Consider the following 144,179-nt stretch of genomic DNA (forward strand, 5'->3'; position numbering starts at 1 on the left):
GACACCTAGTGGTAAGGCTAGCCAGGGTCAACGACAAAGAAACAATATTAAGGGCAGCTAGACAAAAACAAAAAATAACGTACAAAGGAACTCCCATCAGGCTCTCAGCGGATTTCTCAACAGAAACTTTTCAGGCTAGAAGAGACTGGAATGATATATTCAAAATACTGAAAGACTAAAACTTTCAGCCAAGAATACTCTATCCAGCAAAAATATCCTTCAAATATGATGGAGAAATAGTAACTCTCCCAGATAAACAAAAGCTAAGGGAGTTCATGGCCACGAGACCCCCACTACAAGAAATACTCAAGAAGGCCCTCAGGCCTGAAAAAGAAGAGAAAGGGAACACAAAGCTTGGAAGAAGGAGAAAAGTAGGTAGACAAAATCAGAGAAATAGTAGAACTTTACCGGAAAAGGTTAGCAACCACTTAAATACTAAACTCAAAGATCAAAGGAAGAAATTCACCAAAAATAAATTTAACCTCATCACTGTAAACACACAGCCACAACACAAGATAGAATAAGGTATAACAAGAGCAACTTAGAAGGGGAAGAGGAAAGTGACTGAATTGACTTAGTATAAGGAAATAGGAGGCTATCAGATAATGGACTATCTCATACACAAGATTTTTTGCCCAAACCTCAAGGTAACCACCAAACAAATAATCAAAGCAAAACCACATATGATAAACAAAGAGAAAACTAGAAGAATCATAAGACAGAACAACCAAACTGAATTGGCAGTCCAAAACAAATGGGACAAGAAACAAAGGAAATGCAAAAGAACCAGAAAATAAGTGACAAAACAGCAACATTAAGCCCTCATATATCAATAATTACCCTAAATGTAAATGGATTGAACTCTCCAATCAAAAGATACAGAGTGGCAGGATGGATTAAAAAGCAAGACCCAACAATATGCTGCCTTCAGGAAACACATCTTAGCACTAAAGACAAGCACAGGCTCAGGTGAAAGGATGGAAGACAATACTCCAAGCTAATGGCAAACAAAAGAAAGCAGGTGTTGCCATACTCATATCAGACAAAGTAGACTTCAAGATAAAACAGGTTAAGAAAGACAAAGAAGGGAAATATGTAATGATGAAAGGGACACTACATCAAGAAGACATATCACTTATAAATATATATGCACCCAACATAGGAGCACCAATGTACATAAAACAACTATTAACAAACCTAAAAGGAGAAATCAACAACAACACAATAATAGTAGGGGATCTTAACACCCCACTTACAGCAATGGATAGATCATCCAGACAAAAAGTCAATAAAGAAATAGTATACTTAAATGAAAAACTGGACGAGATGGACCTAGTAGACATATACAGAGCACTCCACCCAAAAACAGCTGACTACACATTCTTCTCAAGTGCGCATGGAACATTCTCTAGGATAGACCATATGTTGGGAAACAAAGCAAGCCTCAATAAATTTAAGAAGATTGAAATCATAACAAGCATCTTTTCAGAGCATAAGGCTATGAAACTGGAAATGAACCAGGAAAAAAAAACTGGGAATGTGACAAAAATGTGGAGATTAAACAACATGCTACTGAACAACCAATGGATCATTGATGAAATTAAAGGAGAAATCAAAAACTATCTGGAAACAAACGAAAATGATAACATGCCATATCAAACCATATGGGATGCAGCAAAAGCAGTCCTGAGAGGGAAACTCATAGCTATACAAGCCCACCTTAACAAACAAGAAAAAGCCCTAATAGGCAACCTTAAATTACACCTAACAGAACTAGAAAAAGAAGAACAAACAAAGCCCAAAGCCAGCAGAAGGAGAGAAATAATAAAAATCAGAGCAGAAATAAATGAAATTGAGACCAAAAAAACAGTAGAAAGGATTAATGAAACAAAGAGTTGGTTCTTCGAGAAGATAAACAAAATAGACAAACCCTTAGCCGGGCTTACTAAGAAAAAAAGAAAAAAGGCTCAAGTAAATAAAATTAGAAATGAAAGAGGAGAAATTACAACGGATACCATGGAAATACAGAGGATTATAAGAGAATACTATGAGAAATTATATGCCAACAAATTGGACAATCTAGAAGAAATGGATAAATTCTTAGACTTATACAACCTCCCAAAATTGAACCAAGAAGAAATGGAGAATCTGAATAGACCAATAACAGGTAAAGAGATTGAAATAGTAATCAAAAACCTCCCAAAAAATAAAAGTCCAGGACCAGATGGCTTCTCCAGTGAATTTTACCAAACATTCAAAGAAGATTTAATACCCATCCTCCTCAAACTATTCCAAAAAATAGAGGAAGATGGAACACTTCCTAAATCATTCTATGAGGCCAACATCACCCTGATACCAAAACCAGACAGAGACAATACAAAGAAAGAAAATTACAGGCCAATATCGCTGATGAACATTGATGCAAAAATCCTCAACAAAATATTGGCAAACCGAATACAACAATATATTAAAAAGATCATACACCATGATCAAGTGGGATTTATACCAGAGATGCAGGGATGGTTCAACATCCGCAAATCAATCAACATGATACATCACATCAACAAAACAAAGAATAAAAACCACATGATCATCTCAATAGACGCAGAGAAGGCATTTGACAAGATACAACATCCATTTATGATAAAAATTCTCAATAAAATGGGAATAGAAGGAAAGTACCTCAACATAATAAAGGCCATATATGACAAAACCACAGCTAACATCATACTCAACGGGGAAAGACTGAAAGCCATTCCTCTGAGAACAGGAACGAGGCAGGGCTGCCCACTCTCACCACTCCTGTTCAACATAGTACTGGAGGTTTTGGCCAGAGCAATTAGGCAAGAAAAAGGAATAAAAGGAATCAAATAAATGCTTGAAGAAGTGAAACTCTCACTATTTGCAGATGACATGATTGTATATATAGAAAACCCTAAAGAATCTGTTGGAAAACTATTAGAAACAATCAACAACTACAGCAAAGTTGCAGGGTACAAAATCAATCTACAAAAATCAGTTGCATTTCTATATGCTAATAATGAACTAACAGAAAGAGAGCTCAAAAAGGTAATACCATTTACAATTGCATCAAAAAGAATAAAATACCTAGGAATAAATCTTACCAAGGAGGTGAAGGACCTATACAATGAGAACTACAAGACATTGTTGAGGGAAATCCACGATGACATAAAGAAATGGAAAGATATCCCATGCACGTGGATTGGAAGAATAAACATAGTTAAAATGTCTATATTGCCTAAAGCAATCTACAGATTCAATGCAATCCCAATCAGAATCCCAATGACATTCTTCACAGAAATAGAAAAAAGAATACTATAATTTATATGGGGCAACAAAAGACCCAGAATAGCTAAAGAAATCCTAAAGGAAAAGAACAAAGCAGGAGGCATCACAATTCCTGACTTCAAAACATACTACAAAGCAATAGGAATCAAAACAGCATGGTACTGGTACAAAACAGACACACAGATCAATGGAACAGAATTGAAAGCCCAGAAATAAAACCACCCATATACGGACAGCTAATTTTCGACAAAGGTGCTAAGAACATGCAATGGAGAAAGGAAAGTCTCTTCAATAAATGGTGTTGGGAAAACTGGACAGCCACATGCAAAAGAATGAAAGTGGACCATGTGCTATTGCCATTCACAAAAATTAACTCAAAATGGATCAAAGACCTGAAGGTGAGACCTGAAACTATAAAACTCATAGAAGAAAATATAGGCAACACACTATTTGACATTGGTTTTAAAGGAATCTTTTCGGATGACATGCCTACCCCAGACTAGGGAAACTAAAGAAAAAATAAACAAGTGGGACTTTATCAGATTAAAGAGCTTTTATAAGACAAATGAAACCAGAATCAAGATGAACAAACAACCAACCAGCTGGGAGAGAATATTTGCAAAACATACATCTGACAAGGGGTTGATCTCCATAATATATAAAGAACTCACACAATTGAACAACAAAAAAACAAACAACCCGATCAAAAAATGGGCAGAGGAAATGAACAGACACTTCTCCAAGGAAGATATACAGATGGCCAATAGGCACATGAAAAGATGCTCAACATCACTAATCATCAGGGAAATGCAAGTCAAAACAACACTAAGATACGACCTCACGCCTGTTAGAATGGCTATAATCACCAAGACAAAAAACAACAAATGTTGGAGAGGATGTGGAGAAACAGGAACCCTCATACACAGCTGGTGGGAATGCAAATTGGTGCAGCCTCTATGGAAAACGGTATGGAGATTCCTCAAAGAATTAAAAATAGAGATGCCCTATGATCCAGCCATCCCACTCCTGGGAATCTATCCAACGCACCTGAAATCAACAATCCAAAGAGGCTTATGCACCCTTATGTTCATTGCAGCATTATTCACCATAGCCAAGAAGTGGAAGCAACCTAAGTGTCCCTCGACTGATGATTGGATTAAGAAAACGTGGTATTTATATACAATGGAATACTACTCAGCCATAAAAAAAGACAAAATCGTCCCATTTGCAACAACATGGATGGGCCTGGAGCATATTATGTTAAGTGAAATAAGCCAGAAAGAGAAAGACAAACACTGTATGATCTCACTCATATGTGGAATATAAACCAACACATGGACAGAGAAAACTGGACTGTGGTTACCAGGGCAGTGGGGGTGGGGGGTGGGCATAAGGGGTGAAGGGAGTCATATATGTGGTGATGGACAAACAAAAATGTACAACCCAAAATTTCACAATGTTAGAAACCATTAAAACATCAATAAAAAAAAAAACTATTAGATATAGTAAATGAATACAATAAAGTAGCAGGGTACAAAATAAATATACAAAAATCAGTTATTTTTCTACACTAGTAATGAACTAGCAGAAAGAGAAATAAAAAATACAATGCCATTTACAACTGCAACGAAAACAATAAAATACCTAGAAATAAATTTAACCAAGGAGGTAAAAGACCTGTACACAGAAAACTGTAAGTCATTTTTGAAAGAAACTGAAGAAGACAAAGAAATGGAATATTTCATGCTCATGGATTGCAACTGATTTCTGAATGTTGATTTTATGTCCTCCAACTTGACTGAATTCATTGATTACTTCCAACAGTTTTTTGGTTGAGCTGTTAGGATTTTTTATGTACAAGTTCATATCCTCTGCAAATAATGACAATTTTAATTCTTCCTTCTCAATTTGGATGCTTTAAATTTCTTTATCTAGCCTTTTTACTCTAGCTAAGACTGTCAGTACTATGTTGAATAAGAGTGGTGAGAGAGAGCACCCTTGTCTTGTTCCTGATGTTAGAGGAAAAACTTTCAGTTTTTCGCCATTGGGTATAATGTTAGCTGTGGGTTTGTTTTGTATGGCCTTTATTATGTTGAGGTCTGTTCCTTCTACATCCAATTTTTGAAGGTTTTAATCATGAAAGGATGTTTTATTTTGTCCAATACTTTTACTGCATCTATAGAGATGATCATATGATTTTTGTCTTTCATTCCATTAATGTGGTGTATCACATTTGTTGATTTGTCCAGGTTTAACCATTCTTCCACCCCAGGAATAAATCCCACCTGGTCATGATGTATAATCCTTTTACTGCATTGTTGAATTTGATTTGCTAATATTTTATTGAGGATTTTTGCATCTATACTCAGGATGGATATAGGTCTATAGTTTCCTTGTGGTGTTCTCATCTGGCTTTTGTGTCAGAGTATTGTTGGCATCATAAAATAACGTTGGAAGTATTCCCTCTTCTTCATTTTTTGGAAGAGTTTGAGAAGGACTGACAGTAATTCTTCTTTAAATGTATGGTAGAATTTGCCAGAGAACCATCTAGTTCTGGGGTTTTCTGTGTTAGGAGGTTTTTGATTCCTGATTCAATCTTCTTACTTGCTCTTTTCAGATTTTCTGTTTCGTCTTGATTCAATCTTGACAGGTTGTATATTTCTAGGAAGTTATCCATTTGTTCTAGATTATCCAATTTGTTGGGGTATAATTGTTCTCAGTGGTCTCAGGATCTTATGTATTTCTTTACAATCATTTGTAATCTCTCCTCTTTTATTTCTGATTTTGTTTATTTCAGTCTTCTGTCTTTTTTCTTAGTCTAGCTAAAGATTTCTCTATTCTGTTTATCTTTTCAAAAACTAGCTCTTTACTTTGTTGATTGTTTCTTTCTTTTTTTTTGTTTTTGGTCTCTAATTTATTTATTTCCAGTATATCTTTCTTATTTCCTTCCCTCTGTTGACTTTGGGCTTACTTTGTTCTTGTTTTCTAGTCCCTGAGTGTAAACCTATGTTGTTATTTGAGATTCTTCTACATTCTTAACATATGCATTTATAGCTATAAACTTTGCTCTCAGAACTGCTTTTGTAGCATCCCATTTGTTGTGGTCTACTATGTTTCCATTTTCATTGGTTTCTAGATATTTTTAATTTCCTTTTTGATTTGTCATTTAACCCATTGGTTGTTCAAGAATATGTTGTTTAGTTTCCACATATGTGTACATTTTCTAGCTTTTTTCTTCTTGATTTATAGTCTCATATTATTGTTGCCAGAAAAGATACTTGGTATGACTTCAATCTTAAATTTTCTAAGATATGTTTTGTGTCCTATAATAAAATGCATCCTGGAAGTGTTCTGTAAGCACTTGAGGAGTATGCATATTCTGCTACTATTGGATGCAATGTTCTATAAATGTCTCTTAGGTTCCTTTGGTCTAATGTGTGTTTTAAGTTCAACATTTCCATGTTCATTTTCTGTCTGGATTATCTATCCATTGCTGAAGGGTGGGTATTAAAGTCCCTACTATTATTGTATTGTCTAGTTCTGTTTTCAGATCTGTGAGTATTTGCTTAATATATTTATGTACTCTGATTTGGAGTGTGTATATATTTACATTTATTATGTCACTTTGATGAACTGACCCCTTTATAATTATATAATGACCTTTGTTGTCTCTTGATTTTGTATTTAGCTCAACGTGTATTATGCCTGATATAAGTATAGCTCTTCCTGCTTTCTTTTAGTGTCCACTTGCATGAAACATCTTTTTCCATCCCCTCTCTTTGAGCCTATGTGTGTCTTAAAGCTGCAGTGAGTCTCCTGTAGGCAGCATCTTGTTGGGTCTTGTTTTTTTTATCTGTCTGGTACTCTGCCTTTTGATTAGTGAATTCAATCCATTTACATTCAGAGCCATTATTGGTGTGTGAGGACTTACTAATGATATGTTATTCATTGTTTTCTGGTTGTTTTTTATTTTCATTGCTTCTTTTCCCCTCTGTTTCTGCCTACCTTTGTACATTATTGATTTTTCTGGGGTTGTATGCTCTTTTCCTCTTTTTTCGTGTTTTGTAAATCTTCTCTAGGCTTTGGCTTTCTGGTTACCATGAGTCTTATATAAATATCTCATAGGGAAAGCAGTCGATTTTGAGCTTATAGAAATTTAACTTCATTTATCTGCAAAATCTGAATCCTTTCACTCTCCCCTTTAATGTTGTGTATGTCATTATTTACTTCTTTTTATATTGTGTATTCTTTAACAATTTTTAATAGCTACAACTATTTTTAATATTCCTCTCTTTTAACATTTTATAGTATACTTAGGCAGTTAACACACTATCCCATTAGAGAATAAGAGTTTTTTAAACCTGACAGTATATTTATTTTTATCACTGTGTTGTATACTTTCATATGTTTTCATGTCCCTGACTAGTGTCTTTTTATTTCATCTTAAAAAACTTCTTACAGCATTTTTTTTGCATGGCAGATCTAGTGGTGATGCACAACCTCAGCTTTTTTGTCTCTAGGAAAGTCGTTATTCATACTCATATCTGAAGTATAACTTTGTGGAACAGAGTATACTTGACAGGCAGATTTTTCTTTCAATATTGGGTATGTCATTCTTCTCTCTCCTGGCCTTCAGGATGTTGGCTTAGAAAACTGCTGATAGCTTAATGTGAATTTCTTTGTAGATTACAATCTTTTTATTCTGGTTGTTTGTAGGATTCTCTTTTTATCTTTCTTTCTTTTTTTTTTTTTTTCTGTCAGGAAGATCAGCCCTGAGCTAACATCCATGCCAATCTTCCTCTTTTATTTGCTGAGGAAGACCGGCTCTGAGCTAACATTTATTGCCAATCCTCCTCCATTTTTTTCCCCCCGAAGCCCCAGTAGATAGTTGTATGTCATAGCTGCACATCCTTCTAGTTGCTGTATGTGGGACGCCGCCTCACCATGGTCAGAGAAGCGGTGCGTCGGTGCGCGACGGGGATCCGAACCCCGGGCCGCCAGTAGCAGAGCACACGCACTTAAACACTAAGCCACGGGGCCAGCCCATCTTTGAATTTGGATAGTCTTATTATAATGTGTCTTGGAGAAGGCTTTTTATCATGAAATAATACAGTTATCAGTTTTGTGAACTTGAATGCTTAAATTTCTCCTCCAGTTTTGGAAGTTTTCAGGAGTATTTCTTTTTTTTTTTTTCCTTTAATTTTTTATTTTTTTACATCATTGTACTTCTATTTCTGCATAGATTACATCATGTTCACCACCAAAATACTAATTACAACCCATCACCACACACATTTACCGAATTATCCCTTTTACCCTCCTCCCTCCCCCCTTCCCCTCTGGTAACCACTAATCCAATCTCTGTCCCTATGTGTTTGTTTATTGTTGGTGGGAGTGCAAACTGGTGCAGCCACTATGGAAAACAGTATGGAGATTCCTCAAAAAATCAAGGATAGAACTACCATATGATCCAGCTATTCCACTGTTGGGTATTTATCCAAAGAACTTGAAAACGCCAATTTGTAAAGGTACATGCACCCCTGTGTTCATTGCAGCATTATTCACAATAGCCAAGACTTGGAAGCAACCTAAGTGCCCATCAAGGGACGAATGGATGAAGAAGCTGTGGTATATATACACAATGGAATACTGCTCAGCCATAAGAAACGATGAAATCCAGCCATTTGTGACAACATGGATGGACATTGAGGGTATAATGCAAAGTGAAATAAGTCAGAGGGAGAAGGTCAAATACCGTATGATTTCCTTCATTAAGTAGTAGATAATAACAACAATAAACAAACACTCAGGAGTATTTCTTTAAATAAATTTTCTGCCACCATCCCCATCTTTTCTACTTTTGAGCCTCAATTATTTTGATTTTGTTTTGATGCAATCTCTTAGATCATGTCAGCTTTCTTTGCTATTTCTCACTGTTTCTTCTTTACTCTGCACTGGCTGGGTTAATTCACACTTCCTGTCCTCTAGATTACATATCTGTCTTCCATTTGCTCTGCTCTACTGCAGATACTCTCTGTTGCACTTTTCATTTCATTCGTTGAACGCTTTGGCTCTGGAATTTCTGTTTGGTTATTTTGTATCATTTTTATCTCTTTGGTACGTATCTCAATTTGTACCCCTGATGTCATTAAATTGTTTTTCCGAGTTTTCTTGTCATTATTTTAATCAGCTATTTTAAAATCTTTATCAGCTAGGTCACAAAATTCTATGCCTTTCAGCTTTGTACTTTAAGAATTATTATCTTTAGGTGATGATGTTTTCTTGATAGTTCATGTTTCTTACAGGTTTGTGTTGCTGTTTTAGTACTTGAAGTAGCAGACATCTCCTTAAATCTTTACTCATTGCTTCAGATGGGGTATACTGTCATTTGTCATGTCACATCTGAGTTTTCCTCTGCCTTTACATGGGTACACATACTCCACGCGTCTAACTCCCTCTTGTTGTAGAATTCTTAAGCTATTGTGTTTTCTCTGATTCTTACCACTAACCAGGCTGGCTACTGGAAACCTCTTTTTTGTTTTCTGGAAGGTGGCACTGCAGCTCGTGTTTGTGTTTTCTCCCTTGTGCACAGACCCTGGTCTGTTTTCTGGAGATCCACTCAGTTTGCCAGATTTTCTCTCACTCCTGCCCTCAGAAAAGTACCAAGAAGCCAGTTGCCAGGTGGCGAGAGGTTGGGTTTAACACTAGGAAGATGGGGTTTCTCATGCATCTGGTTGGGAGATCCTCTGGTGTGGTACTCTTAGAGGCTTTTGGGTGGACTTCCTGCTGTAACCCCGAGTATACTCAGCAGGAACTGTGCCTAGTTAATGCCTGTCATATTTTTTTTGTTCCTTCCCTGATCTCACCTCTTTCTCAAGTCATGGACTACCTGCTTGGTAGTCTAAGTACTTCCAGAGAGAAATAGGTTTCCACAGCTGCATTCAGCACAATGTGGGTAGCGTGCACACTCACTCACTTGTCTTTTTTCCCTGGAGAAGAGTTTGCCTCTGGTGAATAGTTTAGCTTGCCCATTGTTGCCTTGGTGGGGGTTGGTGCTGGGAATTCTCTTTTCACTGCCTCCACTGTGACAAAATTCATACATTTTTTTCTGTTCCAGTAGTGTGCTGGAATCCTCTCTGAGAAAGACTGGACTTCCACAAAATCTTTCATTCATAGTTGTCTGCCCAAGTCAGCACTCTGCAGGCTTTACCCAAGCCTGGCCAAGAAGGGTTGGGGCAGGTTCACAGTCTCCTACTGTCTTTGTTGCCCATGCTGAGGTCTGTCTTCCTATTACTGGAATCACAGATGGGCAAGATTCCTTCTGAATATCTTGGTATATGGTGGGGATACTGCAACTCACAAAAAGGTGCATTTGTTTGTGGATGGAAATCCTATTCATTATTACAAAAGTGGGACATAAAGGAGGAACGTCTTTCATTGCTATGATGCTAATGTCACTTCCCCTATTAATTTTTAATCTTATCCATCTACTTACGTAGATATGCAGCCTAAACGTTATCATTATTGTGATGTCAAATATCACCAAATCAAAATTTTTGTTTAATTGGTTTCTGGGTTGGTGTTGCCCCCAAGGTCTCTGACAGAAGTCATATAAATCATTTCAGAAGGAACACATTTTAAATTCAAGCTTCAATGATTCCTACAGGTAAATTTTAAACAAATGTGAATTTAAAATAAAAAAAATCACTGAGCATACAGATAAACAAGACACCTGAGCAAAAGTTGGCAATGATATCAAACTATAGAATGAGACTTGCAAAATTATCTATGTATATTATTAGATAATAATAACAAATAAGTATTTTTAAAATGTTTAAATAAAGGATACTATGGAAAGTATGATGAAAGAATAAGAGACCATCAAAGCTGACCATGTGGGTAAAAAGAAAATGGAACCTGTGGAGAGAGAAAAAATATTATGATTGTAATTTGAAAGTCAATGGATGAATTAAACAGCCAATTAGCACAACACATGATAGAATGAATTTACTAGAAGAGAGATCTCTAAAAATTAAACAGAATGCAGTTAAGTAATACAAGTAAATGAATGTTTCAGTGATGTGGAAGGTAAAGTAAGAAGATTCAGCATACATCTAATTGGGTTCCAGAGGCAAATAATGGAAATATAGAGGTAATTTTCAGAATACCGTCTGTGTTTGGTAGCCAGCACACCAGGCTTACAGTTACCATATTGAATGAATGAAAATTATAGGAAGCTGAATACCTCCATGAGTACAAGAAGAACAGCATATAATATACCTGTTCAATAAATCATTTTGTCATCATGATTGTTGGTTATGATGATGATGTAGAATGCAATTTTCTACTCTATTTTCACGAAATTCTCCCTCCGTTCACTCTCACTGTGGACAGAACCACGTGTAGGTCTGAGATGGTAAATACATACTCTGTCTGTGACCATTTCTCCTTCCATCTGATCTCAAGTTTTGAAATTCTTTTCTAATTAATAACCGCATTCCTTCAGAATTATTCTCAAAGCAGAGCACCATGAAGCAATACTGATCTGATTTTGGGAAATGAACACTTCTACCTTAATTCTCAGACTATAGCATTGTATTTCTGTGGGGACTTTCTCTTTTTATTCATTTTTGGACTAGGAGTCTGGGAAATGGTGGGGGAAAAGGAAGAGATTCTGGATGGCCAATGCTGACAAATATTTGTAGCTCATAGACATAGTTATTCCATTAATCTCACAGCCTTTCTCCAGGGAAAACTCCACGACTTCTACTTTTGCCCATATACAACACACAGGCTATATCTGGAATCTATTTTCTAGTTTTCACAGTTTCCCATTATTTTATTTCTAGTTTGAATTCATCTGAACAAAAATGTATTTGTGTTGGGAGATGTTCTAATGACCTTTTACAGAGATACAGCTATTGCATCTTTTTTGTGTGTGTGAGAAGATCAGCCTTGAGCTAACATCCATGCCAATCCTCCTCTTTTTGCTGAGGAAGACCAGCCCTGGGCTAACATCTACTGCTAGTTCTCCTCCTTTTTCTCCCCAAAGCCCCAGTAGATAGGTGTATTTCATAGTTGCACATCCTTCTAGTTGCCATATGTGGGACCCCGCTTCTGCATGGCCTGACAAGCGGTGCGTTGGTGTGTGCCTGGGATCCGAACCCTGGGCCGCCAGTAGCGGAGCACGCGCACTTAACCACTAAGCCACGGGGCGGCCCCCAGCTATTGCATCTTAAATAGGGCATCCAGTACCTGAGGCAAAGTACTCTTTTGTTTATTTACTATTTTCCCTAAAGACTTAGTACTTGCCTTCCCTGGCTTGGCTCCAATGAGAGAAAGAGAAAGATCTTCCAGAAATCCTCCTTCAGATTGCTAATCCCCGTGCCCATTGCCACAGCACCCTAACCCATGCATGAGTTCAAGTCACTCTACTTTATAGGAGAAGTCTTGAACCTAGGAACAAAAAATAGAATGGAAGGTGATTGAGAATCCAATAAAACCATATGCAAAGGTGGTAAGTGGTTGCAGTTCGCTAGGTAGAGAGTCTGGAGTTTACAACAGATTTTCAAAAGTATCACAGAACCCAAGAAGATCAAGAATTGCTGTCCTAAATAATTTAAATCTTAAATTTCTCTGATTTGAGGAAAGAAAAAGCTGTACCTGTAAGGAAGGGAGTACGATGGCTCTTTCAGACTTGCCTTATCCAACTTCTCAGGAGCCTTCCTAGAGTCTTTGAGTTGGGTAAGTCACATCCATTTACAAGCTGCTTCTTGGTGTGTGACTCTTCCCACCATCCTGTTACATTTTTCTTACATATCTGCAAGCTTTATGGATGCAGAAAGGCAGTTACAGAAATGTCTACCCTCTGATTACAGATTATTTGAATATTAGTTCTCAAGGAGATTTTAAAGAGCCCCTACTTCACCATCCTTGTTTGATACTTGAGGCTCAGCATGACTCAGGGGCTTCTTCAGGCATAAATTAATATCAGAGCCATGGTTGAACAGAATCATTCTTTCACCATATAGAAAGATGACAATATTCTCTTAATTTAGTCTATTTCCAATTATCATGTATTTGTAAACTCTGGAATGGGAAAACATGACATTAAGATATTTCAGGGGATAATGTACTAATAATGTCCACTTACTGTCTTTTGCCCCAAAGAGTATAATAATATTTATTTAAGAGAATTTTTCACCTAAGTTTGGTGAATATACATGGAAGAAACAGATTAACTCAACATTGAGGATTTAAGATGTATGTCTAGTCAACTGCATGACTGGAAAGAAATGAAGAGTATTTCTTTGTGTTTTTTGAGAATGAAACCGTTTCCTACTCTCATCTTTTTCTCAGCAGACGTCACGAAGCATGTCCATGGAAGGAGTTAGGAATCACACCTCTGTGGCTATGTTTGGTCTCCTGGGACTGTCTGATGAAAAAGAGGTGCAGTATATCCTCTTTAAAATTGTTCTGCATCTCTACTTTGTGACCCTAATCTGGAGCCTGGATCTCATCCTAATCAGGACGCACCCCCACCTGCACAAATCTATGTACTTTTTTCTTCTGTCTGTCATTTATAGACATCTGCTCTCCTTCTTCTATCAGCCCAACAATGTTTTCAGAATTCTTTAAAGAGAGCAAAATGATTTCATTCATTGCCTGTGCCACCCAGTATTTTGATGGGTCCTGGATGGCTCAGGCTGAGTGCTACCTCTTGGCTGCCATGGCCTATGACAGATATGTTGTATTGGTAGTATAGCAGTATTCTGCAGTATTCAGCCATCATGGCTCCCAGCCTCTGTCAGAAGATGGTTGCTGCAGCCTATGGGAGTGGTTTCCTTGGTAAGATTAGTTCACACACTCCCTTGCTTTCATGTCTACGAATGTGGGCCAAATATCATTCAAGATTTCTTCTGTGACATAACCCAAATTATTTCCTTGTTTTTCCAATATTTTCCTCAGCCAAGTGATTCTTTTTCTGCAATCTATTTTTGTTGGGGTCAGTTCTATCCTACTTATCCTCTTATCCTATGGTTTTATTGTGGTTCCCATCCTGAATATATCCTCCATCAAAGGTAGTGCCAAGGCTTTCAATACCTGTGCCTCCCACCTGGTAGTTGTGACAATCTTCTGTGGCACAGGCCTCTCAGTGTACATGCATCCTAGCTCTAGCCACTCTGAGAAGCAGGACAAGGTGCTGTCAGTGTTCTATGTTATCCTTATCCCCATATTAAACCCTCTTACCCAAAGTCTGAGGAACAAGGAAATCAAAGAGGCTCTCAAGAGGGTGATAAGGAGAGCAACGTACTTACCTCATTAAGAAGAAAAATATTTGTGCAAGTATTATTTCCCCTATAAGAAAGACATGGGTAAGAATATGTAAGTGACCTTTTGTAGATCACATGGTAACTAGGTAGAGAGAAGAAGTATAAACTTGGCTCCTTGATTCCTGGTGCCATTATGTTTAGCTGCCACCACCAAGTCATCTGTCTGAGGCAGTGTCACCAAAATGAAATTCAGTTTAAAAGGCCTATTCCATGATTAGATTCAGGTAGATAAAATCCTACTCTTTGAGAACAGAGGTTCTGATATTTCATGTATAGAGATGACGAGACACTAAGAAGGCACAGAGATGGTTCTCTCCTCTACATTTTTAAAAATTTCCTTTATTTTCAATTGTTAAGCATTTGTTTATATTTCAATAAAAATAAAATAAAATGATATATTAAATTAACAATGTGAAAATTAAAAGTAATGTTAAAATGAGTGCTTTATAATTTTAATCCCAAACAGAGGGAGAGGGAGAGAGTGACAGGGAGGGAGAGACACAGAAAGAGAGATGGAAAGAGAGAGAGACAGAAAGAGAGAGAGAGAGAGACAAAGGGGAGGAGATGGGAGTTGAGGATAGTGGAGCTGTGGATGGGAGAGGAGATGACAGAAGAGGAGAGGGAGAAAGATTGGTCTGGCTTCATTCCCAAATAATCTTGTTCCCTCCATCTTACTCCTTGAGCCATCTTGTGAAGTGAATGTGAAAAACAGATGGGAGAAGGGAAGGTAAAAAGAAGAGGCACTTTTAAGGTTAAGGGTTGGGGAGACTCTCAGAAGTTGGAAAGTCAACGTCATCAATTTCTGGGCATAAGTGGCATGGAACATGCTCCATTGTAGCTTCCTAGAAACCACGCAAAATCTCTGAAATGAAGGCTGTCATGGTGTGTCTAGGGGGGCAGAGTTGAAGTCCCAGAGATCTGAGCCTCCTAAGGATTCCAGGGCCTTAAGATTGACCAGCGAGCAGCAGAGTCAACAGACTTACTGGTAGCATAAATACACGGAGTCCAACCAAGAGAATTTAAAGAAAATTTTAAAAGATTTGTTTTTGTTTTTTTTTTGCTGAGGAAGATTTTCCTTCAGCTAACATCTGTTGCCAATCTTCCTTTATTTTGTATGTGACCCACCAACACAACACGGCCACTGATAGATGAGTGGTGTAGGTCCATGCCCGGGAACCGAACCCAGACTGCCAAAGTGGAGCATGCCGAACTTAACGATTAGACCACCAGGGCTGGTCTGAGACTTCTTATTTTTTGTTTTTCAGATGTTTTCTTTTTAATTTTATTGAGGTCATATTCACTTATAACATTGTGTAAATTTCAAGTGAACGTTATTATATTTCAGTTTCCATATAGACTGCTTTGTGTTTACCACCAAAAATCTAGTTTTCATCCATCAACATACATATATGCTCCTTTATCCCTTTCACCCTCCTCCAACTCTTTTTCCCTCTAATAACCACAAATCTGTTTTCCTTATCTATTTGTTTATCTTCCAAACATGAGTGAAATCATATAGCATTTGTCCTTATATATTTTTTTTAGACAAGAGCTTATGTACTAAGCCACTCATATAATAGATTAGTATTTATGCAACACTTTAGAATTCGTATAGTTACATTGGATAGATTTGATTTTTTTCTATTACCATGTGAAGTTGGCAGGTGAGAAATTATCCCTATTTTACAGATAGAAACTTTGGCTATATTGAGGTCTGCCGCGTTCTTCCTAGGGTAGCAACAATCCATCTTGAGTCTCACAAAGCATGATTTCTGGAATGTAAGTGGTTCTTACTGATCAGAAACGTGTCTTTATTGCTTAGCCATGGCATCCAAATTCTACACCTTTCGTGTTATCTTTAAAACTATCTTAAGAATCTGTTCAATCTAAAAGATTAAATTATTGCCGTTCATACCAGGGGGAATATAAGACTACTAACCTATTAGCAAGAGTTAAATTAAAGAAGTAACTCATTGCCCCACCCACCCCTTTCTCCCTGGAAGTAAGATTAGCTGAAGTAGATCAAACCAAGAACAAGACCTTCCTAAAGTGTCTCTGTATCCCTAGTAATGGTAGAGTGGATGAGCTCCTTTTAAGACAAGAAAAGACAAAAAGTTTGTGGGAATAATATGAAGTAGATATTTTGAATAAAGGACTAGAATGCAGTGTAATATGTTGGAAAGAACTCTAATTCAGAACACAAAATTATACCCAATATTAATAGAAGGCGTGCTGTGTACCTCACACTCTAAGTGCTTTATAAGCGTTTAACTAATTTGATTCTCTCTATGAAAAGCTACTCTATGATGTAGCTCCCACTATCACCCCTTTTATGGGTGATAATACTGAGGCTGGAAGAGGTTAATTTGCTTAAGGTCACACAACTAGCTAGTGGAAAGCTGGCATTCAGCCCAGATTGGCTGATACCAATGCCCATGCTTGTAACCACGATAAGTTGTGTCCTTGTCATGAATTAGTTTTGCTGTATTCCTTATTGCCTTGATTTCCTCACTTATGCATAGGAAATCATGTCATGTCTGCCTCACACATGCCTCACATGTCTGCTGTGGTAATTGATTCAGGTCAGGGAGATGAGAAAATGTATATATATATAAAATGAAAGTACTTTGTCAACAGGAAAGTGTCCACATTTCTAATTTATTGTTATCAGGCGATATTATCAGCCAGCTGTGTCATCTGGGGAAATCTCTTAGCTGCACTGGCTTCAAGTCCTCACCTGGAAATTGATGGTATTGGACTAGATGAACTCTAGCTCCTTTCCAGCTCAAATCACACCAAGTTTATCAAAAGAAAAGCTATTACCGTGATATCATAATAGGACAATGGGGAATTGGGAAATTGAATCAGAAGGTACATGGTAATGTGGGGTGTGAAATTATAGAGAAAAAACTCCATGACTACCACGACTCCAGAGAACAAGTACCTGGATAGTTTTCTCTTTATAATTGTCTTTTCTCCTTTCACCTCTGCCCTAATAATACATTTAAGGTGATCACCAGTTGTGGGCATCTCTTTCCACTCATCTTGGAGTGCAATAGGGCCCAGATGAATAATTATTTTAGAAAGAAATAAGCAATTTCAACATCTGGGAATAACTCTCTTATCCGGGGGGATCTGGGTAGGTCACAGGGAAAGATAAATGTAAAACAGTGGATTCTGTGTTATTTCAATATCCATGTGATTCTTCCAGTAAGACCTAGGTGGAGTAAGATTTATGGTCCTCTTAAGTTTTATGAGGTTGCTGTTTTCTCCCTTTCTTGAACTCGTCCCTCTGTCTCATTTCCACATCCTCCACTTAGAGGTCTTTCTCAGGTTCTCTTTCTTCTTATCCAAATTCTCTGACATTCAGTGAAAAGAACAATCCCTAAATTAAAATGTCAGTATTACTCTGTGGTGAGGGATGGATGTTGAGTTCTAGTTCTCAATTTTTAAGTATGTGACTTGAACTCCATTAATTTCTGTTTTTAACCTGTAAAATGTGGATAATAAGATCTTTTAGTAGATAATAACAACAATAAACAAACACATAGAGACAGAGATTCGATTGGTGGTTACCAGAGGGGAAGGGGGGAGGGAGGAGGGCGAAAGGGATAATTCGGCACATGTGTGTGGTGATGGGTTGTAATTAGTATTTGGGTGGTGAACGTGAAGTAATCTATGCAGAAATAGAAGTATAATGATGTACACCTGAAATTTATACAATGTTATAAACCAATGTTACTGCAATAAACAAAAAATTTTTAAAAAATCTAAAAAAAAAAAAAGAATCTAATGAGCCAATGTCTATAAAGCCTAACACATCATTTAAGTTAATCATAAAGCACTCAAAAATAATAATTTTCTGAATTTCAGAGTTATTAACTAAGATCAATACATGCTTGCATAGGGATGTCCACTCTGCCACACTTATACAACATAGTATTGGACATTCTAACTGGAACAATTAAGTAGTAAAATAAATAACATGTATCCAAATTGGAAAAGACAGTGTAAAACTATCACTATTTACAGATGACATAGTTTTATATATATAAAATCCTAAAGAATCCACGAAAAAACTGTTAGAAATAATAAATGAATACAGTAAATTTGCAAAGCACAAAACCAATATACAAAAATTAGTTGCTTTTCTGTGAACTAATAATGAACTTGCAGAAAGAGAAATCTAAAATACAATCCCACTTACAATTGCAACAAAAAGAATAAAAAAGCTAGAAATAAATTTAACCAAGGAGGTGAAAGATCTGTACACTGAAAACTATAATGTATTGTGGAAAGAAATCAAAGAAGACACAAAGAAATGAGATGGTATTTCGTGATCATGGATCACAATTGATTTCTGAATGTTGATTTTATATTCTGCAAGTTCATTGAATCTGCTGATGCTTCCAACACTTTTTTGGTTGAGACTTTAGGATTTTCTATATACAAGTTCATATCATCTGAAAATAATGACAATTTTACTTCTTCCTTCCCAATTTGAATGTCTCATATTTCTTTATCTAGCCTTTCTGATCTAGCTAAGACTTCAAGTACTATGTTGAGTAAGAGTGGTGAGAGTGAGAATCCTTGCCTTGTTCCTGATGTTAGAGTAAAGCTTTCAGTTTTTCACCATTGTGTATAATGTTCATTGTTGTTTCTTTTATAAGGCCTTTATTATGTTGAAATATATTCCTTCTATATCCAATATTTGAGGGTTTTAATCATGAAAGGATGTTGTATTTTGTCAAATGCCTTTTCTGCATCTATTGAGATGATCATTCACTCTTCCACCCCAGGGATACCTCCCACTTAGTCATGGGTATAATCTTTTTACTGTGTTGCTGAATTCAGTTTTCTATATTTTATTGAGGAATTTTGCATCTATATTCATGATGGATATTGGTTTATAGTTTTCTCTTCTTGTGGTATCCTTCTCTGACAGGGCAATACCAGCCTCATAAAATGAGATTGGAAGTATTCCCTCCTGTTAAATTTTTGAAAGTGTTTGTCATAGATTGACATCAATTCCTCTTTGAATGATTGCTGGAATTTGCCAGAGAAGCTATCTGGTTTTGGGGTTTTCTGTGTTAGGAGGTTTTCCATTACTGACTCAATCTCCTTACTCATTTTTGTTATGTTCAGACTTTGTATTTCTTCCCGAATCAATCTAGGTAGCTTGTATATTTCTAGCAAGTTATCTATTTCTTCTAGATTACTCCATTTGTTGGGATATAAGTATTCATTGTAGTCTCTTATGATCGTATGTATTTCTGTAGTATCACTTGTAACGTTTCCTCTTTCATTTCTGATTTTATTTATTTGAGTCTTCTATTTGTTTTTCTTAGTCTAGCTAAAGGTTTGTCAATTTTGTCTTTTCAAAAACCAGGTAGTAACTTCATTGATTCTTTATATTTTTTTTCTGGTCTCTATTTTCTTTATTTCTACTCTGATCTTTGTTATTTCCTTCCTTCTACTCACTTTGGTCTTAGTTTGTTCTTCGTTTCTGGTTCCTTGAGATGTAAAGTTAGGTTGTTTTTGAGATTCTTTTATATTCTTTTTTGTGTGTGTGTGTGAGGAAGATCAGCCCTGAGCTAACATCCATGCCAATCCGCCTCTTTTTTTTTTGCTCAGGAAGACTGGCCCTAGGCTAGCATATGTGCCCATCTTCCTCCACCCTACATGGGATGCCACCACAGCATGGCCTGCCAAGCAGCATGTCGGTGCGTGCCTGGATCCGAACTGGCAAACTCCAGACCTCTGCAGCAGAGCGCACACACTCAACCACTTGCGCCACCGGAATGGCCCCATCTATATTCTTTTTTTTTTTTTTTTGTGAGGAAGATCAGCCTTGAGCTAACATCCTTGATAATCAGTGCTAATCCTCCTCTTTTTGCTGAGGAAGACCGGCTCTGAGCTAACATCCATTGCCAATCCTCCTCCTTTTTTTTCCCCAAAGCCCCAGTAGATAGTTGTATGTCATAGCTGCACATCCTTCTAGTTGCTGTATGTGGGACTCGGCCTCAGCATGGCCTGAGAAGCGTTGCGTGGGTGCGTGCCAGGGATCCAAACCGGAGCCGCCAGTAGCAGAGCTCATGCACTTAACTGCTAACCCACGATGCCGGCCCCCATCTATATTCTTAACATATGCATTTATCACTGTAAACTTCCCTTTCAGAACTGCTTTTGTATCATGCCATTGGTTTTAGTGTATTATGTTTCCATTTTCATTTGTTTCATAATGTGTTTTGATTTAGCTTTTGACTAATTTGTTGTTCAAGAGTGCGTTATTTAGTGTTTCACATATTTATAGATTTTCCAGCTTTCCTCTTGTTGTTCTCTAGTTTCATATCAGTGTTGTCAGAAAATATACTTGGTATGATTTCAATCTTAAATTTTCTAAGACACGTTTGTGTCCAGTCATACAATCTGTCCTGGAAATGTTCTATGTGCACATGAGGAGTATGTGTATTCTGATGCTATAAATGGAATGTTCTATAAATGTCTGTTAGGTTCATTTGGTCTAATGTATATTTCCAGCCCAACGTTTCCTTGTTGACTTTCTGTCTGGACTATCTATCTATTTGCTGAAAGTTGGGTACAAAAGTCCCTATCATTATTGTGTTGTCTATTTCTCCCTTCAGATCTTTTAATATTTGTCTAGTATATTTATGTGCTCTGATTTTGAGTGTGTATATATTTACATTTATTATGTATTCTTGATTAATTGACCCATTATAATTATATAACGGCATTTTTGTCTCTTGTTTCCATATATGGCTTAAAGTCTATTACATCTGATAGAAATATAGCTATTTCTGCTTTGTTTGGTTTCCACTTGTGTGAAATATCTTTTTCCTTCTTCTCACTTTGAGCCTATGTCTATCTTAAAACTGTACTGATTCTCTTGCAGGCAGCATATAGCTGGGTTTTATTTGTTTATTCACCCAGGCCTCTGCCTGTTGATTTGTGAATTCAATCTATTTACATTTAAGGTGACTATTGAAATGTGAGGACTTACTAACGCCATCTTATTCATTGTTTTCTGGTTGGTTTCTATGTTCACTGTTTCTTTTTCCCTCTGTTTCTGCCTATCTTATTACATTGGTGATTGTTTTGTGGTTGTAAACTCTGTTTCCTCTTTGTGTCTTGTGCTCTTCTCTGGGATTTTTCTTTCTGGTTACCATGAGTCTTACATAAACATCTCATAGAGAAAACAGTTCTTTTTAGGCTGACAGCAACTTAACTTCAATTGTCTACAAATCTATACCCTTTTACTCTCTCCTTTTATATGGTTTATGTCATTATTTACTTTTTTATATTGTCTATTCTTTAACAAATTATAATAGCTATAATTATTTTTAATACACTTTACTTTTAACTTTTATAGTATAGTTAACTGGTTAACACATAGTCTTATTACCAAATTAGAGTGTTTTTAAGCCTGACAATATATTTACTTTTATCACTGTGTTGTATAGTTTCATATTTTTTTTTTTTGTGAGGAAGATCAGCCATGAGCTAACATCTGATGCCAAGCCTCCTCTTTTTTTTTTCCTAAGGAAGATTGACCCTGAGCTAATATCCGTGCCCATCTTCCTCTACTTTATATGGGACGCCACCACAGCATGGCTTGACTAGCAGTGTGTCGGTGTGTGCCCGGGATCCAAACCAGCGAACCCCAGATCACCGCAGCAGAGTGCGCGCACTTAACTGCTTGCGCCACCCAGCCAGCCCCTTTCATATGTTTTCTTGTTGCTAATTAGTGTCTTTTTATTTCAGCTTAAAAAACTTCTATGAGACTTTTTTTCAAGCCAGGTCTAGTGGTGATGAACAACCTCAGCTTTTGCGTTTCTAGGAAAGTCTTTATTCATTCTCATATATGAAGTATAACTTTGTGGAATGGAGTATTCTTGGCTGGCAGAATTTTCTTTCAACACTGAATATGTCATTCCACTCTTTCCTGGATGTCTGCTGAGAAAACAGCTGATAGATTAATGCAGGTTCATTTGTAGACTATAATCATTTTTCCTTTGGTTGTTTTTAGGAATCTCTTCTTATCTTTGTCTTTTGACAGTTTTATTATAATGTGTTTTGGGGAAGGTTTTGGCATGATATAATAGAGTGATCTGTTAGCTTTGAGAACTTGAATGTTTAACTCTCTCCCTAGGGTTTGAAAGTCTCAGGATTATTTCTTTAAATAAGTTTTCTACCCCTTTCTGTTTCTTTTCTTCTTCTGAACCACAATTATTCTAATTTTGTTTTGATGGAATGCCATAGATCATGTGGACTTCCTATGCTCATTTCCATTCTTTTTTCTTTTCTTTGCTCTGACTGGGTTATTGCAAACTTCCTGTCCTCTAGCTCACTTATCTGTCTTCCATTTGCTCTACTCTACTTTAGATGCTCTCTATTGCGTTTTTCAAAATTCATAGACTACTTCAACTCCAGAATTTCTGTTTGATTTTTTTGTAGTTTTTATCTCTTTGGTAAGTATCTCATTTTATTCATTTTTTCCCCATGATGTCATTAAAAAAATTGTCTTTCTGAGTCTTCTTGCAACTATTTTAAACAGCTATTTTAAAAGCTTTATCAGCTAGGTCACAGAATACTGTGTTTCAGTTTTGTTCTTGGAGAATTATTGTTATCTTTAGATCTTGTTTTCCTGATATTTCATGTTTCTTGTAGATTTATGTTGCTACTTTAGCATTCAAAGTAGCAGACGTCTTAAATCTTTACTAGTTGCCTTCAGATGGGGTGTACTATCTTTGATGATATTATATGTGGGGTTTTCTCTGCCTCTGTATGGCTACAAGTGCTCTGTTTTCTTGCTTCCCCTTGTTGCAGAATTCTTAAGCTATTGAATTTTCTCTGGTTCTTACCACTAACAAGGCTGGCTACTGGAAACCTCTTATTATTTTCCAGAATGTGGCACTACAGCTCATGTTTGTTGTTTCTCCATTTCCCACAAAACCTGGTCTGTTTTTGTGACAGCACTCAGTTTACCAGATTTACTCTCACTGCTGCCCTCAGAAGAGTGACAAGAAGCCAGCTGCAGAGTGGAAAGAGGTGTGGGTTTAGCACTGGGAGCTTGAGTGTCTCACACAACTGTGTTGCTCAGATCATCTAGGGAGGTACTCCTAGATAATCATAAGTGGACTTCCTGGTGAAATCCCAAGTGCAGTCAGTTGGAACTATGCCTCATTAACACCTTATGATATTTTTATTTGCCACTTTCCTCAACTCCCTTCTGCCTCCACTCATAGACTACATGCTCAGTAGTCTAGGTACTTCTGGAGAGAAACTGGTTTCTCCAGCTGTGTCCAGCACTACAAGGGTCACCTTGGCACTCACTCACTGTTCTTTTTCCCTTGCAGAAGAGTTTGCCACTGCTGAATATCTTAGCTTGTGCAGTGTTGCCTTGAGGGAGAGGTGCTGGGTAAGTTCACTTTTGTGTCCTCACTGAGACCAAAATCTTTGTTTTTTTTTTTCTGTTCCAATTGTGTGCTGGAATAACCTCTGAGGAAGGCTGGGCTTCCACAAAGTCTCTCTCATTCATGGTTGTCTTCTCAAGTCTGCACTCTCCAGGCTTACTTGACCATGGTCAAGATGGGTGGGGCAGGTTTACTGACTACTGCTGGTTTTTTAATCTACACTGAGGTCTGTCTACTTGTTACCGGATGCACAGGTGGGCAAGTCCTTCTAGTCCCTTGGAATTTGGTGCTGGATGCTACAACTCTACAATGGTGGTTCTGCTCATGGATGGGTGTCCAAAACATTGTTACTAAAATGGGGCAAAAAGGAGGAATGTCTTTTACTGCTAAGATGCTGATGTCACTGCCATCCCTGATCATTTTTAATCTCATACATCTAATTCTGTAGATAGCAGCCTAAATATTATTACCATTTTGATGCCAAAAAACATGAAGTCAATTTTTTTAAAGGAATTATGGGTTGGTGTTGCCCCCAAAGTATCTGACAGTAGTAATATAAACCATTTCTGAAGGAACACATTTTAAACTCAAGCAGACGAATTTTAAGGAAACATGAACGGAAGATTAAAAAAAATCATTAAGAACATAAATAAAAAAGACACCTGAGTAAAAGTTATCAATAACATCAAAGTATAGAAGGAGACTTGCAAAAATATGTATTTATATGATAAATAATAATTTAAATAGGTATGTTTAAAAATTTAAATAAAGGATACTGTGAAAGTATGATGAAATAATAAGAGACTATCAAAGCTGACCATTTGAGTAAAGAACAAAGTGGAATTTCTAGAGAGAAAACAAAATATTATGATTGAAATTTGAAATTCAGTGGATGAATTAAACAGACAATTAGCCCAAATTATGATAGAATAAATTTACTGGAGGAAAGATCTGTAAAAATTAAATAGAACACAGTAGAAAAATACAAATAATGGATGTTTCAGTTATATGGAAGGTAGAGCAAGAAGATTCAACATACATCCAATTGGGTTTCCGGAGGGATGTAATAGAAATATAGAGGCAATTCTCAGAGTACTATCGTGTTTGGTAGACAGCACATCAGGCTTAAGTTTACCATATTGAATGAATGGACATTAGAGGAAGCTGTGCATATCTCCATGAGTACAAGAAAAACAATATATATTGTAGCTGCTCAGTAAATATTTTCATAGTCATAATTGTTAGTCATGATTATGATGGTGATGATGATGAGTGAAATTTCTATCTGCTCACAAAATTCTCCCTGTGTTCAGTCTCACTGTGGACAGAACCACATCTAAGCCTGATAAACACATAGTCCATCTGTTACGATTTCTCTTTCCATATTCATGGCAAATCTTGAAATTCCTTTCTAATTTATAACTTCATTCCTTCAGAATTCTTTTCAAAACAGTGTACCTTGAAGCCATGAATGATCTGATTTTGAGAAATTAACCCTTATATCTTTCTTCTCAGGCTGTAGGATTATGCTTCGAAAGCGATTTTATATCTTTATTCATTTTTGGAATTAAGAGGCTGGGAAATGGTTGGGGAGAAGGAAGACATTCTAGATGGCGAATGCTGACAAATATTCATAGTTTACAGACAGAGTTTATTTCAGGAATGTCACAGCCTCTCTGGGGGATATCTACAAGATTATACTTTTGCCCATATACACAACACCCAGGCTACATTTGACATCTATTTACTACCTTTCACAGCTTCCTATAATTTATTTTCTAGTTTGAGTTCATCAGAACAAAATGTGTTTGTGTTGGGAGATATTCTAACGACCATCTGGAGAGATGACAGGTATAGCTTCTTGAAGATGGTATACAGTGCCTGATGGAAAGTATTCTTTTGGTTATTTACCATTTGTCCTGAAAACTTGATGCTTACCTTGTCTGGAATGGCTCCAGTGAGAAAAACAGAATGACCTTCCAGAAATCTTACCTCAGTTTCCTAATCCCCATGTCCATTGCCTAAACATCCTAACCCTTACATGAGTTCCAGTCACTCTACTTTGTAGAAGTTTTTTACCTAGAAATTATGTAGAATTGACAGTGATTGAGATTTCAATAAAACCACATGCAAATGTGGTAAATGACTGTATTTCGCTAGGTAGAGGGTCCAGAATTTCCAATATTTTCAAAAGTATCACTGACTCAAAGAAAATCAGGCATCACTGTCCTAGATAATTTAACCCATAAGAATCTCTGATGTGAGGAAACAAAAAGCTACACCTGCAAGGAAGGAAGTATAATGGTTTTTCATCTTTGTCCTATCTGACTGCTCAGGAGGCTTCCTCGAGTCATGACGTTGGTTAAGACACATCCATTACCAAGCTGCTTCTTGGTGTGTGAGTGACTCTTCCCACCATCCTATTACATTATTCTCATATGTTTCTAGGCTTTATGAAAGCAGAAAGACAGTTACAGAATTGTCCATCCTTTCTAATTACAGATTAATTGAATATTCGTTCCCAATGAGATTTTAAAGAGCACCTACTTCACCATCCTCATTTTACAGTCGAGGCCCAGCATGATTCAGAGTCTTCCTCAAGCATTGAGTTAATATCAGAGTCATGCCTGAGCAGAATCATTCTGTTTCACCAGACAGAGAAATGACAGTTTTTCCTAATTTGGTCTAATTTTGAAAGTCTCATATATTTGTAAAATATGGAATGGGAAAATGTGATGTTAAGACATTTTAGAGGATAAAGCACTAATGATGTCCATATACTGTCTTTTGTCCTAAAAGAGAGAGTGACAATATCTAACAGGGAGAATTTTTCATTTAAGGTGGGTGATTACACTTGAAAGGCACATATTAATTAAAAATTGATAACTTAAGATTGTATATTTAGCCAGCTGCATTTGTGGGAAAAAAGAAGAGTATTTCTTTTTGTTTTTAAAGAAAGAATCTACTTCCTTTGTGTATCTTTTTCTCAGTAGGTGGCACCAAGCAGATCCGTGGAAGGGGATAGAAATCACAATTCTGTGCCCAAGTTTGTTCTCCTGGGACTCTCTGATGAAAAAGGGTGTAGTTTAACCTCTTCCCAATCTTCCTAGGGATCTACCTTGTGACTCTAATCTGGAACCTGGGTCTCATCATCCTAATCAGGATGGACTCCCACCTGCAAACATCTGTGTACTTTTTTCTCAGTTTCATGTCATTTATAGATATCTGCTATTCTTATTCCACCACTGCTTTCAGACTTCTTAAAAGATGAAAAGATGATTTCATTCATTGCCTGTGCCATCCAGTATTTTTCTGGGTGCTGGATGGGTCACATTGAGTGCTACCTCTTGGTTGCCATGGCCTATGACAGATACGTTGCTATTGGTAGGCCTCTGCAGTACTCAGCCACCATGGCTCCTAGCCTCTGTCAGAAGATGGCTGCTGGGGCCTACAGGAGTGGTATCCTTAGTAGCTTAGTTCACCCACTCCCTTGCTTTCATCTCCTACTGTGGGCCCAATATCATTCCAAATTTCTTCTGTGGCATGACCCAGCTTATTTCCTTGTCTTGATCCAATCCCTCCATCAGCCCAATGATTCTTTTTCTGGTAGCTATTTTTGGGGGTTTGGTTCTTTCCTTGTTATCCTCTTAAGCTATGGCTTCATTGCAGCTTCCATCCCGAAAATATCCTCTGTCAAAGGTAGCGCCAAGTCCTTCAATACTTGTTCCTCCCACCAGGCAGTGGTGATACTATTCTATGGCACAAGCCTCTCTGTGTACCTGCTTCCTAGCTCTGGCCACTCCAAGAAGCAGGACAAGGTGCTGTCAGTGTTCTATGTTATCCTCATCCCCATGTTAAACCCTCTTATCTATAGTCTGAGGAACAAGGAGATCAAAGAGGCCCTCAAGAGGATGGTAAAGAGGGCAACACATTTAACTCACTAAGAACAATATTTCTGCAGGTATTATTTCCCCTATAAGGAAGAGGGGGTAAGAATATGTAACTAACCTTTTTCTTTCAATTATTTTGTTGAGGTCATATTGGTTTATAACATTGTGTAATTTCAGGTGTACATTCTCATGTATCAGTTTCTGTATAGACAGCATCATGCTCACCACCAATAGTCTAATTTTTATCCTTCACCATACATAGTGCCCCTGTTTTAACTGGGGAAATAGGGGTCAGATGGGTCAAAGAAATAGTGTCTTTCCTGCCCAAAGGACCCCTCAGAGCAAATATCTAATAAGTAAGCAATGATTGTTTATTAATAGAGATATACAAAATTAGGCTGAAACAGCTACAGAGAAAGAAAATCAGTAAAAAGTGAGAGTACAAGAATGGGAGAATGAAAGTAACATCAAATCATGTACTCACAACATCCACGCCTTTTAGCCGGGGGGAGTCCCAACAGCACCGCCAGGCAAGGAGTGCCAGTTCAGAGAAGAGATCCTGGGCAAGGCGTCCCCTCTGCAGGTGAGACTCCCGCCCAGGCAATGCTAAGCACGGGTTTTTATTTAGGATATCATCGAGGGCCCATATGGGAACATCGGTGTTTCTTTTCTTTAGACGTCAGGTGTTATCTAGTGTGTATGTGCACTGTGACTCCCGGTAATCGTCTGGAGCCCACACAGATGGCCAGTCTATGCCTGCTCCCGACATTCCTAGAGTCTTGAAACATAAACAGTTGCAGTTTGTATTGTGGCAGAAGGGCCAGTTCCCACCACAAGCAACCGCTTTGTATTTTTTTCAGTGCAGATGGTTTCTGAGGGTCATAGAGCGGTCATCATGGCTTCACTCATGTCAATTCAGCCCTTTACCCCTTTCACGTACCCTCCCACTCCTTTCCCCTCTGGTAACCACTAATCTGTTCTCTTTATCCATTAGTTTGTTTATCTACCACATATTAGTGAAATCACACGCTGTTTGTCTTTCTCTCTGGATTACTTTGCTTAACATAATACCCTCAAGGTCCATCCCTGTTGTTGCAAATGGGATAATTTTGTCTTTTTTATGGCTGAGTAGCATTCCATTGTATATGTATACCTCATATTCTTTATCCATTCATCAGCTGATGGGCACTTGGGTTGCTTCCTCATGTTGGCTATGGTGAATAGTGCTGCAATGAACAAAGGTGTGCATAAATCTCTATGAATTGCTGATTTCATGTTCTGTGGATAGATATCCAGTAGTGGGGGATAGCTGGATCATATGGCATTTCTATTTTTACTTTTTTTGAGAAATCTCCATACTGTTTTCCACAGTGGCTGCACCAGTTTGCATTCCCACCAGCAGTGTATGAGAGTTCCTTTTCCTGCACATCCTCTCCAACTTTTGTTATTTTTGTCTTAGTAATTATAGCCATTCTAACAGGTGTAAGGTGATATCTCATTGTAGTTTCAATTTACATTTTAATAATAATTAGTGATGTTGAACATCTTTTCATGTGTCTGTTGGCCATCTGTATATCTTCTTTTGAAAAATGTCTGTTCATATCCTTTGCCCATTTTTTGATTGGGTTGTTTGTTTTTTTGTTGTTGAGTTGTGTGAGTTTTTTATATATTTTGGAAATTAACCCCTTGTTGTATATATGATTTGCAAATATTTTCTCCCATTTTTTGGGTTGTCTTTTCATTTTGTTCATGCTTTCGTTTGCTATGCAGAAGCTTTTTAGTCTGATGTAGTCCCATTTGTTAACTTTTTCTTTTGTTTCCCTTGTTTCAGTAGACATGGTATTTGAAAAGATACTGCTAAGACTGATGTCAAGGAATGTACTGCCTGTATTTTCTTCTAGGAGTTTTATGGTGTCAGATCTTACATTCAGGTTTTTAATCCATTTTTAGTTAATTTTTGTGTTTGATGTAAGATAATGGTCTACTTTCATTCTTTTACATGCGGCTGTCCAGTTTTCCCAACATCATTTATTGAAGAGACTTTCCTTTCTCCATTGTATATTCTTGGCTCTTTTGTCAAACATTGTCTGTCTACAGATGTGTGGTTTTATTTCTGGGATTTCTATTCTGTTCTGTTGATCTGTGTGTCTGTTTTGTGCCAGTATCATGCTGTTTTGATTACTCTACTTTGCAGTATATTTTGAAGTCAGGGATTGTGATGCCTCCACCTTTGTTCATTTTTCTCAGGATTGCTTTACCTGTTTGGGCAATCCATATAAATTGTTGTTCCATATAAATCTTAGGATTGTTTGTTTTAGTTCCTTGAAGAATGTCATTGGGATTCTGATTGGAATTGCATTGAATCTGTAGATTGCTTTTGGTAGTATGGACATTTTAACTATGTTTGTTCTTTGAATCCGTGAGCATAGAATATCTTCCCATTTCTTTATGTCTTCTTCAATTACTTCCAATAATGTTTTATACTTTTCACTGTATAGGTATTTCACTTCTTTTGCTAAATTTATTCCTAGATATTTTGTTCTTTTCATTGTGATGTTAAATAGGACTGTATTCTTCACTTCTCTTTCTGCTAGTTCGTTTTTAGTGTATGGAAATGCAACTGATTTTTGTAAGTTGATTTTGGACCTTGCAATTTTGCTGTAGTTGTTGATTACTTCTAATAGTTTTTTGATGGATTCTTTAGGGTTTTATATAGATAGAATCACGTCATCCACAGACAGTGAGTTTCACTTCTTCCTTTCCAATTTGGATACCTTTTATTTCTTTTTCTTGCCTAATTTCTCTGGCCAAAACCTCCAGTACTATGTTGAATAGGAGTGGTGAGAGTGGGCACCCTTGTCTTGTTCCTGTTCTCAGAGGGATGACTTTCAGTTTTTCACCACTAGGTATGATGTTGGCTGTGGTTTTCCATACATGGCCTTTATTATGTTGAGGTATTTTCCTTCTATGCACATTTTATTGAGAGTTTTTATAATAAATGGATTTTAGATCTTGTCAAATATTTTGTCTGGGTCTATTGAGATGATCATGTGATTTTTTTTTGTGTGTGTGTGTGAGGAGATCAGCCCTGTGCTAACATCTGCCAATCCTCCTCTTTTTTTGCTGAGGAAGACTGGCCCTGGGCTAACATCCGTGCCCATCTTCCTCCACTTTATATGGGATGCTGCCACAGAATGGCTTGCCAAGCGTGCCCAGGATCCGAACCGGCAAACCCCGGGCCGCCACAACAGAGTGCACACAGTTAACTGCTTGCGCCACTGGGCCGGCCTCTGATCATGTGATTTTTATCCTCATTTTGTTAGTGTGATGTATCATGTTGATTGATTTGTGGATGTTGAACCATCCCTGGAATAAATCTGACTTGATCACGTTGTATGATCTTTTTAATGTTTTGTTGTATTCGATTTGCTAGTATTTTGTTGAGGATTTTTGCATCAATGTCCATCTGTGATATTGGCTTGTAATTTTTTTTGTGTGTGTGTTGTCCTTGTCTGGTTTTGGCATGAGGGTAATGTTGGTTTCATGGAATGAGTTAGGAATCTTCCCCTCTTCAATTTTTTGGAAGAGGTTGAGAAGGATATGTATTAATCTTCTTTGAATGTTTGGTAGAATTAATCAGGGAAGCCGTCTGGTCCTGGAATTTTATTTTTTTGGGAGGATTTGATTATTGTTTCGATCTCCTTACTGGTGATTGGGCTATTCAAATTATCTGTTTCTTCTGGAATATGTTTTGGAAGGTTGTATGATTCTCAGAATTTGTCCATTTCTTCTACATTATCTGATTTGTTGGAATATAGCTTTTCATAGTATTCTCTTAAAATCTTTTGTATTTCTGTAGTGTCCATTGTAATTTTTCCTCTTTCATTTCTGATTTCATTTATTTGAGTATTCTCTCTTTCTTCCTTGGTGAGTCCACTAAAGGTTTGTCAATTTTGTTTATCTTTTCAAAGAACCAGCTCTTAGTTTCGTTGTTTTTCTATTGTTTTTTTTAGTTTATGTTTCATTTATTTCTGACCTGATTTTTATTATTTCCTTACTTCTACTGATTTTGGGCTTTGTTTGTTCTTCTTTTTCCAGTTCCTTTAGGTGCATTGTTAGATTGTTTATTTGAGATTTTTCTTGTTTGTGGAGGTAGCCCTGTATTGCTTTAAACTTCCTTCTTAGAAACGCTTCTGCTGTATCCCATAAATTTTTGGCAAGTCATATTTTCATTTTCATATTTCTCTAGGTATTTTTTGATTTCTCTTTTCATTTCTTCATTGACCCAATCATTGTTCGGTAGCATTTTGTTTAATCTCCACATGTTTGTGGCTTTTCCTATTTTCTTCCTATAGTTGATTTCTAATTTCATATCATTGTGGTCCAAAAAGAGGCTTGGTATTATTTCAATCTTCTTAAATTTATTGAGACTTGTTTTGTGGCCTAAAATGTGATCTATCCTGGAGAATATTCCAAGTACATTTGAAAAGAATGTGTATTCTGTGATTTTTGGATGGAATGATCTGTATATATCTACTAACTCCATCTGGTCTAATGTGTCTTTTAAGGCCAGTGTTTCCTTATGGATCTTATGTTTAGATGATCTATCCATTGGTATAAGTGGAGTGTTAAAGTCCTCTATTATAATTTTGTTACTGTCTATTTCTCCTTTCCTGCCTGTTAATAATTGCTTTACATATTTAGGAGTTCCTATGTTGGATGCATAGATAGTTCCAAGTTTTATATCCTCTTGTGGGATTGTTCCCTCTATCAATATGTAGTGCCTTTCTCTGTCTCTTGTTACAGTTTTCTTTTTAAGATCTATTTTGTCTGAGATAAGTATTGCTACCCCAGCTTTCTTTTCATTTCCATTTGCATGAAGTATCTTTTTCCATCCCTTCACTTTCAGTTTGTGAGTGTCTTGAGGTCTGAAGTGTGTCTCTTGTATACAGTATATATATATGGGTCTTGTTTATTTTTATCCAGTCTGCCACCCTATGCCTTTTGATTGGAGCATTTAGTCCATTGACATTTAAAAGTAGCTATGGCTAAGAATGTACTTACTGACATTTCATTTTGTTGCTTTTTTTCTGGGTGTTTAGTAGTTCTTCTCTGTTCTTTTCTTCTTCTCTTGATCTCCTCCCTTGTGGCTTGATGGCTTTCTTTAGTATTATGTTTGGGTTCCTTTCTCTTAATTTTTTGTGTATTTATTATAGGTTTCTGGTTTGTGATTACCATGAGATTCATATATAATAACCTATGTGTATAGCAATCTATATTAAGTTGATATTCTCCTTAGTTTGACCTCTTGCTAAAAGCTCTACTCTTGTACTCCCCTCCTCCCACATTTTATGTTTTTGTTGTCATTTCTAACCTCTTTGTGTGTGTGTGTATGTATCCCTTACCCTCTTATCATGAACATAGATAATTTTAGTACTTTTGACTTTTAACCTTCTTATTAGCTTCATAGGTGGTTGATCTGCTACCTTTACTGTATATTTGCCTTTACCAGTGATTTTATTTTATTTTTTATTTATTTATTTTTTTTGTAATTTTCTTATTCCTATATGTGGTCTTCTCTTTTCTGCTTAAATAAGTACCTTTAGCATTTCTTGTAAGGCTAGTTTCTTGGTGATAAACTCCTCTAGTTTTTGCTTGTCTGAGAAACTTGTTATCTCTCCTTCCATTCTGAATGATAACCTTGTCAGCTAGAGTATTCTTGACTGTAGGATTTTTCCTTTCAGCACTATAAATCTTTCATGCCCCTCACTTCTAGCCCATAAAGTTTCTGCTGAGAAGTCAGCTGATAGCCTTATGGGGTTTCCTTTGTATGTAACTTGTTGCCTTTCTCTTGTGTCTTTTAAGATTCTCTCTTTATCTTTAATTCTTGACCTTTTAATTATAATGTGTCTTGGTGTGGGCCTGTTTGGGTTGATCTCGTTTGGTGCTCTCTGTGCTTCTTGTACCTAGATAGCTCTTTCCTTCCTTAGGTTGGGAAAGTTTTCAGCTATTATTCTTCAAATAGTTTCTCTGCCCCTTTTTCTCACTCTTCTCCTTCTAGGGCACCTATAATACAGATGTTACTGTGCTTGATGTTGTCCCAGGGGTCCCTTAGACCATCCTCATTCTTCTTAATTCTTTTTTCTTTTTCCTTTCAGCTTGGGTGATTTCCTCTAGTTTTTCATCCAGCTCGCTGATATGTTCTTCTGTATCATCTAGTCTGATATTGATTCCCTCTAGTTTTTCATCCAGCTCGCTGATATGTTCTTCTGTATCATTTAGTCTGCTATTGATTCCCTCTAGTGAACTTTTCATTTCCAGTATTGTATTCTTCATTTCTGATTGCTTCTTTTTTATATTTTCCAATTCTTTGTTGAAGTTCTTACTGAGTTCATCCATTCTTCTCCAAAGATAAGTGAGCATCCTTATGACCTTTAGTTTGTACTCTTTGTCAGGTAGATTGTTTATCTCTCTTTTGTTTAGTTTTTTTCTAGGATTTTGTCTAGTTCCATTTCTTGGAGCATATTCCTTTGTTTCCTCATTCTGCCTCTTTCTCTCTGCTTATATCTATGTATTAAGTAGGTCAGCTATGTCTCCCAATCTTGGATAGGTGGACTTATGTAAGATATGCCTTATGAGTCCCAGCAGTGTGCTTCCATCTTGTCACGTTTCAAATGTTCCAGGAGTGTCCCCTGTGTGGGCCATGTGTGTCCTTCTGTTGTTGCAGGGTTGCTCTTGCTGCAGGTGCCTGGGGAGTATAGGCTGTGCCCCTGGCCTGCTGGTTGTAATGCTCAGCTGTGTGAGGCTGCTGTGGAACCTTCAGTCACTTTATCGGGCATGGGGAGCCCCAGCACAGTTGGCTGCAAGGTCTAATAGCACATCATTGTTGCAGTTTTTCTCTTAAGTGAGTAGGCCACCAGTGTGGCTGGTTGCTAGGCTCAGGGCCTCTGGCCTGAAAGCTGTTGTCTGCTCATTCAGGATTGCAGCTGAGTAGGGCCAGCCACAGTAATGGGAGCACCCAATTGTTTCAGGCTTTGGAAGGTGGGGCTGATACCCTATGTGGCTGTTTGAAAGCACAAGTCTTCTGCAGCTGACGAGCACTACTTCCTGCAGGGCCACACACTGTCAACACAGTCCTACCCTGTGCGTGCACCCTGACCCACTGAAGCAGACAGAGTCGCCCCACTGCAGAGGCCCCTCATACTACATCAATGCAGGAGTGCTCCTCACACATACCCTGCCCCACAAAGGTGGACCAACTCACCAGGATGTAAAGGTTCCAGGCACCCTGAATATGTGAGACCAAAAGTTGCCTGACGGCTTGCTGTTGGGTGGCACCAGTCAACTAGGGCAGGCTGCCTGCCCTTGCTGAGCTGGATTAAATTGGTGCTCTAGTGTGGGGGGAAGTCCTCTGGGCTAAAAGGCCAGGGGAAGAACTCCACTGGTGTCTGCCAGCGTCTGTTTCATCACTCCTCCACTGGGTCACAGTAATGGCTGCTGCCAATGTCTCAGTCCCTGAGGAGGTCTCACCTCTTGGCAAGATGCACCCGGAGACTATCAAGTGAGTCTCTTTTCACCAAAGCAATATGCACCATTCCTTCTGGTGACTTTAGGTTGCTTTCTGAAATGGGGGAATTTGTGCCTGGGCCCTTTAAGAGCAGGCTATTTTTACCCTTATTCCAATAGCTTTTCTGGGGGTATTCCCCATTGTTGTTTTTAGCCAGCAAAGCAGGTATTATGACACTTGTCTCTGTTGTGCTGAGTCCAAAAGCTGCTTATTGTGGTAACATTTCCCTGCTCAGATCCCCCCACTCCTCTAAGGAAGGTTTCATACCTTAAGATTGATCCTGGCCAGCCATGAAGTGCTGCAGCTCAAAGGTGAATTTTTTCTCTCCAGAAGGAATTTCTGCTTCTTCCACCTCAGTCAGCACTGTCCCTTGTTATAGGGGTTCTTTTTATCCAGTTTTCAGTTCTCTCTCAAGGGTAATTGTTCAAGAACAGGTGTAAATTTGTTGTGTCCGTGGGGACACAGGTGTCAGAATCTGCCTATGCCGCCATCTTGACACCGTCTCTTCCTTTTGGTTCTGATTGCCATTTCAGTTTGGTGGTTTTCTGTGATGATTTTCTCAGTATTACGTTTATTTATATGATTTGTGGCTCTGCTCTGATTTTTGGTTTAGTGGTTACAATGAGGTTTGGACAAAATATTTCAAAGATGAGATAGTCCATTTTCTGATAGCCTCTTATCTTTATTAGCCTAAGCAGGTTCCATCCCTCTCCTCTTCCCCTTCTGAGTTATTGTCACAAATTATTCTTTTTTTGTGTTGTGAGTTTGTGACTAAATTGAAGTGTTTATAGTTTTTTTGATGCTTTCCTTTACTTTCATGTTATATTTAAGTGTTTGCTAACCTTTTCTGATAGAGAACTGTAATTTTCTGATTTTTGTCTATTCATCTCCTAGCTCAAAGATCTGTAAACCTTTACCTTTTTATTTGAGGTAAGAGGGATTCCTTGATTATTTCTTGTAAGGGAAGTATAGTGGCAATGAACTCCCTCAACTTTTGTTTATCTGGGAAAACTTTTATTTCTCTATTGTATCTGAAGGATAGTTTCACTGGATAGAGTATTCTTTGCTGAAGGTTTTTGTCTTTCAGTATTCTGAATATATCATTCCATTCTCTCCTAGCCTGTAAGGTTTCTCCTGAGAAATCTGTGAAAGTCTGATAGGAGTTCCTTTGTAGATTATTTTCTTCTACCTTTCTGCCCTTAATATTTTTCTTTGTCATTGTCTGTTGCCAGTTTTACTATTATATGCCTTGGAGAAGGTCTTTTTAAATTGATATAATTAGCAATTCTATTGACTTCATGTACTTGTACATCCAGTTTCTTCCCCAGGTTTGAGAAGTTCTCAGCTATTATTTCTTTGAACAAGCTCTCTTTTCCTTTTTCCCTCTCTTCTCCCTCTTGAATACATATAATCCTTATGTTGCTTTTCCTAGTTCAGTCAGATATTTTTCAAAAATTTGTTCATTTTCTTTAAATCTTAGTTCTCTTTCCTCCTCCACTTGAAGCGTTTCTAGATTCCTGTCCTCTAATTCACAAATTCTGTCCTCATAATATCAACTCCATTTTTTAGTTTCTAGAATATTTTTATGTTATTAATTTTGTTCTTCATATCTAGAATTTCTGTATAGTTTTTGTTACTGGCTTCAATTTCTTTGGTGAAGTATTCCTCCTGCTCATTGATTTTATTCCTGAGCTCATTGTACTGTCTTTATGAGTTTTCTTGTAACATGTTGAGTTTCTTTATGACTACTATTTTAAATTCTCTGTCATTTAGATTATAAATTTCTGTACTTAAGGATGGTTTCTGGATACTTGTCATTTTCCTTCTGTTCTGAAGTGTTATTGTAGTTTTTCATGGTGTTTGATGAACTGATCCTTTGCTGCCACATTTGTAGTATGATCACCTCACATATTCCACCCGACACTGCTAGTGGGGAGCAAAAGCTGTGTTTCTGATTCTTCCCCATCTGCTGGAAGCTGTGCAGGCATGACTGCCTTGTGTTTGCACTGGCTGGCCATAGCCACTCAGTGGATCATTCTCGTGGAGTTGGACCCTGTGTCCTCAGTGGCAGGTTGCACAGGGGAACACTTGCCTGCACTCACGGATAGTTTGGCTGAGCCACTGCACTTGATGGGCAAGGCTCCTTCATGGGGGCTGAGCTACTGCCATTCAGTGGGGAGAATTCCTATGGGCCAGGCCACTGTGACAGAGTGGGTGCTCTCAGAGGACAGGCTACCCCTCTGAAAGTGTTCATATGCATGCTGGGCTGCTTCTTCCTCCTCTTACACTTGTGCCAACAGCTTTGCTTGGTGGGTGGGGTGTCTTTATGGGGGCTGAACTGCCACCACTCAATGGGGAGCATTACTATGAGCAGGGACACTGTGGCACAGTGGGTGTTTCCACAGGCCAAGCTATCCCTCTGCAGGCATTCATGAGCACACTGGGCTGCCCCTGCCTCCTCTGAAGTACCATTTTGTCAGTCACAAGAATAGCTAGATTTTAGAGAGAAGAAGTGAAAACTTGGCTTCATGATTCCTCGTTCCATTATGTTTAGCTGCCACCTCCCAGTGATGTCTGAGGCAATGTCGCCAACATTGATTTCAGTTTGAAAAGCCTGTTTATATAATTAGACTCAGGTGGATAGAGCTCTATGTTTTGAGAAAACAGGTTCCATTAGATATTATATGCAGAGAAAAATGACAAGAACGTATGAAGCCACACAGGCAATTCTTTCCTCACCAATGTTTTTATGTGAATCGTTTATTTGTAATTGTCCAGCATCTATTTATATTTCAATAAAAATAAAATAATGTTTAAAATTAAATATGTAAAAATTAAAAATAACTTAAAAATGAACACTTTACTACCTTCATCCTCAACAGAAAGAGAGAATGAGAGAGCAAGTTTGAGAGGGAGAGAGACAGAAAGTGAGAAATACATAGAGGAGAAAGAGAGAGAGAGAGAGAATGATAAAGGGAACAGAGGGAAGGTGAGGGGAGGAGAGGTGACGCAAGGAGAGGAGAGGAAGAAAGATTGGTCTTGACTTCATTCCCAAATAACCTTGTTCCCTCCATCTTACTCCTCCAGAATCCTTGTAAAGTGAATTGTGAAAGACAGATGGGAGAAAGGAATGGTAGAAAGAAGGAGCATTTTTAAGATCAAGAGTTGGGGAGACTAGAAAGAAGTCAAAGTCATCAATTTCTAGGCATAGGTGGCCTGGAACATTCTCCATGGTAGCCTCCCAAAGACCGTGGGAGACCTCAAAAGTGAAGTCTGCCATCATATGTCTAGGGATCCAGGGTCTGATTCCCAGAGATCTGAGCCACTGGGGATTGCAGGACCTTAACTGACCAGGGAGAAGCAGAGCTACCAGATTTGCGGGTACCATGAACATTCAGAATCCAACCAAGAGAATTTGAAGAAAATTTAAAAAGAGACTTTTTTAAAGACAAGCGTTTATAGACTAAGTTTCATACATATTACACTAGTATTTATACAACACTTTACACTTCATATAGTTACATTACATAAAAGTATTTTTTTTCTATTACCATGTGAAGTTGGCAGGTGAGAAATTATCCCCATTTTGCAAATAAAACTTTAGGGCATATTGAGGTCTGCCACATTCTTTCCAGTGTAACAACAACCCATGTTGAATCTCACAAAGTGACATGTGTGGAACATAAATGATTTTCACTGACCAGAAACATGTCCTCTATTGCTGGTCATTGGGCCCAAATTCTACACATTTGGTGTTATATCTTTAAAACTATCTCAAAAATCTGTTCAGTTTAAAACACTTAATTAATACAGCCCTTATCAGGGGGAATATATAACTATGAACCTGTTAGGAAGTGTTAACTCAAATAATAAACTCATTCCCCAGCCACCTCTTTCTTCCTAAAAGTACTTTATTTTTTTTTTTTTTTTTTTTAATTTTTTGTTTATTGCAGTAACATTGGTTTATAACATTGTAAAAATTTCAGGTGTACATCATTGTACTTCTATTTCTGCATGGACTACATCATGTTCACCACCAAAATACTAATTACAACCCATCACCACACACATGTACCGAATTATCCCTTTCACCCTCCTCCCTCCCCCCTTCCCCTCTGGTAACCACCAATCCAATCTCTGTCCCTATGTGTTTGTTTATTGTTGTTATTATCTACTACTTAATGAAGGAAATCATACGGTATTTGACCTTCTCCCTCTGACTTATTTCACTTTGCATTTACAGAAATAGAACAAAGAATCCTAAAATTTATATGGAACAACAAAAGACCCCGAATAGCTAAAGGAATCCTGAGAAAAAAGAACAAAGCTGGAGGTATCACACTCCCTGATTTCAAAATATACTACAAAGCTATAGTAACCAAAACAGCATGGTACTGGCACAAAAACAGACACACAGATCAATGGAATAGAATCGAAAGCCCAGAAATAAACCCACACATCTATGGACAGCTAATCTTCGACAAAGGAGCCAAGAACATACAATGGGGAAAAGAAAGTCTCTTCAACAAATGGTGTTGGGAAAACTGGATAGCCACATGCAAAAAAATGAAAGTAGACCCTTACCTTACACCATACACAAAAATTAACTCCAAATGGATTAAAGACTTGAATGTAAGACCTGAAACTATGAAACTTCTAGAAGAAAACATAGGCAGTACGCTCTTCCACATCAGTCTTAGCAACATCTTTTCAAACACCACATCTGACCAGGCAAGAGAAACAATAGAAAAATAAACAAATGGGACTACATCAAACTAAAAAGCTTCTGCACAGCAAAGGAAACCATCAACAAAACGAAAAGACAACCTAACAATTGGGAGAAGATATTTGCAAACCATACATCTGATAAGGGCTTAATCTCCAAAATATATAAAGAACTCATGCATCTCAACAACAAAAAAACTACCAACCCAATTCAAAAATGGGCAAAAGACCTGAACAGACATTTCTCCAAAGAAGATATACAGATGGCCAACAGACACATGAAAAGATGTTCAAAATCACTAACTATCAGGGAAATGCAAATCAAAACTACAATGAGATATCACCTCACGCCTGTCAGAATGGCTATAATTAACAAGACAGGAAACAACATGTGTTGGAGAGGTTGTGGAGAGAAGGGAACTCTCATACACTGCTGGTGGGAGTGCAAACTGGTGCAGCCACTATGGAAAACAGTATGGAGATTCCTCAAAAAATCAACGATAGAACTACCATATGATCCAGCTATTCCACGGTTGGGTATTTATCCAAAGAACTTGAAAACACCAATTTGCAAAGGTACATGCACCCCTGTGTTCATTGCAGCCTTATTCACGATAGCCAAGACTTGGAAGCAACCTAAGTGCCCATCAAGGGACGAATGGATAAAGAAGCTGTGGTATATATACACAATGGAATACTACTCAGCCATAAGAAATGACGAAATCCAGCCATTTGTGACAACATGGATGGACATTGAGGGTATAATGCAAAGTGAAATAAGTCAGAGGGAGAAGGTCAAATACCTAAAAGTACTTTAGCTGAATAGATCAAACCAAGGAGACCTTCCTAAAACATCTCTTTATCCCTAAAAATGGCAGATATGTAAGCTTCATTTAACAAAAACAAAAATTTGCAGGAATGACCTTAAGTAGATATTTTTAATGAAAGATTAGTAATGCAGTGTAATATGTTGGAAAGAACCAATTCAGAACACATAAATTACACCTACTATTAATAGAAGGCACACTGTGTATTACACATTCTGACAAGTGCTTTATAAGCATTATCTAATTTTATTCTCTCTATGAAAAATGACTTTATGAAGTAGCTACTACTGTCAGCTTCATTTTGTAGATGATAATACTGAAGTTTGGAGAGGTTAATTTGCTCAAGGTCGCACAACCTGCAAGTGGAAAGCCGGACATCCTCCCAGAGAGGCTAATACCAATGCCCGTGGTTGTAACCATGCTATTGCTGGCTCCATCTTGAATTAGTTTTTTGTGTTTCTTATTGCTTTAATATTCTCACTTATGCATAGGAAATCATGCTATGTCTGCCCCATGGGGCTGCTATGATAATTGATTCAGGTCAGGGAGTTGAGAATATGTGTGTATGCATATATCTAAAATAAAATTCCTTGTAAAGAGAAAGTGTCCACGTATCTAATGTTGTTATCAAGCTATTAAATCAGCCAGTGGTGTCCTCTTGGGCAAATCTCTTAGCTCCATTGTCTTCAGGTCCTCATCTGGAAGTTGAAATTATTAGGCTACATTATCCGTAGGTCCTTTCAGCTCAAATGACTCCAAGCTCATTAAGAGAAAAGCTATACTCATGAGATAATAGGACAATGGTGAAGGGGGGAATTGATTCCAGAGGGACATGTCAAAGTGGGGCATGAAATTTGCAGGAATAAAAACTCCATGTCAACCATGACTCCAGAGAGCAAGCTCCTGGAGAGTTTTCTCCCTCAAATTGTCTTTTCTCCTTTCACCTCTGCCCTAATAACACAGGACAGGATTAAGAGGATTCATCAGTTGTAGGCATCTTTCTGACAGTGAGTGGAGAGTCAATTTCCTTGACAAAGCACCCATCTTGGAGTGCAATAGGGCCCACCTGAAAAGTTCTTTTGAAAAAAAAATAAGCAATTTCAACCTTTGGCAAAAACTCTGTTTTCCTGGAGGATCTGGGTCAAGGTCAGAGAGCAAGATTTGTAGAGAACAAGGGATTCTGTGCTATCTCAATATCTCTGTGATTCTTCCAGTGGGACCTCCATGGACTAAAATTTATGGTACTCATAAGTTTTATGAGGTTAATGTTCTCTCCCATTCTGAACTCTTCTCTCTCCCTCACTTCCACACCCTCCACTTAGGACTTTTCCTCAAGTCTCTTTCTCCTTACCAAATTCTCTGACTTTCAGTGAGAAGAAGAATCTCTAAACTAAAATGTCAGGTATTACTCTGGAGTGAGGGGAAGATATTGAGTTCTGCAATTTCTTAATGATGTGATCTTGAACTCTGTTAACTTCTGCTTTTTACCTGTAAAATTGAACATAGGATCATCTAGAATTTTATTAGACAATGTCTATAAAGCTTAATACACCATAGAAGTTAATAATTGAACACTGAATCAAAATGTAATAATTTTCTGAATTTCAGGGGAATTAACTAAGATCAAAATGTGCTTGTCTAAGGATTCCCACTCTCTCCACTTTTATCCGAAGTAGTATTGGAGGTCCTAGCCAGAGCAATTACACAAAAATTAAGAAATAAGAAAAATCCAAATTGAAAAGGAAGAGATATGACTGTCACTATTTGTGGACATGATTTTACATGTAAAAAACCCTAAAGAATCCAGCAAAAAAGATTAAAACTCACATAAATGCACTCAACTTGCAGGATACAAAACCAACAACAAAAAAAGTTTGTTTCTATACAGTAACAATTAATTAGCAGAAAGAGAAATATAACATACAATCCCATTCACATTCACAACAAAAAGAATAAAAATGCTAGAAATAAATTTAACCAAGGAGATGAAATATCTGTACACTGAAAATTATAAGACAGTGTTGAAAGAAATCAAGGAAGACAAAAATAAATGGAAAAAAATTTAGAACTCATAGATCACCACTTATTTTTGAATGTTGATTTTATATCTGCAACTTTACCGAATTCATTAATTACTGCCAACACTTTTACGGTTGAGTCTTTAGGATTTTCTATACATAAATTCATATCATCTGTAAATAATGATATTTTACTTTCTTCCCAATTTGGATGTCTTATATTTCTTTACCTACCCTTTTTACTCTAGCGAAGACTGTCAGTACTATATTGAATAAGAGTGGTGAGAGTGAGCACCCTTGTCCTGTTCCTGATGTTAGAGGGAAAACTTTCAGTTTTTCACCATTGGGTATAATGTTAGCCGTGGGTTTCTTTTATATGGCCTTTATTATGCCGAAGTATGTTTCTTCTATACTCATTTTTCAAGGATTTTAATCATGAAAAGATGTTGTATTTTGTCAAATGCTTTTTCTGTATCTATTGAGATGATCATATGATTTTAATCTTTCATTCTATTAATGTGGTGCATCACATTTATTGATTAGTGCATGCTGAAGCATCCTTCCATATCAGGGATAAATCCCACTTAGTCATGGTGTATAATCCTTTCATAGTGTTGTTGAATTTGGTTTACTAATATTTTATTGAGAATTTTTGCCTGTATATTCATGACGGATATTGGTCTATAGTCTTCTTTTCTTGTGGTGTCTTTACCTGGCTTTGGTATCAGGGTAATGCTGGTCTCCTAAAGTGACATTGGAAGTATTCCCTCTTGTTCATTTTTTTTGGAAGAATTTGAGAAGGATTGGCATTAATTCTTCTTTAAAAGTTTGGTAGAATTTGCCAGAGAAGCCATCTGGTTCTGGGGTTTTCAGTCTTAGGAGGTTTTTGATTACTGATTCAATCTCCTTACAATTCTTCTATTGAGATATTCTATTTCTTCCTTATTCAATTTTAGTAGCTTACATATTTGTAGTAGCTTATCCATTTATTCTAGATTATTTAATTTGTTGGCATATAACTGTTCATAGTAGTCTCCAATGTATTTCTTTTTTTTAAAAATAATTTTATTTATTTATTTTTCCCCCAAAGCCCCAGTAGATAGTTGTATGTCATAGCTGCACATCCTTGTAGTTGCTGTATGTGGGACACGGCCTCAGCATGGCCGGAGAAGTGGTGCGCCAGTGTGCAACCGGGATCCGAACCCGGGCCGCCAGCAGCGGAGCGCGCGCAGTTAACCACTAAGCCACGGGGCCGGCTCTCCAATGTATTTCTGTAGTATCACTTTTAATGTCTTCTTTTTCATTTCTGACTTCATTATATTTGAGTCTTCTGTCTTTTATTCTTAGTGTAACTAAAAGTTTGTCAACTTTGTTTGTCTTTCCAAAAACCAGCTCTTAGCTACGTTTATTTATTTATTTACTTTTGGTCTCTATTTCATTTATTTCTGACATGATCTTTGTTATTTCCTTTCTTCTACTCACTGGTCTTAGTTTGTTCTTCTTTTCTAGTTTCATGAGGTGTAAAGTTGTGTTGTTATTTGAGATTCTTCTATATTCTTAATATATGCTTTTATCACTATAAACTTCCCTCAGAACTGCTTTTGTAGTATCCCATTGGTTTTGGTGTACTATGTTTCCATTTTGATTTGTTTCAAGATATTTTTTGCTTTCCCTTTTTATTTCTCAGTTGACCCATTGGTTTTTCAAGAGTGTGTTGTGTAGTTTCCACATATTTGTAGATTTTCCAGCTTTCCTCTTGTGGATTTCTAGTTTCATACCAATGTTGTCAGAAAAGGTACTTGGTATGATTTTAATCATAAATTTTCTGTGACCTTTTTTGTGTCCTGACATGTGATCTATTATGGAAATGTTCTTTGTGAACTTGAGAAGAATCTGCATTTTGAGGCTATGGATGGAATTTTCTACAAATGCTTTTAGATCCATTTGGTCTAATGTATGGTTTAAGTGCAACCTTTCCTTGGTCATTTTCTGTCTGGACAATCTATCCATTGCTTAAAGTGGGGTATTCAACTCCCTACAATTATTGTATTGTTGTCTATTTCTCCCTTCATATTTGTTAGTATTTTCTTAAGATATTTATGTGCTCTGATTTGGGGTGTGTATATATTTACATTTATTATGTCTTCTTGGTGAATTGACCCCATTATCATTATATGATGACCTTCTTTGTCTCTTGTTTTCATATTTGGCTTAAAGTCTATTTTGTCAGATGTAAATATAGCTAGTCCTGCTTTCTTTTGGTTTCCATTTGCATGGAATATCTGTTTCCATCCCTTCACTTTGAGCCTATGTGTGTTTTAAAGCTGTAGTGATTCTCTTGTATGGAGCATATAGTTGGGTTTTGTTTTCTTATGCAGCCAGTACTCTGCCTTTTGATTGGTGAATTCAATCTATTTACATTTAGATTAATTATTGATAAGTGAGGACTTACTATTGGAATCTTATTCATTGTTTTCTGGGTTTTTTTTTTCGTAGTTTCTTTTCTCCTTTGTTTCTTCCTACCATTGTACATTGGTCATTTCTTGTGGTGGTATGCTCTTTCCTCCTTCGTCTTTTGTGAATGTACTCTAGGTTTTTGTTCGATGGTTACCATGAGGCTTAATAAACATATCATAAACAGTTCATTTTAAGCAGATAGCAACTTGACTTCGATTGTTGACTTGTATCCTTTTACTCTCCCCTTTTATATTTTCATGTCATTATTTCCCTTTTTATATTGTGTATTCTTTAATAAATTATACTAGCTATAATTATTTTATTACCCTTCACTTTTAACTTTTATACTATAGTGAAGTGGTTAACATCCTATTACAGAAATGGAGTTTTTTATATGTGACTATGTATTTACCTTTATCACTGTGTTGCATACTTTAATATGTTTTCATGTCACTGATTAGTGTCTTTTTGTTTCAACTTAAAAAACTCCTTTCAGCATTTTTTGCAAAGCAGGTCTTGTGGTGATGAACAACCTCAGCTTTTGTGTTTCTAAGAAAGTATTCATTTCTCTTTCATATCTGAAGTATAACTTTGTGGGATAGAATATTCTTTGTTGGCAGTTTTTTCTTTCAAGACTGAGTATGCCATTCCACTCTCTCCTGGTCTGTAGAATGACTGCTGATGAAACTACTGATAGCCTAATCGGGGTTCCTTTGTAGATTACATTCTTTTTTTCCCCCTATGTTGTTTTTAAGATTCTTTCTTTTTCTTTGGTTTTGGACAGTTTTATTATAGTGTGTCTTGGAGAAGGTCTTTTGGCTTTCTATAATAGGGTTATCTATTAGATTCGTGAACTTGGATGTTTAAATCTCTCCTCAGGTTTTGGAAGTTATCAATATTATTTATTTAATAAATTTTATTCTTCCTTCTCCATCTATTTTCCTTATGAACCTCAATGATTCTCATTTTGTTTTGATGAAATCCCATAGATCATGTAGGCTTTATTTGCTCTTTTTCATTCTTGTTTCTTTGCTCAGCTCTGACTGGGTTATTTCAAATTTCTTGAACTTTAGCTCACTTTTCTGTCTTCCATTTGCTCTTCTCTACTGCAGATGCTCTCTGTTTCACTGTTCATTTCACTCATTGAGTTTTTAAGCTCCAGAATTTCTGTTTGATTCTTTTTTATAATTTTTATCTCTTTTGTAAATATCTTTTTTCCTGATCTAATTGAATTGTTTTCTGAATTTTCTTGCTGTTCATTGAGTTTCCTCAAAACATCTGTTTTGAAATCTTTATCAGCTAGGTTGCAAAATTCTGTGTCTTTCAAGTTGGTTCTTGGAGAATTATTGTTATCTTTATTCAACGAATCCTTCTCGTGATATTTCATGTTTCTTATAGGTTTGCTTTACTACTTTAGCATTTGAAGCAGCAGACATCTCTTTAACCTTTATTACTTGCCTTCAGATGGAGTATACTGTCTTTGTTAGTGTTGTGTCTGGGGTTTTCTCTCCATTATTTAGGTACACGTGCTCTACTCTTCTTGCTTGCCCTTGTGGCAGAATTCTTAAGCTATTGTGTTTTCTCTGGTTCTTACCACTAACCAGGCTGGCTACCTAATATTCTTTTTGGTTTTCCAGACTGTGGCACTACAATTCATGTTTGTGGTTTCTCCTTTGCCCAAAGACCCTAGTCTGTTTTTCTATGAGAACCCAGTTTACCAGATTTACTTTAATTGCTTACAGTGCCAAGGAGCCAGCTGCAGAGTGGGGAGAGGTATAGTTTTAGCACTGAGATGTGGAGTTTCCCATGATTCCATTCAGGAGATCCTCTGGTGAGGTACCCCTAGAGGCCCATGGGTGGACTTTCTGCTGAAATTCTGAGTGCAGTCAGCAGCAATTATGCCCTTTTAATTGCTTTTGATATTTTTATTTGCCCCCTTCCAGATGTCCCCTCTCCATCTAGTCATGGACTACCCACCTCAGTAGTCTAGGTAGTTCTGGAGATAGGTTTCTCCAACTGCATCTAGAACAACTGAGATAGCCTGGGAACTCACTCACTACTCTTTTTTCCCTGTAGAAGGTTTGCCTCTGCTGAATAGTTTAGCTTATTCAGTGTTGCCTTGGGCAGGATGTTATGCTGGGAATTCTCCTTTCACTGTCTCCACTGTAACCAAATGCATACTTTTTCCTTCTCCAATAATGTGCTGGAATCCTCACTCAGGAAGGCAGGCTTCTACAAAGTCTCTCTCATTTATGGTTGCCTACCCAATTCAGCACTCCCCAGAATTTCCCTGACCGTGGGCAAGATGTGTTGGGGCAGGTTCACAGGCTCCTGCTCTCTTTGTAGCCCATACTAAGGTCTGTCTACCTATTACTGGATGCACAGGTGGGCAAGATTCCCTTGGCATATGGTGCTGGATACTACAACTCACACAAAGGTGCTTTTGTTTTTGGATAGATGTCTAATTCATTATTACTAAAGCTGGACGAAAAGGAGGAATGCCTTTCACTGTTATGATGCTGACATCAGTCCTTCCCCTGATAATTTCTTAACTTATCCATCTCCTTCTGCAGATATGCAGCCTAAATATTATCACTATTGTGATGCCAAAAAACACCAATACAAAATTTTTGTTTAAAGGGATTCTGGGTTGGTGTTGCCCAGAAATATAGATTATTTCTAAACCTACACATTTTAAACTCAAGCATCAATGATTCCCATGGATAAATTTTAAAGAAACGTGAACTTTAAAAAATCACTGGGCTCACAAATAAACAAGGCACCTAAGTAAGAGTGAGCAATAACATCAAACTATAGAATCAGATTTCCAAACAATGTTTTTATATTGTTCAGTAATAATAATTTAAATAAGCATGTTTAAAATGTTTAAATAAGGGATACTATGGAAAGTATGATGAAACAATAAGAGACTATCAAAGTTAACCATTTGGGTAAATAACAAAGTGGAGCTTGTAGAGAGAAAACAAAATATTATGATTGTAATTAAAGATTCAATGGATGAATTAAACAGCCAATGACCACAACTTATAGAACAAATTTACTGGAAGAGAAAACTTCAAAACTAAACAGAACACAGTAGATAAATACAAAAAATAGACGTTTCAGTGATGTGGAAGGTAGAGCAACAAGATTCAACATGTATCTAATTGGGATTCCAGAGGCACATAATAGAAACATAGAGGCAATTATCAAAGTACAATCTGTGTTTGATAGACCAGACTTAAAGCTACCATTTATGAATGAACATTAGAGGAAGCTGTGAATATCTCCAGGAGTAGATGGAGAAGATGAATACATATTGTAGCTGGTCAATAAATCTTTTTTTGTCATGATTGTTAGTTATGATGATGATGGTGATAATGATAAGATGTAATTTTCTGCTTTATTCTCACAAAATTCTCCCTCCATTCAGTCTCAATTTGGAAAGAACCACATCTAAGTCTGGTTTGGTAAATACACAGTCTGTCTGCTACCATTTCTTCTTCCATATTGATGACAATCTTGATTTCTCTTTTCTAATTAATTTCTTCATTCCTTCAGAATACTTCTCAAAGCACACACCATGGAGCAATAACTGATCTGATTTTGGGAAATGAACCCTTCTACCTTACTTCTCAGGCTATCAACTTATGCTTCTCTTTGTATTTTCCCATTTTATACATTTTTAGAAATAGGAGGCTGGGAAATGGTTGGGGAGAAAGAAGACATTCTGGATGGCTAATGCTGACAAATTTTTGTAGTTCGTAGACATAGTTTATTCCATTAATGTCACAGCTTTTCTCCAGGGAAATCTGCAACAGTTCTACTTTACCATATGCACAACTCCCAGGCAACACTTGACACCTATTTTCTACCTTTCACAGCTTCCCATGATTTACTCTCTATTTTGAGTTCAGCTGAAAAAAAAAGAGATGACAGCTATCGCATCTTGAAGAGTGGCTACAGAGCCTGATGCAAAATATTCTTTTGGTTATTTACCATTTGTTCTGAAGATTTAGTGCTTGCCTTCCCTGGACTGACTCCAATGAGAAAAAGAGAAAGAATTTCCAGAAATCCTGCCTCAGTTTCCTAATCCTCATGTCCATTGCCTAAGCATCCTAACCATTCCATGAGTTCAAGTCACTCTACTTTGTAGGAGAAGTCTTTAGCCTTGGAACTGTGACTAGAATTGACAGTGATTGAGAATCCAATAAAACCATAAGTAAGGGGGTAAAGAGTTGCAGTTTCCTTGGTAAAGAGTACAGATTTCCTGACATTTTAAAATGTATCACTGACCCAAGGAAGATCCAAATCACTGTCCTAGATAATTTAAATCATAAGAATCTGATTTGAGGAAAGAAAAATCTACACCTTCAAGGAAGGGAGCATAATGGCTTTTTCAACTTTGTCTTATCTAACTTCTCAGGAGTCTTCCTAGAGTCAAAAGTTTGTTAAGTCGCATCGATTTCCAAGCAATATCTTGGTGTGTGACTCTTCCCACAATCCCGTTACATTAGTCTTATATCTCTCCAGGCTTTATGAAAGCAGAAAGGCAGTTACAGATGTGTCCACCATCCCTGATTACACATTAACTGAATATTAGTACTCAAGGAGATTTTAAAGAGCACCTACTTTACTGCTTTAATTTGATATATGAGCCCCAAGATGATTCAGGATATTCTTCAAGCATTGAATCAATATCAGAGCCATCGCTGGTATTATCAGAATCATACTGTTTCACCATATCAAGTGATGACAGTATTTTCCTAATTTAGTCTATTTCCAGTTCTCATATATTTGTAAAATCTGGAATGGGAAAACATGAAACTAAGATATTTTATGTGATAATGTGTTAATTATTTCCATTTATTTTCTTCTGTCCCCAGAAATAATGATAATATTTATACATGGGAATTTTTCAGTTCAGTTTGGTGATTACACATGGAAGATACAGATTAACTCAACATTGATGATTACAATGTATATTTAATCAGTTGCAGACTATAAAGGAATGAAGAGTATTTCTTTCTATTTTTGAGACTGAAACCATTTCTTTCTCTCTTCTTTTTCTCAGCAGATGGTACCAAGGAGGTCCATGGAAGGGGATAGAAATTACACTACTGTGGCCATGTTTGTTCTTCTGGGACTGTCAGATGAAAAAGAGGTGCAGTCTATCCTCTTTCCTATCTTCCTAGGGATCTACCTAGTGACCCTCATCTGGAACCTGGGTCTCATCATCCTAATCAGGATGGACTCCCATCTGCACACACCTATGTACCTTTTCCTCAGTTTCCTGTCATTTATAGACATCTGCTATTCTTCTTCTGCCACGCCAAGGATGCTTTCAGACTTCTTAAAAATGAAAAAAACTATTTCTTTCATTTCCTGTGCCACCCAGTACTTTGTTGGGTCCTGGATGGCGCACGCTGAGTGCTACCTCTTGGCTGCCATGGCCTATGACAGATATGTTGCTATTGGTAGGCCTCTGCAGTACTCAGCCATCATGGCTCCTGGCCTCTGTCAGATGATGGTTGCTGGGTCCTATGGGAGTGGTTTCCTTGGTAGCATAGTCCAAACAGTACCTTGCTTTCGTCTCTACTTCTGTGGGCCCAATATCATTCCAACTTTCTTTTGTGACATAACCCATATCATTTCCTTGTCTTGCTCCAATCCCTTCATCAGCCAAATGATTCTTTTTCTGGAATCTATTTTTGTTGGGTTCAGTTCTTTCCTTGTTATTCTCTTATCCTATGGTTTTATTGCATCTTCCATCCTAAAAATATCCTCTTTCAAAGGTAGTGCCAAGGCCTTCAATACCTGTGCCTCCCACCTGGCAGTTGTGACAATCTTCTATGGAACAGGCCTCTCTGTGTACCTGCATCCTAGCTCTAGCCACTCTGAGAAGCAGAACAAAGTGCTGTCAGTGTTCTATGTTATCCTAATCCCCATGTTAAACCCTCTTATCTATAGTCTGAGGAACAAGGAGATCAAAGAGGCCCTCAAGAGGATGGTAAAGAGGGCAACACATTTACCTCAGTAAGAATAATATTTGTGCAGGTGTCATTTCCCCTACAAGGAAGACATGGGTAAGAATATATAAGTAACCTTTTGTAGGTCACAAGATTGCTAGGTAGAGAGAAGTGAAAACTTGGCTCCTTGATTCCTGATGTCATTATATTTAGCTGCCACCACCAACTGATCTGTCTAAGGCAGTGTCACCAGCATTGAAATCAGTTTAAAAGGCCTATTTTCATGATTAGAGCCATGTACATTAAATCCTATGTTTTGAGAACAGTTTCTGATAGATATTATATGTAGAGAAGTGGCAAAACCCTAGGAAGCCACACAGACAGTTCTTTCCTCTACAGTTTTAAAAATATCCTTTATTTATTTCTAATTGTTAATCATTTATTTATATTTTAATAAAATAAAATAAAATAATGCATAAAATTAAATATGTGAAAATTAAAAGCGATTTAAAAAGAAAACTTTATAATCTTAATCCAAAACAGAGAGAGAGAGAGTGAGTATGAGAAGGAAGGGCACAGAAAGAGAGATGGAAAGTGAGACAGAGAGAGAGAGAGAGAGAAGACCAGATAGGCAGGAAGGGGAGTGAAGGAGTGGAGAGGAGAGGAGAGGAAAGGGAGAAGAAAGGGAGAAAGAATGATCTGGCTTTATCCCAAAATAAGCTTGTTTCTTCCATTTTACTCTTTGAACCTTCTTGTGAAGAAAATTGTGAAAATGGATGGGGGAAAGGAACGGCAGTAAGAAGGGGCACTTTTAAGGTCAAAAGTTGAGGAGATTCTCAGAGGCTAGAAAGAAGTCAAAGTCATCAATTTCTGGACATAGATGGCCTGTGGTATGCCCTATAATAGCTTCCAAGAGACTATGCAAGACTCAGTAACAAAGGCTGTTCTGGTGTGTCTAGAGAGGCATAATCCAAGTCCCAGAATTCTGAGCCTCCCAGGTATTCCAGGGCCAGGGAGCAGCAGAGAGACCAGACTTGGGGGTACCATGGAGACTCAGAGTCCAACCTAGAGAATTTAAAGAAAATTTAAAAATAGGCTTTATTTTTCAGACAAGAGTTTATGGACAAAACCTCATATATATTATGTAGGTATTATATAATACTTCACATTTCATTAGTTACATCGCACAAATATGATTTTTTTCTATTACCATGTGAAGTTGGCAGGTGAGAAACTATCCTCATTTTACAGATAGAATCTTTGGGCTTATGGAAGTCTTCCCACTGTAGGAACAATCCATGTAGAATCCCACAAAGTGTCGTTTGTGAAACATGAATGATTCTTGCTGACCAGAATCATGTCCACCGTTGCTTGACCATGGCACCCAAATTCTATACTTTCAGTGTCATATCTTTAAAGAACTTAAATTATTACAGTTCTTACAAGGGGGAATATATGACTACTAACCTATTAACAAGACTTAAATTAAATAATTAACTCGTTGCCCCACCCATCCCTTTCTCCCTAGAAGTAAGTTAGCTGAAACAGATCAAACCAAGAATGAGACCTTCCTAAAAATATACCTGTATCCCTATAATGGCGGGTTAGATGAGCTCAATGTAAAAAAAAAAAAAATCGCTGAAAACATTTATGAGAATGATTTTAAGAAGATATTTTTTATGGTGTATTAGTAATGCAGCATAATATGTTGGAAAGAACTCCAATTCAGAACACATAAATTGCACCTAATATTAATAGAAGGCATACTGTGTACTTCGCAGTCTGACAAGTGCTTTGTAAGTATTATGTGATTTCATTCTAGGAAGAGCTACTCTATGGAGCACTACTATTACCAGCCCCATTGTATAGGTAATCATACTGAGGCTTAGAGAGGTTAATTTACTCAAGGTCACACAACAAACAAGTGGAAAGCTAGCATTCAACCCAGATTGGCTGATATCAATGCCCATGTTTGTAACTATGATAAGTTCTGACTTTGTCACGGATTTGTTTTGTTTATTCCCCATTGACTTGATTTCTTTACTTTTGCATAGGAAGTCATGCCATGTCTGCCTCACAGGACTGCTGTAATAATTGATTCAGGTCAGAGAATTGAGAAAATGTATCTATCTAAAATAAAAGTGCTTTATAAACAAGGAATTGTCCACATATGTAATATATTGTTGTCAGGCTATATTATCAGCCAGGTGTGTCATCTTGGGCAAATCTCTTTGCTCCTCTGACTTCAAGATCCTCACCTTAAAAATAATGGTATTGGACTAGATGGTCTCTAGGTCCTTTCGAGCTCAAATGACTCCAAGTTCATTAAAAGAAAATCTATAGTCATGAGATCATAGTAGGACCATGAGGAAGTGGGGAATTGAATCAGAAGAGACAGGGGAAAGGTGGGCATGGAATTGTCAGGGGAGAAACCTCATCACAACTATGACTCCAAAGAGAAAGTATCTGGTATATTTTCTCCCTAATTATTCTCCTTTCACTGCTACCTTAATAACACATTTACGAGGATCTCCAGTTGTGGCCATCTTTCTGGTGGTGAATGGACAGCCAATTTCATGGCCACAACACCCAACTTGGAGTTCAACAGGGCCCACTTGGATAATTCCGTTGGAAAACAAATAAGCAATTTCAACCTTTGGCAAGAACTCTGTCTTCCTTGAGAATCTGGGTCAAGGTCAGAGGGCAAAATTTATAGAGAACAGTGGATTCTTTGCTATCTTGATATTGGTGTGATTCTTCCAGTAGGACCTACATGGAGCAAGGTTATGGTCCTAAGTCTCTCATTTTTAACTCTTCCCTCTCTCTCACTTCTACACCCTCCACTTAGGGCTCTTCCTCGGGTTCTCTTTCTCTTACTCAAATTCTCTGCACTTCAGTGAAAATAATGACTTCTAAACTAAAATGTCAGGTATTACTTTGAGGTGAGGGACAGATGTTGAGTTCTAGTTCTCAAATTCTTAAGTTTATCACTTTGATCTGTGTTAATATCTGTTTTTCATCTGTAAATTGGAGATAATAGAATCTTCTAGAATCTAATGAGACAGTGTCTCTAAAGTCTAACAGACTGTAGAAGTTAATAATTGAGCACTGATTCAAAAATATTAATTTACTGAATTTCAGAGGAATTAATTAAGATAAAATGGCTTGTCTATGTTTCCCAACATTATCCATTCCATGACACTTTTTAATTTAATATTTCCTTTGGGTATTCTGTTTTTATGTAATAGTAATTAATTTGATTTCCATTTCAATATATAGTTTTGATTCAAAATTTCTGGGTAGCAAAAGCCAACCTGGTCATTCCATAATGATATGACAAAGTATTCATGTGCAATTTTGTTGGTCTTTTGAAATACTCCAAATAGCTGTCCATTGTCATTTTGAAGACCTTGGGGGTCTGGAGACACTAGCATAGAGATGATCTACTCTAAGCACAGATAGTGTTGGCCTAACTTTCCCTTTTATCCTTCTGTACTACATTGTTCTTCTTCATTCAGTAACATTCCTGGATTTCTTAGCCTGATTTTCTACCTGCACAAACTTGCAAATGGCCACGCCCTTAGTAGATCAGATTTAGAAAACGTTTTGATTAGCTGTATCCCCACAGTAATGTCTCCAACCAATATTTACATCAGACACCTTTTCTTCTGTAAACTGTCTTGGGAGATGGTGAACACAAGCAGATTATTAATCAAAGAGAACAAGTATATTCAGAATATGTTTTTCTTTTCCTCTAGCTTACCAAATTTTAACAACATCAATTTTTAGGATAAATTTTATTATGAACAAGTAAAACAATCCACAACTCTTCACTTTTTTCTGGGAATGATGAGTTACATAGAATATGTTTAATTTGGCTGCCACTATTACTAGAGTGTAATAAAGAAGTGAAGAATTTTTAAAAATTATTTTATTGAGATCATAATTGTTCATAACATTGTGCAATTTTAGATGTACATTATTATTTATCAATTTCTGTATAGACTTCATTGTGCTATCCACCAGTAGTCTAAATTTTATCTGTCAATGTACATATGCGCCCCTTTACATCTTTCACACACTCTCGGCCCCCTTCCCCTCTGGTAACCACTAATCTGTTCTTTATCCATGTATTACTTTATCTTCCACATATGAGTGAAATCATGCAGTATTTGTATTTTTATTTCTGGCTTATTTCACTTAATATCATACCTTCAAGGTCCATCCGTGTTGTTGCAAATGGGACTATTTTGTCTTTTTTAAGGCTGAATAGTATTTCTCTGTGTATATATACCACATCTTCTTTATCCATTCAACCATAGCAGGGCATTTGGGTTGCTTCTACATCTTGGCTATTGTGAATAATGCTGCAATGAATGAACATAGGGCTGCATAAATCTCTTTGGATTGTTGATTTCAAGTTCTTTAGATAAATACCCAGTAATGAGATAACTTGATCATATGATATTTCTATTTAATTTTTTGGGAAATCTCCATACTGTTTTCCACAGTGGCTGCACAAGTTTGCATTCCCATCAGCAGTGTGTGAAGGTTCCCTTTTCCCCACATCCTCTCCAACATTTGTTATCTTTTGTCTTGGTAATTATAGCAATTCTGACCAGTATAAGGTGATATCTAATTGTAGTTTTGATTTACATTTTAATAATAGTTAGTGACATTGAATATATTTTCATGTGCCTGTTGCCCATCTGTATATCTTCTTTAGAAAAGTGTCTGTTCATATCCTCTGCCCGTTTATTGATCAGATTGTTTGTTTTTTTGTTGTGTGAGTTCTTTACATATTTTGAAAATTAACCCCTTGTCAGATATATGACTTACAAATATTTTCTCCCAGTTGGTGGATTGTCTTTTCCTTTTTCTTTATGGTTTCCTTTGCCTTGCAGAAGCTTTATAGTCTGACATAGTCCTATTTGCTTTTTATTTCTTTTGTTTCCTTTGCCTGGGGAGACATGATATGAAAAATGCTGCTAAGATCAATGTCAAAGAGTATACTGCCTATATTTTCTACTAGGAGTTTGATGGTTTCAGGTCTTACATTCAAGTCTTTAATTGATTTTGAGTTAATTTTTGTGTATGGTGCAAGATAATGATCTACTTTCATTCTTTTGCATGTGGCTGTCCAGTTTTCCCAACACCATTTATTGAAGAGACTTTCCTTTCTCCATTGTATGTTCTTGGCTCTTTTGTCAAAGATTAACTGTCCATAGATATGTGGTTTTATTTCTGGCCTTTCAATTTTGTTCCATTGATCTGTGTGTCTGTTTTTGTGTCATTACCATGCTGTTTTGATTACTATAGCTTTGTAGTATATTTTGAAGTCAGGAATTGTGATGCCTCGGCTTTGTTCTTTGTTCTAAGGTTTGCTTTGGCTATTTGAGGTCTTTTATTGTTCTAAATAAACTTTAGGCTTGTTTGCTCAATTTCCATGAAAAATGTCATTGGGATTCTGATTGGGAATGTATTGAATCTATAGATTTCTTGAGGTAGTATGGACACTTAACTATGTTGATTCTTCCAAACCATGAGCATGGAATATCTTTCCATTTCTTTATGTACTCTTTAATTTCTTTCAATAATGTCTTATAGTTTTCATCATATAGGTCTTTCACCTCTTTGGTTAAATTTATTCCTAAAAATTTTATTCTTTTTGCTGTGATTGTAAATGGGATTGTTTTCTTGATTTCTCTTTCTTCTAGTTCATTGTTAGTGTATAGAAATGCAACTGATTTTTGTAGGTTGATTTTGTACCCTGCAACTTTTCTGTAGATGGTGATTAATTCTAATAGTTTTCTGATGGATTCTTTAGGGTTTTCTATATGTAGAATCATGTCACCTGCAAACAGGAAGAGTTTCCTTTCTTCCTTTCCAATTTGGATTCCTTTGATTTCTTTTTCTTTCCTAATTGCTCTGGTAAAACCTCCAGTAATACGTTGAATAGAAGTGGTGAGAGTGGGCACCCTTGTCTTGTTCCTGTTCTCAGAGGGATGACTTTCAGTTTTTCCCTGTTGAGTACGAAGTTGGCTGTGGTTTGTCATATATGGGATTTATTATGTTCAGATACTTTCCTTCTATACTGATTTTACTGAGAGTTTTTATCATAAATGGATGTTGGATCTTGTCAAATGATTTCTCTGCATCCATTGAGATGATCGTATGTTTTTTACTCCTCATTTTGTTAATGTTGTGTATCACATTGATTGATTTGCAGATGTTGAACTATCAGTGTGTCCCTGGAATAAATCCCTCTTGATCATGGTGTATGATTGTATTGCCGTATTTAATTTGCCAGTATTTTGTTGAGGATTTTTGCATCAATGTTCATCAACAATATTGACCTGTAATTTTCCTTGTTTGTGTTGTCCTTGTCTGGTTTTGGTATCAGGGTAATGTTGACCTCATAGAATGATTTAGGAACTGTTCCATCTTCTTCCAATTTTTGGAATAGTTTGAGGAGGATAGGTATTAAATCTTCTTTGAATGTTCGGTAGAATTCTCCAGAGGACATCTGGTCCTGGACTTTTGTTTTTTGGGACATTTTTATTACTCTTTCTATCTCTTTACTTGTGTTTGCTCTATTCAGATTCTCTATTTCTTCTTGATTCAGTTTTAGGATGTTGTATGAGTCTAAGAATTTATCCATTTCTTCCTGATTATCCAATTTGTTGACATTTAGTTTTTCATCGTATTCTCTTATAATCCTTTGTGTTTCTGCACTATCCGTTGTAATTTCTTCTCTTTTGTTTCTAATTTTATTTATTTGAGCCTTCTTTCTTATTTTTTTGGTGAGTCTGGCTAAAGGTTTTTCAATTTTGTTTATCTTCTCAAAGAAACAGTTTTTAGTTTTATTGATCCTTTCCACTTTTTTTTTGGTCTCTATTTCAATTTTTTCTGCTCTAATTTTTATTATGTCCTTCCTCCTCCTAACTTTGAGATTTGTTTGTTCTTCTTTTTCTAGTTCTGTTAGGTACAGTTTAAGATTACATATTTGAGATTTTTCTTGTTTGTTGAAGTGGGCCTGCACTTCTATGACTTTCCCTCTTAGAACCACTTTTGCTGCATCCCGTACACGTTGGTATGTTCAATTTCATTTTAGTTTGTCTCCAGGTATTTTTTAATTTCTTCTTTGATTTCCTCATTGATCCAATGGTTATTCAGTAGCATGTTGTTTAGTCTCTACATATTTGTCACTTTCTTGTTTTTTTTGTTTTTTTGTTTTTTCCTTGTAGTTGATTTCTAGTTTCATAGCATTGTGCTTGGAAAAGATGCTTGGGATGATTTCAATCTTCTCAAATTTATTGAGGCTTGACTTGTTTCCCAAGATATTGTTTATCTTTGAGAATGATCCATGTGCAGTTGAGAAGAATATGTATTCTGCTGTTTTTGAATGGAATGTTCTCTCTATATATCTATTAAGTCCATCTTATCAAGTGTTTTGTTTAAATCTACTATTTCCTTGTTGGCTTTCTGCCTAGATGATCTGTCCCTTGATGTCAGTGGGGTGTTGAGGTCCCCTATTATTATTGTGTTGCTGTTAATTTCTCCCAATGGGTCTGTTAATAGTTGCTTTATATACTTTGGTGCTCCTGTCTTAGGTACATATATATTCACGTGTGTTAAGTCCTCTTGGTGGAATGTCCCTTTTATCATTATATAATGTCCCTCTTTGTCTCCTTTTGTCTTTTTTATCTTGAAGGCTGCTTTGTCTGATATAAATATGGCAACAACTGCTTTCTTTTGTTTACCATTTACTTGAAGTATCATCTTCCATCCCTTCACTCTATGTTTGTCTATAGATCCCGAGATATGTTCCTTGGAGGCAGCATATTATTGGGTCTTGTTTTTTAATCCATCCAGTTACTCTGTGTCTTTTGATTGGAGAATCCAATCCAATTACATTTAGAGTAATTATTGATATATGAGAACTTAATATTGCCATTTCTTCTCTTGATTCCTGGTTGTTCTACGTTTCTATTGTTTATATTCCTTTGTCTTTTTGACTGCCATTTCATTTTGGAGGTTTTCTGTGGAGATGTTCTCAGTTTTCTCTTTTATTTATGAATTGTGGCTCTGCTCTGATTTTTTGTTTAGTAGTTACCATTAAGTTTGTATAAAAGATCTCATAGATGACATAGAGTATATTTTCTGATAGCCTCTTCTCTCCATTAGCCTAAGCGGGTTCCATCCCTTTTCTCTTCCCCTTCTGAGTTATTGTTGTAACAAATTATTCTGTTTTGTGTTGTGTGTTTGTGACTAAGCTGAAGTGTTTATGGTTACTTTTGATGCTTTCTGTATCTTTACCTTTTATGTTATAGTTGAATATTTGCTTCCTTGTTCTGAAAGAGAGCTGCAGTTTTCTGATTTTGTCTGTCTATTTATTTCCTTGATAAAAGTTTTGTAGACCTTTGCCACCTTTTTTCAGGTATGAGGGCATCTTTAATCACTTCTTGTAGGGGAATTCTAGTGGCTATGAACTCCCTCAGATTTTGTTTATCTGGGAAAGATTTTATTTATCCATCATATCTGAAGGATAATTTTTCTGGATAGAGTATTCTTGGCTGAAAGTTTTTGTCATTCAGTATTTTAATATATCATTCCATTCTCTCCTAGACTGTAAGGTTTCTGCCAAGAAATCTGCTGCAAGCCTGATAGGGATTTCTTTGTAGATTATTTTCTTCTGTCTTGCTCCCCTTAATATTTTTTCTTTGTCATTGACTTTTGCCAGTTTTATTTTTATATGGCTTGGAGAAGGTCTTTTAACATTGATGTAATTAGGAGTTCTATTAGCTTCATGTATATGTAAATCCAGTTCCTTCCCCAGGTTTGGGAAGTTCTCAGCTATTATTTCTTTGAACAAGCTCTCTACTCATTTTTCCATCTCTTTGCCCTCTGGAATACCTATAATACTTAGGTTGCTTTTCCTAATTGATCCAGATATTTCTCAAAGAATTCTTTCATTTTTTTAAATCTTAGTCTTTTCTCCTCCTCCACCTGTAGCATTTCTTTATTTCTATCCTCTAACTCACTAATTCTTTCCTCCATAGCATCAGCTCTATTTTTTAAGGATTCTAGATTATTCTTTATTTCATTAATTGTGTTCTTCATATCCAGAATTTCTGCTTACTTTTTTTCATAGTTTCAATCTCTTTGGTGAAGTATTCCTTCTTCTCATTAATTTTATACCTCAGCTCATTGGACTGTCTTTCTGAGTTTTCTTGTAACTCATTGAGTTCCTTTATGACATCTATTTTGAATTCTCTGTCATTTAGATTGTAAATTTCTGTGCCTTCAGGGTTGGTTTCTGGATAATCATCATTTTCATTCTGGTCTGAATTATTGCTTTGGTTTCTCATGGTGTTTGAGAAACTAATCTTTTGTTGTCACGTTTGTGGTAGTATTAGGTTGCAGATTCCACCTGCTACAACTAGGAGAAGCAGGAGTTGTGTTTCTGATCCCATCCTGTTTGCTGGAAATTTGGGGTACTATGGGTGCTTGTGCAGGCCAGGAAAACATTCGGGCATGTGTGTAGATGTTCCACTGCCTCTTCACATTGTGTATAGTAGGCATGGCTTCCTTATGGGGTCCAGGCTTGGGCTACTCCTCGAGGCTGCAGCAGCACAATGGGCTCTCCTACTGCTGAAAAAGTGAACACAAGTGGGCTAAGGGCTGCCACCACCTCTTCCCATAGTCATCACAAGGTGCATTCCCACTTTCAGGGTGCAGTGGTACTATGGGCACTGGCACTGGCTTGGAGTGTGTTCGCCCCAATATATAGGTCTGCTTCCTCCTCTTCTTGTGGTCGTTCTGGCTGATGTGCTTTGTAGTTGGGGCTTCCTCATGGGGACCAAGTCTGGGCCACTCCTTGGGGCCTTAGCAGCATGGTGGGCTTTCCCACCAGAGGGGTGGTCGCCATGAGTGGGCTAAGGGCTGCTGCTGCCCATTCCTACAGTTGCCTTTAAGCAGGTTCCCACTTTTGGAGCACAGCAGTACTATGGGCACTTGCACTGGCCAGAAAATCATTCACAAGTGTGAACAAGGCTGCCATGAAAGGGCAGGGGAGTGCTCATCTATCTCCACCACTTCCTGGAGGGCCAGTCCACCCCCGCTTCAGATGTATAGCTGAATGGGTCTCTCAGGGATCCTGTTGTGCTGTGTGGGTTTCCTCAATTGGTCAATGATTGTCCATTTAGTTGTAGTTCAAAGGGGGAGAGATAAATGGAATAGCTCATTCCACCATGTTGCTTACATCACTCAACAAAGTGAAGAATTAGTGAAACTAATTGATCAAAAACTTGACTTATTTTCCCTGAATCGGTCAACTATGTTGGTGTTTCAGGCACGTTGTGCATGAGAGTTTATATTTTCACAATATTTTCATTGAATCTAATTCATCTTGAATAAAATATTTGATAAATTATATTGGCTGCACTCTATTCTAAGAGTGAAAAGAAAGATTTCAACATTCATAAAATCATAATTGAAATGAAACAAAAATAAGATGTTTTTGGTTTCACTCCAAAACTAGCTGAAAGAACTATTCCCTAATGTGTTTGACATATATTTATTGATTTATATAAGCATTAGTATATGAGATGCTTATCATTAAATAGTAAAATCTCTCCATGAGTCCATGTTTTGTATACATAGAGTATCATCAGTGCAGGACAAACTGGTGGTGGAAAACAAAAAGTGACATCATGAGTTTACAATCCATCTGAGTTGGAGATAATGGAAAAATACAAGATAGAAATAGATACAATCATAAATAAATAATAGTCCTGAGTCTAGGCTTAAAGACTATCTAATTTAGGAAATAATTTTATGAACAGCTCCTTGATACTTCAGTGTTAGTTTTGCCTTGTTTATTTTCACAGATAGGAATGATAATTGCTAACATTTGTTGAGCCCTTATATATTTATTTATTTATTTTGGTGAGGAAGATAAGCCCTGAGCTAACATTCATGCCAATCCTCCTCCTTTTGCTGAGGAAGACCAGCCCTAAGTTAACATCTATTGCCAATCCTCCTCCTTTTTTTCACTTTTTCTCCCCAAAGCCCCAGTAGATAGTTGTATATCATAGTTGCACATCCTTCTAGTTGCTGTACGTGGGACACTGCCTCAGCATGACTGGACAAGCAGTGTGTCAGTGTGCGCCTGGGATCCGAACCTGGGCCGCCAGTAGTGGAGCATGCACACTTAACCGCTAAGCCACAGGGCCAGCCCCAAGCCCTTATTTTTCTAAGTACTTTTTATCATTCAATGCCTGTAGCAACCCTATGAGATAGTAAGTATTATTAGCCCCATTCATAGCTGAGGCAACTGAGGCAGAAAGAGGTTAATAACTTGCTAAGTGTCACACAGCCAGTAGGTAATAGCCAGGAAAGTCTATTCTGTGTGTCGTTCTTCCTCTTTCATTCTCTCTCCATCGTTTTCCTTCTCTCTGTGCTAACTACTAAGGACATCTATATATTAATAACTTTTTTTTATTATGAATCTAGAAGTTGTAGATAATTGAAAAAATACAGATAAATATAGAAAAGAAAATCAAAACCCTACCACTCATTACTTTTGGCAATTGTAATTGGCTCACATGGGGTGTGTGTGTGTGTGTGTGTGTGTGTGTGTGTGAAAGAGAGAGAGAGAGACTATATAAAGTAGGCTTTTCCCTCCAGAATGGTAGAACATTTTGTGCAAGCATTATCAGTATATATGAGTGCCTATCACTTATTGATTTATGGTTTTCATATTAAAGGCATTACCACATTGGCTTTTTTATATTTTGTGAATATGTTTCCCAGTTTATCAATTGTATTTCAAAAGTGTTTTATATGAGTAGGTTTCTCAGCCAGAACCAAGTTTATCCTTTCTCTATCAAATTAAAATACTAACTTTATCATATATTAAATTCTTACCAATATTTAAATTTATTTCTTAAATCTCTATTTGTTCTTTGGTCACAAGTCTATTTTTGACATTGAAGGAGAGATAACAGAGGTGTATAAAACATTGTCTCTCAAATATTTTGATGCAGCATAATCCAGACATGGTGGTGACCAATGTTTGTTCTGTGTTTCTGACCAGAATGAGAATGAACAGAGAGTGGAGATGTGCCTTTGGGCAGAAAGAAAGCTATACAATTGGCCTGATTGTGCCTCATGGGAAGACCAGTCTGGGAAAGCTAATGTTTATCTAAGGCCTTTTTCAATGTTAATCATCTAGTAAGTTTTTGGTTACATCCTAGTCTCCATGAGCTGTAGTCTAAGGAAAGAAAAGGTGATTTGATTCACAAAATGAATGGAAAGAAAGATGCAGCCCCTTCATTGTCATTTACTTATGAGTCTGATAAATTAATTTCTTGCACCTAGTGCTCAGTGGGGATTTCTGATGGGAGATGGTATTCAAAATTCTTGTAAAAGCCAATAGCAATTTCTGATATTGTGGGACTCAAACTTCTCATTCTCTCCCACCTAAAATCTGGAAAATTTATCCTTGGTTGACATAGCCAATGGGATCTCACTACCAAGTCATTTCTGATATTTCAAGCATGTATATGTTTATTGTGAGAAGACTTGTGTAAGAGTTCATTGTAATAATAGAGTTATTGAATATTCAATATTGCAGGGACAAAGATCTAATATGGAATACTAGTGTACATTCCTTCTTATTGCTTCTGTTCAACATTTTATGTCCTAGAGATTCATGGTTGTATGGGGTGATATAATGGTTGGAGTAGAATGGTTTGAATTACTTTAACACTAATATTTTCCAGGAAACCTCAAGGGCCAGGGGAGGAAATAGATAGTGTGATAGGCAAGGTTCTCAATTCTGGCCTCTTTTCACTGTCTGAAGTAGGACATAAAGTTGTGGTCCTTGTGGTCTGGTTAAAAAGAAGAACAAGATGTGCAGCAACACAGACTTTTGACTTGCCAGATTACTCAGACTCGAACAAACCATTATAAAACAGATGTCATTATATTTACATGTTATCACTGAAGATTCATTGGGTTCTTTCTTTTTAAATTTTTATTTTATTGAGGTCACATTGGTTAACATTATATAAATTTCAGTTGTACATCATTATATTTTCACTTCTGTATAGGTTACATCTTTTCACCACCACAAGTCTAGTTTGCATCTGTCACCATACACATGTGCCCCTTTACCCCTTTTGCCCTCCCTCCACTGCCTTCCCCTCTGGTAAGCAATAATCTGTCATCCATATCTGTGTGTTTGATTGTTTATCTTCCACATATGTGTGAAGTCGTATGGTAAATGTCTTTCTCATTGTGACTTATTTTCCTTAGCATAATACTCTCAAGGTCCATCCCTGTTGTTGCAAATGGCACAACTTTGTCTTTTTATGGCAATATTTCATTATATTTATATATTTCATTGAGTAGTATTTCACTGTGTGTATATATATATACATATATATGTGTGTGTGTGTATATATATATATACACACACACACATATACCATATCTTCTTTCTCTATTTATTCGTTGATATGCACTTAGGTTGCTTCCAAGACTTGGCCATTGTGAAAAGTGCTGCAATGAGCATAGGGGTGCAAACGTCTTTTTTTTTTTCTTCTTTTTTTGTGAGGAAGATCAGCCCTGTGCTAACATCTGCCAATCCTCCTCTTTTTTTGCTGAGGAAGACTGACCCTGGACTAACATCTGTGCCCATCTTACTCCACTTTATATAGGATACCGCCACAGCACGGTTTGCCAAGCGGTGCGTAGCTGCACACCCGGGATCCAAACTGGCGAACCCTGGGCCGCCACAGCAGAGCGCACACACTTAACCGCTTGTGCCAACGGGCTGGCCCCTACAAGTGTCTTTTTGACTTAGTGTTTTCATGTTCTTTGGAAAAATATCCAGAAGTAGAATAGCAGGATAATATAGTTTTTCTATTTTTAGTTTTTTGAGAAATCTCCATAATGTTTTCAATAGTGGATGCACCAGTTTACATTCCCACCATCAGTGTATGAGGGTCCCTTGTTCTCTACATCGTCTCCAACACTTGTGATTTCTTGTTTTTTTAATAATGTCCATTCTGAAGAGTGTGAAGTAATATTTCATTGTAATTTTGATTTGTATTTCCCTAGTAATTAGTGGGTTTTAGTATCTTTTTATACGCTTGTTGGCCATCTGTATATCTTCTTTAAAAAAATGTGTGTTCATATCCTCATATTTTTTGATAAGAGTTGCTTATTTGTTGTTGTTGAGTAGCATGAGTTCTTTATATATTTTGGATATTAACCCCTTGTCAGATATTTGATTTGCAAATATTTTCTCCCAGTTGGTGGACTGTCTCTTCGTTTTGTTGAGAGTTTCCTTTGCTGTGAAGAAGCTTTTTAGTCTAAGGTAGTCCCATTTGTTTATTTTTTCTTTTATTTTCCTTGCCTTAGTAGACATGGTATTTGAAAAGATGCTGCTAAGACCACCGTCAAAGAGTGTACTGCCTATATTTTCTACTAAGATTTTTATGGTTTCAGGTCTTACATTGAAGTCTTCAATCCACTTTGAGTTAATTTTGTGTATGGTGTAAGATAATGGTCTACTTTCATTCTTTTGCACGAGGCTGTCCAGTTTTCCCATAACCATTTATTGAAGAGATTTTCCTTTCTCCATTGTATCTTCTTGGATCTTTTGTCAAAAATTAGCTGTCCGTAGATGTGTGGGTTTTTCTTAGCTCTCATTTCTGTTCCATTGATCTGTGTGTCTGTTTTTGTGCCTGTACTATGCTATTTTGATTACTATACATTTGTAGTATATTTTTAAATCAGGGAGTGTGAAACCTCCAGCTTTCTTCTTTTGCTTAGGATTGCTTAGGCTATTCAGCACCTTTCTTATTCTATATCAATTTTAAGATTCTTTGTTCTGTTTCCGTGAAAAATGTCACTGGGATTCTGATTAGGACTTCATTGAATCTGCAGATAGCTTTAGACAATATGGACGTTATAACTATCTTTATTCTTCCAATACATGAGCACAGAATATCTTTCTATTTCTTTATGTCTTCTTCATTTTCTTTCAGTAATGTCTTAGAGTTTTCAGTGTATAGATCTTTCACCTCTTTGGTTAAATATTTTCCTAGGTATTTTATTCTTTTTTGTTGCAATTTTAAATGAGATTGTATTCTTGGTTTCTCTTTCTGCTATTTCATTAGTAGTGTATAGAAATGCAACTATTTTTATATGTTGATTTTGTACCCTGCAACTTTTCTGTATTTATTAATTATTTCTAATAGTTTTTTGGTGGATTCTTTAGGGCTTTCTATATATAGAAACATGTCATGGGCAAACAGTGAGGTTTTTACTTCTTTCTTTCCAATTTAGATACATTTTATTTCTTTTCCTTGCCTAATGAATCTTTCAGTATTATGTTTAATAAGAGTTGCGAGAGTGGGCATCTTTGCCTTGTTTCCATTCTTAGAGGAATATCTTTCAGTTTTTCACCATGGAGTATGTTGTTGGCTGCAGGTGTGTCATTTATGGCCTTAATTATATTGAGGTACTTTCCTTCTATACCCTTTTCTTTAAGAGTTTCTATCATAAATGGATATTAAATCTTTTCAAATGCTTTCTCTGCATCTATTGAGATGATCATGTGATTTTTATTCTTCATTTTGTTACGGGTGGTGTATCACACTGATTGATTTATGTATGTTGAACCATCCCTGTGTCCCTGGAATAAATCCTCTTTCATCATGATGTGTGATCCATTTAATGTATTGTGGTGTTTGGTTTGTTAATATTTTGTTGAAGATTTTTACATCTATGTTCATCAGTGATATTGGCCTGTAATTTTTTCCTTTTTTGTGTTGTCTTCATCTGGTTTTGGTATCATGGTAATTTTGGCCTCATAAAATGAGTTTGGAAGCATCCTGTCCTCTTCAGTTTTTTGGAAGGGTTTGAGAAGGATAGGTATTAAATCTTCTTTGAATGTTTGTTAGAATTCGCCAGAGAAGATGTCTGGTCCTGGACTTGTGTTTTTGGGGAGGTTTTTTATTACTATTTCAATCTCTTTCCTTGTAATTGGTCTATTCAGATTCTCTATTTCTTCTTTATTCAGTTTTGGAAGGTTGTATGATTCTTGGAATTTATCCATTTCTTATAGGTTATCCAATTTGTTGGCACATAGCTTTTTGTAGTATTCTCTTGTAATCCTGTGCATTTCCATGGTATCTGTTGTAATGCCTCCACTTTTGTTTCTGATTTTATTTATTTGAAACTTCTCTCCTTTTTTTCTTGGTGAATCTAGCTAAGGGTTTGTCAATTTTGTTTATCTTTTCAAAGAACCAGCTCGTAATTTCATTGATCCTTTCTGATGTCTTTTCAGTGACTATTTCATTTATTTTTGCTCTGATTTTTATTATTTCTTTTCTTTTACTGACTTTGGAGCTTGCTTATTCTTCTTTTTCTTGTTCTTTTAGCTATAGTGTTAGATTGTTTATTGAAGAGTTTTCTTGTTTCTTGGGATGGGCCTGTATTACTATACACTTCCCTCTTAGTACCACTTTTGCTGCATCCTATAAGTTTTGGTATGTTTTGTTTACATTTTCAGTTGTCTCCACATATTTTTTTGATTTCTCCATTTATTCAATAGTTGTTTAGTAGCATGTTGTTTAGTCCCCACATATTTGTGAGTTTTCCAGCTTGCTTCTTTTAGTTGATTTCTACTTTCATACCATTGTGGTTAGAAAATTGTCTTGATATGATTTCGATCTTCTTAAATTTATTGAGGCTTTTTTCCTTTCCCAACATCTGATCTGTCTTTCAGAATGTTTCATATGCACTTGAGAAGAATGTGCATTCTACTCTTTTGGGATGGAATGTTCCATATATATCTATTAAGTCCATCTAGTCTAGTGTTTCACTTAAGACCACTGTTTCCCCATTGACTTTCTGTCTGGATCATCTATCCATTGATATAACTAGGGTGTTAAAGTCCCTTACAATTAATTGTGTTGCTGTCAATTTTTCCCTTTAAGTCTGTTAATAGTTGCTTTATATTATTTGGTGCTACTGTGTTAGGTGCATATATATTCATATGTGTCAAGTCCTCTTGGTGGACTGTCACTTTTACCATTATGTAATGTCCGTCCTTGTCTCTTGTTATCTTTTTGTCTTGAAGTCCTTTTTGTCTGATAGAAATATGACTAAACCCACTTATTTTTCCTTGCCATTGGCTTGGAGTGTCATCTTCCATCCCTTCACTCTGAGCCTGTGTTTGTCTTTAGAACTAAGATGGATCTCCAGACACAGCATATTGTTGTTTCATTTTTTTTTTTTTTTTTTGCTGAGGAAGATTATCCCTGGGCTAACATCCATGTCCATCTTCCTCTACTTTATGTGTGGGAGGCCTGCCACAGCATGGCTTGATAAGCAGTGCATAGGTCCATGCCTGGGATCCTGACCTGTGAACCCCAGGCAGCCAAAGTGGAGTGCATGAGCTTAATGACTATGCCACCAGGCCAGCCCCGAGTCTTGTTTTTTAATCCATGCAGCCATGCTGTGTTTTTTGATTGGTGAATTCAGTCCTTTTACATTTAGAGTGATTATTGCCATATGAGGGCTTATTACTACCATTTTATCTCTTGTTTTCTTGTTGTTCTATATTTCCGATGTTTCTTTTTCCTTATATTTCTGTCTGCCATTTCAGTTTGGTGGTTTTCTGTGATGTTTTTCTCAGTTTCCTCCTTTTTTATGATTTGTGACTCTGCTCTGGTTTTTGTGGTTACCATGAGGATTGTGTAAAAGATCTTATAGATCAGATAGTCCTTCTCTGCTGATAGCATCTTATCTACACCAGCCTATGCAGTTTCTGTCCTTTTCCTCTTCCCCTTATTTGTTTCTGTTTTCACAAATTATCCCTTTTTTGTTATGAGTTTGTTACCAAATGGAAGTGGTTATAGTTATTTTGAATGTTTTCTTTTATTTAACCTTTATGTTATAATTAAGTTTTTCCTAACCTATTCTATTATAGAGGCACAATTTTCTGATTCTGTGTGTCTATTTATCACCTTGCTCAAATCTTTTCATACCTTTGCCTTTTTGTTTCAGGTGGCAGGACTTCTTTCAATATTTCTTGTAAGGCAGGTCTGGTGGTGACGATTTCCCTCATCTTTTGTTTGTCTAGGAAAGCCTTTATTTCTCTTCAAATCTGAAAGATTACTTTGCTGAATAGAGTATTCTTGCTGGATAGCTTTTGTCTTTCAATATTTTGAATACATCATTCCATTCTCTCCTATTTTATAGAGTTTCTGCTGAGAAATCCACTGAGCACCTGATGGGGGTTCCTGTGAAAGTTACTTTCTTCTCTCTGGCCATCTCTAATGTTCTTTCTTTGTTATGGACTGTTAGCAGTTTTAACATAATGTGTGTTGGAGAAGGAGTTTTTACATTGAGATCATTAGGAGTTCCATTAGCTTCATGTACTACTATATCCAGTTTCTTCTCCAGGTTCAGGAACTTCTCAGCCATTATTTCTTTAAATAAACTCTCTGCTCCTTTCTCTGTCTCTCCTCTTTCTGGAATACCAATTATCCTTATGTTGCTTTTCCTAATTGGATCAGATATTCCTCGTAGAATTTGCTCATTTTTAAAAAAATCTTAGTTCTTTCTAAGTTCTCTCTCACTTAATTCCTCTTCCACCTGAATCATTTCTAGATTTCTATCTTCGGATTTTCTAATACTCTCTTCCATATGGTCTACTCTATTTGCAATACTTTTCATTTTATTTTTCATCTCATTACTCGTGTTCTTCAGCTCTAGAGTCTCTGTTTGTCTTTTACTTTCAATCTCTTTGGTGAAGTAATTCTTCTGTTCATTAATTTTAATCCTGAGCTCATTGAACTCTCTTTCTGAGTTTTTTTGTAACTCGTTGAGTATCTTCACGATAGCTATTTTGAATTCTCTCTCAGTTACATTGCAATCTTTTGTGACTTCAAGTTTGGTTTCTAGAGAGTTGTTATTATTTTGTTCTACCGTGTTAATGTAGTTTTTCATGGTGTTTGGTGAGTTGATCTTCTGCCATGCATTCGCTGTAACAAACACCTTTCTGATTTTAGTAAGGCTTTGGTTACTTTGCTTTTGAGCTGCTTCTGGTTGTATTTGAGAGCCTGCATTTTCTGCCCTCCACTGTCTCTACCAGAGGTGTCATCAGTGTCTTCCGTGTGTTTTTTAGTTGCTGGTGCCTTGCTGCTCATGATGTCCCTGCATTCACTGGTGTTACCACTGTGGTCACCAGGCTGTGAACACCTCTGCCTCTTCTGGGGTCGCTTGAGTCTCACGTTCCCCCACTGGCTCTCCTGAGGCTTTCTATGGGCTCTAGTGCTGCTGCCACATGTACCACCTGCACTGCTGCTCCCAAGATATCTGGGGGTGCTGGCAGCACTGCTGCTTGGGGCACTGGGTTCATGGGTGTCACTGCTGTTGCCAGGATCCTGGGTTCTTGTATGCAGCCCCAACTGCTAGTAAAGCCATTGTCAGGAGTGCTGCCACTGGGGGCTTGGTCATGGTTACTGATGTGGCTCCTGAACTCTCAAGTCACAGGTGCCACTTGCCACTGCTTGGGGAGAGGGAGCGGTTGAGCTGTGGTTGCCACTGCTGTTCCTGCAACCTCTGGTCTCCAGTTCTGATGTACTCTTTGAAACCTAAGGTCAGGGAACCATCACCCCTTCTCAGGATATATGTATTTTGGATCATCACCACTGCTGGGAGAGGGGGCTGGGTAGCCAGTACCACTCTGTTTCCTGAAGCCTCGAGTCATGGGCAACACCTGCCACCACTAGGATAGGTGTAGAGTCTAAGCCATGAGAGGAATTGCTGCTTCTGCAGCCTCTGGTCTCTGGTGCAGGTGCACTTTTTGAAACCTCAGGTCAGGCTACCACTGCCACTGCTAAGGGTATCTGCGTTTTGGATCACCAATGCTAGGGTTGGTGGGAGGGGATGCTCCCTTTGTTCCACTGCCTCCCAGAGGTCCAGTCCACCCACCTTCAGATGTATAGATGTATGGCTCTCTCAGGTATTTGGTGTGCTTTGCAGGGAATCCTTTGTTGGTCAATAGATGTCCTACTGCTAGTAACATAGAGAGGAGAGACAAAGGGGACAACTCACTCCACCATGATCCTTACCTCTTTCCTCCCATTGGAGTCTTAATGAATGTTTTGTGAGGTCTCAATTTCAATAAGTCACATGAATTATTCTTTTTAATTAAGGACTGTAAGTGAAGAAATATTTGAAGCCTTTGCTGAATCTTCCATGAGTTTACATGAGGACAGGATTGAGAGAAGGGGAATTGTTGAACCTCTGGGAGAGTATGTAAGGGCTTAATCCATTCCAAGGAAATAGTGCCATATGAATAAAGGATGTGTGGATCTCAGTCCAGGCATTGGTATGTTCTTTGAAGCATTGCTCTTCAACAGTGTGTACAAACACATGAAAAGTTTATTCTTTACGGGCCATGAGGGCTTCAGAAGGAGACAGACCTCTACTAGGTGTTTAGAATACAGTCTTGTTGATTATAATCACCATGCTGTGTATTAGATCTTCAGAACTTATTCATCTGCTAGTTGCAAATTTATAGCTTTTTAAAAAGTCTACCCAATCCTCCTTCCCCCACCTTGCCCCCGGTAACCATCATTTTACTCTCTGTTTATATGACTTCAGCTTTTTTTAGATTCCACATATTAGTGATATCATGCAGTATTTGCCTTTCTCTCTCAGCATAGTGCCCTCAATTTCCATTCATCTTGTTGCAAATGGTAGGATTTCCTTCATTCTCATAGATGAATAATATGTATTGTATGTATATACCACATCTTCATTATCCATTCACCCATTGATGGACACTTAAGTTGTTTCCATATCTTGACTTCGTGAATATGTTGCAATAAATATAAGAGTGCACATATCTTTTCAATATCTTGTTTTTATCTCCATTGCATATATACCCAAAATTGGAGTAGCTGGATAATATGGTAGTTTTATTTTTTATTTTTTGAGGAACCTCCATACTGTTTTCCATAGTGGCTGAACCAATTTACATTCCCACCAACAGTGTAGGTTTTCCTTATCTCCACATTCTCATCAACACTTTTTATCTCTTGTCTTCTTGGTGATAGCCATTCTAACAAGTATGAAGTAATATCTCATTATTTTTTGATTCGCATTTCCCTCATGACTAGTGATGTTGACCTCCATTTCATGTACCTGTTGGCCATTTGGATGTCTTTCTTGGAAAAATGACTATTCGATTTGTCTGCCCATTTTTTAATTGTTTGTTGTTTTGTTATTGAGTTGAATGAGTTCTTCATATATATTGTATGTTAACCCTTTATCTAATATATGATTTATAAATATTTTCTGATATGTGGTTTTCAGATATTTTATCCCATTCTGAATATTGTCTTTTCATTTTATTGATTGTTTCTTTTGTTGTACAGAAGGCTTTTAATTTGAGATAGTCCCATCTTTTGATTTTTGCTTTTTTTGCTAGTGGATTTGATGTCAGATCCAAAAAATCATTGCCAAGAACAATGTCAAGAAAATTATTATTTTCTTCTAGGAGTTTTATTGTTTTAGGTCTTACATCCAGATAGTTAATCCATTTAGGGTTAATTTTTGTGAGTGGTGGAAGATAGTGGCCCAATTTCATTCTTATGCATGTGGCTATGCACTTTTCCCAACACCATTTGTTAAAGAGTCTATCCTTTCCCTCTTGAATATTCTTGACTCCTCTGTGAAATTTCAGTTGACCATATACGAAGGGGTCTATTTTTGGACTTTATATTTTGTTACATTGGTCTCTGTGTCTGTTTCATACTAGACCTATTCTATTTCAATTAATATAGCTTTGTAGGATAGTTTGAAACTAAGAGTGTGGTGCCATCAGGTTTGCTCTTTCTGAGGCTTGCTTTGGCTATTCAGGATATTCTGTGGTTCCATGTAAATTTTAGGATTTTTTTCTATTTTTGTGAAAAATTACATTGGAATTTTGGTAGGGATTACATTGAGTGTGGCTTTGGGTAGTATGGACATTTGAACAATATTAATTCTTGATTTGTAAACATGTGATATCTCTCCATTTGTTTGTGTCTTTAAATTCTTTCATCAATGTATTATAGTTTTCTTGGTACATATTTTTCACTTCCTTGGCTAAATTAATTTCTAAGTATTTCATTAATTTTAATGTTATTATGGGTGAGATAATGTTTTTTACTCATTTTTCATATATTTCATTGTTAGTGTATAGAAGTGCAATTGGTTTCCATATGATGGTTTTATATCCTGCAATTTTACTGAATTTGTTGATTAGTTCCAACAGATTTTTTGGTTGTGTCTCTAGGATTTTTACATAAATAATATATTGTCTCAAGAAAAAATTGGCAAATCCAATACAGCAATACATTAAAAGGATTATACACTATGATCAAGTGAGATTTATACCAGGGATTCAGGGATGGTTCAACATCTGTAAATCAATTAATGTGATACACCACATTAAGAAAATGAGGAATAAAAGTCACATGATCATCTCAAAAGATGCAGAGAAAGCATTTGACAAGATCCAACATTGATTTATGATAAAAAAAATCTCAATAGAATGAGTATAGAAAGAAAGTATCTCAACATACTAAAGGATGTATATGACAAACCCATAGCCAACATCATACTTAATGGTGAAAAACTGAAACCCATCCCTCTGAGATCAGGAACAAGACATGGGTGCCAACTCTCACCACTCCCATTCAACATGGTACTGGAGGTTTTGACCAGAACAATTAGGCAAGAAAAAGAAACTAAAGGTATCCAAATTGGAAAGAAAGAAGTGAAACTCTCTTTTGGCACACGACATGATTCTATATACAGAAAACCCTAAAGAATCCACCAGAAAACTATTAAAAATAATCAACAACTACAGCAAAGTTACAGGGTACAAAATCAACCTAGAAAAAGCAGTTGCATTTCTATACACTAATAATGAACTTGTGGATAGATAAGTCAACAATAAAATCCCATTTATAATCACAACAAAAAGAATAAAATGTCTAGGAACAAATTTAACCAAGCAGGTGAAAGACTTATATACTGAAAGCTGTAAGATATTAATGAAAGAAATAAAGAAGGACATAAAGAAATGGAAAGATATTCCATGCTCATGGATTGGAAGAATAAACATAGTTAAAATGTCCATGCTACCTCAAGCAATCTACAGATTCAATGCAATCCCAGTCAGAATCCCAATGACATTCTTCACTGAAATGGAACAAACAATCTTAAAATTTATACAGAACAGCAAAAGACCCAGAATAACCAAAGCAATCCTGAGGAAAAAGAAAAAAGCTGGAGGCATCACAATCCCTGACTTGAAAATATACTACAAAGCTATAGTAACCAAAACAGCATGATACCAGCACAAAAACAGACACAGAGATCAATGGAACAGAATTGAAGCCCAGAAATAAAACCACACATCTATGAACAGCTAATTTGTGTGTGTGTGTGTGTGTGTGTGAGGAAGACCAGCCCTGAGCTAACATCCGTTGCTAATCCTGCTCTTTTTTCTGAGGAAGATTGGCCGTGGGCTAATATCTGTGCCCATCTTGCTCCACTTTATATGGGATGCTGCCACAGCATGGCTTGATAAGTGGCGCATCAGTGCACACCCGGGATCCAAACCCTGGGCGGCTGCAGCGGAGCATGCGCACTTAACAGCTACACCACTGGGCCAGCCCTGAACAGCTAAATTTTGACAAAGGAACCAAGAACATATAATGGAGAAAGGAAATTCTCTTCAATAAATGATGTTGGGAAAACTGGACAGCCACATGCAAAAGAATGATAGTAGACCATTATCTTACACCACACACAAAAATTAACTCAAAATTGATTAAAGACTTGAATGTAAGACCTGAAACCATAAAACTCCTAGAAGAAAGTATAGGTACTGCACTCTTTGACATCAGTCTTAGCAGCATCTTTTCGAACATAATGTCTCCCCAGGCAAGGGAAACAAAAGAAAAAATAAACAAATGGGACTACATAGGACTAAAAATCTTCTTCACAGCAAAGGAAACCATGAACAAAATGAAAAGACAATCCACCAATGGGGAGAAAATACTTGCAAATCATATATCCAACAAGGGGTTAATTTCTAAAATATATAAAGAACTCAACAACAAAAAGACAAACAACCTGATCAAAAAATGGACAGAGGATATGAACAGACATTCTTTCAAAGAAGATATACAGATAGCTAATAGGCACATGAAAAGGTGTTCAATTTCACTAATTATTAGGGAAATGTAAATCAAAACTACAATGAGATATCACCTGACACCCATCAGAATGGCTATAATTAAAAAGATGAGAAATAATGTGTTGGAGAGAATGTGGAGAAAAAGAAACCCTCATACACTGACAGTTGGAGTGCAAACTGGTGCAGCCACTATGGAAAACAGTATGGAGATGTATCAAAAAATTAAAATTAGAAATATCATATGATTCAGGTACCCCATTACTAGGTATTTGTCCAAAGAACGTGAAATCAACAATACAAAGAGATCTATGCATCCTTATGTTCATGCAACATTATGCACAATAGCCAAGATGTGGAAGCCACCCAAATGCCCATGAACTTACAAATGGTTAAAGAAGATGTAGTATACACACACACACACACACACACACACACACACACACGATGGAATACTACTCAGCCGTAAAAAAAGACAAAATTGTCTCATTTGCAACAACATGGACAGACCTTGAGGGTATTATGTTAAGCCAAATAAGCCAGACAGTGAAAGACAAACAATGTATGAAATCACTCATATGTGGAAGACCAACATGTGGATAAAGAGAATAGATTAGTGGTTACTAGAGGGAAGGGGGTGTGGGAGTGGGCAAAAGGGGTAAATGGGCGCATATGTATGGTGATGGATGAAAACTAGACTGTTGGTGGTGAGCATGATGCAGTCTATACAGAAGCTGACATATAGTAACATACACCTGAAATTACACAATGCTGTAAACCAATATGACCTCAATAAAATAAAAAATAAATAAAAAGAATATATTATCTGCAATAATGACAGCTTTTCTTCTTCCTTTATGATTTGTTTGCCGTTTATTTCTTTATCCTGTTGATTGCTATAGCTAGTACTTCCAATATTATGTTGAATAATATTAGAAAATTATTCTATTATCCTAATCTAATATTCTAATTATTCTAATATTTTTCTAATATTATTCAGTGAACCCTCTTGTTCTTGATTTTAGTGGAAAAATTTCAACTTTTCATTGTTAAGTATGATGTTACTTGTGGGTTTTGCCATATATATTGAAGTATGTTCCTTTTATACCCAATTTTTGAGAATTTTAATCATGAAAAGATGTTGTGTTTTGTCAAATACTTTTTCTGCATCTGTTGAGGTGATCATATAATTTTTATCTTTCATTCTATTAATGTAGTGTGTCACATTTACTCTTTCATATATGTTGAACCATCTTTGCATCTCAGTGATAATATCCACTTAATCATGGTGTATGATCCTTTAATGTGTTGTTGAATTCAGTTTGCTAATAATTAGTTGAGAAATTTTGCATCTGTATTCATCAGATGTAGTGTCCTTATGTGTCTTTGGTGTCAGAGTAATGCTGGCATCATAAAATGAGTGTTAGGGTTAAAGTTGAGGCTATGATTAGTCTTTTTTTTTCTTAGCCTAGCTACAGTTTTGTCAATTTTGTTTATCCCTTCAAAACTCTGTCTTTTAGATTTACTGATTTTTTCCTACTGCTTTTCTGATGTTTATATCATTTATCTGCTCTGATCTTTGTTATTTATTTTTACTGCTAACTTTGGCTAGGTCTGTACTATTTTTAGTTTAGTTGCATGAGGTGAAAAGTTAGGTTGTTTAATTGAACTCTTTCTATTTTCTTAATATACATATTCATCACTGTAAACTTCCCTCTTAGGACTGCTTTTGAAGCATCCCATAGGTTTTGCTGTGCTGCGTTTCCTTTTTCATTCGTTTTGAGATTTTTAAAATTTCATTTTTAATTTTTTCTTTGACCCATTGGTTGTTCAGGAGTCTGTTGTTTAATTTCCACATGCTTGCTAATTTTCCAACTTTCCTCTTGTTGTTGATTTATAGTTATATACCATTGTGTTTGAAAAAGATACTTGGTGTGATTTCAATCTTCTTGAATTTGCAAAGACTTGCTTTGTGTCCTATCATATGATCTGTCCTGAAGAATGTTCTATGTGCACTTCTCACTATGTGAGAAGAATGTGTACTCTAGCACTGTTGAATGGAATTTTCTATAAATACCTGTTAGGTCCATTTGGTCTAATGTATGATTCATATCCAACATGTCCTTGTTGATTTTCTGTGTCAATGATCTATCCATTGCTGATAGTGAGGTATTGAACTCTCCTACAATTATTGTATCGTTCTCTATTTCTCCTTTCAGATCTGTTAATATTTGCTTAATATATATTGGCGCTCTGGTGTTGGGTTTGTATATATTTACAGTTGTTATATCTTCTTGATGAATTAACCACTTTATCATTACGTAATGACATTCTTTGTTTCTTGTTTTCATTTTTGACTAAAGTTTATTTTGTCTAAGTATAGCTATCCCACTTTCTTTTGGTTTCCACTTGCATAGGATATCATTTTCCATACCTTCACTTGTAGTCTATTTGTGTCCTTATAGCGGAAGTGTCTCATAGGCAGCATATAGTTGAATCATGTTTTTTTTCTTTTTTTAAATCCATCTAGACACTCTGTGCCTTTTGGCTTGTGAATTCAATGTCTTTAAATTTAGAGTAATTATTGATGTGTTATCTTACTAAAGCCAACCTATTAATTGCTTTCTGGCTGTTTTGTAGTTCTGTTGTTTATTATTCCTGTTTCTTCTTACCTTTGTGAATTGGTGATTTTCCATGGTGGCATGCTCTGATTTCCCTTTCTTTGTCTGGTGTGAATCCACTATAGATTTTTGCTTTGTGGTTACCATGAGGCTTACATAAATCATCTGATATAAAAAAAAATCCATTTTAAGCTGATGGCAAATTAACTTTGGTTTCATACAAATGCTCTACTCTTTTACTCCCTTCTTTTATATTTTTGATATTACAGTTTACCTCTTCTTATATTGTGAGTATATTAACAAATTATAATAACTATAGGATAGTTATATTGTAATTAATTGGTTAACACTCCATCCTATTAGATAAATAGCTTTCTAAATCTGAATATGTATCTACCTCTACCAGTATGTTGTATATTTTCATTTACCATTTATCATCTGTTCATTTCACCTCGACAATCTCCTTTCAACACTTCTTGCCAGGCAGGTCTAATGGTGATTAATGCCCTCAGCTTTCGTTTATCTGGGAGTCTTTTCATTTCTCCTTCCTATCTGAAGGATAACTTTGGCAGATAGAATATTCTCATTTGGCAATTTTTTTCTCTCAACACTTCGAATATGTCATTCCACTGTCTCCTGGCAGTAGGATGTCTGCTGAGATAGCTGCTGATAGCCCGATGGGAGTTCCTTTGTAGGGTACAATCTTTTTTTTCTCAAGCTGCTTTAGAGATTCTCTCTTTGTCTTTAATTTTTGACACTTCCATTATTGTATGTCTCAAATAAGGTATTTTTCATTGAGATAATGTGGTGATCTATTAAATTAATGAACGTGGTTGTCCGTCTGTTTCCCCAGGTTTGGGAATTTCTTAGCTATTATTTCTTTAAATAAACTTTTTGCTACCTTCATCCTCACTCCCCTTTCTGGAACTCCAATTCTAATATTTGTATGTTTCATGGCTCCCATAGACAATGTAGGTTTTCTTCACTCTTTTTAACTCTTTTTCTTTGTTCTCTAATGGGTTATTTCAAAGTTCCTAGCCTGTAGCTCACTGATTGTATTTTCTGTTTGGTCTAATCAACTGCGGGTGCACTCTATTGCATTTTTTCATTTTATTCATTGAATTCTTCAGCTCCAGAATTTCTGTTTGGTTATTTTTAATGATTTCTATTTCTCTGTTAAATTTCTCATTTTTTCTTGTATTGTTTTCCGATTTCATTGAACTACCTTTCTGTGTTATGTTGTTATCTTGCTTAGTTTCTTCAAAGTAGCTATTTTGAATTCTTTATCAGCTGGATCACAAAATTCTGTGTTTTGAGTTCAATTATTTGAGGATTATTTTTATTTTTTGGTGATGACATGACTCCTTGATTGCTCGTGTTCATTGGAGTTGTGTGTTGCTGCTCTTGCATTTGAAGTAGCAGACACCTTTGCAAATCTTTACTAGTTGTCTTTGGGTGGTAAACATTTTTCTTTCATTCTTCTTATATCTCATATTTTCTTCAACCTTGTATGGATACACCTGCTCCATACTTCTTGCTTCCCCTACTGGCCAAATTCTTGAACTTGTGTGTGTTCCCTGGTTCTTAACTCACCAGACTGGCTTCTGAAAACCTCTCTTTTGTTTCCCAGAAGGTGGCACTACAGCTCAAGTTTGTGGTTTCTCCCTTGATCAGATTCTGTGGCCTAATTTTCTTAACATATTCACTGTTTACTGGAGCTCATTCTCGCCCTTCACTTGAGACCCCTATTACACAATGAGCTGTTGCAGGGGGGAGGTGTGGGTTTACACTTGGGGTGTTAGGATTGCCTACAGGCCAGGTGGGGGAATCCTCCAATGAGGTTTTCACAGCAGCTTGCAATCAGGCTTCCTCCTGGAGTCCTGAACACAGTCAACAGGAACTGAGGTCTGTCTGCCTATTATCTAATGCACAGGTGGGTAAAACTCCTCCTAGGTTCCTTGCCATATGGTGCAGTATCTCACAACTCCCACAGATGTACTTTTGTTCATGGATCGAACTAGTTTTTAGTTCTTAAATGGAGGGACAAGGGGGTTTTGGTTCAAGATGGCAAAATGAGTGGCTCCTGAACTCACCTCCTCCCATGGACATACTGAATCTACAGTTACACATGGAGCAATTTGCTCTAGAGAAACTCAGAAACTAGCTAAGTGACTCTTAAATGTTAGACAAATAAGAAAAAAAAAAAACACCAAAATGGGTAGGAGAGATAGAGACACAATCTCACGAATAACCCCACACCTGGCACAGTCATATATGATTGGGAGGGAACTCATGACTCACAGCTTCTCCCTGAGTTGTGAATGGTTTAGATTCAATATCTAACTCCCTCCTGAAAGACAGGCTTCAAAAAAACATAGCTCTGAAAGCCAGCTGAGCTTACATCCATTACAGATGGATGCAATTACAGCAAACAAAGAAACAGTTCTGAACTGGATATTCCACAGGGCTCAGTGTAGACGGAGCAGTCAGAAACACCCAACTGCCCCTCTTTCCCTGAAATAGACCTGCTTGTTTATTGTAAAAGCTGGAGCCTGAGGGTCAGGTTTCTAATTTAACACACATCTAGGGGTAGAGTGCAATCCTCTCTGGAGGCAGGCAAAGCCTGCAGGTACCATCTTTTCACTATCCCTCTGTGCCACTCCAGATCACTAGTATCTCCCAGGAAACAGCTTGTGTACATGCCTGTGTACATGCCACAGCTTTTCTGGCAGGAGCCAAGATTAAACATCCTTTGATAGCCTGGCTCTGTTGGGCAGGGGTACTTGCATTTGGGTGTCCCAGAGGACTTTAGCAAACAAAAAATGTTCTGAACTGGCTATCACACCCAGGGCTTAGCACAGAGGGCATAGTCAGATAAATACATTTCCCAGTCTTTCCTTGAAAGTGGTGTATTGCATACTTTAAAAATGTTTCCTGAGTGTCTGGCTTTCAATAACCCTGCATCTAGATGTTGACTGAGATCTTCCCCTTTGGGACAATGACAGGTCTTGGCACACCTTCAACTACTGGGAGCCACTAAGAACAAAGAAAGATGCTTGGACAATCACAAAGGTTTGAGAGACAACCATAAGCTAGGGCCTGGCTGAACATTAAGATTCATCTCCTACATGAGACTACTCTGTCAAGACTGGAAGAGGTGGCTGTTTTATCTAATGCACCAAAACGAACACAGAGAATCAAAGAAAATGAAGAAATGGGGGACTATGTTCCAAACAAAAGAAAAAGATCCCAGAAACAGACCTTAATGAACAGAGATAAATAGTTTACCTAATAAAGAGTTCAAATTATGGCCATAAAAAGGCTTGTTGAAGTCAGGAGAACAATGCATGAACAAAGTGAGAATTTCAACAAAGAGATAGAAAATATAAGAAATTAACAAATAGAAATCAAAGAGTGAAGAATACAATAACTGAACTGAAAGACTCAATAGAGGTTCAACAGCAAACTAGATGAAGTGGAAGAAATTATTAACAAAATTGAAGACAGGGCAGTGGAATTCATTCAATCAAAGGAGCGAAAAGAATAAAGAATGAAAAAGAGTGAAGATAGTTTAAGGGACTTATGGGACACCATCAAGCAGAACAATATTCACATTATAGGGGTCCAGAATGTGAAGAGAGAAAGAAAAGGGGAGAAAAGTTATTTCAAGAAATAATGGTTGAGGGCCGGCCCCGTGGCTTAGTGGTTAAGCGAGTGCGCTCCACTGCTGGCGACCCGGGTTCAGATCCCGGGCTCGCACCGACGCGCTGCTTCTCCGGCCATGCTGAGGCCGCGTCCCACATGCAGCAACTAGAAGGATGTGCAGCTATGACACACAACTATCTACTGGGGCTTTGGGGGAAAAAATAAATAAATAAAATCTTTAAAAAAGAAATAATGGTTGAAAACTTCCCTAACTTGGGAAAGGAAGCAGACATCTATATCCAGGAAACCTGGAGAGTTCAAAATAACATGATTCCAAAGAGAACCACACCAAGATCTATTATAAATAAAATGTCAAAAGTTAAAGACAAGGAGAGAATCTTAAAAGCAGCAAGAGAAAAACAACTTGTTATGTACAAAGGAACCTCCATAAGACTATCAGTAGATTTTTCAGCAGAAACTTTGCAGGCTAAAGGGAGTGGCATAACATATTCAAAGTGTTGAAAGAGAAACAGTCTACCCAGATATGTTGTCCTTCAGAAATGAAAGGGAAACAATGAATTTTCCAGACAAGCAAACCTGAAGAGTTAATTACATGTAGATCACCGTTACAAGAAATGTTAAAGGGACATCATCAAGGAAAAATTAAAAGTCACTAATTAGTAACAGGAAAAGTAGAAAAGTATAAATCTCACTGCTAGGGTTAAATATAGTTAAATTCAGAATACTCTAATTGTAATCATTCTAGTATATCACTTACAAATATAGTATGAAGTTTAAAAGATAAAAGTAGAGGGCCCGGCCTGGTGACAGAAGCAGTTAAGTGCACACACTCTGTTGTGGCGTCCCAGGGTTCACTGGCTCGGATCCCAGACACGCACTGACACACAGCTTGTCAGGCCATGCTGTGGCAGCGTCCCATATAAAGTGGAGGAAGATGGGCATGGATGTTAGCCCAGAACCAGTCTTCCTCAGCAAAAAACGTGTAGGATTGGCAGATGTTAGCTCTGGGCCCATCTTCCTCACAAATAAATAAATAAATAAATAAAAGACAAAAGTAGAAAAAATAACTATAACTACAATAATTTGTCAATAGATACGCAAGATTGAAAGATATAAATTGTTACATCAAAAACATGAAATGTGAATGAGGAGTGTAAAAATGTAGCTTTAGTATGCATTTGAACTTAAGTTGTTACAAGCTTAAAATAGACTGCTATAACTGTAAGATCTTTTATGTAAGCCTCATAGTAAACACAAAGCCAAAGCCTATAGTAAATACACAAAAGATAGAGAGAAAGAAATCTAAGCATACCAAAACAGAAAATCATAAAATCACAAAGGAAGAGAGCAAGAGAAGAAGAAAGGAACAAAGGAATTACAAAAAAGCCAGAAAACAATGAACAATAGTTCATTGGCAATAGTATGTCCACAGCTATCAATAATGTTTTAAATGTAATAGGACTAAATTCTCCATTCAAACACATTGACTAGCTGAATGGTTATAAAAGAAGGCCTAACCCTCTTCTGCCTACAAGAGACTCTTTAAAGCTTTAAGTCACAAGGCCCGAAAGTGAAAGGATAGAAAAAGAAATTTCGTGTAAATGCAGACCAAAAGAAAGTGGGAGTAGCTATACTTATATCAGAAAAAAAAAAAGACTTTAAGAAAGAGTTTAATAAGAGAAAAAGAAGGTCATTATATAATGATAAAGGGGTCAATCCAACAAAAGGATATAACATTTGTAAATATTTATGCACCCATTAGAAACACCTAAATACCCAACAGTGGAATAGCTGGATCATATGGTAGTTCTATCGTTGATTTTTTGAGGAATCTCCATACAGGTGAACATGATGTAATCTATGCAGAAATAGAAGTACAATGATGTACACCTGAAATTTTTACAATGTTATAAACCAATGTTACTGCAATAAACAAAAAATTTAAAAAAAAAAAAAAAAAAAGAAACACCTAAATATATAAAGCAAATATTAACAAACTGGAAGGGAGAAAGAGACCATAATACAATAATAGTAGAAAATTTCACTATCAACAATGGATAGATCATCCAGACAGAATATCAATAATGAAACATTGGACTTAAACTACACGTTAGAACAGATGGACTTAAAAGATATTTATAGAACCTTCCATCCAAAAGAAGCAAAATACATGCTCTTCTAGAATGCATATGGAACTTCTTCTGGATAGATCATATGTTAGGCCACAAGCAAGTCTTAATAAATTTTAGAAGATTACAATCATATCGAGCATCTTTTCCAACCAAAACAATATGAAACTAGAAATCAAGTATAAGAAGAAAACTGGAAATTTCACATATAACTAGACATTAAAGAACATGCTAATGAACACCAATGGGTCAAGGAAAAAATCAAAATGAAAATAAAAAACAAATATCTTGAGACAAATGATATGGGAATACAACATACCCATCAGATGCAGCAAAAGCAGTTTTAAGAGGGAAGTTCATATCTAAGAATGTCTGCATTAAGAGAGAAGAAAGGTCTCTTGAGCAACCTAACTTTACAACTCAGGAACAAGTAAAAGAATAAACTAAGCCCAAAGTTAGTAGAAGGAAGGAAATAACAAAGATCAGATTGGAAATAAATGAAATAGAGCCTAAAAAGATAATAGAAAAGATCAATAAAATAAGAGCTGGGTTTTTTTTAACTGATAAAACTGACAAACATTTAGCTAGACTAACTAAGAAAAAGAGAGAGGATTGAAATAAATAAAATGAGAAATGAAAGAAGAGATGTTACAACTGATACCACAGAAATACAAAGGATCATAAGAGACTACTCTGAAAAATTATTGGCCAAAAAATTGGATGACCTAGAATAAATGAACAAGTTCCTAGAAACATACAACCTACCAAGACGGAATCACAAGTAAATAGAAAATCTGAGCAGACCAGTTAATAGTAAGGAGATTTAATCAATAATCAAAAACCTTGCAACAAACAAAAGTCCAGAAACAGTTGTCTTCACTGGAGAATTCTACCAAATATTTAAAGAAAAATTAATGCAAATCCTTCTCAAAATCTTCCAAAAAGTAGAAGAGGAAGGAATACTTCTAATCTCATTTTATGAGGGTAGCATTACCCCGACACCAAAAACAGACAAGGACACTAAAAGAAAGAAAAATTAGGTGCCAGCCCTGTGGTGTAGCTGTTAAGTGTGCACGCTCCACTGCTGGCAGCCCAGGTTCAGATCCTGGGCGTGCACCAATGCACCGCTTGTCAGGCCATGATGTGGCAACATTCCATATAAAGTAGAGGAAGATGGGCATGGATATTAGCTCAGGGCCAGTCTTCCTCAGCAAAAAGAGGAGTGTTGGCATGGATGTTAGCTCAGGGCTGATCTTCCTCACAAAAGAAAAGAAAAGAAAAGAAAATTAGATTCAAATATCCCTGATGAACATAGACGAAGCAATCCTAAAGAAAATATTAGCAAACTTAGTTCAGCAATACATGAAAAAGATCATGATCATGATCAAGTTGGATTTATTCCAGAGTTGCAAGGATGGCTCAACATCTGCAAATCAATCAATGTGACATACCACATTAACAAAATAAAGGATAAAATCCATATGATCATCTCAACAGATGCAGGAAAAGCATTTCACAAAATTCAACATCCAAACATGATAAAAATTCTCAACAAACTGGGTATAGAAGGCATGTACCTCAACATAATAAAAGCCATATAAAACAAGCCCACAGCTAACATCGTACTCAATGGTGAAAAGCGAAAAGCTTTTCCTCTAAAATCAGTAACAGGACAAGGTTGCCCACTCTTGCCATTTTATTCAACATAGTACTGGAAGTCCTAGCCAAAACAATTAGTCAAGAAAAAGAAATAAAATGCATCCAAGTGTGAAAGGATGATGTAAAACTGTCTCTCTTTGTAGATGACATGATATTTATGTATAGAAAACCCTCAAGAGTCTAGTCAAAAACTGTTATAACTAATAAATTAAGCAAAGTTGTAAGATAAAAATCAATATACAAAAATTTTTTGCATTTCCATATGAACTCATTTCTAATAATGAACTCTCAGAAAAAGAAATTAAGAAAACAATCCCATTTACAATTGCATTGAAAAGAATAAAATACCTAGGAATAAATTTAACCAAGAGGGTGAAAGATCTATACACTGAAAACTGTAAGACATTGATAAAGAAACTGAAGACACAAATAAATGGAAAGATATTTCATGCTCACAGATTGGCAGGTTAAATACTGTTAAAATGTCCAAACAACTGAAAACAAATGTGGTATGCCTATGCACAATGGAATAATATTCAGCCATAAAAAAGAAAGAAATCCTACCATTTGCAAGAATGTGGATGGACCTTGAGGGCATTATGATAAGTGATATGAGTCACAAAGAGAAAAACATGTACAGTATGATATTACTTACCTGTGGAATCTGAAAATATAAACTCAAAAACATTGAGAGTAGGGGCCATCCCGATGGTGTAGTAGTTAAGTTCATGCACTCTGCTTCAGCAACCTGGGGTTCACGGGTTTGGATCCCAGGCACAGACCTATGCACTGCTTATCAAGCTATGCTGTGGCAGTGTCCCATATAAAGTAGAGGAAGATGGGCACAGATGTTAGCCCAGGGCCAATCTTCCTCATCAAAAAGAGGAGAATTGGCAACAGATATTAGCTCAGAGCTAATCTTCCCCCCACACACAAAAATAATTGGTGGTGGAGGAACTGGGGAGATGCTACTTAAGAGCACAAACTTACAAGTAGTAGACAAATAAGTCCTGGAGACCTAATGTACAGTAGAGTGAGTATCGTCAGCAATGCTGTATTATAAACTTCAAAGTTGTTAAGAGATGAGATCTTAATTATTGTCACCACAAAAAAGAAATGATAATTGTGTGATGTGATAGAGGTGTTAGCTAATGCTTTAGTGGTTAAAAATTGCAACATATAAATGTTTCAAATCAACCCATACTACAGCTTAAATTTACATAATATTATATGTCAACTATATGTCAATAAAAATTATTTATAAAACATAGACATTGTGTTGCATGGGAAGGGTTAATAGCTTTCTGTATTCTTTTTTATTTATTTATTTATTTATTTATTTATTTATTTATTTATTTATTTACCTTGAGGATGATCGGCCCTGAGCTAACACTTGTTGCCAATTCTCCTCTTTTTGCTTGAGGAAGATGGACCCTGATCTAACATCTGTGCCAATCTTCCCTTATTTTGTATGTGGGTCAGTGCCACAGCATGGCTTGGTGAGTGGTGTAGTTCCATGCCCACGATGTGAACCTGTGTACCTGGGCTTTTGAAGAGGAGCACACAGAACTTAACCACTATCCTACAGAGCCAGCCCCTGTATTCTTTTTTAAAGTTTTTGATTGGTTTCAGTTTGACTTAGTTTAGTTTTAGTTTCACCAAAATCTTTTCATTAAATCTTTGTGTACCAGATTTCAATCAAACTATTGAATTTCAGTTTTGTGTGTGATACTCATTTCAGACACTTAAAATTCAGATGCCTAAAACAAATAGATAATATTCATTTGATCAAGCTGATAAGAAATCTATGAATTAAAAGCAGTTATAAACAAAACAAAACAAAATGGAAATAATGAGTGCATCTCTCACAACGCTGTTGGCTAAAGTAAAATGAGATAAAACACAAAATTATTTAGAAGAGCACCTGGAACATAGTACACACTCAATAAATATTAGCTATCTAATACGATGCCTTGTTTCAGGGACAAATTCCATTATATTAGAAGCAATAGAAAAAAAGCAAATCAAGTAGCTGGGGGTTTTAGGAAAAATTGGCCAGTGATAAGCTGAAGTCATCAGGACTTTCATAGAAATATTATTTGTAAAGGTGTTTCTGGTAATATGGTGAGCTATATGTTTAGAGAAACCAATAATTCTATATAAAATCTAAAACAGTTCTTTTCATGGCTGAGACAAAGAGAAGTCAAATGAATTTCTCAAGGTACAGAAATGACAAGAAAAAGCCCAAACCTTAGAGGGTAGTAGGTGGAAGCCAACATTTTCCCAGGAGGGTTTTACTGATTTCTAGTAGCCTAAGTCCTGAGTTTTAATAAGCATATATATGAGAGGTAGGGGAAAAGGACTGTATGTGAGATTGGACTAGAAGAAATCCCCCCCAGGCCACTAAAAACAAGGACGTGCAAAGGATGACATTCTCAAAAGGCAAACTAGAAAAAACCTGCGCCACAAAATGAGAAAGTGATACGCACTCCTCTTTCAGCTTTAGGTTAAGTAGAGGAAAAATAAGAAATTTCCCCTGATGATTTTTAATCACATACTTCTACTGTTATATACATGGAAACTATTGTTACCCCCCAAAACCCCAAGTAAAATTTTTGTTTAAAGGGATATTTGGTTAATATGGCCCCCAAAGCATCTGATGGAAGAAATAGAAATTATTTCTAAAGGAACACTTTTTAAAATCAAGCGTCAGTGATTCACACAGATAAGTTTTAAAAGAACATAAACTTAAGATAAAAAATCACTAAAACACAAATAAACAGGTCACCTAGAGCAAGAATCAGCAATTTAGAGAATTAGATTTGCAAAACTACGTATTTAAATTATTAAATAATTTATATAAATATGTTTAAATAAGGATACTATTGAAAGTATAATGAGAGAAAAAAGACTATCAAAACTGACCTTTGGGCATATAACTAAATGGGAACATTAGAATAGAAAACAAAAATTTTATTTTGAAATTTTAAACTCAATGGATGCTTATACAGCCAATTAGCACAACTTATGATAGAATGAATTTATTTGAAGGGACATCTGGAAAAATTAAATAGAACATAGTAAAGAAATACAAAAAAATGATGTTTCAGTGATGTGGAGGATAGAGCAAGAAGATTCAACACACATCTAATTGGGGTTCCAGAGACATATAATAGAAATATAGAGGCAATTTTCAGAATACTGTTTGTGTTTAGTAGAAAACATATCAGGCTTAAGGATATCATATGGAATAAATGGACATTAGAGGAAGCTGTGAATATCTTCATGAGTACAAGGAGGAAAACAGTATATACTGTAGCTGCACAATAAAACATTTTGCTTTCATGATTGTTAGTTATGATGATGAAGATGATGATGAAGAATGCAATTTTGTGCTCTCTTTTAAAAAGAATCTTCCTCCATTTGGTCTTACTGTGGACAGAACCACATCTAAGTGTGGAATGGTAAATACGTAGTCTGTCTGTGACAATTTCCCCTTCCATATTGATGGAAAATATCTTGATTTCTTTGGCAATTAATCACTTCATTCCTTCAGAATTCTTCTCAAAACAGTGCAGCGTGAATCAATGACTGATATGTTTTGGGGAAATGAACACTTCTACCTTACTTCTCAGGATATAGCCTTATGCTTCTAAGGGGATTTTCTCTTTTTATTCATTTATGGAACTAGGACTCTGGGAAATGGTTGGGGAGAAGAAAGACATTCTGGATGGCTAATGCTGAAAAATATTTATAGTTAATAGACATAGTTTATTCCTTTAATGTCACAGTCTTTCTCCAGGAAATCTCCAACTTCTACTTTTACCCACTTACAGAACTCCCAACCTACACTTGATGACTATTTTCTACCTTTCAAGTCTTCTCAGGTTTTTCTTTCTAGTTTGAGTTCATCTGAATAAAAATGTGTTTGTGTTGGGAGATGCTCTAATGACCATCTGGAGAGAATGACAGCTATAGACCATGAAGAGGGCATACAGCGCCTGATGCAAAAATATTCTTTTGGTTGTTTACTGTTTGGCCTGAAGACTGAATGCTTTCCTTTCCTGGACTGGCTCCAATGAGAAAAAGAGAAAAAATTTCCAGAAATCCTGCCTCAGTCTTCTAATCCCTGTGTCCATTGCCTAAGCATCCAAACCCTTACATGAGTTCAAGTCACTACTTTGTAGAAGTATTTAACCTGGGTACCATTAATAGACTCAAGGGTGATTGAGAATCCAATAAAACCATATGCAAAGGTGATAAGTGGTTACAATTTGATGGGTAAAGGGTCCAGGGTTTCCAACAGATTTTCAAAAGGATCACTGACCCAAAGAAGATCAAGAATCACTCTCCAAGATAATTAACTCATAAGTACTTCTGATTTGAGAAAAGAAAAAACAGCACCTGCAAGGAAGCTACCATAATGGCTCTTTCAACCTTGTCTTATCTAGCTTCTCAGGAGCCTTCCTAGAGTCATTAAGTTGCTTAAGTCACATCCCTTTCCAAGCTGCTTCTTGGTGTGTGACTCTTCCCACTATACTATTATATTATTCTTTTGTGTCTCCAGGCTTAATATAAACAGAAAGACAGCTAGAGAATTATCCACATTCCCTGATAATAGATTAATTGATTGTTAGTTCCTAAGGAGACTTTATTTTTTTATTTTTATTTTTTGTGGGGAAGATCAGCCCTGTGATAACATCTGCCAATCCTCCTCTTTTTTTTTTTTTTTTTTGCTGATGAAGATTGGCCCTGGGCTAACATCCATGCCCATCTTCCTCCACTTTATATGGGACGCCGCCACAGCATGGCTTGCCAAGTGGTACATCGGTGCACGCCCGGAATCTGAATCAGCGAACTCAGGGCCACTGCATTAGAGCGTGCGCACTTAACCGCTTGCGCCACCGGGCCAGCCCCCTAAGGAGACTTTAAAGAGAAGCTAATCTAACATTCTCATTTTAAAAGGAGGCCCAGCATGATTCAGAGGCTTCTCTAAGCATTGACTAAATATCAGAGCCAAGGCTGATCAGAATCATTCTGTTTCCGCATATAGAGAGATGACAGTTTACCTGAATTTGGTCTATTTCCAATTCTCATATATTTGTAAAATCTGGAATGGAAAAACATGAAGTGAAGACCTTGTAGGGGATAATGTATAATGATGCCTATTTACTGTCTTTCCCCCAAAGAGATAGTGACAATATTTATCCAAGACAATTTTTCAGTTAAGGTTGATGATTATACATAGAAGACACATATTAAGTCAACATTGATGATTCAATGCTGTATACTTAGTCATCGGCATGAGTGCAAAAAACATGAAGAGTACTTCCTTGCATTTTTTGAGAATGGAGCGATTTCCTTCTCATCTTTTTCTCAGCAAATGGTACCAAGCAGGTCCACGGAAGCAGAAAGAAATCACACCTCCATGGCCAAATTTGTTCCCCTAGGACACTCAGATGAAAAAGAGTTGCAGCTTATTTTCTTCCCAATTTTCCCAGGAATCTACCTTATGGCCCTAATTTGGAACCTGGGTCTCATCATCCTAATCAGGATGGACTCCCACCTGCACACACCTATGTACTTTTTTCTCAGTTTCCTGTCATTTGTAGACATCTGCTATTCTTCTCCCACCAGCCCAAAGCTGCTTTCAGACTTCTTAAAAGATGAAAAAATGATTTCCTTCATTGCTTGTGCCACCCAGTACTTTCTTGGGTCCTGGATGTTTCAGGCTGAGTGCTGCCTCTGGGCTGCCGTGGCCTATGACAGATATGTCGCTGTTGGTAGGCCTCTGCAGTACTCAGCCGTCATGGAGATTGGCGTCTGTCAGAAGATGGTTGCTGGGGCCTGTGGGAGTGGTTTCCTTAGCAGCTTAGCTCAGACAGTCCCTTGCTTTCATCTCTACTGCTGTGGGCCAAGTACCATTCAGCATACCTTCTGTGACAGAACCCATTTCATTTCCTTGTCTTACTCCAATCCCTTCATCAGCCAATGATTCTTTTTCCGGGAGCTATTTTTGTTGGGTTTGGTTCTTTCCTTGTTATCCTCTTATTTTATGGTTTCATTGCAGCTTCCATCCCGAAACTATCCTCCATCAAATGTAGTTCCAAGGCCTTCAATGCCTGTGCCTCCCACCTGGGAGTTGTGACAATCTTGTATGGCACAGGCCTCTCTGTGTACCTGCATATTAGCTCTAGCCACTCCAAGAAGTAGGACAAGGTGCTGTCAGTGTTCTATGTTATCTTTATCCCCATGTTAAACCCTCTTATCTACAGTCTGAGGAACAAGGAGATGAAAGAGGCCCTCAAGAGGGTGATAAAGAGGGTAACACGTTTACCTCAGTAATAGCAATATTAGTGCAGGTATTATTTCCCTTACATGGAAGACAGAGGTAAGACTATGGAAGTGACATTTTGTCACTCTAATTACAAGAGTAATTAGATAGAGAGAAGAAGTGAAAACCTGGCTCCTTGATTCCTGGTGCCATTATGGTTAGTTGCCACCACCAAGTGATCTGCCTGAAGGAGTTTCACCACCACTGAGCTCAGTTTAAAAGGCCTGTTTCCATTAGACCCAGACAGATAAAAACATATATTTTGAGAATAGAAGTTATGTTAGATATTATATGTAGAGAAATTACAAGAACCTAGGTGTTCTTGCCACACCAATTTTCTTTTCTTTTTTGCTTTTATTTATTTTTAATTGTTAAGCATGTACTTATATTACAATAAAAATAAAATAAATAATTACAAAATTAAATATATAAAATTTTTTTTAAAGAAACCCTTTATAACATTAATCTTGAACAGAGAGAGAGAGTGAGTTTGAGAGAGAGACACACAGAGAGAAGGAGATGGAAAGAGAGAGAGGAGAGGAGAGGACAGGAGAGGGAGAAAGAGATTTACCTGGGTTTATTCCTGAATGACCTTGTTCCCTCCATCTTACTCCTTGAGCCTCCTTGTGAAGTGAATTGTGAAAAAGAGAGGGGAGAAAAGAATGATAAAAAGAAGGGGCACTTATAAGGTCAAGAGTGCGGGAGATTCTCAGAGGCTAGAAAGAAATCAAAGTCATCAAATTCTGGTCACAGGTGGCCTGGAGCATGCTCCATGGTGCCTTCCCAGAGACCATGCAAGACCTCAGAATTGAAGGCTGTCGTGAGGTGTTTAGGGAGGTAGAGTCCAAGTCCCAGAGAATTGGGCCTCCCAGGGATTCCAGTGCCTTAAGTTTGGCCTAGATTTTATACTTTTGGTATTATATTTAAAACTATCTTAAGGATCTGTTCAGTTTAAAGGATTATTACAGTTTTTATCAGGGGGAATATGTAACTGCTACTCTAATAGCAAGAGTTAAATCAAACGCTTAACTCACTGCCCCATCTACCCTTTTCTCCCTAGAAGTAATATTAGCTGAAGTAGATCAAACCAAGAGTGAGACCTTCCTAAAATATTTCTGTATCCCTAGTAATGGCAGAGTAGATGAGCTCCACTTAAAAAGAAAAAAAGAAATGAAATGATGGTGGTGGGAATGATCTTAATTAGATATTTTTTATGAAGGATTAGAAATTCAGCATAATATTTTTAATGAAGGATTAGTAATGCAGCATGATATATTGAAAAGAACTCCAATTCAGAACACACAAATTACACCTACTATTAATAGAAGTCATGCTGTGCACTTCCTGTTCTGATAAGCGCTTTATAAGCATTATCTGATTTTGATTATCTCTATGAAGAGCAAGTCTATGAAGTAGCTATTACTGTCAGCCTCATTTTATAGGTGATCATATTGAAGCTTGGAGAGGTTAATTTGCTCAAGGTCACACAACCAGCAAGTGGAAAGCTGGAATTCAACCCAGATTGGCTGATACCAATGCCCATGGTTGTACCCATGATAAGTCATGGCCCTCTCGTGAATTAGTGTTATTATATTTCTTATTGCCTTAATTTCCTCACTTGTGTGTAGGAAATCATGCCATGTCTGCCTCACAGGGCTGCTGTGATGATTGATTCAGGTCAGGTATTTAAGAAAATGTATCTATCTAAAATGAAAGTACTTTGTAAACAGGGTAGTGTCCACATATCTAATTTATTATTATCAAGCTGTATTGTCAGCCAGCTGTGTCACCTTTGGCAAATCTCTTAGCTCCACTGGCTTCAGACTCTCACCTGGAAATTGATGGTATTGGACTAAATGATCTCTAGGTCCTCTCCAGCTCTAATAACTCCAAATTCATTAACAGAAAGGCTATAATCATGAGATCATCATAGGACCATGGGGAAGTGGGGAATTGAGTCAGAAAGGGCATGGCAAATCATGAAATTAGCAGGGAAAAATCTCCATGACAACCACAACTCCATAGAACAAGTACCTGGAGAGTTTTCTCCCTCTAATTGTCTTTTCTCCTTTCACCTCTGCCCTAATAACACATTTAAGAGGATCCCCAGTTGTGGGCATCTTCTGTCAGTGGATAGCCAATTTCATGGCCAAAAGCACTCATCTTGGAGTGCAACGGGGACCACCTGGAAATTTCCTTTGGAAAAGAAATAGGTAATTTCAACCTTTGACAAGAGCTCTGTTTTCCTGGGGAATCCGGGTCAAGGTCAGAGGGCAAGATTTATAGAGAACAGTGGATTCTTCCAGTAAGACCTATGTGGAGCAAGGTTATGGTTCTCAAGCTCTCCTATTTTTCAACTCCTCTCTCCCTCACTTCCACTTAGGGATCTTTCTCAGGTTCTCTTTCTCCTTACCCAAAATCTCTGAGCTTCAGTTAAAAGAATAGTCTCTAACCTAAAATGTGATGTATTACTCTGTGTTGGCTATGGATGTTAAACACTAGTTCTGCATTTTCTTAAGGATATGATCCTGAATTCTCTTAATTTCTGTATATACCTGTAAAATGGGGAGAATAATATTATCTAGAATCTAATGAGACACTGTCTATAAAGCATAATACTTTGTAGGAAATAATAATTGAGTGGTGAATCAAAAATAATAATTTGCTGAGTTTCAGAATAATTAACTAAAATCAAAACTTTTCTTTCATCTGAAGATGCCCACTCTTACCACTTTTAGTCAACATAGTATTGGAAGTCCTAGGCAGGGAAACTAACAAGAGGAAATAAAAGGTATCCACATTGGAAAGGAAGCAGTAAAACTGTCATTATTTGTGGATGACATGATTTTATATATAGAAAAACCTAAAGAATCCAGCAAGAAAATGATGAGAAATAATAATGAGTATAGTAAAGTTGCAGGGTACAAAATACAGCATACAAAAATCAGTTTCATTTCTATACACTAACAGTGAACTAGCAGAAAGAGAAATAAAAATATAATCCCATTTACATTTGTAACAAAAAGAATAAAATACCTAGGAATAAATTTGACCAGGAAGTGAAGGAACTGTACATTGAAAACTATAAGACATTGTTGAGTTGCTTCTGTGTCTTGGCTATTGTGAATAATGCTGCAATGAACAAAGGGCTGCATGAATCTCTGAATTGCTGATTTCAAGTTCTTTGGATAAACACCAAGTAGTGGGATAGCTGGATCATATGTTATTTCTATTTTTAATTTTTTGAGATATCTCCATACTGTTTTCCATAGTGGCTGCACCAGTTTGCATTCCCACCAGCAGTGTGTAAGGGTTCCCATTTCTCCACATCCTCTCCAACATTTGTTATTTTTTATCTTGGTAATTATAGCCGCTCTGACATGTGTAACGTGATATCTCATTGTAGTTTTGATTTGCATTTCCCTAATAATTAGTGATGTTAAACATCTTTTCACATGCCTGTTGTCCATGTGTATATCTTCTTTAGAAAAATGTCTTTTCATATCCTCTGCCCATTTTCTTTTTTTTTTTAATTGACAGCTTTTTCTTTAATGACAGAGTTTTTTTTTTTTTTGAGGAAGATTGTCCCTGAGCTATCATCTGTTGCCAATCTTCCACCTTTTTCCCCTTTTTCTCCCCAAAGCCCCAGTAGACAGTTGTATGTCATAGTTGCACATCCTTCTAGTTGCAACCTCTGCCCATTTTTTGATTGGTTGCTTTGGTTTTTTTGTTGTTGTTGAGTTACCTAAGTTCTTTATATATTTTGGAAAGTAAACCCTTGTTGGATATATGATTTGCAATTATTTTCTCTGAGTTGGTGGGTGGTCTTTTCATTTTGTTCATGGTTTCCTTTGCCTTGCAGAAGCTCTTTAGTCTGATGTATTCTCACTTGTTAATTTTTTTCTTTTGTTTCCCATGCCTGGGGAGATGTGGTACTGGAAAAGATTCTGCTAAGACCAATGTCAAAGAGTGTTGCCTACATTTTCTTCTAGGGGTTTTATGTTTCAGGTCTTACATTCAAGTCTTTAATCCATTTTGAGTTAATTTTTGTGTATGGTGTAAGATGATGGTCTACTTTCATTCTTTTGCACGAGGCTATCCAGTTTTCTCAACATCATTTATTGAAGAGACTTACCTTTCTCCATTGTATGTTCTTGGTTCCTTTGTTGAAATTTATCTGTCCATAGATGTGTGGTTTTACTTTTGGGCTTTCAATTCTGTTCCATCAATCTGTGTGTCTGTTTTTGTGCTGGTAACATGCTGTTTTGATTACTATAGCTTTGTAGTATATTTTGAAGTCAGGGATTGTGATGCTTCCAGCTTTATTTTTTTTTCTCTCAGGATTGCTTTAGCTATTTGAGGTCTTTTGTTGTTCCATATAAATTTTAGGATTCTCTGTTCTGTTTCCACAAAGAATGTCATTGGGATTCTGATTCAGATTGCATTGAATCTGCAGATTGCTTGAGGTAGTATGGCCATTTTAACTATGTTTCTTCTTCCAATCAATGAGCTTGGAATATTTTTCCAATTCTTTATGTCATCTTCGATTTCTTTCCTTAATGTCTTATAGATTTCAGTGTGTACGTCTTTCACCTCCTCTGTTAAATTTATTCCTAGATATTTTATTCTTTTTGTTGGGATTGTAAATGGGCTTGTATTCTCGAGTTCTCTTTCTGCTAGTTCATTATTAGTATATAGAAATGTAACTTATTTTTGTAAGTTGATTTTGTACCCTGCAACTTTGCTGTAGTTGCTGATTATTTCTAATAGTTTTCTGGTGGATTCTTTAGGGTTTTCTATATATAGGATCATGTTGTCTCAAACAGTGAGAGTTTCACTTCTTCCTTTCCAATTTGGGTACCTTTTATTTCTTTCTTGCCTAATTGATCTGAAAATTGATGAATGGATAAAGAAGAAGTGGTACAAATATACCATGGAATACTACTCATCCATAAAAAAGACAAAATCTTCCCATCTGCAATGACGTGGATGGACCTTGAGAGTATTAAGTTAAGTGAAATCATCCAGACAGAGACAGACAAACACCACATGATTTCACTCTTTAATGGAAGATAAACAAACATATAGATAAAGAGAACCAATTAGTGGTTACCACAGGGGAAGGGGGTTGGGATGTGGGCAAAAGGGGTAAAGGGGCACACACATATGGTGACAGATAAAATTTAGACTATTGGTGGTGAGCACAATGCAGTCTATACGGAAACTAATACATAATAATGTATACCATTACATTGTATACATTGTATACATTACAATGTATACATTACATTGTATACCATATACAATGTAAATTCATTGTATAATGAATTTACACAATGTTTTAAACCATTATGATCTCAATAAAATAATTTTTAAAACAACATAGAATTGCATATTTTAACTAGTAACAGTAAAAGACTTCAACCAATAAAAAAAAATGTTGAAAGAAATCAGACACAAAGAAATGGTAAGATATTTCATGCTCACGGATCACAACTGATTTCTGCATGTTGATTTTATATCCTGCAACTTCTCTGAATTCATTGATTACTTCCAAGACTCTTTTGGTTGAGTCTTTAAGATTTTCTATATTTAAGTTCATGTCATCTGCAAATAATGACAATTTTACATCTTTCTTCCCAATTTTGATGTCTTTTATTTCTTTATCTTGCCTCTTTGCTCTAAGTCTTCCAGTACTGTGTTGAATAAGAGTGGTGAGAGTGAGTACCCTTACCTTTTTCCTGATGTTAGAGGAGAAGCTTTCAAATTTTCACTGTTGGGTATAATGTTAGCTGTGGGTTTGTTTTATATGGCCTTTATTATGTTGAGGTATGTTCCTTCTATATCCAATTTTGAGAGTTTTAATCATGAAAGGATGTTGTACTTTGTCAAATGTTTTTTTTCTGCATCTATTGCGATGATCATATGCTCTTTACCTTTCCTTCCATTAATGTGGCGTATCACAGCTATTGGTTTGTGCATGGCGAACCATCCTTCCACCACAAGGATAAATCCCACTTGGTCATGGTGTATAATCCCTTTACTGTGTTGTTGAATTTGGTTTGCTAATATTTCATTGAGAATTTCTGCATCTATACTCATGATGGATATTGGTCTATAGTTTTCTTTTCTTGTAGGATCCTTATCTGGCTTTGGTATCAGGGTAACACTGGCCTTGTAAAATGAGCTTGGAAGTATTCCCTCTCGTTCAATTTTCCGGAAGAGTTTGAGAAGGATTGGCATTAATTCTTCTTTAAATGTTTTGTAGAATTTGCCAGAGAAGCCATCTGGTTCTGGAGTTTTCTGTGTTATGATGTTTTTGATTACTTATTCCATCTTTTTACTCACTTTCGTTCTATTCAGATTTTCTATTTCTTCCTGATTCAATCTTAGTAACATGTATATTTATAGGAAGTTATCCATTTCTCCTAGATTATTCAATTTGTTTGTATATAACGGTTCATGTTAATCTCACGTATTTCTATTGTATCACTTGTAATGTCTCCTCTTTCATTTTTGATTTTATTTATTTGAGTCTTCTGACTTTTTTGCATAGTCTAGCTAAATATCAGTTTTGTGTATTTTTTCAAAAAGCCGCTCTTAGCTATGGTGATTTTTTTCTATTGTTTTTCTGGTCTCTATTTCATTTATTTCTGCTCTGACCTTTTTTTATCCTTCCTTCTACTCACTTTGGGCTTAGTTTGTTCTTCTTTTCTAGTCCCTTTAAATGTAAAGTTAGGTTCTTATTTGAGATTCTTCTATATACTTAATATATGCATTTGTCACTATAAACTTCCCTCTCAGAACTACTTTTGTAACCTTACATTGTTTTTGCTGTATTATGCTTCTATTTTCATTTGTTTCATGGTGATTTTTAATTTCCCTTTTGATTTTTCCTTTGATCCATTTCTTGTTCCGGAGTGTGTTTTTTAGTTTCCACATATTTGTACATTTTCCAGCTTTCTCTTGTTGATTTCTAGTTTCATACCATTTTGCTAGGAAAAGATACTTGGTATGATTCCAATCTCCAATTTTCTAAGACTTGTTTTGTATCCTGTCATATGACCTATCCTGGAAATATTCTGTGTGCACTTGAAGGGAATATGTATTTTGCTGCTACTGGATGGACTATTCTACAGATTTCTGTTGAGTCCATTTGGTTTAATGTATGGTTCAAGTCCAACGTTTCATTGTTGATTTTCTGCCTGGATAATCTATTCATTGGTGATAGTGGGGTATCAAGGTCTCCTAATATGATTGTATCGTTGTCTATTTCTCCTTTCAGATCTGTTAGTATTTTCTTAAATATTTATGTGCTCTAATTTGGGATGCCTAGATATTTATGTATTTTATGTCTTCTTGATAAATTGACCCCTTTATCACTATATAATGACCTACTTTGTCTCTTGTTTCCATATTTGGCTTAATGTTTATTTTGTCAGATATAAATATAGCTATTCCTGCTTTCTTTTGGTTTCCACTTGCATGGAATATCTATTTCCATCCCTTCACTTTGAGCCTAGGTGTGTCTTAAAGCTGTAGTGAGTCTCTTGTAAGCAGTATATAGTTGGTTCTTATTTTTTTATCCAGGCAGTACTCTGCCTTTTGGTTAGTGAATTCAATGCATTTACATTTAGAGTGATTATTGATATGTGAAGACTTACTAATCTCATGTTATTAATTGCTTTCTGGTGTTTTTATTTCCACTGCTTCTTTTCCCTGTCTTTCTGCTTGCCTTTGTATATTGGTAATTTTTCATATTGGTATGCTCTATTTCTCCTTTCTTTGTGTTTTGTGAACCTGCTATAGATTTTTCTGTTGCAGTCACCACATGAGGCTTACATAAATACCTCATAGAGAAAACAATCTATTTTAAACTGATAGCAACTTAAGTTCAATTGTCTGCAAAAGCTGTACCCTTTTACTCTCTCCTTTTATATTTTATGCCATTATTTACCTCTTTTTATATTGAGTATTCTTTAACTAATTATAGTAGCTATAATTATTTGTAATAGTCTTTACTTTTAACGTTTAGACTATAGTTAAGTGAGTAACACACTGTCCTATTATAAAATTAGAGTTTTTTATGTCTGACTACGTATTTACCTTTATCACTGTGTTGTAAACTTTCATCTGTTTTCATGTCACTGGTTAGTGTCTTTTCACTTCAGCTTGAAAAACTCTTTTTAGCATTTTTTGCAAGGCAAGTCTATTGGTGATAAACAACCTCAGTTTTTATGTATCTGGGAAATTCTTAATTTCTCCTTCATAGTTGAAGTATAACTTTTGCAGAATAGAGTATTCTTGGCCGGCAGTGTTTTCTTTCAACACTGAATATGTCATTCCATTCTCTCCTGGCCTGTAGGATGTCTCCTGAGAAAACTGTTAATAGCTTAAGGGGGTTTTGTTTGTATGCCACAATCATTTCCTTTTTCTGATTGTTTTTAGAATATTCTCTTTAGCTTTGATTTTTCATAGTTTTGTTTTAATGTGTCTTTGAGAAAGTTTTTGGCATGAGATAAAAGGATAATCTGTCAGTTTTGTGAATTTAAATGTCCAAGTATCTCCCCAGGTTTTGGATGTTCTTGGTATTATTTCTTTATATTTCAGCCCCCTCTTTTCTCTTTTATCTTTGTGAACCCCATTTATTCTAATTTTGTTTTGATAGAATCCCATAGACCACATAGGGTTTCTTTGCTCTTTTTGAGTCTGTTTTTTGTTGTTGTTGTCATTCAGCTCTGACTGCATTATTTTAAACTCCCTGACCTCTAGCTTAGTTATCTGTCTTCCATTTGCTCTACTCTACTACAAATGGTTTCTACTGCATTTTTCATTTCCTTCATAGAATTCTTCAGCTCCAGAATTCTATTTGGTTCATTTTTATAATTTCTGTCTTTTTGGTAAATATCTCTTTTTCTCATATATTTTTTCCTGATCTCATTGAATTATCTTTCGGAGTTTTCTTATAGTTCATTGGCTTTCTTCAAAACAGCCATTTTGAATTCTTTATTAGCTAGATCACAAAATTCTGTGCCTTTGAGATTGGTTATTGGAGAATTATTATTTAGGTAGTGACATGTTTCCTTGATTTTTCATGTTTCTTGTAGGTTTTGGTTGCTGCTTCTGCATTTGAAGTAGCATACATCTCCTTAAATCTTTGGTAGCTGCCTTCATATGGGGTATACTGTCATTGGTTGTATTATATCTGAGGTTTTTCTCTGCCTTTGTATAGGTACACAGGCTCCACTCTTCTTGCTCTCTCTTGTGGCAGAATTCTCAAGGTACTGTGTCTTCTCTGGTTGTTACCACTCACCAGGCTGGCTACTGGAAACCTCGTTTTTGTTTTCCAGATGGTGGCATTACAGTTCATGTTTTTGGTTTCTCCCTTGCCCACAGACACAGGTCTGTTTTTCGGAGAGCACTCAGTTTACCAGATTTGCTTTCACTGTTGCCCTTGGAAATGTGCACAAGGAGCCAGCTGCAGAGTGAAAAGAGGTGTCAGTTTAGCACTGGGGGGTGGGGTTGGGGGTTCCATGGATCTAGTGGAAATATCCTTAAGTGAAGTACTCCTGCTGGCTAATGGGTTTATTTTCTGCTGAAATCCTGAATGCAGTCAGCAGGAGTTGTGCCCCTTTAAAGCCCTTAGATATTCTTATCTGCCTTTTTCCTGATCTTCCCTCTCCCTCCAGTCCTAGACTACCCATCTCAGTATACTAGGTACTTCTGAAGAGAAACATGTTTCTCCAGCTGTGTCAAGCACTACTGGGGTAGCTGGGCACTCACTCACTGCTTTTTCCTCTGCAGGATAGTTTGCCACTGCTGAATACTTCAGCTTGTGCAGTGTTGCCTTGAAGGGGGTGGTTCTGGGACAGCTCCTTTCACTGTCTCCACTGTGATCAAACTCATACATTTTTCCTGCTCCAGTAATGTGCTGGAATCCCCCATAGGGAAGGCTGGGCTTCACTAAGTCTGTCTCATTCATGGGTGTGTGTCCAAGTTAGTACTCTCCAGGCTTTACCCCACCGTGGCCAAGAGGGATTGGGGCAGGTCTGCTGGCTCTTGTTGGCTCTGCAGCCCATATTGAGGTATGTCTGCCTATTTCTGGATGTACAGGTGGGCAACATTCCTCCTGGGTCTCTTGGCTTATGGTGCTGAATACTACAACTCTCACAAAGGTGATTTTGTTCTTGGATGGATGTTCAATTAATTTTTTAAATGAGGGACACAAAGGAGGAAAGTCTCTTGTCACTATGATGGTTACATCAGTTTTACCCTGAATTTTTTAAATCTCATCCATCTACTTATGTAGATGTGCAGCCTAAATATTATCACTATTATTACCCCAAAAAACAGCTGGTTAAAAGTTTTGTTTAAAGTGATTCTGTGTTGGTGTTGTCCCAAAGGTACCTGACAGAAGTATTATAAATCATTTCTGAAGGAACGTATTTTAGACACAAGCATGAATGATTCCCACAGATAAATTTTAAGAGAACATGAACTTAAGATAAAGAAATCACTAAACACAGAAATAGGCCAGCCCTGGTGGCCTAGTGGTTAAGTTCAGTGCAATCCACTTCAGCAGCCTGGGTTCAGTTCCCGGGTGTGGACCTACACCACCATCAGTGGCTATGCTGTGGTGGCGACCCATTTACAAAATAGAGAAAGATTAGCAACAGATGTTAGCTCAGGGTGAATCATCCTCAGCAAAAAAAAAAACACAAATCACTAGACACACAAATAAACAAGGCACCTTGAGGAAAAGTCAGCACTAACATCAAACTATAGAATCAGACTTGCAAAACTGTGTATTTAAATTATTAGATAATAATTTATATAAATGTGTTTAATATGTGGGATATTATTGAATGTATGATGGAATAAGAGATTATCGAAACTGACTATTTGGGAACAAGGCAAAATGGAAACCTTAGAAGAGAAAATAATATTTTTGTAACTGAAATCTGAGACTCAATAGATAACTTAAATAGCTAGTTAGCACAACTTATGATAAAACAAATTTACTGGAAGATAGATCTTTAAAAACTAAACAAAACACTGTAGAGAAATACAAATAATGGATTTTTCAGTGATGTGGAAAGTAGAGTAAGACGATTTAACATACATCAAATTGGATTTCCAGAGGCATATAGCAAAAATATAGAGGCAATTTTCAGAGTACTATCTGTGTTTAGTAGACAGTACACCAGGCTCAAGCTTACCATAGTGAATGAACGGGCATTAGAGGAAGCTGTGAATATCTCCATTAGTAGAAGGAAAAGATTAGTATATAATGTAGCTGCTCAATAAATCTTTTTTTGGCATGATTGTTGGCGATGATGATGAAGAATGCAATTTTCTGCTCTCTTCTCACAAAATGCTCCCTCCATTCAGTCTTACTGTGGATAGAATCACACTGAAGTCTGGAATGGCAAATACATAGGCTGTCTGGGACAATTTCCCTTTCTATACTGGTGGTAAATATCTTGATGTCTTTTGCAACTAATCACTTCATTATTTCAGAATTCTTCTCAAATAGTGTACCATGAAGCAAAGAATGAACCGATTTTGAGAAATGAACCTTTCTATCTTACTTCTCAAGGTATAGCCATATGCTTTTATGGTGATTTTCCCTTTTTATTCATTTTTGGACTAGGAGGCTGGGAAATGGTTAGGGAGAAGCAAGACATTCTAGATGGCTAATGTTGACAAATATTTGTGGTTCATTGACATTGTTTATTCCAATAATGTCACAGTCTTTCTCCAAAGAAATCTCCAAGACTTCTACTTTTCCCTTATACACAACTCCCAGGCTACATGTGACCCCTATTCTCTACCTTTCGTAACTTCCCATGATTTTATTTCTAGTTTGAGTTCATTTGAATATAAATGTATTTGTGTTTGCAGATGTTCTATGACCATCTGGAGGGAATGACCCCCACAGCTTTTTGAAAAGGGCATGCAGTGTCTGATGCAAAAATATTCTTTTGGTTTTTTACCACTTGGCCTAAAGTCTTGGTGCTTGCCTACTCTGGACTGACCCCAACGAGAAAAAGAGAAAAAATCCTGCCTGAGTTTCCTAATCCCCGTGTCAATTGCCTAAGCATCTTCACCTTTACATGAGTTCAAGTCACTCTTCATTGTCGGAAGTCTTTAACCTGGGAGTCATGAATAAACTCATAAATATCTATGATTTGTGGAAAGAAAAATCTATACCTGCAAGGAAGGGAGCATAATGGCTGTTTCAACTTTGTCTTATCTAACTTCTCAGGAGCCTTCCTAGAGTCAGTATGTTGCTTAAGTCACATCCATTTCCAAGCTGCTTCTTCGTGTGTGTCTCTTCCCACTATCTTATTATATTATTTTTATATTTCTCCAGGCTTTATGAAAGCATAAAGGCAGTTACAGAATTGTCCACCCTCCCTGATCATAAATTAATTGAATATAAGTTCTCAAGGAGATTTTAAAGAGCACCTACTTCACCATCCTCATTTGACCTACGAGGCCCAGCATGATTCAGGGCCTTCTCCAAGCATTGATTTAATATCAGAGCCATGCTTGAGTAGAATCATTCTGTTTCACCATATAAAGAGATGGCAGATTATCCTAATTTGGTCTATTTCCAATTCTCATATATTGCTAAAATCTGGAGTGGAAAGACATGAAATTAAGACACTGTAGGGGACAATGTACTAATGGTGCCCATTTATTATCTTTTGTCCCCAAAGAGAGAGAGGCAATATTTATCCACGATTATTTTCAGTTAAAATTGGTGATTATACATGGAAAGCACAGATTAACTCAACACTGATGATTCAAGGTTGTATATTTAGTCAGCTATATGACTGGGAAAAAAATGAAGAGGATTTCTTTGTGTTTTTTGAGAATGAAATCATTCCTACTCTCATCTGTTTCTCAGCAGATGTCACCAATCAGGTCCATGGAAGGAGAAAGAAATCACACTTCTGTGGCCATGTTTGTTCTCCTGGGACTGTCAGATGAAAAGGAGTTGCAGCTTATCCTCTTCCCAATCTTTCTGGGGATCTACCTTCTCACCCTAGTCTGGAACGTGGGTCTCATCATCCTAATCAGGATGGACTCCCACCTGCACACACCCATGTACTTTTTTCTTGGTTTCCTGTCATTTATAGACATCTGCTATTCTTCTTCCACCAGCCCAAGGATGATTTCAGACTTCTTAAGAGATAAAAAAATGATTTCCTTCATTGCTTGTGCTACCCAGTACTTTGTTGGGTCCTGGATGGCTCAGGCTGAGTGCTGCCTCTTGGCCGCCATGGCCTATGACAGATATGTTGCTATTGGTAGGCCTCTGCAGTACTCAGCCGTCATGGGTCCTGGCCTCTGTCAGAAGATGGTTGCTGGGGCCTATGTGAGTGCTTTTATTGGTAGCTTAGTTCAAACTGTCCCTTGCTTTCATCTCTACTACTGTGGGCCCAATACCATTCACCATTTCTACTGTGACATATCCCATATCATTTCCTTATCTTGCTCCAATCCCTTCATCAGCCAAATGATTCTTTTTCTGGTAGCTTTTTTTATTGGGTTCGGTTCTTTTCTTGTTATCCTCTTATCCTATGGTTTCATTGTAGCTGCCATCCTGAAAATATCCTCTGTCAAATGTAGTGCCAAGGCCCTCAATACCTGTGCCTCCCACCTGGCAGTTGTGACAATATTTTATGGCACAGGCCTCTCAGTGTACCTGCATCCTAGCTCTAGCCACTCCAAGAAGCAGGACAAGGTCCTGGCAGTGTTCTATGTTATCTTTATCCCCATGTTAAACCCTCTTATCTACAGTCTGAGGAACAAGGAGATCAGAGAGGCCCTCAAGAGGGTAGTAAAGAGGCTAACACACTTACCTCAGTATGAATAATATTTGGGCAGGTATTATTTTCTTTGTGAGGAAGACAGGGGTAAGAATATGTAAGTGACCTCTTGTAAGTCACAAGAATATGTAGGTAGAGAGAAGAAGTGAAAACATGGCTCCATGATTCCTGGTGCCATTATGGTTCGCTGCCATCACCAAGTGATCTGTTTGAGGCAGTGTCACCAACATTGAATTCATTTTAAAAGCCTGTTTCCATTATTAGGCCCAGGTAGACAACATCCTCTGTTTTGAGAACAGAGGTTCTGATAGATATTATATGTAGATAAATGATAAGATCCTAGGAAGCCACACAGATGGTTCTTTTCTCATCAGTTTTGTATTGCTTTTATTCATTTTTGACAGTTAAGTATTAGTTTGTATTACAATAAATTAAAAAATAATTTATAAAATTAAATATGTAAAAAATAAAAATAATTTTTAATGAAACACTTTATAACCTTAATCTCAAATAGAGGGAGGGAGTGAGTTTGAGAGAGCGATAGAGAGTTAGAGAGAGTTATGGGAAGAGTCAGGAGAAGAGAGGGGAGGAGAGGAGGGGGGGAAAGAGATTCATCTGAGTTTATTCCTGAGTGACATTTTTTCCCTCCATCTTACTCTTTGAGCCTGCTTGTGAAATGATTTGTGAAAAAGAGATGGGAGAAAAGAATGGTAGAAGCAAGGGGCACTTTTAAGGTCAAGAGTGGGAGAGGTTCTCAGAGGCTGGAAAGAAATCAAAGTCATCAATTTCTGAGCATAGGTGGCCTGGCGCATGCTCCATGGTAGTTTCCCAGAGACCATGCAAGACTCAGAAATGAAGGCTGTCATGGTGTATCTAGGGAGACAGGGTTCAACTCCCAGAGATTTGAGCCTCCCAGAGATTCTAGAGCCTTAATTTTTACCAGGGAGCAGTAGAGCCACCAGATTTGGGGGTACCATGAAAACTCAGAGTCCAATCAAAAGAATTTAAATAAAATTTTAAAAAAGAGACATTGTTTTCTGACAAGAGTTAATGGACTACATTTCAAAACTATTACATTAATATTTATACAACACTTTACACTTCACATAGTTACATTGTATAGATATGATTTATTTCTATTACCATGTGAAGTTGGCAGATGAGAAATTATCCCTCTTTTAGAGATAGAACCTTTGGGCATATTGAGGTCTGCCATGTTCTTCCCAGTGTAGCAACAATCCGTCTTGAATCTCACAAAGTGTCATATGTGGAACGTAAATGGTTCTCACTGACCAGAACCATGTCCTCCATTGATTCGCCGATGGAGGGGCCCAGATTCTATACTTTTGTTGTTATATCTATGGATTGTAATTAGTTTTTGTGTGGTGAACATGATGTAAGCTATGCAGAAATAGTAGTATAATGATGTACACCTGAAATTTATACAATGTTTTAAACCAATGTTACCGCAATAAATAAAAAGAATCTGTTCAATTTAAAATGTTAAATTATTACAGTTTTTATATGGGTGAATATATCTCTACTAACCTATTAGCAAGAGTTAAATCAAATAAACTCATTGCCTCATTCATCCCTCTCTCCCAGAAGTAAGATTAGCTGAAGTAGATCAAACCAAGAATGAGACCTTCCTAAAACTTCTCTGTATCCCTAATAATGGCAGGGTAGATGAGCTCTATCAAAAAAAAAAAAAAAAAAAAAGAAAAGACAAAAAAGTTTTGTGGGCATGATTTAAGTAGATATTTTTAATTAAGGATTAGTGATTTGGCATAATATGTTGGAAAGAACTCCAATTCAGAAAACATAAATTACACCTTCTATTAATAGAAGGCATGATGTGTACCTCACTCTCTGAAGTGCTTTATAAGCATTATCTAATTTGATTCTCTCTATGAAGAGCTACTCTGTGAGGTAGCTACTGTTATCAGCCTCATTTTATAGGTGATAATATTGAGGTTTGGAGAGATTAATTTTCTCAAGGTCACACAACCAGCAAGTGGAAAGCTGGAATTCAACCCAGATTGGCTGATACCAATGCCCATAGTTGTAACCATGATAAGTCATGGCCCTGTCATGAATGAGTGTTATTGTCTTCCTTATTGCCTGTATTTCCTCATTTATGCATAGGAAATCATGCCATGTCTGCCTCACAGGGATGCTGTGATGATTGATTCAGGTCAGGGGGTTGAGAAAAATATATGTATGTATCTATCTAAAATGAAAGTACTTTGTAAACAGGGAAGTGTCCACGTATCTAATTTATTGTTATCAGGCTATATTACCAGCCAGGTACGTCACATTGGGCGAATCTCTTAGCTCCACTGGCTTCAGGTAGTCATCTGGAAGTTGATGGTATTGGACTAGATGATCTCTAGGTCCTTTCCAGCTCTAATGACCCCAACTTCATTAAAGGAAAAGCTATAATCATGAAATCATAATAGGACCATGGGGAAGAGGGGAATTGAATCAGAAAGGACATGGCAAAGTGGGGCATGAAATTAGCAGGGAAAAAAACTCCACGACAACCATGACTCCAGAGAGCAAGTACCTGGAGAGTTTTCTCCCTAATTCTCTTTTCTCCTTTCACCTCTCCTCTTATAACATACTTAAGAGGATCCCCAGTTGTGAACATCTCTCTGGCTGTGAGTGGACAGCAGTTTTGTGGCCAAAAGCTCTCATTTTGGAGGGTAATAGGCCCCACTTAGAAAATTTGGAGAGGAAAGAAATAAGCAATTTCAAACTCTGGAAGGAACTCTGTTTTCCTGGTGATCTGAGTCAAGGTGAGAGGGCAAGATTTATAGAGAACAGCGGATTCTGTGCGCTCATAGCCGTGTGATTCTTCCAGTAGGACCTAGGGGGAACAAGTTTTGTGGTCCTCAGTCTCTTTCATTCCTTGCCTCTTCTCATTCCTCACTTTTACCCTCCCCACTTAGGGCTTTTTTGAGTTCTCTTTCTCCTTACCCAAATTCTCTGACCTTCAGTGAAAAGATTAATCTCTAACCTAAAATGTCAAGCATTATTCTGGGATGAGGGGTGGATGTTGAGTTCTAGTTCTACAATTTCTTAAGGAAGTGATCCTGACCTGTGTTACCTTCTGTTTTTCACCTGTAAAATGGGGGTAATAGGATCATCTAGACACAAATCAGGTAATGTCTATAAGGCCTTAACACTGTAGAAGTTAATCATTGAATGCTGAATGCAAAGTAATAATTTGCTGAATTTTGGGGGAATTAACTAAGATCAAAACTTGCTTGTCTGTGTTTCTAATTTTATCCATCCCTAGAACCTTTTTGATTTAATATTTTCCTTGAGGATTCTGTTGTAAAATAATAATAATTAATTTGACCTCCATTTCAATATATAGCTTTGATTCATAATTTCTGAGTAGCAAATGCCAAGCTGGTCGCTTCATAATGATATGACAAAGTTCTTATGTACAATTCTATTGGCCTTTGTAATACTTAAAATCGCTCTCCATCGTCATCTCTGGAGACCCTGGGGGTCTGGAGATGCCAGCATGGGTGATACAGATGTCACAGATGCCCGACTCCAAGCACAGGAATCGTTGGTCTAACTGTCCCTTTTAACTTTCTTTTATTTACATTTTTCTTCTTCATTCAGCAACATCCTGGCTTTTTAAAACTGATTCTGTATCCTGCACAACCTGGCAAATTGACCATGTTTTAAGTAGATCAGAATTGGAAAAGGTTTTGATTAGCTAAAACCACATATTAAAATCTCTGATAAAATTTACATCAGTCACCTTTCCTTCTTCAAATTGTCTTGGGAGATGGTGAACACATGCAAAAAATTAATCAAAGAGACTGAGTATATTCAGAATTTTTTTCTTTTCCTCTAGCTTATCAAATTTTAACAACACAAATTTTCTCATGAATAAGTAAATGAATCCACAACTCCTCTCTCTTTTCTGGGAATGATGAGTTAGATAGAATACATTTAGTTGTGTTTGCCTTTGTTATCAGAATGTAATAAGAAAGTGTAGAATTTTAGTGCAATTAATTGATCAAAAGCTTGACTTATTTTCCCTGAATAGACCAATTAAGTTGGTGTTTCAGGGATGGTGTGCATGAGAGTTTATATTTTCAAAATATTTTCATTGGATGAAACACATTCTGGATAAAATATATGAGCAGCTCTCTATTCTAAGAGTAAACAGAAGATTTCGAAGTTCATAAAATCATAATTGGAATAAAACAAAAATATTTTTAGTTTCACGTCCAAAAATGGGTGAGAGAACCATTTATTAATATATTCAATATACTTGTTGTTATGTAAATAATAATATATGAAATGCTTAGCATTAAATAATAAAACATCTCCACTAGTCCATGTTTGTATATAGTGAGTATCGTCAGCTCACAAGGACCTGGTGGTGGTGGTGGAACATAAAATGTGGCATCGTGACTTTAAAACGTGGCCAGGTAGGAGAGAGAATAATACAAGAAAGGAATAAATACAATTATTTATTAATAATATTCTTGAGTCTAGGCTTAGAGACCACTTAGTTTAGGCAATAATTTTATGAAGAGCTCCTTGATACTCCAGTATTAGTTCTGCCTTATTTTTTCTTTCACAGAGAGAAATGATAATGAGAATAACTGTGAACACTGTTTTAAGCCTTTTATGCCATTTAATATCTGCAACAACTCTACTAGGTGGTATTATTAACCCCATTTATAGATGAGGCAACTGAGGCACAGAGAGGTTAATAACCAGGTAAAGGCAGACAGCCAGTAGGTAAAAGTCAGGAAAGTCTGAAAGTCTATTCTCCCTGTCATTCTCTCTCTGTCATTTTCTCTCTCCATTATTTTCTCTCTTCCTCTCTCGTCCCCTTTCAGTGCTAACTATTAAGGATTTCTATATCTTAATAACTTTTCCCTATTATAAATGTAGGAGCTGTAGAAATTAGAAAAAATACAGATAAACATAAAGAAGAAAATCAAAATCATACCACACGTTACTTTTGGCAATTGTAATTGACTCATGTGGGTGTGTGTGTGTGTGTGTGTGTGTGTGTGTGTGTGAGAGAGAGAGAGAGAGATTACATGAAGCAAATTTTTTCCTCCAGCAAGGTAAAACCATTTTGTGCAAACATCAGCAGTATATGTGAGTGCCTATCCCATATTGATTTATGCTTTTTATGTTAAAGGCATTACTACACTGTCCTTTTTATATTTTGTGGCTATTTTTCCCAGTTTATCAATTGTATTTCAAAAGTATTTTATATAAATGGGTTTTTCAACCCTAACCAAGTTTTATCTTGTTATATTTTTTTCTCTTATAGTTTCTCTCTTGGTATTATATTTCAGAATTTTCTTTTCCATCCCAAGATTATATAAATGCATGTGTATTTATCCCTCTGATGGTTTTACTTATAGTGAGCCAGGTCTCACAGACCATTTAGGGCAGAGTTTATCCTTTTTCTATCAATCTAAAACACTAACTTTATCATATATTAAATGCTTAGCAACATTTAAATTTATTTCTTAAATTCCTATTTGTTCTTTTGATACATGTCTAGTTTTATAAGAATAATGAATTAAGGTTTATAATACTTTTTAATATCTAAAAGTCCAAGTCATTTCTGATTATTAATTTTTTTCAAAATTTTCTTGACTATTATTTATTTACTCTTTCATCTCAAGAAAAGTCAATTTGGGTATAAAGCATAGACAGTAGATGTTATCTGTTATGAATCTGTTAATGAGCTCTAACATGCTGACTGTGTTGACTAATACATGAAATATACCTTGTTGTATTTGGAAATTGAAATAGTTACTTGACATCAGGCTCATCATAACTTGATGCTGATTGTCAGTTGACCCAAGAGTTCATGAACTGAAGCAAACTAAATAGAAAATCATTTATGTGGTTTGTGTCTTCATGGCCCCAGGTGGTTTGAATTGTCTGACACTAGATCCGCATCTATACCTGCCTAGAGGTAATGAAGCCTGACTGTCTACAGGGCTGATGATGTCTCAGGAATTTCCCCAAATTGACCCATAAAACTCTAGCACCTACGGCCTTCCTATTCACATACAGTTGTCATTCATGGTTATCTGTAAGCAATCAATGATAGTAATAGCCAACATCTATTGAACAATTAATGTGTACTGGATTGTGTGCTGAGCACTGGCATGAATTTCCTCATGTGACCCTCCCATTAACCTCATAGTACAAGGGCTCTCATTGTCCTCACTTTCTTATGAGTAAATCATACTTAGTGTGATTAAGCCATGGGGACAAGTTAATAGAATTAAACGACATCAGAACTAAAACTCTTTTCTTCCAGTTTTGAGATATAATTGACATACAACATAGTGTAAGTATAAGGTATACAACATAATGATTTGATATATGTATATATCGTAAAATGATTACCACAATAAGATTAGCTAACATCCCATCACCTCACTATTTTCTTCCTTGTGATGAGATTTTTTGAGATCTATTCTCTTAGCAGCTTTCAAATGAACCATACATTATTGTTAACCGTAGTCATCATGCTGTAGATTATATTCCCAGAACTTATTTATCTTATAATTGGAAATTTGCACCTTTTGACAACCTTCACCCAGTTCCTCCACCCCACTCCCCCACCTCTGGCAACCACAAATCTGATCTCTGTTTCTATGATTTTTTTTTAATTCCACATATAAGTGAGATACAATGTTTGCCTTTCTCTATCTGACTGATCTCACTTAGTGTAATGCCCTCAAGGTCTATTCAGGTTGTCACAAATGCTAGGATTTCCTTCCTTCTTATGCCTGAAAAATATTCATATGATATATATAATGATTTCTTTATCCATTCATTCTGTTGTTGGACACTTAGGTTGTTTCCATGTCTTACTTATTGTGAATAATGTTGAAATGAATATGGGAGTACAGATATCTCTTTGGGACTGTGATTTCAGTTTCTTTGGATATATATACATACCCCCGAGTGGAATTGCTGGATCATGTGGTAGGTCTATTTTTAATTTTTTGAGGAAAGTCCATTCTGTTTTGAATAGTGGCTGTACCAATTTATATTTCCACAACAATGCACAATATCTACATCCTCGCCAGCAGTTGTTATCTCTTGTCTTTTTGATAATAGCCATTTTAACTGGTATGAGTTCATAGCTCATGGTTGTTTTGATTTGCATGTCCCTGATGATTAGTGATGTTAAGCACCTTTTCATGTACCTGTTAGCCATTTGTATTTCTTCTTTGGAAAAATGTCTATTCAGGTCTTCTGCCTATTTTTTAATTGGATTATTGAGTTTTCATAGTTCCTGTGGATATTAACCCCTTATTAGATATGTGATTTGCAAATATTTTCTCCTGTTTCATGGGTTGCCTTTCATTTTGTTGATCATTTCTTTTGTTGTGCAGAAACTTTTTAGTTTGATATAATCTCACTTGTTTATTTTTGCTTTTGTTGCTTGTGCTTTAGGTGTGATATCCAAAAAAATCGTTGCCAAGACCCATGTCAAGGAGCACTTTCTCTATGTTTTATTCTAGGAATTATGGTTACAGGTCTTACATTTAAGTCTTTAATCCATTTTGAGTGAATTTTTATGAGGGGTGTAAGATAGGGGTCTAGTTCCTTATTTGCTTGTGAATATCCAATTTTCCCAGCACCGTTTATTGAAAAGGCTGTCTTTTCTCCATTGAGTATTTTTGGCTCCATTGTCAAATATTAGTCGATCTTATATGCATGGGTTTATTTCTGGGCTCTTGATTCTGTTCCGTTGGTTTGTGTGTCTGTTTTTATGCCAGTACCATATTGTTTTTATTACTATATCTTTGTAATATAGTTTGAAATCAGGAGTGTAGTGCCTCCAGCTTTGTTCTTCTTTCTCAGGATTGCTTTGGCTCTTTGGGGTCTTTTGGGTTCCATATTAATTTCAGGACTGTTTGTTCTATATTCTGCCATTAGAATATGACAGGGATTGCATTGAATCTATTAATGGTTTTGGATACTAGGGACACTTTAACAATATTAATTTTTCCAATCATAAGCACAGGATATCTTTCCATTTACTTGTGTCTTCTTCAATTTCTTTCATCGACGTCTTACAGTGTTCAGTGCGAGTTCTTTCACCTCCTTGGTTAAACCTATTCCTAAGTATTTTATTGTTTGTGATGCTATGTAAATGGGATTGTTTTCCTTATTTCTTTTTCAGATAATTCATTGTTATCGTATAGAAATGCCACTGGTTTTTGTATGTTGATTTTGTATCCTGTAACTTTACTAAATTTGTTGATTAGATATAATAGTTTTTTGGTGGACTTATTAGAACTTTCCATATATGAAATTATGTAATTTGCAAATACACACAATTTCAATTTTTTTTTTCAATTATGATGCCTTTTATTTTTTTTCTTGCCTGATTGTCCTGGCTAGGATCTAGCACTGTGTTGAATAGGAATGGTAAGAGTGGTCACCTTTGTCTTCTTCCTGATCCTTGAAAAGAAGCTTTCAAACTTTCACCTTTGAGTATGATGCTAGATGTAGGCTTGTTATATATGGCCTTTATCATGTTGAAGTAAGTTCCTTCTATACCTAATTTGTTGAGAATTTTTATCCTGAATGGATGTTGAATTTTGGCAAATACTTTTTTTGCATCTATTGAGATGATTATATGATTTTTATATTTCGTTCTATTAATGTGATGTATCACATTTATCAATTTGTATATTTTAAATTGTCCTTGCATTCCAGGAATGAACCCTGCTTGGTCATGATATATGATCCTTTTAATGTGCTTTTGAATTCTGTTTGCTAGTATTTTTTTGAGAATTATTTACCTGTATTCATAAGAGAAGTTGGTCTGTAGTTTTTTTTCTTATAGCGTCCTTTCTGGCTTTGGTATCAGGGTAACACTGGCCTTGTAAAATGAGTTTGGAATTGTTCTTTTCTCCTCAATTTTTGGAAAACTTTTGAGAAGGATTGGTATTAATTCTTCTTTAAATGTTTGGTAGAATTCACCAGTGAAGCCATTGGATCCTGGTCTTTTCCGTGTTGAGAGGTTTTTTTTTTTTTTTTTTTTTATTGCAGTAACATTGGTTTATAACATTGCAAAAATTTCAGGTGTACATCATTGTACTTCTATTTCTGCATGGACTACATCATGTTCACCACCAAAATACTAGAGGTTTTGATTACTGATTCAAGCTCCTTACATTGTACTAGTCTGTTCAGACTTTCTGTTTCTTCCTGGTTCAATTTTGGTAGGTTGTATGTTTCTAGGAATTTATCCAGTTCTATATTGTCCAGTTCGTTGTCATATAATTTTTCATAGTAGTCCCTTATAATCCTTTGTATTTCTGTGGTATCAGTTGTCTCCTCTTTCATTTCTGATTTTATTGATTTGGGTCTTCTTTTTTTCTTCATTAGTCTAGCCAGAGGTTTGTCAATTTTGTCTATCTTTTCAAAGAACAAACTCTAAGTTTTGTTAACCTTTTCTATTGTTTTCCTTTTCTCTACTTCATTTAATTCTGCTCCCTATCTTTATTATTTCCTTCCTTCTACTAACTCTGGGTTTAGTTTTTCTTCTTTATCTGCATCCTACAGGTGTAAAGTTAGGTTGTTTATTTGAGATCTTTTTATTTTCTTTATGTATTTATAGCTATAAATTTTCCTCTGAGAACTGCTTTTGCTTCATCCTATAAGTTTTGGTATGTTTTGTTTCCATTTTTATTTGTCCTAAGATACTTTTTAATTTCTCTTTTAATTTTTCTTCTGTACATTGGTAGTTCAGGAGTGTGTTGTTGAATTTCCACGTACTTGTGAATTTTCCAATTTTCCTCCTGTTGATTTCTAGTTTTATATAATTGTGGTCAGAAAATATACTTGGTATGACTTTAAACTTTTTAAATTTGTGAAGACTTGTTTTGTGGCCTAATATATGATCTATCCTAGAAAATGTTCTTGTCGCACTTCAGAAGTGTGTGTATTCTGCTGTTGTTGGATGGAATGTTATGTAATGTAGAACAGGCTCCAAAGCCAGCATATCTTGTCATTTGGGCTCCCAAATCAGGAAGAACTGTGCACCAAGTTCCCTGGTCAAATGGAGCTGGCAGCTCGGCTCTGCAGATGGGGAAAGCCACTGGCCAGGCTCCTTGAATGTTGCTGGGCTATGCAGCTTCCCAGGTGTTTCAGCCAGGTTTCCTTGTTGGGTGGGCCTGGGGAACACACTTAGCAGTAGGTAAGCCTATGAATTTTCTTCCCTGCCTGGGTGGGGTGGCAGAATAAGCTCCAAGGGCAGCAAAGTCAGAAAACCCTGATGTTAGGAGTTCTGAATCAGGCAGAACTATACACTGAATTCCCTGGACAAAGGAAGCCACTGTCCTGGCTCTGCAGATGGGTAATGCTGCTTACTGAGCTCTACATTCAAGTGCTGCTGGACTACACAGTTTTCCAGGTGTTCTTACCACCTTGTTGAGCCAGGCCGGGGGGTTACACTCAGCAGTAGATGGGGCTATAAATTTGTTCCCCTGCCTTAGTGGAGCATAAGGACAGGCTCCAAGACCAGAAAGTCTCACCATATGGGGCCCCAGGTTGGGTAGAACTGCACACGAAGTTACCTGGTCTGATGGGACTACCATCTAGGATCTGCAGATGGGCAAAGCCTCTGGTTGGGATTTCTACCTGGGTGTCACTGCAAAAAGGAACTCAGTCTGCAAAGATCTGAGAACTGGCGGCTCTAAGTCCTGCCCCCCTTCTCCATCACAATCTGATTCCCAAAGTTCAAACCCCATAGATTCCCTCATGATCTCTGGGAGGTGAGAGCAGGAAGAGCGTCCCAATAAGTGACCACAATTCTGAGGGAGCTCAATGTCCACCTTGGACTTTCTTTTACCCACTGGGGAAACCATTGGCCAAGAAGGGTTCTCTTAGTGTGGCACTGTGTCAGCAATGGGGAGGCAGAGTGTAGCTACTCCTCTACTGTTCTAATATGGTGTCTCTTGGTTGCTGTGATTCAGGATGGTGCTTCATCCTCAGCCCCGTGTTCTAGGATTTTCACAGTGGTGTCTTGTCTATGAATAGTTGCTAGTTGTTCTTCTGGTGAGGAGGACTAAAGTCAGGATGGACCTATGTTGCCATCCTGATGATGTCACAGAACTAAAACTCAAAGTCTGACCCTTAATCACAGTACTTTGCTGTGTCCTAAGACACAAAATATCCTAAAATTGAGACAATAGTTGAGGCCAATAGTGACTTGTACTAGCTTTTCTTTGGAATAGTTGTCAGTCAATCTTCAAATATCTATTTAATTTTCATGAGACCTCATGAAATAATTGAGAACCTGAAACACCAAGCAGGTATGTCTTGATATTCAAGATGAAAAACTGGGGTCTTTCTACCAAGACAGTGAAGTATTTCTCCTTTTCCAGTGCTGAAGGGAGGGAAAAAATGGCACATATGAGAATTGTAATGCTGTCACTTCACCTGAATCTTGTCTATTTTCTGATTTTAGGAGGACCAAGCCAATGATTGGGAGTGGAAATATTACAGACATCACCCATTTCATCCTCTTGGGATTCTCGGATTTCCCCAGAATCATAGCGGTGCTCTTTGTTGTCTTCCTGTTGATCTACATTATGACTCTGACGTGGAACCTGAGCCTCATCACCTTAATAAGGATAGATTCCCACCTCCACACGCCCATGTACTTCTTCCTCAGTAATCTGTCCTTCATGGATATTTGCTATGTGACCTCCACAGTCCCCAAGATGCTCTCCAACTTCTTCCAGGAGCAGCAAACTATCACCCTTACAGGTTGTGCTATTCAGTACTTCGTCTTTTCAACCACGGGACTGAGTGAGTCTTGTCTGATGACAGCCATGGCTTATGACCGATATGCTGCCATTTGTAATCCACTTCTCTATTCATCCATCATGTCACCCACCCTCTGTGTTCAGATGGTGCTGGGGTCCTATATGGCTGGACTCTCTGCTTCTATATCTCAATTGTGTGCCATGTTTCAGCTCCACTTCTGTGGGCCTGATGTCATCAACCACTTCTTCTGTGACATGCCCCAACTGTTAGTCCTGTCCTGCACTGACACTTTCTTTGTACAACTCATGACTGCTATATTAACAATGATTTTTGGGATAATAAATGTCTCAATCATCATGGTATCCTATGGCTATATTGTCATCTCCATTATGAAGATCACTTTAGCTAAAGGCAGGTCTAAGGCTTTCAACACCTGTGCTTCTCACCTGACCACAGTGACCCTCTTTTATACCTCAGGTATGTTTGTCTATTTAAGTTCCAGCTCTGGCAGTTCCTCCAGCTTTGACAGATTTGCATCGGTCTTCTACACTGTGGTGATTCCCATGTTGAATCCCTTGATTTACAGTCTGAGGAATAAGGAAATCAAAGATGCCTTGAAGAGGTTGCAAAAGAAGATAAAGTATTGCTGAGGTCACAAATTATGAGATTTCTGAGATTTGTCTTGTCAAAATCACCTCAACTGATGATAATATGCATGAGTGGACTATAACAAAATTCGTACTGACTTTGGACAAAGAAGGCTTAATTTGACACAGATAATATGCCAAAATGGACCAACAATTGACTCACTGCCACACAAACACTACATCTTTAAGTCCTGGAGGTTCATTACTTTCACCTTGTGAAAAGTGGCCTCATCATTTATTAATCTATCTGCAAGTATTTGTGAAACATCAAGGTTTAGAAACTTCTTTCTTTTCTTTGCTTCTGAGAAAAAGCCTTGTTTAATCTCAAGCCTAAAGAAGAGATACCTGACAGTGGCACATGGGAATATAGCAACCTTGTCTCCGAAATATTTTGATGCAGCATAGTCCAGACATGGTGGTGACCAATGTTTGTTCTGTGTTTCTGACTAGAATGGGAACGAACAGAGAGACAAGATTCTGTCTTTGGACAGAAAGAAAGCTATGCAATTGGCCTGGTTGTGCATCCTGGGAAGACCAGTCTGTGATAGCTAATGTTTGTCTAAGGCTTCTTTCAATGCTAATCATCTAATAAGTTTTTGGTTACATCCTAGTCTCCACCAGCTGTAGTCTAAGGAAAGAGGAGGTGATTTGAATCATAAAGAGGAATAAAATGATGTATGTGATCCCTTCCTTGTCATTTACTTATGAATCTGATAATTTAATTTCTTATGTCTAATGGCCAGTGATGATGTTCAAAATCCATGTCACACTCAATAGAAATTTTTGATACTGTGGGACTCAAACCTCCCTTTCTCCCCCATTAAATCTAGAAAATTTACCCTTGGTTGACATATCCAATGGGATCATACCACAAAAATTGTTTCTGATATTTTAAACATCTGTTCAAGTTTGGTGTGAGGATACTTGTGTGAGAAGTTATTGTAATAATAGAATCACTGAATATTCAATATTTCAGAGACTAAGAATGTGAAAAACTGGTATACATTTTTTCTATTATCGATATTCAATGTTTTATGTCCTAGAGATTTATGGTTGTATGGAGGATATAATGGTTGGAGTAGAATTAATAGAGTTACTTTAATGCTGATATTTTTCAGGTAGCCTTGAGGACCAGAAGAGGAAATAGAAAGTGAGATAGGCAGAGTTAAGAACTCTGCCCAGTTATCACTACTTGAAGGAGAAAATAAGCTTTGTGGCTCTAGTGGTCTGGTTAAAAAGGGGAACAAGATGTGTAACAACATTGATGTTGATTTGAGAGGTTGCCCAGACTTGAACAAACTGATGTAAAACAGATGTCATTAACTTGACATATTGTCCTTGGAGATTCATTGGATTCTTAATGAATATTTTCGGAGTCTCAATTTCAATGAGTCACTTGAATTATTCTTTTTAATTAAGGACTGTAAGTGAAGAGCTTTTTGATGCCTTTGCCAAATCTTTCATGAGTTTACATATAGACAGGATTGAGAGAAGGGCAATTGTTGAACCTCTGGGAGAGAGCAGGTGGCCTTACCCCACGCCAATGAAATGGTAATATGAGTAAAGGATGTTTGCTCACATCCAGGCATAGGTATGTTCTTTGAATCATTGCTCTTCACAAATGTTTAAGAATGTAGAAGTCTGTTTCTAAGTGGCCATGAGAGCTTCCTTATTAGACAGAACTCTGCTACATATTAGTGGAGGATTTTCCATAATATTTCACAGATGTACCTCTTTATGGGTTCAGATGAGCTCAGGGAGGTTATGAATAGCAGATGCTGATGATAATTGGAACTTAATCTTCTGGAAGCTGCTGTCGATGGGTGAGGTCTCTGGGAACTACTGTCTTCCAAGAACTGTCTCCATGGGCTGCTGTTGAGAACCATTAGCTAGAAGTACTGATGGGAAATGCCATTAAAGTATTATTTTAAAGAAAAAAATGGGGAAAATAAAACAATTATTCAGACTTGCCCCTGAAGAACATTTAGACCAATGATATATTCCAGATTCTACTCTTAGATGAACCACATATTCTAAATTAAGTCAGTCTATGGGACTAAAAAGATAGTTTAGCTTGCTCACAGTAATTGCACAGAGATTTCACCATATAATATCACAGAAGAACAGTCAATCTGCCAGCCTTCACAAGGGTTGCTAGACAAATACATCAAAGTGGGTGGTAAGGATGAAAAGAGCAATAAGAAAGATTTCTTGTGCTCATTATCTACATTTTAGATGTAGTTCAGTGGAAAATGATTGAAAGAGACCCACAGACCAAGAAGGGTGAAAAGAATAGAACTCACATGAATTATCAGTCGGTCAATGGAAGGTTCAGCCAAGAGGAGGAGCTTGACCTCATTTTGCAGGATTTATTTGACAAAAGAGAAGAGCATTCCTGGCAGGAGTAAATAGAAAAGTGGAGTGGGCTGAATGTACAGAGGGGTATCATTGAGATCCACAGACCATAAGGATGAAAAGTTGAACATGAGTTTTAGCATAAAGACTCTCAGAATTTCACTTTGTGTTTAGTCAAGTCAAAGAGCCTGAATCATTGAGATCCTAGGGGTTGATAGTGTTTCCTCATTCTCATAGCTGACTTCTTGGCCCAAATAATCTTCCTAAAACAATTCTAATAACCTTTCTAAGGTACTGAACACTTTCATCTTTTTCAAATGCTTTCAATGATGTTCTATTATTAATATTGTACAAAGTAAATATAAAACTCAATATTCGTTAGGATATTTTTTAAAAGACTACTTAGACCAAGAGATCATTTATGAAAATTAATAGAAATTTGAATCCCAAGAAGCTTTGGCGTCATCTGATTTTGAAAGTTCACATGCTCACACACACTGATAGGTCTAAATAATAGAGAAGGAAAATCAGAGCCCTGGAAGAGGGCAGGACTCATTTGAGACATACACATGGTTCGCTTAATAGATTCCAAGTCTCCAGACTTTTAGATCTCCCTGAAATATGTAGCTGAGTCTGTGCACAAGATGAGAATTTAGTTTTCAGCCCTCTGGGGGATGAATTATTAAAATTGTGATTCCTGATGCACAATCTAGGTGAATAAATTTTGAAAGTATTTGAATGAAGCTGTTGGTAGGATTAGAGTTAAGAAAGTACGTAACATTAATATCATTTTGAAATTTATTTATTTTATTTTAATAGTTAGCTTTAAATTTTTATTGGAAAATAATTGACATAAACGTCGTACGAGTTTAAGGTGTACAATATGCTGATTAAATACACTTATATGCTGCTATATGATAACCACCACAGCATTTGCTAACAATTCTATCACGTTATATAATTATCATTTCTATTTTGTGGTGAGAACATTTAAGATCTGGCCTCTACATACACTTTGAAGCATATAATACAGTATCGTTGACTATAATCACTATGCTGTGCATTATATCTCCAGAATTTATTCATCTTTTAATAACGTTTGTACACTTTACAAACATCTCCCCAATTTTGCTGTTCCCAGCCCCTGACAACCACCATTCTACTCTTTCTTTGTACAAGTTGGGCATTTTTAGATTCCACATATTGGTGATATCACACAGTATTTGCCTTTCCCTTTCTGGCTTATCTCTCTTAGCATAATGCCCTCAAGTTCCATCCATGCTGTCACAAATGGCAGGATTTCTTTCTTTCTCATAGCTTAATAATATTTTATTTTATATATATACACATCTTCATCCATTCATTCATTGATGGACACTTAGACTGTTTCTATATCTTGGCTTTGTGAATAATGCTGCAATAAACATGAGAGTGCACATATCTTTTTGATATTCTGCTTTCATTTCCTTTGGATAGCTACTCAGAAGTGGAATTGCTGGATCATATGGTAGATCTATTTTTAATTTTTTGAGGAGCCTCCATACTGTGTTTAATAGTGGCTAAACCAACTTACATTCCCATCAACAGTGCACCAGGGTTCACTTTTCTCCACATCCTCACTAACACTTGTTATCTCTTAACCTCTTGATGATAGCCATTCTAACAGGTGTGAATTAATATCTCATTGTGGGTTGAATTTGCATTGCCCTGATGTTTAGTGACATGGTGCATCTTTCATGTGTCTGTTGGCCATTTGGATGTCTTCTTTAGAAAATTATCTATTCAGTTCTTCTGCCCATTTTTTAATTGAATTGTTTGGTTTTTGTTATTGAGTTGTATGAATTCTTTATATATTTTGGATATTAACCCTTTACCTGATAAATAGTTTGCAAACATTTCTCCCATTCTATAGGTTGCCTTTTCATTTTGTTTGTGTATTCGTTAATAAATTGTAGTAGTTATAATTACTTTTAATACCCTTTTCCTTAACATTTATACTATAGTTGAGCTGCTAACACACCTCATATTACAGAATTAGAGTGTTGTAATTCTGACTGTATATTTACCTTTATCAGTGTCATATATTTTCATATGTTTTCATGTTACTCTTTAGCATATTTTCATTTCAGCTTGAGGAACTCCTATCATCATTTCTTGCAAGGCAGATCTAGAGGTGATAAGCTCCCTCAGCTCTTGTTTCTCTGGAAGAGTATTTCTCCTTCCTATCTGAAGGGTAACTTTTCTGGATATATTATCCGTGGCTGGCAATTTTTTCTGTCAACACTGAATATATCATTCCACTCTCTCCTGGCCTGTATGATTTCTGCTAATAAATACACCGAATGCCAAATGGGGGTTCCTTTGTAGGTTACAGTCTATTTTTTCTCTTGCTGCTTTTAGGATTCTCTCCTTGTCTTTCAGTTTTGACACTTTCATTATAACGTGTCTTGGAGGTCATTTTGCATTTGGACAATGGGAAGATCTATTAGCTTCATGAACTTGGATGTCCAAGTCTCTCCCCAGGGTTGAGAAGTTCTCAGCTACTATAACTTTAAATAGACTTTTGCCCCCTTCTCCATCTCTTCTCCTTCTGGAACTCCAATTATTCTAATATTTGTACATATCATGCTGTGCCATAGATTATATAAACTTTCTTTGATATTTTGCATTCTTTTTTCTTTATTCTCTTCTGACTGTGTTATTTCAAGGTTCCTATTCTGTAGCTCACTGATTCTATCTTTCATTTGGTGTAGTCTACCTTAGATCCTCAATGGCATTTTTCACTCATTCATTGAAATCTTCAGCTCTAGAATTTCTATGTGTTTTTTTTTTATGATTTCTATCTCTTTGTTAAATTTCTCATTCTGTTCATATATTGTTTTCTTGATTTTTTTGAATTGTCTGTCTTTGTTTTCTTGTAGCTCTTTGAGTTTCCTCTTTGTGTTTGGTTACTGGAGGATTATTGTTAACCTTTGGTGATGACATGTTTGCTTGATTTTTCATGTTACTTGGAGTTCTGAGTTGTTGCTTTTGTATATGAAGTAGCAGACACCTCCACATATCTTTACTAGTTGTCTTCACGTGGGAGATATTTTTCATTGGTGCTGTTTATATGTGGAATTTTATCCAACTTTGTGTGGATACACCTGCTTCACACTTCTTACTTCCTCTTGTGACTGATTTTTTAAGCTTGTATGTCTTCTCCGGTTCTTATAAATTACCAGGTTGCCTGTTGACAACATCTCTTTTATATTCCAGAATGTGGCACTATAATTCAAGTTTGTGTTTTTTCCCTTGCCTATAGACCCTGGACTGGTTTTCTGAGCATATTCTCTGCAGCTTGCTCTTCTGCTGCACTTGGGAATGCACACAAGGAGCTGGCACAGAGTGGAGAGAGGTGTGGATTTAGCACTCATGGCATTGGGTTCCCTGCAGGCCAAGTGCAGGGATCTTCAGATGAGGTTTTCACAGCAGCTTCCTGCTGGAGTTCTGGAAGCAGTCAGCAAGAACCCCTAGCAGCATTCAACAAAACTAAAGTAGACAGGCACTTACTCACTGCTCTCACTCTGCCCCATGGGAGAGGTCATTGCTGGTTAGTTCAGCCATGTGCTGTATTGCCTTGTGGGAGGGGTGGTGCTGCCATAGTTATTTTTACGCTCTCCAACGGATCCAGTTTTTTTTCCTCCAATCGAGTGCTGAAATCTCTCCTTGGGAATGTTGGCTTTCTGCAAAATCTCTCTTTTCCACGGGTGCCCACCTGAGTTAATCACTCTCATGGTTTTCTCTGACTATGGCCATGAGGGATTGGGGCTGGCCTGCCGACTTCTTATGGTTCTGCAGCCCAAATTGAAGTCTGCCTATTACCCCATGCACAGGTGGGAAAGACTCCTTCCATTCCCTTGACATATGGTTCTGGATCCCACAACTCCAATAAAGGTACTTTTCTTCATGGATAGGTGTTGATTTTTAACTGTTAAAAGGAGGGATAGGGCCGGCCCCATGGCATAGCAGTTAAATGTGTGCGCTCCGCTGCTGGCGGCCCGGGTTTGGATGCCAGGTGCACACCGATGCACCGCTTGTCAGGCCATGCTGTGGAGGCATCACACATAAAGTGGAGGAAGATGGGCACGGATGTTAGCTTAGGGCCAGTCTTCCTCAGCAAAAAAGAGGAGGATTGGCATGGATGTTAGCTCAGGGCTGATCTTCCTCACACACACACACACACACACACACACACACATACACACACACACACACACACTAAAATAAATAAATATTTAAAAAAAAAGAAGGGATAAGAAGGAGAAATGTTTCATGCCGCAATGATGCTGGTATCATTCCCCTAAGTCATTTTGTAATTTTTTAAAACTGAAAATGTGCTATATTTTCTAAAAAGCAACTGTTGGAACGTTCTGGACAAAATGGCAGGTTTTACCCTGATGTCTTGCTCATTTCCAGTTACAATACCACCAAAATGACTTGTAAAAGTTGCAAATAGTGAATCCTTTATTACCACTGGAAATGAGAGATAATGATGGTCCACATGCCAGGAAATTTGAGAAATTTCTAATGTCACTGTACTGATTATATTAGACTTGTATGAAAATAAGTGAGAGAGAAACCTTGATGATTCTCCATTGACCTCCTCTACTTAGAGATGGAATAGCACTAAATAAACATGAGCTGAGGAGAAATCAGAGAAACTTTGACAATAAAAAAAGAAAACAAAACAATTAACTAATGCCACCCACACAGAAAAAGGGTTTTAAAAACATGCAGTATGTATGTGTGTACATGGGTTAACCTCACTTTTTAGGAGGAAAAAAAACCTGAAAACACTACCAATTAAACAAACAAGAAAGCCAGTTGTCTCATTGGGTTAAAAGAAAATCCAACCACAATGATATTCTGCTTATTAAAGATGCTCCTAAAAGCTAACGACTCAAAATCGTTAAATACAAAGTGATGGGGGAAATACGTATAGCATACAGAAACAAAAACAAAATGGGTAGCAATATTAATATAGACAAAGAAGAATTTAAGGAAAAGACTGAACTGATCCAACTATTGACAAAAAAAAAAAAAACATACTGATGATGTAACGGTCATAAACCAACTGCATTCAATAACAGCAACAAAATGTGAGAAGCAAAATGTCAAAAATGCAAGAAGATATTTACCATACCACAATTAAAATTATGTGAATTTTACATCTAATCAATTTAAGACCATAAAGTTGACAAAAACTGAATTTTCCAGGTTTTGTAGAACTTTAAAAAATGAAACTAGAACCAGGTAACAGAAGAAAATCTCAATAAATTTCTGACAGTAGAAATCATGTAGGTAACCTTATCTGATTACAAGGTCATTAAACTAAATTAAATAATAAAAAGTAAAACAAACAAACAAAATCCAGTCACTTTGTGTGATAGATTGAACTGTTTGCCTCAATGTTCAAGGCTCCCTGCATCCACATTGCTGCTACAACCTTGTCAGGAGCAGAGTCACTCTTCACCTTGGGCTTGCCAAGTGATGTGCCTTTGGTTGGCAGAAGTGACAGAATGCCAGTTCTCAGTCCAGGCCTTAAAAGGCCCTGTGTGTTTCTACTTGTCCACTCGTACTTGTCATTGCCATGAGAAGAACATGTCCTGTTTGGCTACTGGTTCTAGGAGGAGGATGAGAGACACATGGATCAGAGCTGATTCAGTCAATCTCAGCCTAGACCAGGCAACCCACAATCAGTGACTAGACAACTTCGGAGCCAACTTCACCCATTCACGCCTAGTCTGGAGTGCCTGAATCCCAGCCAATCTCAGTCTAGATTGGCTGAATCCCAGCTGACCTCAAGCTGACCTTAAGATGCATAAGTAGCAATAAATGAATGTTACAGTAAGCACTGAATTTTAGCTTGATTTGTTATGCAGCAGTAGTTAAACAATAGGCTACATAATTGGAAATTAAAAATTTTCTCCTGAGCCAAATTGCCTGGTTTCAAATCTAGGCTCTGCTACTCACTAGCTGTGTAATGCCAAGTAAGCTACATAATCTTCCTGTGCCTCAGTTTTCTCATCTGTAAAATAGAGTTATTATATCTATCTTGTTAGGTTGTTTAGGATGATTAAGTGAGTTGATATTTGTCAAGAACTCAGAAAAGTGCCCTGGCACATAACAAACATTGTATATGTGTCGTATATTTTGATTTATTGAGTACTCACTATGTTCGAGGAATTTAAATTACTCAGATTGAGCTAAGTTCTGTTGTTATACCAACTTCACAGATAAAGAAACTGAGGCCAGATGATTTAAGTAACACAGCTAGTAAGTGAAGAGGTCAAGATTCCAACTCAGGACTGCAGATATCAAAGCCTCTCCTCTTAAATACCTCTTAATATACAAGCAAAGTATGAGTAAAATACAACAGGACTGAAGAGAGGCAGCCAACGTTACAGTCAGAGGTAATCTTATTTTGAAAAGAAATAAAATAACAAAGCTTTCAGTTGAAGAAATTGTAAGAAGAATGTCAATACAAATCTTAAGACAGGAAGAAAAAATATTAAGCAGCAATATGTTGGTAAAGAGAAGAATAAAACTTATAACTAAATTTGATAGATACGTTTTCAAGAATATAGATAAACATGTTTATGGCATATTTTGCAAGAAAACAAACAATATCCAAATTTAGCAAAAAGACTAAGTATGAAAGAAATTTAAAATTTTAAGAGGATGTATCCACGATGGTGATATGAACTGAATGTTTGTGTCCCTCCAAAATCCATATGTTGGAGCCTTAACCCTCGATGTGATGGTATTTGGAGATGGAGCCTTTGGAAGGTAATTGGGATTAGATTAGATCATGAGAATGGGGCCCTCATCATGGGATTAGTGCCCTTACAAGAAGAGTAAAAGAGAGAGATGTCTCTCTCTTCACATGCAGGAAAGGCCATGTGGGTACGCAGCGAGAAGGCATCCATCTGCAAGCCAGGAAGAGAGCTCTCACCAGAACCTATGTTGGCACCCTGATCTCAGACTTCCAGCCTGTGGACCTGTGAGAAAATAAATTTCTGTCATTAAGTTGCCCAGTGTATGGTATTTTGTTATGGCAGCCTGAGTTGATAATACTTATAGTATTATTATTATATAGTAATAGTAAGATAATATTTAAGATAAAAATGGAAGAAATTGATGATAATTTTCTGGAAAATCACATGTACCAAGATTACCTCAATTACTAGGAAACAAAAATGTACCAATAACCAGAAGATAAAATTGAAGTTACTAAATAACTTACTGCAAATAAGTTATTGGGCTGAATGGTTTTGTTGGTTTCAAGGATAGCTCATGCCAATGCTATGGGAAAATTTTCAGAACATTGAAAATAATTAAAAGCTACCAATGTATTTTAAAATTGGCTTTCTTTTATCCAGGAGGGTTGTCCTCTCTGACAGAGTATAGATTCTGGAGAAACAGTAAAGAGGTTGTTGGGGAAGAAGGGAAACACCTGACTGGTTAACTCAATAAGCCAAGTCAATCTTGGATATATTTTTTTAAAAAAGAATTCCCACTCAGTGAGTGGAGCTTGGAACAGTGAACCTGGTCATCCACTTAGTGTGAAAGAAGGGGCCTATGGTTAGAATATATACAGACATAAGGATAGTGGCAAATGGCCTGAATGTCTGATGAGGCATCTGAAAGAAGAAAACTTGGAAGATTGGGAAGATTGGGAAAAGGATGTCTGGAGTAGATGCATTTGGATGGACACATGGGAGTGAGAACGGGTGTGAAGATCTTCGTGTCATATATGAACACCCACCAGAGTAATTCACCACAGAAGAGACACTGAACAACCAAGTGGACAGACTAATTCAGCTAGTTGACTTGAGCCAGCCTTGACCATTGGCCATGTGATGGCCACATGATAGAAATGACCATGGCAGAAGAGATGGAGGTTATTCATGGACCCAATACCATAGATTTTCACATAGCCAGGCTGATTTGCTACCATTGCTGCTGAATGTCAGGGTTCAAAAAACTCAATATTGTGAAGGTTTTTATTCTTCCCAACTAATATATGTATTCAGTGAAATCCAGATCAAAATTCCAACATATTTGTTTGTAGAAACTGATAAGTTGATTGAAAAATGAATATGAAAACGCAAAGGGAAAAGCATATCCAAGATATTCTTGCCTTATGAGATACAAATTATTAAGAAGCTATTTTAATTACACAGAGTTGTATTGTTTCAGGGACAAACAAAGAGACCAATGGAACAGGAAAGAAAGTCTAAAACTGACTTACACATATATAGATGCTTGATTTATAGCAAAGTTGGCACTGTAAATCAGTGGGAGAAGGACAGACTTGTCAGTAAATGGTTTTCAGACAATTGGGTATCAAAGTAAAAGAAAATAACATTGGATCTTTACATGTATCATGCACAAAAATTGTTTCCAGGGAGATTAAAAATGTACAAGTTACAATAAAATAAAAACTTAAAAGAACACTAACCATAGGGAAAAGATTTACAAATTTGGCGACATTAAAATTAAGAATCAATTTCTACCAAAAGATATCACGTGAGAGTGAAAAAACAAACTAGAAGCTGGGAGAAGATATTTGAACACAAATACTTGACAAAGGACTCGTATCTAGAACGTATAAAGAAAAACTACAAACCAACAAGAAAATATAAGACAACCCAATAGAAAAATGAACAAATATCCTAACCAGGCGTGTCACACAATAAGTAATCCAATTCCGATTCTATCAACTTTTTAATATTTCTTTGATATCAATTTCTGATAGATTTTTCTTAAAAACTGTCTTATCAGGGGGCCATTCTTTGATAAATTATAAATCAGTCCAGGTCACCAGCTATGATACATTAAAATTAAATTTGTGAATAGTAAGTAACTTTTCTGTGCTGCTGGACAAATTGACCTAATTCTGTGCAAACATTTTGAATCATAGGCATTTTTTTCATCATTCCATTCTTACAACTACTCATGATTTGAACATCTACCCTGAATCTGGATCAGGATGCTGACAATTTCTGGTTATTATCAGATTGATAGTAACTGTTACACTCTTGAAAGTGCTTAAAAAGAACGTATGTGTAAGCAGGTCCTAAATACTCAACGATTAGACCTGGAAAAATGTTGAATTTAATTAAGTGTTAGGCCCACCTGCAGATGTGATCTTAAAGGATTTTAAGCAATAATGAAGACAGGTTGAGAAAGGAGAAGGCACTTGAAAGACATGAAACCTTACGTTACATGCACTTAGGTATTTTTTAATGTAATAAGCTAATTAGATTCAGGTATTTTTTCTCAAGTTTTTACAAATATGAATTTCTAGTTTGTTTGCATATCTAATTTTGTCAAAACTGAGAAAAGCTCCTAAGTTGAATTTTAAATTTCATTTGCAATCAAATGATTTATTTTTAAAAAGAAACTATGAAGTAACCAATATTGACTTATAGATAATGAAAATATGTGTGTGTATTTATATATATGTATTTTTTTTCCTTCTTGACACTATTTGGTCACCACATCAAGTGTATTTTTGTACATAATATATATTGGTGAGAAATGTAGATTGTCTATTCAAAGACTTCTATCTCTGTGATACACTATATTTATCCTAATCTGCTGATACCTCTGTTAATTTGTTTTAAGAGATAAAAATCTGTTTTTTAGAGTTTACAGACAATTGCATTCATGACTTCCAATTGTAAATATGCTAAATATAGTTTAATAAATCTTGGTTTCTTGTCAAAAATAAAGTGATGAGCAGTTTCTCCCTTTCAGGATGAATTTTACATTTGCTTTGCTTTGGGGACAGATTTTCTGTTTGTTTTGAGAAAGATCATATGATTAGACTGATATAAACCAAGTACCTATCCGGTGTTCTTGGGGAAACATGAATATTGTAAAGTAACACAATACATGCTTAAAATGAGATAATATTTTCCTTAAAATAACAGATTTGGTTCATCTTTCATCAGAACTATGTCACTGAAAATCATGTTGGCAAATTTCCCCCCTCATTTGCATTTAAACTCTACTTGAAATGCCATGTACTTGAAAATTCATATTTGTTCTTGGTAGATGTGTGTGTGTGTTCCATGCTCTTGCCTAAGCATTTGCACATGGAAGATTAGGAATGGAACTGAACAATGGCGAGAAAATTGGTGGTGGGGAAGGGGTTCATATCTTCTTCTTATCTTGGAAGAATTACTATGAAAATTAGCACACTGATAGATCTCAGATCTATGTAATCTAGAATAGGCTATCTCAGTCTGTAATAGAGACTGCTAGGTTAACCTCTGAAATTTGTTTTCCCCGTCTTCCTCATAAATAAATCCCCCTGACATTTAATCTAAATGAAAAATTATTACTGTTTTCCCCAGACACTCTTGCAGCTAGATGCAGCAATATGACTAGTTCTGTCCAGTGAAAAGTGAGCAAAAGTGGTGTGTATAACTTCTGAGAATCATTCTTAAAGGGAGTGTGTTTGCCTTCATTCTCGTTTTATCTTTCCTGCTGACTAGATGTAGCAAAATGGATTCAGCTGGAGGAACAAACTTGGACCTTGAGTGGAAGCCACATGTTAAGTATGGCGAAAGAAGAAGAAGACCGAGTCTCTAAGGATCAAGGGGCTGCCTTATTAATCTTCTGCTGCCTATGTATAAATTTGAAAAAAATCTATTTCTCTTTTTTTATTTTTGGTTGTCTGTCAGTTGTAGCTGAATGTACTCTTAACTAATACAATATATTCTACATATATTTTTCAAGACAGAATAGGCAATTCTGGTGATTATTGCACTTAACGTGGGGTTAGGAAGCAGAGTTTCCACTCAAGAGAATAAATGCTTCCTGTATCAGTCAAGGTCTTGGTAGTAAATAGATGACAATTCAAACAACATGACTGAAGAATGTTTAACAAAGGGATTATTTAAAATGATGTGGGAAGGATTTATAAAAAAGCAACAAAGGATAGTCCAGTATCCTGGGCCTAGTAACAGAGGAGAGTATTTACTACACCAAGGTATAGATGGTCAAGGGGAAGGAAGGATTACTGAAATCTTGAGAGAAAGCTCATAGAGGAAGCAGCCTTTGATAGAGGAACCAGGTCACCCCCATGAGGACAAAGCAAGATGGAAGCCATGAAAATAAATACCTCAACTTCACTCTACTCTCAATTTTCGTTTTGTCAGAGCCTCTCATCTCAAAGGCAAAAAAGGTCCAGAAATCCATTGAAGCAGTCCATATTTCAGCAGAATAGAGAAGGATGGAGAATGAATCTTGAAGACAATTGAGAAATATCCAGCATACTCTCATTGCCAATCACCATGGAGAGAAAACAATCTTAGCAGGTCTGGGACTAGGGATCCTCTACTTTCACAACCCCAAGAGTAAGTGTCTGCTTAAATTTTTCACAATCGGTGCTTCACTTACTTCACCCTAGTCTTGGCCTTGCATCCTTGAGCATAAATTAAAGATGCAATTGATAGTTTCAGATGTTGGGCAGTTGTGATAAAATGGTTACATTTGCCTGGATTTTAGGCATTTGTAACCTAAATCCTTGGCAGGAGAGTCATATTCCAGGCAGTTGCATTGGGGGGAGGTAATCTGGCATGTGCTACTGGGTAAGAGCCTGGAGGCCATGGGCAAAATGGCTGGTAGTAGACCCCTGTAGATGGGTATGGCCTATGGGAATGAGACCATTCATATCTCATCTCCAGTTTTTGGCTACTTTTCAAATCAACTTTTATTTTTGTTCTTTGCCAAGCTTTCAGTAAATTCTTAGTAATTATATTACAGGCTTAGTATCATCAATCATGCTGGGATTAAGGGACCGAAAAAATAAAAGAAGGGGAAAGGTTGAGAGAAGACTTGCTGAAAAGCAGAATCCAGTTTCTGACTGTGATGGCAGCAAAAACAATGAAGGACCTAGGGATCATGTAGGTCTTTCTTGGGGCTTCCCAGGGATACTTGGAGAGGGGAACCTAGGTAAATATTGGACCTATGCAGTTATGCAGAATGGAGGCTTGTGTTGTTAAATTTGGATATTAAAAGAAATTGCAACCATAGGCTAGTGAGATTAAGGACATATGGGTTCTATTCATAATACTTAAAATTTTAATACAAAACTGAATGTCTGATGGGAATAATACTGTGAAGTAAACCGTGATAGGACCATAAAATGGCATATTATGCAGCCACTAAAATAATGTTAATGAAGCCTTTGTAAATAAATTGGAACAAGTACATGATATATTATGTGAGGAAAGAGAATAGTTTGGATAGTATGACCTCAAATTTGTAAAAATATTCTCTAGCAAAAACTGGAGAAAAATAATGGTTAGTATTTACTGAATATTCACAACATGGCAGCAATACTTACTAAGTTCCAAGAGGTTTGTGGTTATTAGCTCAACCTTAACCATGAAAGTCACATTGAAAGTGTTGTTCCTGATAATCCTAAAGCTCCATTTACTGATTCTAAAGTTTCAAAAGAAAGGTTGGAGCTTGATTCAGTTGGGTGTTAGAGGCAGGAGAGCATACTGGGTTAAGAATCAGACTCTGGAGTCAAACTATTTGACTTTGAGCCCTGGCTCTGCCACTGATTGGTAAGGTGCCTTGGGCAAGCCACTCAGCCTCTCTTTGCCTCAGTTTTCACACCTATGAAATGAGCATAATAAAAATTTCCATCACTCAGGCTATTGTGAGCATTAAGGTAATATTTGTGAGTATTAAGTTATATACTCCAAGAGCTCATAGTAGTGTCTGCGTAGAGCAAACACTATAAAATGGTAACTCTTAATTGGATCACGAAGGGCTCATGAAAGGATCAAGAAATGGGACCAGCTGAGAAAATTTCCCAAGAGTTTCCTTCATCCAGCACTCTTGAGAACAATCAATGGAAAATGTTGTCTTCTGTGAATTGCCTTGTCTCCCTCCGCAATGGACCCTAAGGAAACATAAGCAAATCCCTAGTTGGAAGCACCTCTCTTGAAAGAACTCTATTCTTTCCTAAGGATGAAGGGCAGGGCTGCAATACAGGACCAAGGGAAAGCAGCAGTGTGGGCAGCGCTCTAGATTTCACCCAGGCACAGAATTGTGAAGACTCTCTAGGTACGAAACATTGGCAGGGACATCCTAGAATGATTTGTCTTCAGTGCCTCCAATTTACCATCACCACTTGCCTTATCCTGTTCTGCAGTTTTCCCCCTTCTCTCACTGTCTTGCTCTCTCCTAACCCCCCAATGGCTCCAAGTAATAATGTTTTTCTCCCCCCTCCATCATCATCTAACCTTCTTCCCTTCCCGAATACCTATCATTATTTTTCATTTTTTCTTATTACCTGCACTTCTCCCAATACAAGGTTACTTGTATTTTTACAGAAACCAAGATCTTTCAGCTAAAAGCAAAATGTCTTCTATGGAATGTTAAGTATTAGCAAGTTTGTGGAGTGGGGATGGAGGGTGATTTCCTGAGATCACGTCACGTGGGGCCATTGGTTCCAAATTCCACATTACCAATGATTCTTATTTTTGCTTTCATTAACCCCAGCTTTAAAAGATTTACATATCAAACTGCCTTTAAATTAATAATAATAATAATAGTAAAATAGTACACTTTTACTGTTATAACAACTATTGGTCAAGAGCCTACTATGTGGCAAGCACTGATTGTTCCATATCTCAACTCAGCTCTCACAACAACCCTACAGGTTGTGTATTATTACAACTTTACGCTGGATGAAAATGAAGCTCAGATGGATTAAGAAATTTAGCCAAAAGTTATACCATGGACAAGTGTTGAAGTTTAGCTCCCTCTTTTTTTTTTTTTAATTTTTTGTTTATTGCAGTAACATTGGTTTATAACATTGTATAAATTTCAGATGTACGTCATTAACTCCGTCTTAATAATTAATTTCTCCATTTTTATTAAAGACAAATCATCTTGACCTGAAATACAGTCATGTGTCGCTTAATGACAAGAATACATTCTGAGAAATGCATTGTTAGGCAATTTCGTCATTGTGTGAACATCATAGAGTGTACTTACACAAACCCATGGTATAGCCTACACACCTAGGCTATATGATACTAATCTTATGGGACCATCTCGCATACGCGGTCTATCTTTGAAACATTGCTAAGCGGTGCATGACTGTAGAGAAATCAGACAAAATTGCTACTATTCTCATACAAAGCAAAGAAATTTGGTGATTTAAAATCTCCGTGTGGTGTAAATTTAAAATGTACACATTTTTATCAGCTTTTGAAATACTGCTAATGGCTTTCTATTGACATTTTTTGTGGGCACTAGCAATTGATGAATGTTATGATTCTTGATGTAGGAAGTGACTCCCTAATAATTGATATTGAGCCTTCATGTCTCTGACCCCTTACATTATTTCTTAACTAAAGAGATCAACATCTCAGATATTATTTGATCTCAGACATGTCTAATATGTATATTTTTCCAGAAAAATATTGGACGGTGCTAATTTAAGTCTATTTAAAGATAAGAAGATGGGCAAAATGACATCTGAAAATTTCCACTTAGTACTAGGAATGTGATATTATTTTCCAGCAATAAGTAAACCCAACATTGTTGCATATGTTTAGGTTGGAAGGGTTCACTTTACTCTTAGGCTCTGACAGAAGCTGTTGATTCCTAGAAGAAACTCATGCCCTCTCCTCTGGAGTATGTGGACTATAGGCGGTGTTCATAGAAAGTAACAGAAGTGAATATGGTTTCATTTTGGAATGAATCGGGTTACTTTCCTCCATTCTGTTGGGATTTTTCAGTTTAAAAATAATTCTTTATACAATGAGGAAATTATGTTACTTAATCATTTATTCAAATTTTTTCTCATTTTTGCTTTTTATTGTAAAATTATTACACATGCAAAAAATACATGCAGCATAAAGTTACATTGTAATGGTATAGAAAGAACACTTGCGTAACCACAACTAACACCAAGAAATACAGCATCATCATCATCCCAGAAGCCATTAGTATGTCTGGGAATCAGAAAAGCCCCTGTCCCCCCCCAGATATAACAATTTCATTGCTTTACATTATAATTTTACTATTCATGTAGACATCACTAAACAATATAGTTTAGTTTTGCCTGTTCCTAAGCCTTTGATTTTTGGAATCTTATTGAGGTGTTATTTTGTGTCTTGCTTCTTTTACTTACTTACTAAAAAGTATTTGTAAATTTCTTCCATGTAATTGTGCAACTGTAGTTTATTTTCATTTTGATATAGCATTACAGTGTACAATTAGATCACAATGTACTTATCCAGTCCACATTGATGGGTATTTGGGTTGTTTCCAATTTGAGGCTAATATAATGTTGTTATAGGCAAATCCACATATGTGTCCAGTGCATATGTGAATCAATTTCTTTAGGATATAGATCCAGAAGTGGAATTATGGAGTCATAAGGAATTACTGTGCTGTTAAGTGTATCTTCAACTTTCCTGCTTTTAAAATGATTGTCTTAGGTTGAGATCCTTGGGAAACAAGCTGTGAGGCTGATTTGTCTATAAGAAGTTTACTGGGGAATGCTTTCAGGACCAATACTTGAAAGGACATGAAAGTAGAACTGGGCAAAAGGAGGAGTTCAATTGTGATGCAAAGACCTCAGTTGATCTTATGGAAACTCTTCAGATCTGGAGCCTCGAGGTATCCTGCCTTGAGATGGGGCTTGACTTTGAGGGAAATCTTAGAGAATTCCTGGAGAGGCACTCAGCTGAGAGTTATCAGCTATGAAAATCTGTCCAGATGGCAGGATGAATGCCTTAGTCCCGAAGGCGGACACTGGACAGCACACCACAGTATACTATACTTTTACACTCAGATGTACTTGCTTGTATAACTTTTGGGAACAGTTCCCCCAAATTCTGGTTGACCTCTTTTCCTGGAGAAAATTACAAGAAGATTACTGGGATAAACTATAGCCTCAACACTGTATCAGGTATTGAGTGTGTAACTGATACTCGTTATTTGTTCCTTTATTGTCCATTCTAGATTCCTCTAAATCTTAGCTCCCGCTGGGTTAGGTGGTTTACATGTTGAGTTGACCCAGACTCTCATCTCTGAGGATTCTGAGCCCCTGGTCACCACGCATTTCTCAGACCATGGCTGCTGCACTTGTCCATTTATTGTGAAATTTGGGCAAGGGAGTACCAAGAGATTCCCCAGTGTATCACTCAGGTATAAAACATATTTCTTGCCCTTATCATATAATAGCAGGTCAGTTACCTGGGCCTTGATGATGGCTCCTTTCCTTGCTTGCTTTGTCTTGGCAAGATGATCCAAATGTGAATGAGCAGAAGATGTTGTTTCAAGGTTACTCAGATTCTTGCTGTTTTCCTAGAGGAACTATTCCTCCTCAAGGAATCTGGACTTCTAAACCCACAGAACCCAGAAATATAGAGATTGGAAAAACAAAATCCCCAAATGGGTTACCCAAGTGGGAGTGATGGTAAGTAGGCTTGATTCCCAGACCCATGTAGTCTACCTGTGTAAGATAAGGAACTATAGAATGGTTGTTGATTTAGTGCATATATGACGGCATTCTGGAGGATACCCATCCTTGCATGATATCATCTTAGACTTGGCATTTTAGTTATCCCTTCAACAGCTCATTCCATCACTCTATCAGCCGAGCATCTTCTGGATAATGTGGTATGTGAGAACATTAAGTGGATTCCATAGTCGTGGGCTCACTGGTGCACTTCCTCTGCTATAACGTAGGTTGCTTGGGCTGGTGTGATGTTATGTGGTTGCCTTTGTGGTGGGAGATTAAAAGGAATGAAATCAAGGAATTTCAAAGATGAAATAATAGTACATTTTTAAAAGAGATGGTTGATATATGGATGTTCCCTTTATTGTGGATCTTTATGAATGATATTTTTTACATGTTAATTATTTTCTAAAACCATATCAAGGTAAAAATGTAGAACAACATGATTAGCTTGCACTAACTATGCAGATATACTTACCTTGTAGTGGAGTGCTAACATTTAAAAAAATTTCAAGTATATGCCACTGGCTGGTCCTTGAGCAATGGACAATCCAAGACTGAAGGCTGGAGAGCCATATTATGTTATGGGAATATCTGTGGTAAAATTATCACCTGTGATTGCTTGGAAGTCAGAACACATGCTCACTGAGCCCAAAGAGCTAAGTGAAGTGTTTGAAAAAAGTCAGAGTAACAGAGCTTGTTGACTACTACAGGATGCCTCTAGCATGAAAGAAATGAGTTCATGCAAATATTGTCTGGCTTTCAAGCAGAAATAAAAGACAATAAAGAGTATTTGAAGAAGAAATCAAAGAGAATAAAGTATCAATGGCATAGTGTCTGAAAAAACTGACTTCTTCTGGCCTCCAAATAACCATAGATTAGATTTAAAAAAAATATCGATTAATAAAATCTTAGTAAGAATTCTCAGTTGAACAAAATGACTCAGCCCTAAGTCAAAGATCAGCTTAAGGATTTGACTTTCCCACTTACTCTTTCAGACAGTCAAGGCAGCCACCATTGCTTTGAGAAATAGGGGCATGGTATGAGGAGGCAAAGAAATAGAGCAGGTTTGAAAATTATATCTGGGAAACAACTTGGGCTTAGTTATTGGCATATGAAATAGGCCAGAACCAGCAAGTTCAGAAGCTCACAAGAATTTCTGGTGAGTTGCCAATGAAAACACAAGCTAAGGCCAGAAGATCTTCACCTTTCTGAGCCTTAAAACCGCCTTCTGGGTCCCAAACTTCTGTGGTCAGAAAACAGGTTATAAGAGCTGTACATCTCACAAGAAGAGGACTCTGACTCTAAAGAGTAAATGAGCTTCTACTTCTAGTAATTACTGAGATGATGAAATAGCAGGATAACTGAAGAGAAATTGGTGCAGATAAGCTTTCTTTTTCTGTCTTATACTGAGTATAGAAAAACAAACAGCAAAGACCAGTTGGATGACCAGATGAGGCCTTATCAAGGGTTTCTCTCACTGCTTGACCTACTCTCCATATCGCTCTATCCTTCTTCCACATAATCACCATTGCTTTTGTGGTGATAACATTTAAGATCTACTCTTTCAGCACTTTCAATATATAATACAGTATTATTAACTAAAATCACCATGTGGTACATCACATCCCCAGAACTTATTCACCTTGCAACTGGAAGTTTGTATCCTTTGACCAGCATCTCTCCATTTTCCACACCCCCCTGTCCTGGCAACCACCATTCTACTCTCTGTTTTCAGGAGTTTGGCTTTTTTAGATTCCACATATAAGTGACATCATATCGGAATTTGTCTTTCTCCATCTTACTTATTTCAGTTAGCATAATGCCCTCAAGGTCCATGCAAATTGTCAAAAATGACAGAATTTCCTTCCTTTTATGGCTGAATAATGTTCCATTGTACATATTTGTGTGTGTGTATGTATACATATGTAATAAAATATTATACCACATTTTCTCTATCCATTCATCTGTCAATGGGCAATTGGGTTGTTTATACGTCTTGGCCATTGTGATTGATGCTACAATGAACATAGCAATGCAGATTTCTCTTCAATATAGTGATGCCTTTCCATGGATATATAGCATTGGGATTGTTGGATCGCATGGTAGTTCTATTTTCAATTTTTTGAGGAACCTCCATACTGCTTTTCTGTAGTGGCTGTTTTAACTTACATTCCCACCAACAGTGCACGTCCTTGCCAATACTTGTTATCTTTTGTCTTTTTGATAATAGCCATTCTAACACATGTGAGTTGATATCTCATTGTGGTTTCTATTTGCATTTCTCCGATGATTGGTGATGTTGAACGTCTTTTCATTTTTCTGTCGGCCATTTGTATGTCTTCTTTGTAAAAATGTCTGTTCAGGTTATCTGCCCATTTTTAATTGGATTATTTATTTATTTTCTATTGAATAGTATGAGTTTCTTATATATTTTGGATATTAACACCTTATCAGATATATGGTTTCTTTCATCAAATTCACAGTTTTTAGTGTACAAATCTCTTACGTCCTTGGTTAAATTTATTTGTAAATATTTTATAGGTTTTCATGCTATTGTGAATGGGATTGTTTTCCTTATTTCCTTTTCAGATAGTTTATTGTTAGTGTATAGAAAAATAGCCAATTTATGTATTTTGATTTTGTATCCTACAACTTTACGAAGTTTGTCAATTAGTTCTAAGAGTTTTTTGATGGAGTCTTCAGGGTTGTCTATATACAAGATCATGTTATCTGCAAAGAGAGACAACTTTACTTCTTTCTTTCTGATTTGGATGCATTTTATTTCTTTTCTTGCTTTGGCTAAGACTTCTGGTGCTATGGTGAAGAGGAATGATAAGAGTAGGCACCCTTGTCTTGTTGTTGATCTTAGAGGAAAACCTTTCAACCTTTTACCATTGAGTATGATGTTAGCTTTGGTCTTGTCATATATGGCCTTTATTGTGCTGAGATATGTTTCTTCTATAACCAATTTGTCAAGAGTTTTTGTCATAAAATGATGTTGCGTATTGTCAAATGGTTTTTCTACATCTATTGAGGTGATTGTATGATTTTTATCTTTTCTTCTATTAATGTGATGTATCACATTTATTGACTTGTGTGTGTTGAATAATTCTTGCATCCAGAGATGAATCCCATTTGATCATGGTGTGTGATCCTTTTCATGTGTTGCTGAATTCTGTTTGTTAGTATTTTGTTGAGGACGTTTAAATCTATATTCATCAGGAATATTGACCTGTAGTTTTGTTTTCTTGTCATGTCCTTATCTGGCTTTGGTATCAGCACTGGCCTTATAAAATGAGTTTTAACTTGCTTCTCCCTCTTCAACTTTTTGGAGAGTTTGAGGATTGGTGTTAATTCTTCAAATCTTCAGAGGATGACTTCCACTGGATCTTGGTGTATGACTATTTTAATGTGCTGTTGAATTCAGTTTGCTAGTATTTTGTTGAGAATTTTTGCATCTATATTCATTAGGGCTTTTAGCCTGTAGTTCTCTTTTCTTGTAATGCCCTTATCTGGCTTTGATTTAGGGTTAATACTGGTCATAAAATGAGTTCGGGTGTGTACTCTCTTGTATTTTTTGGAACAGTTTGAGAAGAATCGTATTAAACCTTTAAATGTTTGGTAAAATTCACCCATGAAATTATCTGATTCTGGTCTTTATTTTGTTGGAAGTTTATTTTTTTTAATTACTACTTCAATATCCTTAGCCATAACAATCTGTTCAGGTTTCCTATTTCTTCATGATTCACTCTTGGTATTTTGTATGTTCTAGGAATTTATCTATTTTTTCCTAGATTTATCAATTTTTTGGCATATAATTGTTCATAGTAGTCTCTTATTATTCTTTGCATTTCTATGTTACCAATTGTAATATCTCCTCTTTCATTTCTGATTTTATTTATTTCAGCCTTCTATTTTTCTGAGTTAATCTAGATAAAGATTTGTAAATGTTATCTTTTTGTAAAACCAGTTCTTGAATTTGTTGATATTATCTATTGTTTTTCTGGTCTCCATTTCATTTATTTCTTCTCTGATATTTGTTATTTCATTCCTTCTGCTAACTTAGAGCTTAGTTTGATCCTCTTTTAGTAGTTCCTTGTGGTGTAGAGTTAGATTGCTTATTTCAAATCTTTCTTTTTTCTTTTCTTTTTTTTTTTGTGAGGAAGATCAGCCCTGAGCTAACATCCGTGCTAATGCTCCTCTTTTTGCTGAGGAAGACAGGCTCTGAGCTAACATCTATTGCTAATCCTCCTCCGTTTTTTTCCCCAAAGCCCCAGCAGATAGTTGTATGTCATAGTTGCACATCCTTCTAGTTGCTGTATGTGGGACGCCACCTCAGCATGGCCGGACAAGTGGTGAGTCGATGCGCGCCCGGGATCTGAACCCGGGCTGCCAGTAGCAGAGCGCGCACACTTAACCACTAAGCCACAGGGCTGGCCCACTCTTTTTTCTTAATATAGGCATTTATCACTATAAACGCCCCTCTTAGAACTGCTTTTGCTGCATCCCATAAGTTTTGGTATGTTGTGTTTTCATTTTCATTGGTTTCAAGATTTTTTTTTAATTTCCCTTTGATTTCTTCTTTGGCCCATTGGTTGTTCAGGAGTGTGTTGCTTAATTTCCACATATTTATGAGTTTTCCAGTTTTCCTCCTGCTTTTGATTGCTAATTTTATATCACTGCAGTTGGCAATAAGCTTTATATGATTTCAATCCTCTTAAATGTGTTATGACTTGATTTGTGGCTTCATGTATGATCTACCCTGGAGAATGTTCCCTGTGCCCTTGAAAAGGATGTGTGCTCTCTTGCTGTTGGATGGAAAGTTCTGTATATAGTTGTGAGGTCCATTTGGTCTCAAGTATAGTTCAAATGCAATGTTTCCTTACAAATTTTCTGTCTGAATGATCTATACATTATTGAAAGTAGGGTATTGAAGTCCCCTACTATTATTGTCTATTTCTCCCTTTGGTTATGTTAGTATTTGCTTAACATCTTTAGGTTCTCCAATGGTGGGTGCCTATGTATTTATAATTGTTATATTCTCTTGAAGAAGTAACCCCTTATCATTATATAATGACCTTCATTGTTTCTTGTTACAGTTTTCCCTTAAAATCTATTTTGCCTGATATAAGTATAGCTACCTCTGCTCTCTTTTCATTTCTATTTGTATGAAATATATTTTTCCATCCATTCATTTTGAGTTTTTGTGTGTCTTTAAAGCTGAAGTGCAGGGAGAATATAGTTGGGTGTTGTTTTTTAATCCATTCAGCTACTCCACGCTTTTTGATTGGAGAATTTAATCCACTTACATTTAAAGTAATTATTGATATGTAAGGACTTACTAATGTCATATTATTAATTGTTTTCTGACTGTTTTATGGTTTCCTTGCTCCTTTCTTCCTCTCTTTCTGTTTCCTTTGTGAATTGATGATTTTCCACTGTGTTATGCTTTCATTCTGTTCTCTTTATCTTTTGTATATGTAGTGTAGACTTTTGCTTTGCGGTTACCATGTGGCTTACATAAAACCTATTATTGTTGTAACAGTCTATTTTATGCTAACAACAACTTTGGTCATGTATAAAAACTCTATCTCTCTACCCCCTCCCCACATCTTATGGTTTTGATGTCACAGTCTACCTCTTTTTATATTGTGTATTTATTATCAAATTATCATAGCTATAATTATTTTTGAAGACTTTCCTTTAACCTTTATACTAGCATTAAGTGATTAAGATACCACCATATTACAGTATTAGAGTATTCTGATTTTGGCTATATACTTACCTTTACCAATGTGTATTATATTTTCATTTGTTTTTATGTTACTAATTACTGTTTTTTATTTTAGCTTGAAGAACTCCTTTCAGCATTTCCTGTAGGCAAGGTCTACTTTGTGATGTACTCTCTCAGCTTTTGTTTGTTTTGGTAAGTTTTTATTTGTCTTTCAGTTCTGAAGGGCAGCTCTGCTGGTAAAGTATTCTTGGCTGGCATTTTTTTCTTTTATCACCTTGAATACATCATCTCAGTCTCTTCTGGCCTGCAAGGTTCTGCTGAGAAGTCTGCTGAACGCCTTATGAGAATTCCCTTGTATGTGAGGATTTTTTTTTCAATTGCCACTTTTAATTTTCTGTCTTTGTCTTTGATTAGACAATAAAATATAATATAATGTGTTTTAAAGATTTTATTTATTTATTTTTCCCCCCAAAGCCCCAGTAGATAGTTGTATGTCATAGCTGCACATCCTTCCAGTTGCTGCATGTGGGACGCGGCCCCAGCATGGCCAGAGAAGTGGTGCGTGCCGGGGATCCGAACCCAGGCCGCCAGCAGCGGAGTGCGCGCACTCAACCGCCAAGCCATGGGGCCGGCCCTAATGTGTTTTAATATAATTTAATATAATATGTCTTGGAGAAGTTTGCTTGGGTTTAAATTTGGGGGGAATCCAGAAGCTTCACGAACTTGGTTGTCCAAATCTCTCCCCAGATTTGGGAACTTCTCAGCCATTATTTCTTTAAATGAGCTTTCAGCTCCTTCCTCCCTCTCTTCTCCTCAGAGTCCAATAATGCACAGTTCGTTTCTCTTAATGGTATCTCATATTTCATGTAAGCTTTCTTCACTCTTTTTCATTCTGTCTTCTTTGTTCTCCTCTGACTGGATAATTTCAAAGGACTTATCTTCTACTTCACAGATGATTTGTCCTACTTGGTCTGGTCTGATGTTGATGGTCCCTATGACATTTTTAAATTGC

The 144,179-nt window shown here is 36.7% G+C and overlaps 4 protein-coding genes and 1 pseudogene across 4 annotated transcripts; all 5 read left to right on the forward strand.

Moving 5' to 3' along the window:
• The first annotated feature begins 13,671 nt into the window (after positions 1-13,671).
• LOC101404840 (olfactory receptor 5AN1-like) lies at positions 13,672-121,280 on the forward strand. Its single transcript, XM_087423247.1, has 3 exons — positions 13,672-13,758; positions 24,020-24,081; positions 117,575-121,280. Exon 3 carries the CDS (start codon positions 117,588-117,590, stop codon positions 118,524-118,526), a length of 939 nt encoding a protein of 312 aa, XP_087279373.1. The 5' UTR covers positions 13,672-13,758; positions 24,020-24,081; positions 117,575-117,587; the 3' UTR covers positions 118,527-121,280.
• LOC101405898 (olfactory receptor 5AN6-like) lies at positions 14,100-28,020 on the forward strand (annotated as a pseudogene).
• LOC101405626 (olfactory receptor 5A1-like) lies at positions 50,638-51,600 on the forward strand. Its single transcript, XM_004437760.1, has one exon. It carries the CDS (start codon positions 50,638-50,640, stop codon positions 51,598-51,600), a length of 963 nt encoding a protein of 320 aa, XP_004437817.1.
• On the forward strand, positions 91,228-92,103 carry LOC101405357 (olfactory receptor 5A2-like). The gene is given in 2 exon segments (XM_014793126.2): positions 91,228-91,877; positions 91,880-92,103. Coding segments are annotated over 2 exon segments (828 nt in total). The 5' UTR covers positions 91,228-91,273.
• Positions 105,144-106,146, forward strand: LOC101405097 (olfactory receptor 5A1-like). The gene has a single exon (XM_004437759.2). It carries the CDS (start codon positions 105,144-105,146, stop codon positions 106,110-106,112), a length of 969 nt encoding a protein of 322 aa, XP_004437816.1. The 3' UTR covers positions 106,113-106,146.
• Positions 121,281-144,179: the final 22,899 nt, after the last annotated feature.

Source organism: Ceratotherium simum, chromosome 34, assembly GCF_057802395.1.
Source record: "Ceratotherium simum simum isolate JZ-2026a chromosome 34, ASM5780239v1, whole genome shotgun sequence".
NCBI lineage: Eukaryota > Metazoa > Chordata > Mammalia > Perissodactyla > Rhinocerotidae > Ceratotherium > Ceratotherium simum.

What these genes read in the sequence shown, in the direction of transcription:
- LOC101405626 (XM_004437760.1), top strand. Translation starts at nt 50,638, where the DNA reads ATGGTACCAAGGAGGTCCATGGAAGGGGATAGAAATTACACTACTGTG.
- LOC101405097 (XM_004437759.2), top strand. Translation starts at nt 105,144, where the DNA reads ATGTCACCAATCAGGTCCATGGAAGGAGAAAGAAATCACACTTCTGTG.
- LOC101404840 (XM_087423247.1), top strand. Translation starts at nt 117,588, where the DNA reads ATGATTGGGAGTGGAAATATTACAGACATCACCCATTTCATCCTCTTG.